General features: G+C 40.0%; 10 protein-coding genes across 11 annotated transcripts; 5 read left to right on the plus strand and 5 right to left on the minus strand.

Annotated features, from left to right (window-relative positions):
• The first annotated feature begins 695 nt into the window (after positions 1-695).
• Positions 696-3081, plus strand: LOC143888170 (transcription factor TCP19-like). Its single transcript, XM_077392512.1, has one exon. The coding sequence runs from the start codon at positions 1102-1104 to the stop codon at positions 2269-2271; it is 1170 nt and encodes a 389-aa protein (XP_077248627.1). The 5' UTR covers positions 696-1101; the 3' UTR covers positions 2272-3081.
• A 6957-nt stretch (positions 3082-10038) lies between these two features.
• Positions 10039-13887, plus strand: LOC143887318 (cucumisin-like). The gene is made up of 8 exons (XM_077391425.1): positions 10039-10121; positions 10238-10332; positions 10434-10580; positions 10727-10829; positions 11142-11655; positions 11762-12126; positions 12831-12942; positions 13023-13887. The coding sequence occupies exons 1-8, from the start codon at positions 10048-10050 to the stop codon at positions 13848-13850; spliced, it is 2238 nt and encodes a 745-aa protein (XP_077247540.1). The 5' UTR covers positions 10039-10047; the 3' UTR covers positions 13851-13887.
• A 1087-nt stretch (positions 13888-14974) lies between these two features.
• On the minus strand, positions 14975-22678 carry NRS/ER (nucleotide-rhamnose synthase/epimerase-reductase). The gene is made up of 2 exons (XM_077392513.1): positions 22131-22678; positions 14975-15673 (listed from the first exon to the last, which is right to left on the minus strand). The coding sequence occupies exons 1-2, from the start codon at positions 22578-22580 to the stop codon at positions 15218-15220; spliced, it is 906 nt and encodes a 301-aa protein (XP_077248628.1). The 5' UTR covers positions 22581-22678; the 3' UTR covers positions 14975-15217.
• Positions 22679-29259: 6581 nt separating this feature from the next.
• LOC143888172 (phospholipase D gamma 1-like) lies at positions 29260-45082 on the minus strand. Its single transcript, XM_077392514.1, has 10 exons — positions 42990-45082; positions 41666-41782; positions 40754-40948; positions 35846-36094; positions 35686-35754; positions 35439-35586; positions 34058-34206; positions 30345-30518; positions 29895-30092; positions 29260-29742 (listed from the first exon to the last, which is right to left on the minus strand). The coding sequence occupies exons 1-10, from the start codon at positions 44667-44669 to the stop codon at positions 29449-29451; spliced, it is 3273 nt and encodes a 1090-aa protein (XP_077248629.1). The 5' UTR covers positions 44670-45082; the 3' UTR covers positions 29260-29448.
• Positions 45083-50417: 5335 nt separating this feature from the next.
• On the minus strand, positions 50418-53933 carry LOC143888793 (subtilisin-like protease SBT4.3). Its single transcript, XM_077393195.1, has 7 exons — positions 53882-53933; positions 53735-53837; positions 52625-53138; positions 52197-52519; positions 52002-52113; positions 51661-51874; positions 50418-51197 (listed from the first exon to the last, which is right to left on the minus strand). Exons 1-7 carry the CDS (start codon positions 53931-53933, stop codon positions 50563-50565), a joined length of 1953 nt encoding a protein of 650 aa, XP_077249310.1. The 3' UTR covers positions 50418-50562.
• A 7175-nt stretch (positions 53934-61108) lies between these two features.
• Positions 61109-64642, minus strand: LOC143888794 (subtilisin-like protease 4). The gene is made up of 2 exons (XM_077393196.1): positions 63491-64642; positions 61109-62878 (listed from the first exon to the last, which is right to left on the minus strand). The coding sequence occupies exons 1-2, from the start codon at positions 64640-64642 to the stop codon at positions 61367-61369; spliced, it is 2664 nt and encodes an 887-aa protein (XP_077249311.1). The 3' UTR covers positions 61109-61366.
• Positions 64643-80573: 15931 nt separating this feature from the next.
• On the minus strand, positions 80574-83294 carry SBT1.3 (subtilase 1.3). The gene has a single exon (XM_077392515.1). The coding sequence runs from the start codon at positions 83146-83148 to the stop codon at positions 80809-80811; it is 2340 nt and encodes a 779-aa protein (XP_077248630.1). The 5' UTR covers positions 83149-83294; the 3' UTR covers positions 80574-80808.
• A 15325-nt stretch (positions 83295-98619) lies between these two features.
• Positions 98620-100823, plus strand: LOC143888174 (alpha-L-fucosidase 1-like). Its single transcript, XM_077392516.1, has 3 exons — positions 98620-99305; positions 99385-99624; positions 99962-100823. Exons 1-3 carry the CDS (start codon positions 98635-98637, stop codon positions 100650-100652), a joined length of 1602 nt encoding a protein of 533 aa, XP_077248631.1. The 5' UTR covers positions 98620-98634; the 3' UTR covers positions 100653-100823.
• Positions 100824-116004: 15181 nt separating this feature from the next.
• Positions 116005-119904, plus strand: LOC143888175 (copper transport protein ATX1-like). Its single transcript, XM_077392517.1, has 3 exons — positions 116005-116184; positions 119181-119256; positions 119544-119904. The coding sequence occupies exons 1-3, from the start codon at positions 116092-116094 to the stop codon at positions 119789-119791; spliced, it is 417 nt and encodes a 138-aa protein (XP_077248632.1). The 5' UTR covers positions 116005-116091; the 3' UTR covers positions 119792-119904.
• Positions 119905-124369: 4465 nt separating this feature from the next.
• On the plus strand, positions 124370-139386 carry LOC143888176 (granule-bound starch synthase 1, chloroplastic/amyloplastic-like). Of its 2 annotated transcripts, XM_077392518.1 has the most exons (18): positions 124370-124510; positions 127716-128100; positions 128281-128361; positions 128490-128588; positions 128698-128772; positions 135559-135622; positions 135719-135819; positions 135932-136041; positions 136158-136410; positions 136506-136682; positions 136830-137021; positions 137258-137347; positions 137438-137461; positions 137769-137813; positions 137905-138033; positions 138139-138318; positions 138633-138708; positions 138912-139386. In XM_077392518.1, the coding sequence occupies exons 1-18, from the start codon at positions 124458-124460 to the stop codon at positions 139100-139102; spliced, it is 2325 nt and encodes a 774-aa protein (XP_077248633.1). In that variant the 5' UTR covers positions 124370-124457; the 3' UTR covers positions 139103-139386. The 2 variants fall into 2 exon arrangements, with proteins under 2 accessions (XP_077248633.1, XP_077248635.1); XM_077392520.1 differs by lacking the exon at positions 137438-137461.
• Positions 139387-143888: the final 4502 nt, after the last annotated feature.

Here is a 143888-nt window from a genome sequence, read left to right on the forward strand (position 1 = left end):
AACAAAACACGTCATGTGAAGACTAGCTATAAAGTGCGCTCCAGTTTGGTGACTCGCGGGACATCTAAAATACTGCGCATCTTTTATTTGCTACTTGACAGCTTGGGCCACACGGTGAGAAGGGCGCCAATTGAATGATCTTAACCGTGTGACCACCCTCAAATGGTAATCCCATCTCTCTATCCTTGTGGGGCCCAACAGTTAAAGGTTCTTTAAGGCGTACACGTGTCCCACATGTCAACAAAAGCTATTGGGTGAGACCTATATCCTGGTTTTTCTGGAAAGTAAATATACGGACGTTGGAGTAAAGGGCACTTTTGTAAAAAATCTAAAAAAGGAAAATAGAAACGTGGTTTTTCTCTTTTAATTTTTCTTTAACAAGGAATGCTAAACTCAAGGGTGCCCTCCCTATGAATAAATCAGCCTCAAGGACGCTTCCATTGGATCCATGTCATGAAAGTGCATTATTATCCTTTAACTTTTACTATAGTTTAGTATTATTATATATGCACTTTGGTGACGTGGAACCAATTGGCGAGCTCTTGCTGCTGGTTTTTGCAAGAGCGCCCTTCAGTTTAGCATTACTCTCGTTTAATTTTCTTAGAGTCCTCACGCATTAACCCTTTTGGCCGCACGCCCCCTTTTTTGTTATTCCACACCTCCCCTACGAAAAATTATATACTTCCTACTTGGCATATCTAGAGAGGTTTTCTACGGTGAGATTTGTGTTGCTGTGGGAAAAGAAGAGTCTTGGAGAGCGACGAGGGATTAGAGTTTTTCTAGGGTTTCTTCTCCTCTTTTTCTCAATATGCGTTCTCAATCGGCGATGAAGGAAAGAGAAGAAGGGCTTTTCTCTCTCTCTCTCTCTCTCTCTCTCTCTCTCTCTCTCTCTCTAAAAGCATGGTAATGGATGAAAGCTCCTCAACAGTTCTTTGATCTTTGATCTTTGATCTTGATCTTCGATATTCTCCTGTAGTCCTCCTTTTGCTTGTAGATATATATATTTCTCTCGTTTTCTTCTATATCAGTTTTAGAGTTTGAAACCCTTGTTACCGGACTTTATTTTCTTGGGTTTTTGGTCTTGGGCCTTGTTTTCTCTTCATGGAATCTTCACATCAGAAAGATATGGAAGAAGATGATAACAGAGGAACTGATCTAAGAATGGGTACTGAAAACGGACAAGGAATTTCTTCTCCTCCGGCCACCGCCGCTCCGGCCTCGGACTCATCTCAACCGTCCGCTCCACCCCCATCATTGCAAGGGTTTTCTCTTTCTTCTACCCTAACTCCAGTTCCGATTCAACAAGTCTTTACTTCCGTATCATCTCCATCACCGTTACAACAAAATTTCGCCACCAATCTACTCCCAACCCAACTAGTCTGCCTTAAAGCCGAGCCCATGCCATTAGCCACAGACACTAGAATGGAATACGTACCAGTAAATCGCCCTCTAGCCACGGCTCGTAGGGCGAGCAAAGACCGGCACACGAAGGTAGAAGGCCGAGGGCGAAGGATCCGTATGCCGGCCGCATGTGCGGCCAGGATCTTCCAGCTTACCAGAGAGCTCGGCCACAAATCGGACGGCGAAACAATCCGATGGCTCCTAGAACAATCCGAACCCGCGATTATCGCCGCCACCGGAACCGGTACCGTTCCGGCTATCGCGACCTCCGTTGACGGAACCCTAAAGATCCCAACCCAATCCACCTCTGCCCCGATTTCGGATTCTTCTGGGACTCTTACCATTGAACAAGGTGAAGCTGCGAAAAGAAAGAGGAAGAGAGCACCCTCAAATACTTTTTATGGAATTCAACAGCCACCTCAGCAAATTCAGCCAAAAGCTACTATGTCTTCTGGTTTAGCCCCCATTGGAACGGCCTCGAGTCAAGGGGGTTTGTTGCCTATGTGGGCCCTTAGTGGGGTTAGTGGTGGAGGGAGGGTTATTACTGCACCTAACTCGGTTGCTACTGGCACTACTTTTGTTATGATTCCTCAATCTTCTGCCATTGCTGGGCCTTCTAATCAGCCTCAGATCTGGACTTTTCCGGCCTCGACGCCGCTGATTAATCTCTCTGCCAGGCCGATTTCTACTGTGTTTTCTGCTGTGTCTGGATTAAATCTCGCTACCGCCGTGGAAATCCAAGCTCCGGGTATTGCTAATACTGGTAATATAGCAACTGGGTCTGCTGTAACTCAACAGGAGCTTCAATTCATAAGTGGGTCTGCTAATCATCAGCAAAAGGGCCAAAACCCTCCACCAACTGCCAAATAGATCTTCACCTCCATGGGTTCGGGGGGTTTAGGGTTTTAACATTTTTTTTTTCTTTTTAGTTTTAGTTATGCAAAGTTTATCTGTGCTGTTTCCTGGTTGAATGGAAGAGAGGGGCGAGAGGAAGAAGAAAGGTGTAATAGGCACGTGCGCACGTGACAGGGTGAAGGTGGGTGGTTTTTAATTTACTAGTATTGGTAGGGCCGGGTTAGGCGGATGTGGGGCCCATCGGTGGGTCAACAGCTAAGGGTTGCTTCGTGCACGGTGCGGGGTTGTTTCCATGTGGGCTATCCCTTACCTGTCGTATTTTGTGTGGCGCATATTTCTAGGGTGGACCCGCAACCGTTTCCTCATCCTTATCGCGTAGAGTTTGCCTCGAAGTTGCCGCGTGGTCCCCACCTCTCTTCCTCTCTCTTCTATCGAAGGAAAGTTGGGCCGGGCCCTGCCGACACGCGTGTTCTGTGATTAGTGGATGAGGGTCATCGAACCGTCAGTTGTCTGACACGTGTTTTCGAAGTGCCAAGCGAATATCCGGTTACGGATCTGGGGGATGCGATGGATGGATGGCTCATGAGTCATGGCCCCATGCCAGATTTCTTTCTAGGTTTTTCTTCTTTTTTAGAGTTAAATGAGACAAAGGAGCAAAGCAGTCCGATTTGGTTCCATTATTTATCGTTCTCTTGCTTATACTTGTTAACAAATATCAAATATGTGATGATGATGATGATGTAGTTCCCTGACTATGATGATGATGATGATGATGTAGTGGCCTTCTGCTCTTTCTTTTCTAATCAAATTCTTCTTTCTATTAAATCTCTAATATTTGAATGCTTGAAATTTGCATGTTTCTTGGCGCCAGATTTTCTTCGCTAAATATTTTGCTAGAAATTTGAATTTTACATATTTTGGGTGTCTAATTTTAATTGGAATTTTTTTTTTCGGGAATTAGAAAATTTCAACCTTATTAGACCCATTTATTTTGTACGGTGTTTGTAGGTGTGGACAGATCTACTTTGGGTTGGGTCCATTTATGATCCATTTGATTATTGGTCCCAAGTGCTCTTTGGATGTTACTTTGGGCCACAATTCGTTTTGTACCATTCGAGTCCGTGGGAATGTCTTAGGTCATACTCATATTGTACACAATTTGGGATTAGCATTAGTAGAGAGTTTTTTTTAAAATGTTACAAAGATAGCTGTTATAAATGAAGCATTTTTTCATACTGTGGCGCCGAAGCTGCAATGGATTTTGTGGCAAATAATATCTAACCCAAGGGTCACAGAGATAAGATCTAGCTGTTGTAACTATATAGCCTGTTGTGTTTGGATTACGATTCCAAATAATTTTCTACCTTAGGATGTGGATCCAATGGTCAAGCTTCAGTTCCAATTGCTGAGGGCATCTATAGCGTCTCAAATAATATTCGCATCCTATCAATCCATCTTAACAATGGGTGTTTGGTTGTTGAAACTTGAAGCTACCGCGCACTACCAACCTTCTCTTATTTTTTCTTCCCTGAATTAAAAATAAAATGAGAGGATGTAGGTTTGTTCAGACTTAGATGTGAAGCTGAAAAAACAAGTTACGACAAGTCTCTTAGCCCACTCCAAAAGACACAATAATAAATAAATAAGATACGAGCCATACGTTTGTGCTCTATATAACATTTGACATTTTAGACTCTCCCATATTTTGTATGATGGGGCACGGCCCACCCCACCTCTACTGATTGGATGGTTAAGATCATCCGATTGCCATGATATTTTGGTTGTATTCCATCCCTATGAAATCAAAAGCTTCCAAATAAAATTTGTGAAGTGTACGGACCACGCGAACCAAATAAAAATCTGTGGGTCCGAACTGTTTCTCTAATAAAAATTAAAAAGCCACCATTCACGGCTTTTGAATGCTATTACTTATTTTATTTCTCATCTGCTTTATCTTTCTTTCCTTCCTTCCTCTCACAAACAAGATGCGGTACGTGGCCCGTTTGAGCAGTTGTAAATGATGTGACCCATACCAATATGTGGGTCCCACCTTGCCTTGATCTATACACCATGCCACCCACCCCTCGATGTGGGTGGGCCCACTCTCGCCTGGTAAAAGACTGGAATCCCGATCTCATCACGACCGTCCAAAAATCTGAATCTTTTTTGTTGATAAGGAAGAACGATGGTACGATACACCTATCATGGGGCCCACCATATGTTATCAGCATGATCTGGCTGGTCATCTTTCGGGCCCCACTTGGATTGGACCGACCTGGAACCTTTCTCCCACTCACACGACTTTTTCATTTTCTTTCGTTTTTTTATTGGCCGTCCATTTGCAGGCCCATTAGATGACAGCCGTGCAGGTGGGCCCCATTTACCAGTGGGGCTGACTGATATAATTACGCACTCTTGATGGACTGTGCCGGGTTTGGGTCCCACTCCCACCCACTTTCTCCTCAATCTTATGAAAAAGCCAAATATCCATGCATTCTTACCCGATGTTTCCCGGGCCGTTCATCTGACCGATTACAGTGGGGAGTATAGATTGATGAGAATTTATAATGGTGTGAGCCTTATAGTCAAGTATGTTTCAAAAAGCACTGTACCGACCACACCATAGCATCCTCCAAACCGACCATACGATAGGCCACAACGTAAATAGGTTGTGTCCCAAAAATCATTTCCATATGATGATCCTTTCCATCCGATCTATAGCGGTTTCAATAAAGTGCAGTTCTTCTATAGATTGGAGAGTTGGGCTCATCCTATCGAAATGATTTTTTGGGCACAATCTATTTATGCTGGCCCATCATATGGCCGGTTTGGATCATCCTACGGTGTGGTCTGTACAATATTTTTCAATTTTGAAAATACTGGACTATTAGGGCTTACACCGTATAAAAACTCACAGATTGACATGTCAAAAGCTTGTAATCTTCAACAAAGGAGATCTAATCCACTTCACTAAGTACATGTGCAAGTGGTGTAGGTAATAATTGCCGTTCATATTCTAGGGCACTAAATGAGATCTCGTCCATCCATGCATGAAATGTAGATCAAGTGGTTAGTTAGGTTCGTCCCTTCCACATGAGACCATATATCGTGGTGGCCCCATAGATAAACAGTCCCGATCCAGATGCCAACTGGATCATGAGATGTGCGAAGGACAAAAGGAATCATTTGGTTCATTGGATAAAGCATCAGACCCCACTATTGTTTATAAGACACCCCTTCTCTTTGTCTTCTTACCCTGAAAATTTCGTGAACCAAGATCCATAATAAAAGCTAAAGCATAAAAGAAGATGGCGTGCCCTTATAATATACTTTTGTCTGTGGGGGCATCCGACTCATTCTCTTTAGTTTTCTAGAAATAGTTGGAGTAGATAGATTTTTTTTTTTTGTTTTTTTGGCAACGAAGGGTGTCCCCACGGATGCGCACAATCACTCGTAAGCAAGGGGGGATTCGAACGCTCGTCACTGGGGAGCAAACCCATGACTTTACGCCAAAGAGATGTGGAGTACATAGAATTGACTTGAACATAGGGGCTCAACCCGAACCCGTCAGGCGATTTCGGCTTGGGTTGGGTTGGCATTTCCTCAGGTTGGTGTTGGAAAGTGTAAAGCAAAATCCATGTTTAACGTTTTGTGAAAAGTCTCTATGGCCTTCTAGGACAATTATTGTGTGTGGAAAATGTAAAAGTCATTGTATGTTTTTTTCTGGAATTCTTAATGTCTAATCTATAGATTATCAAAGAGTAAACGAGGAGTACCTTTGATGTTGCTCAGGATAGTTCTAGGAGGGTCTTGTCTTGTGTCCATAAGTAGAAGTCATCTGTGTAGAGATTGTAAGCTAAAATAGTAAAGCTTCAAGGGTAAAAGTTCAAGGGAGAAAAAGTGTACAAATTCTAAGGAAAAAGAGAAAAAAAACATCAAGTCACTTGTAAATTGTTTTGACATATGTTGGTTTATTTTGGTGTTACATTTGAGTTTTTGCTAAAGTTCTACAAGGGCCCTTTGGCTGTATATCTCCCAAGCTCCATTACCTTGCTCTTATGCTCACATTACTGCATAATTGATCCATCCAATTGGGGCCAATAGTTGGATTGGGTTAGGGTTAGAAAAAGCTAATCCGATTTGATTTTCGGTTGGGTTAGGGTTGAGGTCTTGGGAAGCTCAAATTTTATCGTGGTTTTCATAATTTTAAGGTTATGTTTTTGTTTATTTTTTCCTTTTTTGTATTTTTGCCCTGGGACAACCCACACAACCCAACCCAATTTCCTAAAGATGGGCTAGACGGGTTGGGTTAGGGTTGACCCTCCTCAGCCCAAGGCCTGGGTTGGGTCAGGTCGGGGTTGAGGGAATGCTACCTCGTGTTGGGCTAGGATTAGCCTCAATCCGACCTAACCCGGCGGGGTTGAGGGAATGCTACCTCGTGTTGGGCTAGGATTAGCCTCAATCCGACCTAACCCGGCCCGAGTTGCATCAGAGTTGCATCCCTACCTCGTCGACTCTAAAAGGCTCTCTTTGGATACAACCAAAATAGATCTTTATGTGCAAACTTTATTTTAAGCTAATCTTATTGACTCTAGAACATGAAAATATGTGTATTTGCGTCCATGCATGTTTCATAGAAGCATACTCTCATTCACATTATGTGGAAATGTATTCTTATTAGAAGAATTGCAGAATTAATTCATTGGAAGCTAGCCATTGAACTTGAGCTAGGTTAGGGTACTAATTAATCTTAGTAATTCCTATTTTTACTTTCACTACTTGATTCATATCATATTGCAAGAAGCCCTTTGTATCCTTCTAGGGGCATGCTTTGTTATGGTCTTAAGTGGGGGCCTGCCTAGGTATGGGACTAGGTAGGACCCAACCTGGTATGGGACAGGCTTAAAGGGCCTAGTCTAACGGGTTCCATTAGCTCTGGAGTTTTTGGTGCATTGGTTAGGTACCTAACGTCAAGGTTAAAAATTTCAGTTTTGGAGGTAATTTCGCTCCTATCCGAAACAAAAATTTTAGCCGAAATCCCAAAATTCGGTAATGGGTGCTCGAAATGTCATTTTTTGGGCCGAAATTTCGAGCGAAATTACCAAAATTCCGTGATTTCAGTTGAAATTATTTAAAGGAATAAAAACTTAATATTTTATCTTAAATTTGGCCGAAATTTCGACCAATATTTGGTAAATTTCGGCAATTTTGGTTTCAGAACGTTTCAGTTTCGGACCTCACCGAAATCCTCGGTCCGAAATTTCAGATTTCGGCTGAAATTTAAAACCTTGCCTAACGTTTGGTATCGGAGTAGTCACGACGTCCAATGTTCAAGTCACAGAAGAGGCAACTTGTAGAGAAGAGTAATTGGAAAAGGGCTACATGGTAAAAAAGCCAAAGTGAAAGCTGCCACGGAGGGGACGACCTCTAAAAAGTGTTACCTGGAAAAAAAAAAAGGTAGAACGTCACACAGTGGGCCACCGAGGGCAGCGGATGCGGAAGCGTGGTGCAATGTTACTATCCTAAGTGGGGCCTACCTAGGTAGGAGCCAGCCTAGTATGAAACAGGCTTAAATGGGCCTAACATGTTCCATCAGCTCTGGAGCTTTGGGTGCATTGGTTAGGGACATAACATAATTTTACATTTAGATCCAATCCAATGTTTTGATATCCAATGATATTGTCACTCCTATACTGTGATAATGGAACTCCTCATTTTGGTAATCACTTTTCTGATTGGATATTGATAACTTGGAGAATCGTAAAATTTTCGACCACCAAATAAGAAAAAGTATAAATTCAAGAAAAGAGTGCCCTCATCAAACATGGAGTGAGAATATCATTTTCTTATTGCTGATTTTCAATGGTAAGTGATGCTAGGAAAGCCGCGAATCTTTGCCTATGAGGAGACGTAAAATATGCATAACGTAAGATAAAATAGTAATGCACAGATTGGACCCCTAAGTTTGGATCATCTAGTTTCCACAAGCCCCCCAAGCAAACAATTTTCTCTTCTTGAGGTCACATTTCTAACTGAGACCTGCCAGGAAGACACACCCGGGTCCCTATTTTTTTTGACAAAATGATAAATATACCCTTTGATAGACATGCAACATTACGATGGTTGTTTAGGACAATCCTAAAACAAGCGTGTCTTATATTATTTTCCTTTCTTCCCCACTTGGTTCTTGCATGGATTAGGACCGCTCTAAAATTAATTTGCATGCCTGACTACTTGGGCTGGGTCTGGCTCTGAGTACCTGGGCTTGACGCCAGTTGTGTTGCCCCCTGGGCCTTGGTCCTGCGCCAATGTACTAGGCCCTGTTCGTTTTGAATTTTGAGAATTGATTCGAGTCCAAAACTGATTATCGGACCCATTAGGCCCAAGGACTGTATAAACCATGGCCTGTCTGTGCCTACCAGAGAATGATCTACTTGGGAATTCTACATGGGTTACATTTTACAATGAAGAATGATCTAGTGTAACCTGCTTGCACCTAATCATACCTTAAGTGCAGTCAAGAATAGAGATTCACTCGGGCTGTTCTCATGGGGATAGAACTCCTCGCATAAGCTTTTCCTGGAATTAGCTACCCAACTTGGATAGTTTTATCTTGAATAATCCCTGGCATTGATGACCTTCTATAGTATAACCCCACCACCGGGGCTATTCTTGAAGAGAACCTCTGATATTAGGGCTATCCAAGGATAAAATAATCCCCGGCTTGCTATCCCCATGGAGAACTGCGGCATTATCGCACCCCTTGGTGGGGCCCACTTTGATCACCCTTTGGCACTAAAGCATCTGCAATTGGGCGTGTCTAACCATCTACCATTAGTCCCCCAAATAGATGGTTAGAAAAAAAAAATTTGAAGAAGAGTTAGTATTAAATATTAAAAATATGAAAAATTCTTTGATTGGATGGCTAGGATTGCGAAATTGGAGTGGTTTTTTGAGCAAGGGCAATCCAAGGTGGATAATTAGTATTTGATGGCCACAAACCCTTGCTTCGTATTACATTAGTGGTTCCCTATGCAAAAAGAAAAACTCATTTCCTAGTTCTGTTAAGCTTGGAACTGAACCGAACTGGCAACAATGGTCATAAGTCATAACCACCTAGCAAAAAGGCTCAATCCCAACAGGCAACAAGGGAAATATAATGACATTAAACCATTAACCACTGACTCTTACCACAAAGCAAACAAATGTTTTGACTTTGGAAAGACCGTTCAATTGGTCTAATTTTCTTGTTTTTTCTGTTCTCCTCGCAACTTGGACGAACTCTACAAAGGAGATCACTAAGCTTGGCTCGTCACCCTGCAACCCAACAAAGAGGCCATGTATACTTCTCATCTTCGGTAAAAAGACAACCACAAAAATCAAAGGGATGACTAATGCACCTTCTTGTAAGAAATCCAAAGTGCCTCTTATATTTTTCATTAGTTTAAGATAATCCAGGAAAAAGAGAATATATGCCTATCGCGTAAGCTCGACACAATGTATAATGATTGCTATAAATAGCTGAAATTTCTAGCCTTGAGGAGCAAACCCACTCTTACATTTGAATTGGGAGGAGTTGGGTGGAAGAATTAAGAGGGCTTCAATGGCCAATAAGTGGTTTCCTTCCTTTTTATATCCCTTGTTGCTTGCAGTTCTTTTAGTGAATTGCCTTTGCCAAGAGGAAAGGAAGGTAGTACTCTTATATTTCATTATCCTTTTCTATATAGGGATCCTTGGCAATTGCAATGTTTCTCAGTGTGAAGGCTGTATTTGTAGGTTCATGTTGTATACATGGGAGAGCTTCCCAAGAATGGTGTATCTACAGCGTTGTTGCACCAGACAATGCTAGAAGATGTCCTCGGAAGGTTTTACTACTGCTACTACTAAGATGATGGTTTTTTTCAGATGGGTTTCTACAAATAATGAGAACTTAACATGTACTTTCTCTTAAAAAATAATCTAACTTCTCCAATTTCAGCAGCACCAACGCCAAAGACTCATTAATCTATAGCTATGGAAGGAGTTTTAATGGGTTTGCAGCTAGACTATCCGATGAAGAAGTTGCGAAATTTTCAGGTGATATTAACACTCCTTGTGAAGATTAGCACTAATGTTATGAGCATAATAATAAAAAAGGATACATTCTTGATGGTTAACCAATTGAATTGGGCTTATAGAGATGGAGGGAGTGGTTTCTGTGTTACCCAACACCAAACTTCATCTTCACACTACAAGATCGTGGGACTTCATGGGCCTCACTCAAACTCTATCCGGACGCTACTATGGTCAAGAAGGAAACATCATTGTTGGGATGCTAGATACAGGTAAAAATGAGTATACACGTTCAATTAGTTTAATTTGCCTCGTGAAGAAACCATGCAGGATCATTTCAATGACACATACCATCACCAAAACTAGCCCCTACATAAAATTTCAGGAAATTTATGGTGACTATTTGCAATTTCCATAGGAGTTTGGCCCGAGGCTGAGAGCTTCAGTGACGACGGATTTAGTCCTCCTCCCGCAAAATGGAAAGGCACATGCCAGACTGCACATAACTTCACCTGCAACAAGTGATCTCCCTCCCTCCCTCTCTCTGTGTGTCTTATGTTTCAAGTATTTTTTTTTGTTTTTGAAAAGCGACAAAGATATATTTATATTCATACGAAAGTGACGTAATAGAGGGACCAGGAGTCCCCATATAACTACAACGTATGATGGCCTACGAGAAAGCTCCAGGCTCTGAAAAAACAAAGTTAAAAAAAACTATTCTCCCTTTCCAAAACCTTTTAGTTTCATCACCACCAAGCTGACTTTCCCACCTCTTCAATCTTCCCAAAAGATCCTTGGAATTTTGATGAAATTTTTGGATCTACATTTTACAGCAAGGTCATTGGAGCTCGATTCTACAATAGCGACGGCTTCTACGACGTTACGGATATTAAATCTCCGAGGGATTCGGAGGGCCATGGAACCCATACTTCTTCGACAGCAGCAGGGAGAATTGTAAGTAAAGCAAGCTACTATGGACTAGCAGAAGGTGTTGCAAGAGGCGCAGTTCCACAAGCGAGAATTGCGGTGTACAAAGTATGCTGGTCATTTGGGTGTGGTTTGGCCGATCTCTTAGCAGCTTTTGATGATGCAATAGCAGATGGTGTTGATATCATATCAGTTTCCATTGGGTCTGATTTCATAGAACAATACTTCGAAGACCCAATAGCAATTGGATCTTTCCATGCAATGAAGTATGGGATCTTAACCTCTAATTCTGCAGGAAATTCAGGCCCATTTCCTCTTAGTGTATCCAACTATGCACCCTGGTCTTTAACAGTGGCCGCTAGCACGATCGATAGAAAATTCGTGTCCAATGTCGTTCTTGGCAATGGACAAACTTACATTGTGAGTCTACTGAAATTTTTATTCAAGTTGAGAATTTTTTTTTTCATTTGATCTTAACTAACATCGTTCTTTTCTTCCTTTTTCATTTGTAAAAACAAACTAAAAGGGAAATTCCATCAATAACTTTGCCCTTAGTGGGACAGAGTTTAGCAACTTTGCCCTTAGTGGGACAGAGTTTAGCTTGGTTTACGGAGGAGATGCGGCGAATGTATCTGCAGGTGCTTCGGGTGATATTTCAAAATATTGTGTGCCTGGATCATTGAATTCCATTGAAGTAGAAGGAAAAATTGTTCTATGTGATAGGCTTTGGGATGGTTCAGGGGTCATGTTGGCTGATGGATTGGGTGCCATAATGAGTGATCCGAAGTTCTCCCAATTGTTTCCAGATCTCTCCTTCTCTTACCCGCTACCAGCCACTCTCATCAATACAGATGATAGTAAGAAAGTACTGGAATACATTCAATCTACTGAGTAAGTGATACACTACCAATTCCATTCTCTTCATTTTTAGAGAATTTTCTATTTTTCTATTTTTTTTTCTTATTTTAACATGAGATAAGGTTATATTGGTCATTTTCATACTGGGAAGAAATGCCAATTAGAACTTTCAAGTTCTAGCCATTTGAGAAGGATTCTCGGGTGAGCCCATTTTAATAAGAGAACGAGATTTTGGTGAGTCTCTGGGATAAATCCAGACCTTCCGACTAACTTGGGTTTTCAGAGTGGAAGCTAAAAAGTTGGGTGGAACTAAGGCGTTACTCTTCAAGTTCCTCAGAGTTCCCTAAAGTATAACACTACTAAAACCCCCTAATGATCCCATAAAAGTACAATGCCCAAATAAAGTCTGCTAGGGGAGGGCATATTTTCGTCATGTGAAAATCATTATTTCCATCTTTAGGAGAAAGTGTAATAATGAGATTAGGGAGATTAGGTTTGGGATTCTATATAAGGTCTTGGTTGATTGTAATATGCAACCATAGTGCTAATTAAGTTCTTGGATCACCTCTGCGAGTGGACGTAGTCATACCATCATCTGTGTTTCAATTATTTTTATTTCCTGTGACTAATTTCGCTATTGTCAACTGTTTGGCGCATTCATATAAACTTACATCGATGGTTTTCATAGCATACTACCTATTGGGCTATTGTAAAATTAAGAAACCGCCCCTTTTCAGGAACCCCATTGGAACCATTCAGACCGGTGAGACTTATAAGGATGATGCGGCGCCTCGTGTTGTCTCCTTCTCTTCTAGAGGGCCTAATCCAATCACTCCAGATATTCTCAAGGTAATAAATGTCAATTAATTTTCTCTATTAGCATTGTTTTGAAATGCCCCTGAACCACTTAATCTTATTTAAATAAACAGCCCGATTTGACCGCCCCTGGTGTAGACATCCTCGCAGCCTGGTCTCCGATCTCACCTCCTTCCATCTACTACGGAGATACAAGGAAAGTTAACTACAACATAATTTCAGGCACTTCCATGTCTTGCCCTCATGCTAGCGGTGCAGCCGCCTATGTTAAATCAGCTCACCCAAACTGGTCTCCAGCTGCCATTAAATCTGCGCTCATGACTACAGCTTATGTGATGGATTTGAGGAAGAACGAAGATGCAGAATTCGCTTATGGATCAGGTCACATTAACCCAGTGGGAGCTGTAGATCCTGGACTAGTCTTCGATGCATCAGAGAAAGACTATGTGGACTTCCTCTGTAAGCAGGGCTACAACACCACCACTCTAAAACTAGTAACTGGAGACTCGAGCACTTGTAATGGAACTGTCCCTGGAACTGCTTGGGACCTAAACTATCCCTCCATTGCACTCTCCATAGCAGATTGGCACCCTATCTTGGGAACATTCAGTAGAACAGTAACTAATGTTGGGTCTCCAAACTCTACTTATCACGCCACTGTCAGTGTACCATCCCTTCTGAATGTTACAGTCGAACCCTCTGTTCTTTCGTTCTCATCAGTGGGTGAGAAGATATCGTTTACAGTGAAGGTGAGCGGTGGAGTCATCATTCAGCAGCCAATCATTTCTGGTTCAATTGTGTGGAAGGATGGTGTTCATGTGGTAAGGATCCCGTTGGTGGTTTATACTGTCCTCCCTCCATCTGTAATTCCTAACATGAAGCCTAGTTTTTTCGAAGGCTCCTCTATATATCACAAGAATGGAATTCTTGGGGGAAATTAGTAGTTCAGCAGAGCCAGACAGTAGTATAGTAAGCAAGACTGATCTGGTCATGTTTCTTTTCTCTCTATCTTTGTCTGGATTGAGATTAAAATAAATAATGCAATTACCAACTTTGTTGGAAATTAAATGTAAGCTCTTCCATTCAATTTTATGACATCAGGGTCTTTCTACATGCTGTGTTTGTTCAGTTGTTGGAACTTTCCATGAATTCTTGTCGCCATTTTTTAGAACTCATTTGCATTCTGTAATAGAGCCAGCTTGAATGATGAAGTTTGTGAGGCTGATATTGCAAATGGGATGCCTGTTTGGTAATATGAAAAAGGACTAACATACTAAGCTGGGTCCTTTTGATCCGCAAGTTAATTCAGGTAAAAGGAATTCACAAAAAACCCTAGACAAAAAAATCTATAACTGGAAAAAATTTCATGAACAAAGAATTCCAATGAAGAATTTTCAAGGCCTAAAGACCTTTCAGTAGGGAGCAACCTCATTGTAATAAATGAAGCATGCAAACTATTCCATCTGATAATAAGCCCCACCTTGGATCTCTAATGGTCCAAAAAAAACAAGCCAACCCCTAACAATCCTACTGTTTAAATCTAATAATGTGGTTTTTTTGTTGTTGTCCAATGTAAACCGTTTCCCATTCCCATACGTACGATTGTTTGAGATTTCGGGCCATTTAAGACTTTCAAAATAAGTCGTATCAGATGGGCAATCCAGATCATAAGAACACCGACTAAGGCCCATTGTTCAGAGATCACCCGACCCCAATAATAGTAGACGGGCCTTGATGATCCACAATAAGAACACCCTACCCCAACAATCACCGCTAGGCCCATTGTTCAGAGACCGGATGGGTGCACCATGGTTGCCCTAAAATCACCCGTGTTCAATGGATAATGAAGAAATCATAGAGCCAACAGTCCACATTCAATGAAAAAAATGTCTAATTGGGCCAAGATTTACCACTGGTGCGGTTTGAGTCATGGCCAATCCAAGGTTAAGCCCAGCAGACAACGTAACAGTGAACCTTTCATTTTTCAATAACTTACATGAAAAACCATTTACACAATCTTTTCAATACAAAAATCAAACTCAATAAGACCATTAATAAAACAGAATGGGCACAACCATGGAACTCGTAATTTTTCAACAAGATAAAAGTAAGCTTATTACAGAAAGAACATACCCCCCCTTCCTCAAACTAATTTATTAATAAAAGCATAGTAATCATATGCAAAATAGGGACTAACGTGATGGGGAAAGAGGATTTAGCGGTTGAAGTCCGTCTACTGTTCCAAACTCCTATCCCCAACAGCTAACTCAACAAATAGAACATTTTAAAAGAAAATTGAACAGAAATCTCACACTACAGAGGATGTCTTCTGATTTGGCTTGAATACGTACTTTATGAGCGATTCCTTAATGGGCAGAAGTTCGGGGAACTCGTTCTTCAATTTCATGGCATCTAATTCGTTGTTGCTCCTCGGAGCAATGATTACCTTGGCCTGCTCTTCAAGATTGAAATTCCTCCAAGAGAAGCTTGGGTCGATGTAGTCTCTGTACATCTCCAAGATCTCATTGTGGCTAACCACTCCTGGATTGGTGAAGTTCCAAATCCCTGTGAGATTCCTCTTCGCCATTTCGATGGAGATGGGAAGAAGTTCATCCAAGATCGTCATAGAGTTGGGAATGTTGACCACCTTTTCGTATCGAGTGATTTTTGTGATGAAGTTACGGGGGTTTGATAAATCAGATGAGATGGGCATCCTGACACGCAAGGTACAAACGTTCTCATAGTTCTTAAGCAGATCTTCCACCTGTTGATTTAAGGATGCAGACAAGCCAAAATCATGAAAGACCACTATAGTTTTTAATTTTCATATAATTTATTATGCTAGATTCAATAAATGAGCATGTAAAACAACAACAATAGAAGCCAGCAAAGAATATGAAGACGATTCAGCAGTTTTCATACATTGACTATGAGCTCGTTAGAGTAACCTTCCTCTGGAAGGTGATAATGAGGGGGAAAAGGATTAGGGGAGCATGATGATCAAGGGCTCTCCATCAGGAATAAGATTCCAGATTGTCACCTCATACTGCTTTTTGAGAATACATTAACCTCCAATTTCCATTTTGTTCGTCGCTGCTTTGTCATAGCAATCAGGTTCAGACCAGTTCAACCGGGTTGCACCAGTTCTCAAAATATTGTACGAAAACTATTATGAGTCTTAGTATGGGGCAACTTAAATTTTTGGAAGCCAGTACAAAAAAACAAATATTTGCTAATTGCAAGACATACAAACAAGACAGTGACCAATGTCTCTAAAGATTTGTCAACAAAAGTTTGAATGTGAACACTGCCAATATTCCTGATCCTGAAATAATTGTGTATGTCCTGAAATGATTCATTGCATTTATATTTTACCCTAGAGCTTCCTAGGCAAATCGCCATTCAAAAAAAAAAACCTTCTTAGGTAAATCAAATTTCTTGTTTCTGAATGAGCACCTTTGCATATATATATATATATATATATATATATATATATACATTCACTAAAGTCTAAACTCATAGTGGCTAATTCATCAATTGAAGAAAAAGGGCCCTTTTAACTCAGTGGTTGAAATTTATATGCACTCATTTAGAAAGAGCTACCAGGAGTGAATTGAGCCCTTGAACTATATCTTCACTTGCCGGGGAATATAACCTATCCTTTTTTTTAGACCGATGAACACTTTCATGTTTCTCGCTCACTCCAGCATCTTATTGTCAAGCAGTGATTTGAAATTCAAATAGGACCATCAGTCAAACTGGGTTTAATCGGAAGTGGCCAAAAATATGGGTTGCTCCGGAAATAGGTACACTTTTATGAGACCTGATCAGACCAGCAGGCTCACTACTTGAGCTGTTGAACCATTCCACCAGGTTGGTATTGTTTGAACATTGAACTAGCTAAACTATATACCAGGTTGAGGACAGAACTTTCCATATGGAAATATGATTTGTATCTCCAGCCATTGGATCTGGAAAATCACTTCACAACTCTTCCTTGAAACAATAAAACACTTCATCATTAATTTCAAAAGGAAGAGAAGTAGCATAAAATGGTAAAAAGTTTATCCCATAGGATTTCAACACCATGACATGTTGGTGTGCCATTTAGAAATTCAATCTATGTTTTATATTTTCCATTGGACCCAAGTACAAAGAGTAAGTGTGGTGTGATGTGGTCCTGATGAATACATGTCATATATTGCTCGGGAGACCATGGCAACATGATCTAGATGTAACTTATGTTCTTTTATGAATGATGGAGAACAATAGTTACAATTCCTAGTATGCGAAAACATGAGTTGGAGAATTTCAACTCCATATGACCCTGTTAGATCCTCTTGCTGATAACTGACATAGTAGGTATCATGGTGACATCAATGCTAGTGTCAGCAGTTCTCGCCCCGTTAGGCCCAAAATTTTCAAACCCCTCTCTTATTCTTTATATCATACGTCTTAGAGGGTTCCTGGGAGTTGTGCTGCCACTTGCGCATTAGGAATGCACCAAAACACCATGAACCAAAAGCATCAGAAATTACAAAAATAAGGAAAGCCCATGAAACATGAAATTATATCATCATTTCATTACTTGTACATAAAACAACCCAAAACACTCGAAAAAGAAAACAGCCCAAATCACTTGAAATTTCTGTGTTGTTTTGTTTCTTGTTTCACCCGTTAGCTTTGGGGAGTTTTCTCTAATGGTTTCCTAGTTCAACTAGGAAACGGTTTAGGTTCTGGTATAAACCTAGACAGACATAAGGTAGGTAAACCAGTTCCTTGTGACAGATGTGGATCCTAATTTATCTATGAATATGATTCGCATCGATTCGTTTAGATAACAGAAAAATAAAAACCTCAACTGTGTGTGTGTGTGTGTGTGTGTGTGTATGTGTATATATATATATATATATATATATATAGAGAGAGAGAGAGAGAGAGAGAGAGAGAGGAAAGTGTTCCTGAGCTATAGCTTAGATAAGCTTATCTGAGCTATAGCTCAAAAACACATGTGGCCTCACATTTTTTGGGGGATCCAAAGCATTCATTTGGATGACCCTTCCATGGATAGGGTGTGTTCCAAAAATCAGCTTTGTATGATCATCCTTACCCAATCAAAGGTGGAGGGGAAAATGGACAGACAATGTGTGTCCATGTTTCTGCCCAATTTTCATAGAGGTGGAGGGGAAAATAGCTTATCTGAGCTATAGCTCAAAAACACATGGGGCCCCACATTTTTGGAGGGGATCCAAAGCATTCATTTGGAAGGACCTTCCATGGATCATGTTTCTGCCTAATTTTTTCCTCCACAGAGGTCGAGGGGAAAATAGCTTTTATCTGAGCTATAGCTCAAAAACACATGTGGCCCCACATTTTTTTGGGGGATCCAAAGCATTCATTTGGAAGGCCCTTCCATGGATAGGGTGTGTACCAAAAATCAGCCCTATATGATCATCCTAACCTTGCCATCTGTGGAGGGAAAAAATGGGCAGAAACATGGACACACATTGTCTGTCCATGGAAGGGCCTTCCAAATGAATGCTTTGGATCCCCCAAAAAATGTGGGGCCACAGGTGTTTTTGAGCTATAGCTTAGGAACACTTTCCTCATATATATATATATATATATATATATATATATATATATATATATATATATATATATAGAGAGAGAGAGAGAGAGGAAAAGGAGTGTGCGCTCAACCGCACCAAAGAAGCATGCGCTTGAAGAGAGATAAGACATCTCATTGGCTGTTGAAACGTGGGCCCATGCGGCAAAACAAAGAGAGAAACTTGCGTTATCAAGGGTGCATCACGGACGTACCCTCGACAAACCCTAAACTCTCTCTCTCTCTCTTTCTCTCTCTGACAAACCCTACGGCTTTTTTTCATGAAACCCCCTTCCACTTTAAACCCTAAATCCAATAGTCGAGAAGGAAACCAGAGCGCGCCTCTCTCTTCTCCCATCGCTTGAACCAGCCTCTTTCTTCTCCGAAGGTATTCCCTCATGCCAACGGCAAACCAGAACCAGCAAATGACCAGGTACGTACCATTTTTTGGTTTTTCATCCTTGCAACCATTTTTTTCTCTGATTTCCGCGTTTAGGGTTTGCTGATTTATGGTTCCCTAATTCTTTCCTCTGCATTAGGGAACCATAAATCAGAGTTAGTCTCATTTTTCCTCTGATTTATGGTTCAAACCATTTTTTTGGTGATTTATGTGTAGGGTTTGTGATTTAAAAAATACTGATTTTTTCCTCAAGAGAGGGTGTCTCATTTGTTCTGTGATTTGTCTGTGTTTTTGTATTTTTTTTTGTTCTGTGATCCTAAATATATTGCTCATATATTTGTCTGTGTTTCTATAGTTAGTTCGCTTAATGGAATGCATATCATCTGTTTTAAAGCTACTTAAATAGTTTTTGTTCATAGGACCGAGTAGTTGAAAAAATTGAAGATTGCAAATTGTGTATGAGCACCAAGTAGCAAAGGAAGGGAATTCCATAATAAATTAGATCTGTGGTTATTGTTTTGTCCATTACATCTGAGTTACTGACATGGTTTTAAATTTCGGCTGGAACATTTCGTTTCGGTAAAATTTCGGAAATTTCGGTGAAACGTTTCGGTGAAGTACAAAATTTCGGTGAAATTTTTACAAGATTTCGTACCGAAACCGAGATTTAAAACCTTGGTTGCTGAGCATTCATATATATATATATATATAAATATATATATATATAAATATATATATATATATATATATAGAGAGAGAGAGAGAGGAAAGTGTTCCTGCGCAGTTGCACAGGGAGCTTCCCTGCGCTTAAGTGGCTTAAAAAGCCTCCCATTGGTTCGTATAGCGGGTCCACCATTGCGAGTCCACAAAAAGTGACCAATGGGACGCTTTATAAGCCACTTAAGTGCAGGAACGCTTATATATATATATAAAGAGAGAGAGAGAGAGAGAGAGAGAGAGAGAGAGAGAGAGAGAGAGAGAGAGAGAGAGAGAGAGAGAGAGAGAGAGAGATGTATATAAACTGTTTCTATCGAAACCATTGTATGGACAACAGATGGAGGGTGGTAGGTTTCTACAAAGCACTCCTACTCTCCTCACTCTGTATGTTAGCATGAGAGGAGGGTGGTATGTTTCTTCAAAGTTTCTAAATCTTGGAATGCTCACAATCTGAATTCAACACTTGTAACTCAAATATCTAAGTATGTTCTGTCACATTCTTAAATTCCGCAGCATCAGCGAAACATACCGGTTTATACTCCTGATAGTGGTCAAACTCTTACGACCTGCTTCTCAAGGAAGCAAAGTACACAGCTAAGGACATTTGCCCCTGAAGAAGATGAGATATCCCTCGCTGAAGTTCATACAAGCAGACAAAATTCTCAACCAAGTAAACAAGACATCATTGTAGCTAAGGACATTTGCCCCTGAAGAAGATGAGATATCCCTCGCTGAAGTTCATACAAGCAGACAAAATTCTCAACCAAGTAAACAAGACATCATTGTCAAATTTTCAGCCTCCCACATATCATATACTGAATCAGTCATCATTTGGGTACATCGAGACCACTCCAAGTAGTTTGGTACCATCCAACTTAAGTGTCGTAATCTGCATCCCTGGGTTATTGCCATCATCATGAATACCCATGTGTGACACACCACCTAACGCACACAAGGTGGTGGAGATTGCATCGCTACGGCTGCTAACAAACATATTTCAGGTCCGGTTTTACATCCACATATAAAGAACAGGTGATCAACTATCACATCACAAGTTTTAAAAATATAATAATAATAAAATAAAATAAAAACTGCAGACAGGGCAGCAATATTAGCTGAGAAGAAACTTCAATAAATCATCAAAAAATCATCCAATCAGTATGAATCCGTCCACATTCCATTCAGAAAATCGACACAAGATGAATATATGCAGATTCAACCCTTAAATCAACAAGCACAGCCATCTAATCAATTTTCTCAGATCTGATTTTTTTCTCTTAAAACCGATGATAACTTGGTGCAAAATGAAATAAAAAATTTAGGAATCATACGTGATGAAACATCCACTATCAATCCCTACCAGTTTTGACGATGTCTGGCAGTTCTATCCTCACAGCTGCTGACATCAGCTGTACGGGCAGAGGTGTGGAAAACTTCTTTCAATATTTATCAGTGACGACAAATCGCAGAAGTACTTCGTTAGCTCTGATACCAAGTTGTAAATCACCCGGCTTTGATTAGGGATTGTGAGGAGAAGAAGAAGAAGAAGAGGATGACAAAAGAGAAGAGAAGAGATGGGAGACAGGAAAAAATTGTGAAGGTTACTGTGACCCCACAAAAACCAAAGCTCTTATTAAAAACAGTCAGATGACCACCATCTACATGGAAAATTAAATAATGAATAAATGCATAAAGCCAATAAGTAAAGCCTATGATAAGGCCCATGACAACATAAGCCCCTATATTGTGACAGCAAATGTTTCCCATTCTTTGGTGAAAAGCTAGAATTAAGGATCAGAAACCTTAGATGCCTTCTATGGTAATTGGGCAACCTCTGCCTGATGGCATTTTGTAATGTTTTGCTTTTCTTATTAAATCTGCTATCTCGTAAAAAAGCATCAGGGAGAAGATAGTCACAAGCAATAATGTCAATGCCATTTTGCAGAGGCTACAAAAGGGATGTAATAATGCTGTATCCACTAATAAGATCTGCTTCAAATTAACCACCTACAAGTGTTACCTAAGTAGATCTAAGAATACCATACATATAGCTCGATGAGAGTCACATGATTTGCTTCATGTTACGATCTCAATATGTGCATTGTATTCCCTGATAGGGGAATGTGGTCTAAATCCAGATCAGGTACTAAAAGATTAACACATTGAACCGATATAAATAAGAAGTCAAACTACGTAGAAGCAAATGAAATTGCGACTCGCAAGGTCTCAGATCATCACAGTCGAATGTAACTATTCCATAACAGGTCAATTTATCCAAAATTTGCACAGTAGTACCCAAAAAAAAATAAAAATAACGCGGCTTGAAAGATCACCACCCTAATTACATGTAAACATTCAAACACTGAAACAAAGATTATAGACACAATAAACGCAACCAAATCAGCTAAATCTCAGGTAGTAGTTTCCAGATCCAAAAAAAAACATATACAATCCTAAAAAGAAACGAAATGAAAATAAGAAAGAAAATTAAATTACCATGGCCTTGGTCTTGGAGTAGAAGGATCCAATAAAATTAGGTTGATCTTCCTCCTTGAATCCGATCCCTGATCCGATTGGATGTAGATCATCATATTCAAAGATACAACCAGTTGCATAATTGATCAAAATAAGGCCCTTTTCTCTGCAAAGGTCAGCTAGGGTTAGGGTTCCGACCACGTTAGTTCGGATAGTCTCGACCTTATGAGACTCGCACCAATCCACGTTGGGCCGGCCGGTCACGCCGGCCGCGTTGAATACGTGAGTCGGTTTGACGGTAGCCAGGTCAGTTTCTAACTCAGACCGGTTTTCGAGTCGACCAGAGGCGTAGGAGTAATCGATTCCCTGAGCCTCACAGAGCTTTCCGAGGAGACCACCTATCCAACCGGTTTTCCCATAGATGAGGAATTTTAAAGGCTTATCCGAAGTACCGTTCGCCGTATAACCCATGAATCTTGGAGAGAGAGAGGGAGAGGAATCTGGAAGGTATCAGAGAGAGGTATACGAAAGGGATTTGGAAAGTATCAGTGACAGAGAGAGAGAGGAGGGTTTTATTGGGAAGGGAGATTTTTTTGAGCAATGATAAATTCGCACCCACTATAGGATAATTCGCACCACTGTTAAGCGAAAAAAAAGGGAATTTAAAAGGGTGCGGATTTATCATTATCTTTTCGGTGAAGGGCTGAGACTTTAATGTCTGAGAAAGGTGGTCGTGGTGGCACGTGTATGATCAGACTAGCATTCTGGGCCATGTTATGCATTTGGGTAAAATAATGGCCGTACCCAAAGTGTAAAATAATGGGTCCAACCTATGACTTAGCATTCTTATAAATGGTGGAAAATAAAGGCCGTACCCCAACAAAAATGGGAGTGTAAAATAATGGGTCAAACCTTTGCATGGGCTCGAGTGCAGATCGTGGGGGGCCACCTCATCGAAACATGAGGTAGGATGATGGGCCTCACCTGATGCATGACACGGTAAATGATGGGCCTTACCCTATGGATGAATGGATGGATTTGGGTGGAGACGCTGGGCCTACTCATGGGTGTAAAATGATGGACCTACCGTATGCATGTGATAACAAAACAACTCAACTCAACTCTACTCAATTCAACTAAGCCTTTGTCCCAAAATAGTTGCGGTTGGCTAATGAATTCTTTAGAAATTTTTCTTGAAGAAAAAGTGAAAAGATCTACCCGGCTCAAATTGACTAAGTCTACTTTTAACCCTAGTTGGGTTCATCTACATGGATCATTTTCTTCCATTCTATCTTATACAAGGTCATGTTCTCTATTATGTTCCTAGTCCTCAAGTCTTTCTTCACTGTTCCTATTCAATTTTTCAATAACAAAACAAGAGATAAAATTGTGGTGGGTGATGCGGTGATGGGTGTGTGTGTGTGTGTGTGTCTTGGGTTGGGGGGCTTCCATATGCATGGGTGTAAAATGATCGACCTCATATTATCAAAGGGAAATGATATATTCGCCCCTGTTATAACTTGGGACAGCCCCAGTAGTATCAAAGAGAAGTAAAAAATACACCAGAGAGGGATGTCCCAAGTAAATGAGCGCCTTCAATGCTGTAAAAAAAATCTACCATAGAACTTCATTAAAAAAATTTCACGGAAAAGGAAATGTTGTACTCACCGCTTAGCCAGAAAAGAAAAGTGCTCTTGATTGGATCCATGTCATTAAGTGTAACCGAATTTACTTTCTCAGCCGTTTTTAGAAGGTTACTGGAAATTACATGGATCCAATCATGAGCCATTTTTCAACTCTTTAGGCAAGGGTGTAGGATTTTGGCTGTCGTGTAAACAATGGAAAACATGAGCTTTATCATGTTTGGATGCAAGTTAACCAGGGAGAGTGAGTGATAGAGAAAGGAGAGGATGATTACCTATGAAATCTTATCTTTTTTTGAGATATTTCATATGAAAAATAAAGTGACGTCACATCACCAGACATGCAATTATTACACATTTCTATTGTCTGGTAATCTCTATGGATTACCAAGTAATCTTTAGCAAACAAACAAACCAAGTAATCTAAAAAGTGCATTTTTTGCTTAAGGAATGCTTGAGGATCCCTTGCAATTGGCATCCAAACACACAAAAAGGTGGCAAGGTCTCGCCGGAAGAAATACAGATGTGTAGCCAAATTGAGAGGTGCCCTTGCAAATATGGGATGAAAAGGCGCCCCCATTCGATCCACATTAGCGTAGAGCATTAATAATACTGTAAAAGTCACACTATGGTGAAGGGGCGCCCTTTCATCCCATATTTACAAGGGCGCCCCTTAGTTTAGCATTATCATAGAGTTGCTAGAAAAAGAGGATTGGCTAGATTTATCCCATTTGGAAGTCCGTTTGGTCATGACACGTGCACAAGAAGATAAAAGGACGAGACGTGAATCCAAAGAAAAGCCAAAAATCAATTTGAAATTGACCTATTCACCACTGATCAATTTCACCATCTTCTTTACTGCGAAAAAGGGATCCCATTTTAGAAGTGTTTTCCTCTGTGAAAAGCAAAGATTACTAAACATTTTCTTGATCGGCTAGAGTAGCTTTTCAAGAATTCAAACAGCCTTAACCGGTAATTAAAAAACAAGAAAATAAAGAAAGAGGCCTGCTACTGCTAGCAATACGGAATTCCTTTTGTAAGAGTAACACGAAATCCCATGCAGTGACACATGCGGAAAAGACAAGTGAGCTTCTATCTTCTATCTATTATAATATAGCAGAATGGGGGTTTTACTATTCACGCCCACGTGGACAGTCCCCCATCAGGCATGAGATCTACGTGTCACTCTTCTCATATGCAAAACAATTTCAATTAAAAGAAAAAAATTTGTGCTAATCCAGAATTTCTCTCATCCCAAATTTCTCTCCCCCCCCAAAAAAGACTCTTAGAATCAGCAATTAAATTAGAAAAGATATTCCTAAAATCTCTCTCTCTAAATATCTACACTATCCCTCCTAAAATCTCTCTCCCTGTATTTACTTTAGTCCCTAAAATCTCTCAAAATATCATAAGAGCGCAAAGGTTTCAATCAAAACGAAATCTTTGCTCGAGAATTTTTACTATAAAAATATGTGGGAAATTCAATAGTTATTAACATGCATATGTATTGTGAAAATGATATGGAGACCGAGAGTCTCACCAAGTTCGATGGGGTTTCACCGTTCATGCTGACGTGGACAGCCTCCCCATCCGGCTTGAGATCTACGTGGCATACGACCCAAAGAAGAAAACAAGGATGTATCTGCCATGAAAAAGAATATGAATTTTCAGGGCCTTTTGATGTTGGTATGCTATCTAGGACTCCTTATTAAGTCCGTCTGGATGCAATTGGTTGGGTAATGTATGGCTTAAAGGATTTTCTATACAGAGGTAAGTAGGACGGTCAACCCTAACCCAACCCATCTAACCCGAAATTGGGTCGAGTTGAGTAGGGCGGCCAAACAAAAAAATACAATAAACCTAAGAAAATCAAGATAAAATTAGAGGACTGAGGTCGAGTTCAGATTGCCAAGGCCTCAACACCATCCCAACACGAAATTAAAACGAATCAGAATGTTTTATTATGCCAAGGCCTCAACACTACTGATCAATGGGTCGAGTGGGGTTGCCAAGGCCTCAACACTATCCCAACCCGAAATTAAATCGGGCTGGCCTTTTCCAACCTTAACCCAACCCAACCCAACCTAAGGAAATGCCAACCCAGCTTGAGCCTGTCAGGTTCGGGTTGAGCCCATAAATTTGTTTTTTTGATTTGTTGACCCCACGCATATTTCTCAAAATGAAGTACTGTACGGACCACACCATAGGATAATCCAAACCATCCATTTGATGGGCCACAACATAGATAGGTTGTTACCCAAAATCTCATTTCCATTGGATGATCCTAGCCCTCCGATCTATAGAGAAACTGCATATTATGGAAACATCTATAGATCGGAGGGCTGCGATCATCCTATGGCAAATGATTTTGGAGGCACAATCTATATACGTTGCGGCCCATAGGATGATCCAAACCATCCATTTGATGGCCCACAATGTAAATAGGTTGTGCCCCCAAAATCATTTCCATAGGATGATCGCAACCCTTCGATCTATAAGGTTTCCATAATAGTCGGTTTCTCTTTAGATCGGTGGGCTAGGATCATCCTGTGGAAATGATATTTTGGGGCGCAACTTATTTACGATGTGTCCCATCAAAAGGACGGTTTGGATCATCTTATGGTGTGGGCGTTACGGTTCATTTTGAAAACCATGGGTGGGGCCTACCTTCCTCTAAGATTTAAACAAATTAATTGTTGGGCCAACACACGTTGAGAGAGAGACCGGTTTGGAGTGTTGTGCCGGATGTAGAGGAGAAGGGGGGCAATTTTATCCTAAACTGGGCTGGGGGGAATATCACTGCCCTTCTCTTAATTATAGAACCATATGATTAGTTCTTAAGGTTGTTTCCAAGAGAGTAGTATAAAATGAAAGGAAAATTACACAAGCCCCCTTATGTTAAAATTTATATACAATCATCACGCAAATTTACTGTTAATTAGTATGGATTTGGTAGGCAATTTGACGGTATGCCATTTTGCCGCCCACTTTTTACCTTTTTTACCTTCAACATTAGAGTGCTGCTATGGAATCCCAGTGGAACCAAGAGTGGAACCGAACAAATCCCTCTAGGCCCCATCGCATAGCATAGGAGGGTAGTTTTGTCATTCTAATAAAAAAAACCAAAATATAGGAACAAAGATTGCTAACATGTGAAAAAGGCTATTTGTTAGGCATGATGCACCCTTCAAAACCCAGGCACAAGGTTAGAGGGTTTTTTTTTTTTTTTAAATAAATTATAAGTCTTTCTATTTTGCTTTTTAGAACACAAAACCTAAAGGGGGAATATAACACCATAACAAGGTCAACCCGACCAGAATTGGGAAATTGGATCGGGTTCAGGTTGAGGTATTAACTTTTCGGGTTGGTTCGGGTTAGCCTTCATCGGGTTCAGAGTCAGGTCGGTCGTGTTGGGTTGGGTTCGGGTTAGCTTCAACCCGACCCAAACCCGAGCCGAGTTGCACCCTTACCCAATTACCAATGCTTTTCTTACTAACAAAATCGGCACACTAATGCCACCTTTCAACATGTTGATGATATGCTTTCGTGCGCCACCCAAAACAGAAAATAACCCTAGGTTTTGCATTCTCTTACTGAATTAACTTCAAATTGTAAGTTCATGCTGGACTGGACTATAGACTTCCTGGGTGAATTAGCTGCCTTTAATTTGTCATGCGCATGCTGTCTGCTATATACTTGTGAAAACTCCAAACCTTAGGAGAACATTTTCTAAAAGGAAAAAAAAGGGAGGGAAAACATCAAGCATAGAAATAAAATGTTCAAGTGCAAAGGAAGGGAAGGAGGATGCACGGAGGATTGATCCAAACCGTTCCTTTGTTGGGCCCCAACTTAAATTTTCTGCGCATGGTTTTAGAAAGAGTGAAGGTTGTATGCCTCTCTTTTTTAGGCCAGCCAATGGATCCCATTTGGATTGGATCAAACCGTACGTGCATCACACGGTTGGTCCCACTAGTTCCAACAAAATGCAAAAAAATAAATAAATGTGGAATTGACCAGATTGTCCCTCAATTCGACCCTTGTCTTTAATTTTGAAACGCAATCAAGTGTTTTCCGTTAAAGGTTAAGAGATCACTGATGTCATATTGCTTTTGAAAAAGGATGTAGAAAGCATTTATAAATTGCATACAACTCTCCTAGCTTTTACAAGGAAGAAGTTCAGAAGATAGTCCTTCAATTCCTTATCTACAGAAAAAGTAGAAATTAAACCTTTCCTTGTCTCTCCTTTTTCCCCACAAAAGGAGGCACCTCATTTTTTTCATACGTGGCCTAAAATGCAACTTTTAAAATTAGCCCTACTGTTTATCTGAAATTTAAGTTTACACCATCTCAAAAATATCCTTCAAAGCATTTTAAATTGTGTAAATTGTCTATAGAATAATTAATAATATTTTTAAAAGCTATTCAACTAGGGGTGACAATGGTTCGGTTTCGGTTCGGTTTGACCCCCAAACCGAACCGAACCAAAATTTAAATCGGTTTGGTTTTACCAAACCGAAACCGAACCGAAACCGAATTTTCAGTTCGGTTCCGCCAATTTTGCCACCACTTACTCATAATCATTGGAAATATTCGGTTTCGGTTCTGTTTGATCCTCAAACCGAAATTTGAATCGGTTTGGTTAAACCAAACCGAAACTGAATTTTCGGTTCGGTTTTGGCTCGGTTCCGGTTCGGCCAATTTTGCCACCCCTATATTCAACCCTTTCAAATACATTATTTTAAAATGTTTTCTACAAAATTTATCAATTTGTTTTTTAAATCTAAAAGTTTTCAAAGACCTAATGTGGATCGTAGAATGGTGTATGTGATTCAAAGTCACTTTCACCTGATATCAGGTCGATGTGATTTTTTATTTTTTATGCTCTTGGAAATATCTCCGCAGGCTCCAAAAGGTGATTATCCTCGTTTTTTCATAGGGAGTCTACCAAAACCCTACTATTCCTAAAACCGTTCCTAACAAAACTCAAATCTCTAGGAAACCCTAATTCATACTGATGCTCTAGCTTTAATCCTACCTATCGAACATAAGAATAAAAAAAAATCAAAATTTTCCATAAAACTCAAGCCAAATATGTACTGCAGACTTTTCAAGAACACCTAATATCTTTAGGAGTAGTGTTTAACATGAATTAGAGTCAAATTATATTATCAAATTCATAGCTCTGAGCCGCTACCTCTAAAAAAGAGATGTTAAGACACAAGATTGAGGGAGAGAACAAAAGAGAATAAGAATTCTCAAGGATATACACAACTTTTCTTGCAAGCACATGAACAAGAAGAAGTCCAATTCGATTTTAATAGAAGTAATTAAAGCTTCTCCAATTTGTTTTTTGTTTTCTCCTACTTCCTCTTCCTTTTTGTTTTTCTTCCTCATCTTCCTTCTATTCTTCTTCAAGTTCTACGAATCGTGCATTCTCATATTCGCACTTGTTTTGTTAAAGTACTTTAAATGAAAAAAATATATATAAGATGAAGGGATGATTATCCTTATTATAAACAAGGGAGTGTGGATATAATTTCCGTCGACTATGCAGTATGCATCATAGTACAATGTGATCCTCTACACACAACAATATACATGAGTAAAATACATCAGAGTAATCGATAATAAAAGAATCAAAGGCTCCAAATGCAAGGGTTAGTAGTTAAATACAATCATGTGGCACGATTTTCTTATCATATGGTAAGATTTTCTTGAATGGTGACACTAGTTCCCACTATATTTCCCCCCACATCTGGAAAGGTTTCACATCCAGGAAGAGGCTTCACTTTGCCTTTATTATCAATGCTGACTGGGTACTTCAAAAGGTGGCCCTTCATCTCCCTTACTTCCTCTGCGGCAAACTGTTTCCAATTCAACTCACCCATTGTTCTAACTCGTCTCGTGCATTCAAGGCTCTCTGGACGGGTGAAACATTCCTCCACAGTTCCAATGTGTTCTGCCCAAAGTGACATCCTATAGCCATAGATCTACATGTACCACGCACTTAAGTTAAGATTATTACTCTAATTAATCCAGCCACAAACGACTTAAAACAGTTTTTAGAGCATAAATATAATGTGATATGGATGTTAAAAGCTATCCAAGCAAGGATTAAGAGTTGAATTGCTTAAATTTGTACCTGCCCATGTGGACTAGATAATTTTTGTGCCCAGGTATGGTGAGGCTGGTATGCACCCATTGCAATCTCGCTGTCTCTGCTGCCTTCCAAGGAACGTTGGTTGATGTTTGCTGATCCTATAATCACATACTCATCATCCACTATCATACCTTTAGAATGAACGTAGATCATGAACCGTCGATTCTTCTGAGCAAGTACCTATGGAACAAACAACATGCTTTGAGTTGTGTCAAATGAAAGAAAATATGTATTTTTCAAGTAGACAGGCATTTAATTTGCTTCTAGATGAGCACACAACTGGAAAAAATGAATGTACATAGAAGTAACAAAGCTCATCTAAAATTGCAGTAAAAGGATTGATTCCAGTTTACCCAACAAATGAAAAAAACAAAAGAAAATGATGAAATTTAAAATTAAAAAGGAAATTTACTTGAGGGGCAAAAAAATTACATGGGGAGTGTTTGTGCTTGTAGGATTCCCATGTGAATTATCCATTCCTTCTGCAGCCTCACGATTGCCAAGACAGAAGAAGTTCAAATAATCCTGAGGTTCGTATGTTTTCCCAAGCCCAACCTCTTCTAAAGCCTTGTAAACTGTCGCATACATCATTTCCATCGTTTTGTGCTGTAGTAATCAACAGGAATTCCATATAAATAGATGTTGTACTGAGTCATACATACTAACTGTAGAATATTCTTTCATGTGAATGCTTCAATGAGAATTATTCTTGCACATTACAACAAGGGATCTCAATAGATGATTTGAAAATAAATAACTAAATGGTATGATTATTAGCGATAGGCCTAGTAAGTAGTAACAAGGCATGGAAACAAGAAATGTGGAAACCATATCTCATAAAAGGATAAAGAAAAAAGTATCACCACAGGATTAAGCTACAATGGAGACAGATGGGAGACTCCCAAGCTCGAGAACATCAATCAAGTAAAAAAAAACCAGCGAAAAAAATATTTTTCACTCGAGAACATCAATCACCACAGGATTAAGCTAGTGAAGGAATATAAAATGCAGAGATCGGTATAAAATGTGCTGAAAGAAGCTAACTCTGATATGGTCTGCAGAGATCGGTCTGGCCAACTGTTGCTTAAGCTGGAAGATCCGAAAATTGTGGCTCCATGATCCCAGATCTGTTTGGTAGTGTTTGTGAACATCAATTGATCAATTGGCCAACACATCACAATTCATTATCTGCATGGCATTTGACATAGTGTGTATCCATCACAGATGGTGCAGATATCTATATTTTTTTTAATGATGAAGAGGCAACAGATGGTGGAGGAAGTGATCCATCTATATACAATCTTCATCTTTCCTCCTTGGAAGAGGTGGACAAACCTTGCTGATTAGGGACAGTCCATCCCATTCAGATGAGCAAAGACAATAAGAAGGCCTAGGTTATCAGGCATAGTGAGCTCAAGAGTTGAACGGTCCCTTGCGGAAACCAAATTGTGCAGGTGCAATTTGGTCTTTGAAGAAGAACTCATTTTTCTCAGAGAAAGACAAAAGGGGCAGTACATGATAAAAAGGCATTGGGAATATGGGATTTGAGATAAAGAGAGGAGCTTCATTTAAAAAGGGGGATTTACACAGAAGAAAAGAGCTTTGCACCAGATTGTCTTTTCTGGTAAAAGATAAAAAATATTACAGATTACACACGAATCATGTGCAGACTTGGGTTTCCATGAAGAGGAGAGGATTGACCAAAATAACAACACACACACGATACACAGTTCTGTTCTAAGTTTCTGAGAAAAATCAGATATAATAAAAACGAAATAGCTGGAGGGCTCTAAAAATATAGTGAATGAAGCAGAGGGATGGATTTTATCCGAATCAGAACCTATGCACACTACAAAAAATCTTAGATTGAAAAGCAAGGTTTCAACCAAGTTCAGTACCATGCCAAAGAATGTGAATTGAAAGATAGTATGAGTTCCACTATCCAGTTATACAACATCACATCACTTATCACTCTAGGTTAAAAAAGTACCCCTTCCACTTAAGTCACATTGTATAAAATTTTCTTCCTTTTCATCTTGTTGAAAGCAGGCAATCATAAGTAAATGCCCTGGAGATGAACAAATTTCATATCTTTTTATTCCTTTGCCAGACACATAAAAAGGGACATGTAAGGCCTAGAAAATAAATCACAAGAAGTGAATGCAATTGAAAGATGATAACATTTTTTTCATGAATGATGTAAAGATAGGTAATTAAAAGAAATTTTAATCAAGAGAGTGGAACAGGCAGAGAGGAGGCCACTCAGTAACAGCCAAGACTCAATTTAAGCCTCTAAACCCTCTCCTGAATTTTGCTTATTCTACGAGGTTCTTTTATCTAATGTTTCTGATATCTATAATGAGGTTCTTTAGGGATGCTCTAGTCTTTACAACAGACGAATAGTGTATGTCAAGACCATGATTTGATTCCTGCCTACCACCGTCACCAGAAAAAACAAGTATCATTGATCTCCTTGGGAAGAGCTCACTTCCTCCCTATGATTTGTGGACACAGACACGAGTGTCGCATGTCTACACGGACACGGAGTGTCGGACATGGCAAACCCTCAAAATTTAAAAAGGGGGACACGGCTAAAAGTACAAAGTACATATAATCGTGATTATAGATACGGATTTTTGTGTCGAGTTTCGACATGGATACAAATTGTTTGACATGGCAACATCTAAAAATCTAGAAATAGTGACACGTACATACATATAAAATTACTGATTGCTATCATAATTTGTGACAATAAAAATATGGTATTCATTTAACAAACTAAAAGTGTCCAAAGGAGTGTTGACACGCATGTCGTGTCGGACACGGCAGGATACGTGTGTCGGCAGCTTCCTCCTAAAAAAACCTTTACACCTATACAAATAGCGTATGCCAATACCAGGAATCATAACCATTGAGTCCTTCATACCACCATCACCAGAAAAAATAACTATCATTGATCCACTTGGGAAGATTTTACTTCCTCCTAAAAAACAGTCACGTAAGAGTGCCAAGAATGATTTTTTTTTCTGTACACTTTCAAAACATTTAACCCTTTTCCAAAGATTCTTTCCAACAGAGCTTCACACATGCAATTCTCTGATATAGTGAGAGCTCTTTCAACACATTTTGAATGCAAATTACATGTCTAGATTAGCAAAATACATGTTATCATGAAAGAACCACGACCAATTCTAATGTCTAATGAGGCCTCACACATGCAATTCTCTGTTATAGTCATGGTTTTGAATTTCCCCGAAATGACCGAAATATTCCCATTTCCATCCCCACCGAAACGAAATCTACATGATTTCCTTTTACGTCACTATTTCCCCGAAATTTTGACCGAAATTCCTGAAATTTGACCGGAATTTCTGAAATTCGACCGAAATGTTCGGAATGACAAAAATGGAAAGATGTTATTATTTGCATTTCATTTCATTTCATTAATGTAGAGAATGATATTTGGCAGGCAACATCATTGAACTGCACAACAAAGTAATCGTATCTTATGCATAGGATGTCAGATCGGCATGGGACCAATAATATCCCATAACTCTATGAGGTGTTGACATTGGAGCCCATAGAGGGGAGATTGGTCATTGTACTCTCTTATACTTAATTACATTGTACTTCTTTATTGACTTTATTATTCCATACATATGCGACAACGCATGTCACTAGGTATTCAATGTGATTAAGCCATTATGGATGGCTTTCTTGCTTATGTGATAGTTTAATATATCTTTGTGCTTATTCTAGCATTTCCCAAAGTTTTATCTTAAAATTTCATCATTTGCACATCTTTTTTACAAGATTAAAAAATTTCATCTGTTGCATATGTTTCCATATGTATCCGTGATTTTACAAGATTTCCACCGAAACCGAAATGTTTCCGTTTCCTCACCGACTGAAACCAAAACTGAAACCGAAATTTAAAACCTTGGTTGTAGTTAGAGCTCTTTCATCACATTCTGAATGTACACTACATGTCTAGATTAGCAGGATACCAGTATCGTGATAGAACCATGGCAAATTCTAATGTCTAATGACATAGTGAAGCATTATTCAATGAATTATGTTGTAAACATTGAAAGATTCCAGATTCCTAAGCAAAATAGACATCAAACATAATAGTTAGAGATCACCTGCCAGAAAAGAATCCTTTGTGTAGGAAGACTTGTTGGAACACCCTCGGGCCACATTGGGATAACTATATAGGCAGAAAATCTCTCATTGGCTTTGATTTTGTTAGCAATTTTAAGAGCGATTTCAATCGGGATTAAATTGTTAGCACCTACACAATATACATAAAATTCTCAGTCTGAAAGGCAAATCATAACACAATTTGAAATTTAATTAACTAGCAGCTAATATCATCCAGTAATAGAAATGAGCAGACTTGAGTTTCTGATGAGCATACCGAAGTATAATAATTTAGAGAAAGAAATCCTAGTTATACACAGCCTCACATCAATAGACAAAATAAAATCATATGCTACAGAAGAAAACATATGAAAGGGCGGCCCAGTGCACGAGGCTCCCGCCATTGCGGGGTTTGGAGAGGGCTAGATGTACGTGACAAATTATAATAAATATTAATAATAGATAAAAATCTTGAGGAAAGTACAAAATTTTGCATCGTGTATTTAACAGGTATATAACGAATTGTGAAGTTGGAAGATGAGTTTTCCAGCATCCCTAGATTATTCATGAATTTTTGCGCTTGGTTACTTTCTTATATGCTAGATACACTCCATCAGTTCTACACACTCTCATTAGATTTACTTATGCCACAGAGAGAGTCATCTCAACCTACAATAATATTTAGTACTCCCAGTTATTAAATATAAGAGAGATTCTAAATAACAATACTACGCCTTTCCCTCTACTATTATATCAAAAACTTTAGTTTTGCCAATTATTCAATATTACCTCTTTCCCTTTACTATTTTATCAAAAACTTTAGTTTTGCCAATTATTAAATATACGAGAGATTCTGTAAGTTTATATTCTCAATTCCTTCTACTATTTCACATCCACCACCCATATAAAATATTAGAGGGTCTACTGTGTGTGTGTATAAAATAAAGCTTTGTTCTTAATTCGAACGATTATCAAATTGAATTAGAAGTAAAAAATAGATTAGTGCCTGATGCGGGAAAGGGAAAAATCATGACAAAAACTACTTGCAAGATATCCCACACAATGTTCCATTAAAATTGATGCATAAATAAAGATAAAATTCCATGATGCCCTTGCTTCATGTTTCAAGATCACAGTAAGCACATGGTCAGAAGAACACAATCATTTGTAATATTTATAGAGGAGACCCATTATGATTTAATAGGTCTTCTCATGGGTAACAAGATAACCTTACAAGAAGGTATTAGATCATATCTTCATAGTGACAATTTCTGAAATGGTTTAGTAACAAACATGACTTTATTTTCACATAACAAGTGACAGGCACCATGGTAGCTTTCTATAATTAAAAAATAAGTCCACATAATAGGTTATTGAGCACACCTAAGTCGTTGTGTGAAGACCAATTATATGACGACCCAAGGAAGTACTGATTCTCGATGTATATGAAATGTTGGGCCGATCGGATAGCCTTCACATAAGCTGTATGTATGCTCATGTCAATCAGTACATTTTTTCCACAAACCAGGTTCTGTTACAAAAATGTAGCAGTTAACAAGAGTACAAGGATTAAAATGCAACAATCATATAAAATTAAAACATAAATAGCAAATTTCAGGTTTTAAGATACCTTGCTTGTGGCCTCTCTTGGATCCTTTGGGAACCCTTTCACTGAATTTGAATCAATTGAACGGAAAACCTGCATTTGTTGGGGAAGGAAAAATCCATACATATTAGTTTGAAAATCGTGTGAGAGAAAACTCCATCAATAGATGAAAGTGTTATTTTACCTGCACATGCCAAGCCTCTGGATCATTCTCGTTTAAGAACGGAACATCAAGCATCCCAATGATGTCGGGAATTCTTTCAATCTTGAGCAGTGTATCATCATATGACCTTTTCAATTTATTAATCCCATGTCGCTTTGAAGCCTTTAGCCAGCGCTCCTCAAAGTTGGTGAGGACATCGTATGCTGCTGGACCATCAATCTTACAGTGCAAATCATGCCATGGTTCTCTTGGAGAATTGGTATTGGGTGCCTATAAGGTAAGGCAGCACAAAATAAGTATTAGAAAGGAGTCTGGTATGGAAACTGAGCACATAAAAAGAGAATTGTAGAGATGCCTGTGGGAGATTCTGGGTTAATATCTTTTGAAGTATGATTATTAATAGAGTTTTGGCGAGAGGAACCCTTTTCCACTTTCATCTTTGCATCAAATTACAGCTTATATTGGAGATTGTGGGTTAATATTTCAGAAAATATGGGATTTGAGATCTATATTAGTGAATGTTTGGAGAGAGGAAAAGGAAGTGGCTTTTATTTTTTTCTATTCCTTATTCTCTACCTTTTTTTGAATGGTAAATTATTTTATTACTAGGAAGCAAAGGGGAAATCCATGCCAGTACAAAGAAATGTAGAGGCTAAAGTGATACAATACGGAAGGTAAAAGATCTTCATGGAGGATCTTTTTACAAGTCTGAGAATGTCCTTGCCTTTCAACATAAGCCATAGCTAGTCTATCTGCATCCCCATTGGCCGATCGTTTTACAAGTCTATAGATGATGGAAGCGCCCTCCGCTCGGTCGTGAATCTCATCAAACCAGTGCGCAAATCTCCGTGGATAAGGGTGGCTCCCCTTCAACCATCTAATAACATTAGAACTTCCCTTAAAACACAAGCCCTAGTTAGTCTATCGGCATCCCCATTGGCCGATCATTTTACAAGTCTGTAGATGATGGAAGCGCCCTCCGCTCGGTCGTGAATCTCATCGAACCAGTGTACAAATCTCCATGGATAAGGGTGGCTCCCCTTCAACCATCTGATAACATTCTGGCTAGCGGCGAAGGTCCGAGATCAGGGACCAGAGATGACGATAGAAAGAGTTGACAGTGAATGTCTCGGAGGAGCACCTTGACCAAACTCTTTTGTCCAGGGGCGGAGCCACGAATTTACATTTTTTTTTTCGAGTGGGGGGGGGGGGGGGGGGGGGTGTGTGCGCGTGCTTACTAACTTTTTAACTCCTCGTCTAACTATAAAGGGGATTTTTAACTAATTTTGCAAGTCATTGGGGAGTGGGGGTGGCCTCCGCCCCTGCTTTTGTCCATACCAATCCTCTTAATATAACATGATTCCAATACCTCTGATAGTCTTGCTACCCCATCCATCTTCTTGTCAAAAAAGTTTCTTCTAAAATTTATCTTCCACGATATCCTTCCATCCGCCCACTCAAAGTACTCTTTTACAAACACATCCTTATCTACAGCCACTAAGAACAATTCTGGGAAAACATGCTTCAAAGGTTCTTGTTGGCACCACTTACCATGCCAAAATCTGATCATATCGCCCGCATACACTCTATACCTAATTCCATCATTGAACTTGTGTTTTAGCCTGAGAATGTCCCTCCATACTGTTACTCCACTATGCCTGAACTTGTCTTCAGATTCCCATTAACCCAGTGCACTCCCAAACTTTTTTTTTTTTTGATGAGTTGCACTCCCATACTTGCTCTCTATTACCATGGTCCATAAATTGTATTTTTCCTCCCCAAACATCCATAGCCATTTCCCTAACAATGCATTGTTGACACTTCTGAGCCTTCTGATTCCCAGGCCACCAGCCCTCATAGTCTTACAGACCTCCTTCCATTTGACCCAGTGGAATTTCCATTTTTCATCAGTTCCACATTAGAAACCTCCTTTCAATATGCTCTATCATGTTTGTTATGCTCACTGGACACTTAAACGCTGATAACTGATAGATAGGGATGTTAGCTAGTACTGACTTTATAAGGGTAATTCTTCTCCCTCAGGATACCGGGTTTCTCTTCCATGTATCCAATCTCTTTTCCACTTCCACAATCAGGTCTCACTCCCTTTTCGTCGGATGTCCCACACTTAGCGGTAACCCCAAGTAAGTCATTGGAAATTTATCTACGTTGCAACCCAGAAGACTTGCCATTCCTTCTATAGACTCATTAGGCGGGTGGATCCCAATTAGGCTAGATTTGCGGAGATTAGATCTTTGCCCAGTAACCAACTCATAGCATCTGAGTATGGGCTTCAAGTTGAGAATTTTTTCTATTTAAGGAGAACTGAAGACCAGAGTGTCATCTACAACTTGAAGATGGAACACCTGTAGTTGTTGCTCCCCCATCTTGAAGCCTTCAATTAGGCCCATGTCTTTACCTTCTTCAATCAGTCTACTCAGTGTGACCTCCTACTCAGTGTCTCTGCTACTATCACAAATAGAAATGGGGATAGGAGGGTCACCATGCCTTAGACCTCTAGTGGACCTAAAGTAGCCTTTAGGTGATTCATTCAACAGAGAACCATGCTGATGAAATACATCTCCTGATCCACAAGCACCGCCGATTCCTGAAGCCCATCCTCTTTAGAATGTACTCTAGACAGTCCCATTCCACTCGATCGCATGCATTCTCCATATCCAACTTGCACAAAATTCACTTTTGACTACAGTTCTGCATTTAGTGCTCCTTTGAAATATGGCTATGGAATAGATAAATTATGATTTGAAAGGAAGACGTTTTCATTTTTTTTATTCCTCCTAGATCCGTTTTTCATGTGGCGATTTCACAAAAACAACGGTTTGGATCTTTGAGAATGAGATTTCTGAAATATGGGTCTGCAAAAGCATGAATTCTGAACAACAGTTTCATGTTTTGTGATTCATAGAAATGTAGGATTTTATCTATGATTTGAGTTTTGGGTGAGAAGACTGAAACAAGAGCTCTCTCTCTCTCTCTCTCTCTCTCTCTCTCTCTCTCTCTCTCTCTCTCTCTCTCTCTCTCTCTCTCAATCACAAACTACTACTGCTGGTCACTTGTCATCTCTCGTTTCCAGCCATTCGAGATTGCTACTCGTGTCTTTGCTGCTTGAAAAACCAAGTTGGAGAGGTGATCACGTGCACGCTAGGGACTAAGGAGGTAGGTGCGATTCGAAAAGGGGCAAGGGATGGTTTTGTCATTTTTAGAAAAAAAAAGCAGAAAAAAAGGAACTAAAATAAAGCTGAATAGCTGTTCACATGTTAAGGGTCTATTGCGGGAGCCACTCACTTCCCGACTCGGTTTCCGTGTCACACACACACACTCTCTCTCTCTCTCTCTCTCTCTCTCTCTATATATATATATATATATATATATATATATATATATATATATATATATATATGAGAAAACGGCTCCTACACACGTGTAGATAAGTTATCTACACACTAGCTTAAAATACAGTGGGGGCCACATTATTTGGGTGATCCAAACGATTCATTTTTAAGGCCCTCACATAGATAGGGTGTCCACAAAAAATCAGATCCAGAGGATCATCCTAACCATTTGAACTGTGGAGGCAAAAATTGGACTAATTTGTGAAGGTTTAAAGACATCCATTTTACCTCCACAAATCGTAGGGTTGGGATAATCCTATGGATCTGATTTTTTGTAGACACCCTATCTATGTGACGGCCTTTAAAATGGATGGCTTGGATCACCCAAACAATGTGGGCCCCCACTGTATTTTAAGCTAGTGTGTAGAGAACTCTCTACACATAGTTTAAACGGTTCCTACACATATGTGTAGAGAGTTCTCTTCACACTAGCTTAAAATACAGTGGGGGCCCACATTGTTTGGGTGATCCAAGCCATCCATTTTAAAGGCCATCACATAGATAGGGTGTCTACAAAAAATCAGATCCATAGGATCATCCCAACGCTACGATTTGTGGAGGTAAAATGGATGTCTTTAAACCTTCACAAATTAGTCCAATTTTTGCCTCCACAGTTCGAATGGTTAGGATGATCCTCTGGATCTGATTTTTTGTGGACACCCTATCTATGTGAGGGGCTTAAAAATGAATGGTTTGGATCACCCAAATAATGTGGCCCCCACTGTATTTTAAGCTAGTGTGTAGATAACTTATCTACACATGTGTGTAGGAACCGTTTTCTCATATGTAAGGGACTTTTAGCTATTCTATTGATATGTTTTACAAATTAAAGAATTGAAAACCTTTGCTCCTCATTTTTGCTCAGTGACCACTAGGTTTTACCTGTCTTCTCTTTAATTCTCTGCTTGATTTCAAATCTTGTTCCCATAATTTGCATTAAGAAAGAATGCAAACCAGATTTGAACTAGCCTCCCACAGATTTGAGAATCATGAGTCAGAACAAGCTGTGGGTCGATGAATTTTTAATTGCTTTTAATTAATTTCTGTGAAACGACCAGTCACTCCAAAAGCTTAAACTGTTGGGGAAGGCGCTATTTAATCTTTTATACTTTAACACTCCCCCTCACGTGTGGCCCCTCTTTCTTTGGGTGGCTTACACGTGGCACTTGTGGCCCCTCTTTTGGGTTTGGCCATTGCATGTGGATTTTTGCTATCCGGGAGGTCTGAACTCAGGACCTTTGGCTATGATACCATGTGAAACAACCAGTCACTCCAAAAGCTTAAGCTGTTGGGGAAGGCGTTATTAATCTTCTATACTTTAACAATTTCAATAAAAACCAACAAGTTTTGGCAACGTATGAATATCATTTTAGTCCGATTAAGTGGCAAACATTTTTTTTGTTGTTTTTGCATAAACATTACAATAAATGAGCATTAATGGAATTATCATAGATTGAAAACAATATTGGCACAAGTATTTACAGCAACATGTAGAAAATAGAGGTTGAAAGATTACCGAAAATGTGGGGTTGTGATAGTCATCTTTATGCACTGTTTGTAATGTCCTAAATAAAGGATGGCTTGGAGTATCGTATCGCCCATCGCATAAATCAAGTCCTCCGACAAAAGCTATGATTTTTCTCTTAGTATTGCCAGCATCAGAATCCACAATAACGGTTTTTTGATGATGGGTATAGATTGCCCCAACTTCCTGATAACCAAGAATTTAAAGATTTAAGTAAAGTTCATGCTATGGGCTGAGTAATAAGAAATTGTAGGCATTGAGATGCAATTGTTACAGAACAATACGCAAAAAATATAAAATTAAACAAATAATTCCGAGTTTTTAAAGAGTCGACATGTTCCATAATACATAAAAATCATTAAATATGTATGCCATGCTAAAATATGACTTGGAAGATGAAAATAAAGATTCTCAGCAAGAATAAGAGAAGGCAGATTAAATGTAGCAATGTTTCTATAATATTCTGTTCAGTATCAGCAAGCTACTCCTCATAATTCTAATGCTGACGGGTCACGGGTCTAAATCTAATGGTCAAATGTTAGCAAAATAACAGAACTAAGGTAAAGATTAAAATGCAGACATTTGTAAAAATATTTGAAGTAAAATCAAAATGTTTAAGGGAATGAAAAATCATGTTGGATCTTTTAGTCAATACTACATGCATTTGACCATTTAATAGAGGGGAAAATATTTCAGCTATGGTAACTATTATTATAACAAATTGTTATAAACTACAGCACCTCCATCATGTTTGAAGAAAATTATACTTTTAAAAATCTTTATAAATATTCAAATCTGAACATGACTAGAAGGCATTCCGACGAACATGAGCATAATACTGTGCTGGTAGCATCAAATAAAAATCATGTGTAATATAGGAGAATATATTCATTTAATTCAAACCTGTTGCTTAACCCAGCTATGTCTTTTTCCAGCTGATCGGGGACAAAGCAACACCTGCACTGAGGAATGTTTGAAAAACCGACGAGTCTCCTCATCATGGGTTTGCATGACTCCACCCTGCATATTGGGCAAAATTACAAGGAAACTAGTGAAAGACACTTACCAAAGCTGAAAGCAATTTACCAGTAAGGTAATGTTTAACACAACCTGGAAAGAAAGTTTAAAGTAGCATGGTGTAGAATACTTGATTCAGACATGAGAATTTGCAGACAGAAGCAACTACAAAGAGAAAAAGGCATGGGGACATATAAAAAGAATCTCAACTCAACTACAACTCAACTAAGCCTTTGTCCCAAACTAGTTGGGGTCGGCATGGGGACATATAAAAAGAATACTAAGCAAATATTCAGATAAAACTTCAAGGATCCAAATCCAAACCCATAATATGAGACATGTTAACATTTCACAGTGAACACAGAATACACGTACACAACATTCGATTTGCTCTCTGCGTTTAAAAGAAGTTATTCAGGGTAATTTAAAATAGTTGCTTATGCTAACCTCCACCTAATGGATGGAAGTTAAAACCTTCATTGTGCTTAGGTTATCCTTCATTTTTAACTGGTAAGTAGTAGCAAAATCACCTTTGACCATAATCTTTGCAGCAACACTAAATGGAATAAAAAAAATTTTTTGCAGAGGACTTTGAGATATGATGATTCTTTGTTTTATGTTATAACCTAACCACATAATCTATCAGTAGAATATTATATTTTAGAAGTTGCAAAACAATGTGTTGATAACAATATATAAGCAATTAAATATGTCAAACTAGTTATTCAGTTCTACAATATCCTACAGTAATCTCCACAACTTTTTTGGTAGGTAGCTTGGTGATCTCCACAATTTACCGTATAATTAATGTTTGAATTTTTTGTAATGGTTAAAAGGCAGAGACTTCGAAACAATATTATGTAACACTTAGCATCATGTTGTCAAGAGCCTTTGAGGGAGCGAATAGCGCAAATCAAAATAGAATTATATACAGAGCCAAACAATCCTATGAAAAATGCCTTGCAATTCAGACAAAGAACCAAAGAATTTATGCCCTAGAATGAATGCAAAGCCTTCCATTTAATAACTTGTGTTATGAGGTGATTTGGAATACCAGTTTTTCCCCAAACACAACACAAAAGCATCATCAATGAAAAGGAGAAATAATTATCAGAGCCCAAGCAAAAAAATATGGCATAAAATTACTCTGAAGCATGAGAAGAAAGACAACGTCACAACATCTTGATTCTAAACAGGTTTGGTGCCTTACCGTTTGAAGAAGCCAAAATTTCCTTGACGTAGGGTCGTCCCAGACAAGAAGCAAAACTCTTACACCTTCTTGTGACTTGGTCTTGAGAAGATCCCCTAGCGTGCAATCCAATGCATTACCCGCATCTCGAACGAGTCTGACCTTGTGATACACCGACCATCCTGCAATGTAAACTAGACGACGAGCCTGGCTAATTGCCTTAAAAATGTCATGCCAGCATTTCCCGTGCTCATATCGCATATCACGATCAAGCTCAAGATCGGGAAGGCAACCTTCGGGAACATGGGCATCCTGATAAAGTGTAACCTTTCCGCCTTTCCTAAGGGGAAAGTATGTACCCGGTACCCCAGAGTAATCAGGACCAGACCCAACTCCATTGTGGAACATGGCTAGTCTCTCGATCGGTATGTACTGAATAGAAAGCTTCAAAACAGCTCCTGGGTTACAAGGCTTTCCACTTGTATTGAGGACTGGGAAGGCTCCCTCAACTTTTAATCCAGAGTAAATTTGCTCTGCCGGGATAGACACAACCCCCATGAGCTGGGACCCAACAACATCACTGTCCTTGACAAGGAATTGAACATCCGCAGCATCATGTGCAAGTGGTACATTAAAATGCTGCGTCCAAACTGGGTTCTCATTGTTACTGATCACATATGTCCTGCCTATTACAGCTTTGGATACCACAATCGAAACATATGGATCGCTGGTCATTGTATGGGGCCGAGGCACGTGGTTTTCAATTTTGCTGCTCAAGCTTGGAGTTCTCACAAAGATGTCCTTTATTGTCTTAGAGAACATATCCATATTTGGAAGGTTATTCGCTTCATGAATCCAAATATCTAAACTTCCATGTAACAGAAGCACCTTCAAGGATCCTTTAGATGGCTGAAATGGCACAAGTTGTAGACTGTGACGCGAGCTACCAGAAGGTGATGGAGGTGTATAAGGAGTTTGAGGCGAAAAATCCCCACCATAAGGATAACCTGGTTGATGAGTCTCGATACGGCCGGAGAACGAATTATTGGGATACCCATACATCTCTCCTCTATCATGGAGTAGCGAATTCTGGCTATTAAAACTGTGAGACGAATTCGAAACTGACAGGGATGCAGGGTTAGATAGATTTTGATTTTGATCAGACAAGCTGACTTGGGCTATAAGATTGTCCAATGGTGGATAGAAAGAAGAACTGTGCGATGGAGAAGAAGTGACAGACTCATGATTTGATACCGAGCTTTCTTGGCGGTGGTAATCAAGAGGCGAAGGGTAAGTTTCCGGTAAGGGCGGAGCTGATTGATTAGTATAGTGATCAGAATAGGGAGGATTGTATTGTTGTAAACTTGGCTGTGGATAGTTGTAGACTGGAGGAGGTGGGTAATGAGAATTTGGGTACGGATAAGAGGATGGAGGAGGATTAGGGTTAGGGTATGGGTAAGGAGGTTGAGAGGGGGGTGGGCCATGGGGATAGGGGGGTGTAGAGTGAGAAGGAGGGGGAGGTTGTAAGTGTCCAGGGTAATTCATGTAAGGAGGAGGGTATTGATGATGACCGGAAAAAGAGTTAGATGGATTGTAAGGATAATGATGAGGAGCTTCCGGTGGTGGTGGAGCTCCGGGATCGTAATTTGGAGGAGGGTATCGGTAGGGATAATCGGATGAATAGGAATTGTAGTTTTCCATTGTTTGGGCAAAAAAAAAAATTGAAGAATTCTTATACCTGAGGCAAGAACTTTCAAAACAGAGCAACAAATCTCTGTAGAACAAAGCAGTAGAAGAAAATGAGAGGGGGTTGGTTGCTTCGTTTTCTTACCTTGCTTCGTTTTCCACGTTTGGAAGGTATCTGATTGAAAGTTGAATTTTAGGGGTTTTGTGTGTCTAGATTGCGTGTGGGTCATACGTAGGGGAGTTGATATTAATATTGAAGAGAAAGTAAGAGATAATTGTTGACCAAAGAATGATGATGCAAATAATGAAACACTTTGCAAGAAAATAACTGGTAATTGACGGGAGGAGGAGGAGAGGGTTGAGGCGGGTCTAGCTGAAGAGGAGAGGGGTCCTGGTTTTGAAGTCCACACACTAGTCTCTTTCAGTTTACTTTTGCCGTTCAAAAGGCGTGTAGATGGAGTCAAGGTATACATACATTAGATTTGGGTGAGTTAAAACGGGCGAGATTCTATCTTAAGTTGCAGAAATTTTGGGAATCGGAATTGGACGGTGAATACGTAGTTTTGAATATTTTGATTGATCCCTTTAATCGTTTTCATCGTACTGCCAAAAAAGTAACAGACAAATTTGGAGTTCTTATCGATTTGCGTTCCGTGGGTGGAAAACTATAGAAAATGACAAAGAAAAGAAAAGAAAAGAAAAGAAATCCAGTGTATTCATCGAGAAAGGACCGAAAGGTCTAAAAAATGGGCATCTCTGGATCGTCCAATGACAATGGATTTTGCTCAGCGGTCATCCATGGCAGGGCCTACGAAATAAATGGTTAGGATCATTGGTCTCCCCTTGTTCTTTTGCCATTTCAACCGATGATACGCTAGTAACCAAAGATAACTAAATCTACGATGAGAAGTGAAAACTCTACTCAAGACCGGATCAGCCTTTTCTAGTTTTTTAGCAACTTCTCCGCTAGTTCTTGGATTTTGATTCCGGATTTATAGCCCACTTCACCCTCATCTTCACTTAGAGACGCCCAATTTATCGTGAATAACAATTCCTGGCAGCCAAGCATGCCCATTAGGTTAGAGGGTGCATGCGGCACCAAGATTTCAAGGGACCTCTATGTCACACCGTCTCTGACCGTGGGTGACATTGAGATATTCTTGGGTATTTGTATAATTTTCTTTTTTTTTTAAATCTAAAAAGGAAAAACTAGGAAAAATTAAAAAAATATATGGATTTGCTAGGGACCCTAACGTAAGGCATTTTACGAACCGGCAGTTGCATAAGAGAAGAGCCATATGGACTCACTTTGTTGCCTTATTCATTTAATTCATTCAATGTAGTTGCTCTCTCATGCAACAGTCGTTCTGCGAAATGCCTTCTACGATGGTCCCTCGCAAATCCCTAAAATATATAAAATAATTATAAAAAACGTGATGACCCAACCTTAATGTCGTACATTCATATAAAGAAATAACTGGTGTGTCCACCCTTGGTGTATAATACACGTACTTGTGAACTGAAAGTAATGTTGGGACCAAGGTTGCCAGGGCGGGAATCGAAAGCGGGATTCGAGAGCGGAAATCGTGGGTTTGCCAGAGAGTCGACGGAGATTCGCCGGGGAATCGTCGGGAGTCGCTGGGGAGTTGGGATTCGCCGGGGATTCGCAGGGAATCGCCTGGGAATCGGGGTTCCTATAAAGTGGGAATCAGGGTTTCCATAAATTGGGAATCGAGGTTCCCAAAATAAAAAATCGGGGTTCCCAAAATTAGGAATCGGGGTTCCGACGGAATCGATTCGGGATTCCCCAGATTCAGAGAATCGAATCGAATCACGATTCCGATTCGCGATTCGGTGAATCGCGAATCCCCACCCTCAAGTACGAATCCTGCTTCCCTGGTTGGGACCACCCTTTGTGTGTCATATACTTGTAATCAAGGTTTTAAAATTTGGTTTCCGTGTGAATATGAAATTTTAGCTGAAATCTTATAAAATCAAAGAAATCTATACAAAATTATGGCTAAAATTCTGGTAAGATTCTTCACCTATTATTTCTTTTTATTTTTTGTCGTCTTTAGAAATGTCTTAAAGGAATCTCGATGTTATTCTCTTTTCAATGAGCGGAGTTGATTTTATCAGAATTTTTGTCCAAATATTGGCATTTCAACAGAAACTTTATTTCTTTTATCTGAAAAGTTTTATGTTTCACATATTTTGACCGAAACATTAACGAAATCCTAAAACCAAAAGGATTTTGTTTCGGTAGCAATTAAAATCGAAATATTTCGACCAAAATTTAAAACTATGCTTGTAATATAAACACAATGGTGGACCCACCTATGGTACACCACACTTTTAAAATAAATTATAATAAGAGAAAAATGTTTCTAGTCTGCCGACTAGAGATCATTCTCTAGTCCGGTGACCAAAAACACTTGGGCCCCACATTTTTTGTGGTGATCTAAAGCATTCATTTGATAGGCCCCATCATAGATAGGGTGTCCTCAAAAAATCAGCTTCATAGGATTATCTTAACCCTTCCATTTGTGGAGCTAAAAAATGGACAGATTTGTGCCAATTTTAAGCTCCACAAATCATAGGGTTGGGATGATCCTATGGAGCTGATTTTTTGTAGACACCCTCTCTATGTCAGGGCCCATCAAATGAATGCTTTGCATCACCAAAATAAGGTGGGACCTATTTTTTTGGTCGCCGGACTAGAGAATGATCTCTAGTCGACAGACTAGAAACACTTTTCTCTTATAATAATTGTAAAATTCTATTATTTAGTCACGTTGGGTGTGACATATTCCTAAAAAATAAATGGTGGGCCACCCTTCATGTCTCATGCTTTTGAAAATGAAAGCAATGGTAGGCCTACCCTTTGAGCATCACGTATACAGGGAAGAGTGGGTATTTATATACAAAGAATTTATATGATGCGTGGACATGTATTTTGTGAAATATTATAACACAAAAAATTATACAGTGTGGCCCACCTATTGGGATGATCTATAGATAGGTCATGGCCAAAATGTACTCCATAGGATGATCCTAATCCTTCGATTTGTGGATGGTTTTACATCATCATTCATTGAACTTTCTTAGCTTATATACAACAAATACATCAGAGGGTAAGATTTTTTGGGCATTACCAACAAATGAGTAGTTAAGATTCACTAAATAGGTGGGCCCTACTATATATGTTTTTTTTTGGGCTTGTATTTTTATGGAAATACATGCCCACATATCATATAAAATTTCTTATACACATTAAACAGGCTATACATATCTTTTCCATTTTCTTTTTAAAAAAATTTGCCCATATGTCACTGTAGATTAGTGATATATCAACGAGATAAAGAGAGATATATCAGCCATGGTGGCGAATATACTTTTTTCAAATTCTCAAATATATAGGCCAATATAAATGGGGATATCTCGACTGATATATCAGCTTGATAGCTATATCTTCGCTGGCCGGGGTATTACAAGTGTATGACACATAAAGGGTGGTCATATACTTTTTGGTGGTATCTTTTCTAACACATTTTCCCTTACGGATTTGCTAGCTTCCATCGCAGAAGGCATTTGGCAGATGGTCTGTTGCATCTGACAGCAGCCACAGAGGCTCACTTTTCAGCAGATTTTGTTTTCATTAACGAGGTGGCTGCTGTCAGGTGCAATAGACGGTCCGTAAAATGCCTTCTGCGATGAAGCTAGCAAATCCCTTCCTTTATAATTTAGTCAACTTCCTTTATATCGGCTTCTTTTGCATATATTTTCTCTTTTTAAGAGAATGAAAATACACACTGAAAATTCTAACTTTGTATAAAATTTTGAAAGACAATAATAGGACCTAGGAGAGTAACATATGTTTTTTTTTTTGGAACTGGTGACAATCTAACAGATGTTACGATTCTTAATAGGACTGCGACACAGAAACAAAAACTATGATGCATGGATCTACGGAATAGGACCCAACTAAATTAGGACGCAAATGGACTGCATGTGCCCCATACATGGATAGATCCGATCCTAAGTGAGCCCACTACATAATCTTAGCCATGGTCCTTATAAAATCCCTTCACCAAATATGGGTTAATTAGTTAATTTATCCCCCCATCTTCCTTTTATTTATATATATATATATATATATATATATATATATATATATATATATTTTCTATTTCTAATGCTTAGGTTGTATTGTTTAGTGTTGTTTCTTCAACCAAATAAGCCTTCAAGTAAAAAATTATTAAAGTATATAAAATAAGAGGTATGCTAGGGAAATACATTAGAGAAATGATGCATTGGGAATGTGATCTGCATACAGGGAAAAGAGAATGCACAACTATCTCCTGTGACCAATATGGCATTGGAGGAGAGTCCAGTAGGTCGCCAAAAGTTGATATAAAATCTAGGGAGATGATATTTTCACCGCCCCTGAAGTACGCATTCGTCCCCCTTATAATGTGAAAGTGGGCAACTTTAACACGTTTTGACGTCAAATCAAGTTGCAACGTCAAATCAAGTTGCAAGGGGGGGCGAATGCTTACTGCAGGGGGAGTGAAAATATCATCACCCAAAATCTATTGTCGGATCTCTGGCAGCCAGACAAGATTAACAGAAATCTGATCGGAGGAGAGTCCGGCCGGCCGGCTAAAGGAGGCATTTAGGCCACCGGAAAATCGATTAAGCATCTATTGTCATGCGGTACTCCTTGCACAGTTCACTCTCCTCGGTCGTGAATTGACCAAGTCGGGCTGTTAGTGACCTACCTGACACAGGTGTGTCGTCTTAGGTCTCCACACTAAATAACTGTAGCTTTGAAATTTGAAGCTACTGGCTTTACTAAGTGAGTAAACAACGATGGTTGCTAAGTGCTAACTGCATGGGACGAAAGGCGGATTCTACTGAGTGAGAAGAGGAATACTCTTTGCGGATTCTCCAACTTAGAAAGCTTGAATATAAAGACCTCGTTAACAACATATTGGGGTGGAAGAAGTGTAAGGTGTCTCAATGGCAAATAACAACCCGACTTCTCTTCTCTACACTTTCTCGTTTGCAGCTTTTTGGCTCAGTTGCCATTGTCATGAGGGTGACAAGAGGGTCAATAGAGATCCTTTTGTTGATTTATAACACTCCCTTGTTTTCACAGTGGCACTCCTTTCTTTCTCTTACGCTTCCCTTATTAGATGTGGGAGAGGAACACTGATCACTATAGCATGACCTCATTTTATTAGTGTGTGGCAAGCAGAGCTAGAACATAGTGGGCCCTTCCTTTGAATGATCTGAACGGTTCATTTGACAGATCTTGCTTTATATCTCTCATGGCCAAAAAACCAGGCCAATTATGCAATCCTAACTTTCTATCACGCATGTTTTTGGTATTGGCGGACTGTCATAAGTAGAAAAAAGAGGCGAATATACCCATGTCTAAAGACGAAAAGTACAAATTAATGATGTTAGAATGGGGAGCTTGCATTATTATTCTCATATTGGAAGTTTTAAGAATATTGCCTCACAAGATATTATTGACAAACTCAAATTGACCACCGAATTAGGTGGTTCATCAAAGGTACTGAGGTAAAAGTTGATAAGAAATATTTGGTTTCTTTTTTCAAGTAAAAATTATAAAGATCAAGTATGGTATGAAGGTGAAACCGAGTGTTGTCGTGCTCGAAGAGACAAGTTCAGAGAGAGTTATATTCACTATGAAGGAGGCCTGGAAATCCACTCATGTTTATTTAGTACTTCCAATCATACATATAGTCTCATTGAGCACATGAAAACACTTGTTTTATTGCATTACAGAAAGCAAGTAGAAGCAGAACAATTCATCCAAAGAACTACTAAAGCTTGCATAAGCCTAGTAGTTAACGCTCGAAAAGACGATGAACTAGCTTTATGGTTTTGATGGTAAAACCCCTTTGAGGATTCCATTCTTGTTGTAAAGAGAAGAACCCTCTAAAGAATCAGGAGTTGTCATCTCTGGCGACTCAATAGCTGTCGAAACAACTGTGTAGACAACGAGCGGAGTCCTTACCTTATGAAGGCCATCACTCCACACCACTGAAGCTGAAATTATGGGCTGCTGCGTGATGACTCCACCACTCACTGTTACAGTAAATGATTGCTTTTGGCCAATGGATGAGAAAGAAAGAACGGAGGGTTCGACAGTGACATTGAGAATCGAGGGTGCACTAACAGTGGCTGTATATGTAGAGTTTGGAGAGCCAACATTGGTTACTGTTCTAGGGAAGGTGCCCATAATGGGTTGTCCATCTTGTATGGTGAGGGCTAAGGAGGGATAGTTAAGGTCCCAGGAGTTCCCAGTAGCGTTGCTTGAGCAATTGCTTGAATCTCCGGTGATGAGTAGCAGTGTGGTAGTATTGTAACCTTGCTTGCAAAGGAATTCGACATAGTCGTCCTCGGATAAATCGAATACCAGTCCAGGATCTGCAGCTTGCAAAGGGTCGATGTGACCAGAACCATAAGCGAATTCCGCCTCATCGTTCTTCTCAGTATTCAGAAGAAAAGCTGCCAATGATGATTCATTGTGTCATAAAAATGGAACTTTTACTAGCAAAATTTGTTGAAACATAAATGATTAAATAACACCAACTCCATATATCAACTTAAGCTTGTGGAGTAATTGGTTCTTTCACATGGTATCAGAGCTATTGCCTCACAGCAGGTCCCAAGTCCCAACAACTCCTTTATAATAAAAGTCCATGTGTACCGCGAACACAAAAAATGAGGGGTCACACGTGAGGGGGAGTGTTGAAGTATAAATAATTAAATAACACCAACTCTAATTGGTTCCTTCAGAAAATTTAAATGAAAAAAAAATGATTTACAGGTAAAATGAAGTGCATTTTTTTGTGAGAACACTGTCGATAAGGATCAACGAAAAAACAATAATCATAAAATTTGGAGAGAGAAAAAAATCTCAAATCCCACAGGCAAAGGAGATCTAAGAACTTCCATGCGTTCTGTTTACCTGTAGTCATGAGGGCAGACTTAATAGCAGCTGGAGACCAATCTGGGTGCAGGGATTTGATATAGGCAGCTGCACCACTGACATGAGGGCAAGACATAGATGTCCCTGAGATTATATTGTACTTAACTCTTCTTTTATCCAGATAGGAAACAGAAGGTATTGCCACTGGAGACCAGGCAGCTAGGATGTCTGCACCTGGGGCAGTAAGATCCGGCTGTATATTTGTACGAAACAAATGGGTTACAGGTTTTCTTTACATAATTCGTTTAGAAGGCAAGATTTTCTTCCCAATAGAGCATAATGTAGGGATTAAAATTAGATTTTGACAAGAACAAGAATACCTTCAGAATGTCAGGTGTGATTATATTAGGCCCTCTTGCAGAGAATGACACAACACGAGGAGCGACCGAATTGCTCCAGGCCTCTGCGACCAGAATGGTCGCAACCGGATTACTGAAAATGATTAAAATCACTAGTTAAATGCCTAAACAATAAAACTATCAAAACAGAGGGAATTATTGTAGCATATAGCTTACTCAGTGGATCGGATGTAATCCAATGCTGTTTTGCCGTCGTCTACTCCTATGTGCGTGGCTGCTAGTGGATATGCGAAGGATAAATCAGAGAACCGTGGATCACTCATTATAGTCCCCACCCCATCGGCCAACAACGCCCCTGAACCATCCCAAAGAACATCACAAAGGACAATCTTTCCTTGTACTTTGTTCTCATTCAACCAACCGCCAACACAGTATTGCGAAAGATCACTTGTAACACTAGCGGATATGTTGGGTGCATCTCCTCCGTAGATCAAGGGAAACATCGATCCATTAAGTGCAAAAGTATTGAGTGCATTTCCCTTTTAAGTTGTAATTTCAATCAGAAAAGTAGTTAGAAACATAATGAGAAAGATAAAGCAAGTAATCTATTTTGGGTTATTCAGAATTGCAACAAACTTACATACCATGAGTATTGCTCCATTGCCAAGCACCACTTGGGACACGAATTGCCTGTCGATGTTACTAGCAGCCACTGTTAAAGACCAAGGGGCAACATTGACAACAGATCCTAAGTAAGGGCCTTCATTTCCTGCGGAATTGGCAGTAAGAATCCCATTCCTCATTGCGTGGAAAGCTCCAATTCCTACAGGGTCGTCCAAGTAGGGGACTGCGAACAAGGCTCCGAGGGAGACCGATAAAACGCTCACACCATCTGCTATAGCATCATCAAATCCAGCTAAGATGTCTGCTCCTGTGCATCCCCATGACCAACAAACTTTGTACATGGCAATTCTAGCGTTAGGAACGGCTCCTCTTGCCAACCCTTGGCCTAACCCATAGAAGCTCACATCTGATACTTCTCTGCCTGCAGCCGTCGAAGAAGTGTGTGTGCCATGGCCCTCACTATCCCTTGGTGATTTGAAGTCTTCGGGAAAGTATAAGTTTGGGCTGTTGTAGTATCTGGCTCCAATAATCTTGCTGTAGATTGAACATTTTCATAAAAATTTACCACTGTTTTTGTTGAAATATAAATGATTAAATAACACCAACTTTAACAGCTTAAGCTTTTGGAGTAATTGGTTGTTTCACTTGGTATGAGAGCTATTGCCTCATCTCTGGTCCTGGGTTCAAAACCCAACAACTCCTTGGTATTAAGAATCCATTTGTATGGACAACCCAAAAAGGAGGGGCCACGCGTGGTGGTGGTGGTGGGGGTGGGGGTGGGGGTTATAGTATAAATGATTAAATACACCAGCTCTAACAGCTTAATCTTTTGGAGTAATTTGTTGTTTGACATGGTATCAGAGCTATTGCCTCACTGCTGGTTCTGGTTAAAAAACCAGCAACTCATTGATATTAAAAATCCAAGTATACGGACAACCCAAAAAATAGGGGCCAAGCGTGAGGGGGGAGTGTTGAAGTATAAATGATTAACTAACACCAACTCTAGCAGCTTAAGCTTTTGGAGTAAGCGGTTGCAGTTTTAAACTATTGGAGCTACAACAAAAATAAAACAAATTGCTTGAAAATTTGAAGAAAGAGATAGGGAAGAAAAGATATGAATTAAGGATTACTTGTTACAAGTGAAGTTATTTTCAGTTTGGCATGTTCCTTTCCATGTTTTAGGAGGAGGTCCAAAGCCTTCATCATTGAAGCTCTCTGACTCAGGCCAGATTCCTGTCGAAATTAAAAACAAACATAAATGATATGATTTATCAAACCTTTTTTTTTTAAATTAGAGAAGGCAAAGGAGTTCAAATTCAGTAAATTCATTTACCTGTATCTAGCAAACCGACTATGACATCTCCTTGTTGAGGAGTGACTCGAGTTTTATTGAGGTTGAAGCCCATGAAGTCCCATGATCTTGTGGTGTGAAGTTGATATATGGTGTTTGGAATCACAGAAACCACTTGGTCCATCTCTGTAAACCACTTTCAAAATTAACAACATATAAAGGGCCATTTCCCTTCAAAATACATTCCTCCATTTACTTGTGTTCATTTATTTTATTTCATCCTCTCTCTCACCTGAGAACTTCTCAGCTTCTTCCTCAGATAGTTTAGCTGCAAACCCATTGAAACTCCTCCCGTAACTGTAAATGAGCGACTCTTTGGCGGCAGCGCTACTGTGGTTTGAAAATATTGAGACTTCTTAGGAAAAGAAAAGGAAAAATAACAAATTAATGAGCACTGCTAGCAAAACGGGAATCCGTTTTGTTAAAAAAAACTGGGATCAATTATTGGTGGGTTCACAAGAAATGCCATAAAGTGATCTTGAAACCGCATGAAACGCAATCAATACAGTGGGAATGACCAAATCAACGTCGGCTCCACTGTTGTCTTTATTTTCTAGACTGGATTCCGTTTTCAAAGTGTTTTCCATAACAAAAACAAAAAAGAAGAGAAAGAAAGATATTCCAAACCAATCTCCACCGTACATGATTGGAACAAGTAATATGGTGGTGCTATATTACAGACCTTTTTTTTTATGGGTAAGCTGGGGTTTAGCATGGACCCCTACCGATTTATTTGATAAAGAGAAAGATGATATATATGATAAAAGCACAAAACCAACCCTAACTCAAAACAAGCAATAGAGGGAGAACCAAGGCTCGACACATATGAGCGACAAACACTAAGCTTAAGAGATCAAATGCTCAACACTAAGCAAGAGAGGTGAGGCCCTTCATTTTACATCGATGCATGGCAGGGATAGCTAGGGCCCACCATTTTACACCTCTTGTTTTGTTATAGTAGGGCCCATCATCTACCCAAACTCATACACATGGTCAGGCCCACCATTTCATAACCATGAGAGGGCCCACCATCAGCAGACAAATCTCTCCACCCATGCCCATGCATAACGTGAGGCCCACCATTTTAAACCTCATATATATTACAATAGACTGGACCAATTACTTTAGACCCATGCATAGAATGGGCCAAGAATGCTAGTTACTTATATTAACAGTCAATTTATCAGACAATTGAGATAGTGATTAGAAGTAAACTTAATATTGTTTAGTAATAGCTAGTAACCTTCCGAGTACTTCTTCTAGCATGCTCTGATGCAAGGTCGACGCAGCAGATATGCCACCCTTGGGAGCATTTCCCATGTACACGACGTGAATCTGCATTCCATATTTTATCACTTAATTAGTAACAAAATTCTTAACACCCCTTCAAAAGAAGAATAAGGAGAAGAGTCTTTCTTACTTTTCTATCACCGTCTTCCTCTACTTGGGAATGACAAGTGAACAGAAAGAGTGCCAGCAAGAGAAAACAGAGGAGGAACCTGTTCTTGGCCATCTATTACTTACAACACTCACAAGAGAGGCTTGAGTTACAATGCTTTGTGTATGTGGCTTTGTGTATTTATAGGAAGATTTCAAGTTGTGGAATCGATATAGGGCTGGATTCACAAAGAAATGCCTTTGTAAGTTCCGTCTTCGGACATGTATAATTATCATCGTCGCTACCCATGAGGATATACTTGTTTTCCACCAAAAACAATAATTACCACTGGCATTTTAAGAGGGTAAGCCGGCTGACTATTTTTTAAGTCAATCATTGGTGTTTCCTATCATAGAACCGAATTTCCGGGAATAATCTAACACTTCTAGAAGGAACTCTTTAAAATTTTATTTATATTCAAAAAATTCCTGAACTTTTGAATGGAATTTGCTAGCGTCCATCACAAAAGGCATTTCCCTGAACTTCGGTTGCATGAGTGAGCAACCACCTCATGAATAATGACAATCTGTTGAAAATTGAGCATCTTATGCAGCAGACGTTCTGTGAAATGCCTTTTGCGATGTACCCTAGCAAATCCCATCACTCGATAAGCTTAAGCGGTTGGAGATGGTGTTATTCAATCATTTAAATGTGAACACTCCCCCTCGATCACGTGTAGTCCCCCATTTGGGATTGAACAAAACTTGGCTCAGGTCGGGGTCCGAGGAACTTTCCTCAGACCCCCTATAATAGCAAAGATTGTGGGGGTGTGAAAATATCAATTCCATGCTTACTTTTTATTTTCAGAAGTAATTGATATTTCCACACCCCTTCCTATTAGACTATTAGCAAGGGGTCAGAGGAAAGTTCCTCAGACCCCGACCTGAGCCAAGTTCCGTTCTTTGGGGTTGACATTACACGTGGCACATGTGGCCCCTCTTTTAGGTTGGCCGCACATGTGGATTTTTAATATCAAGGACTTGATTGGTTTTTAACCAAGGACTTGCTGCAACAGCTCTGAAATCATGGAGACACACACACACACACACACAGAGAGAGAGAGAGAGAGAGAGAGAGAGAGAGAGAGAGAGAGAGAGAGATTGCATTAGGGTTTCAAAGAGGGTACATATGCTTCCTTGATACCTGAAAAGACAAAAACAACCCACGCTATGCTCTTAACAAACTCACATCCTAATCTAGCAAAGACATGCACTTAACTATCTTGTCATGCATGCTTTGAGTTAGGGATGCAACTCGGGTCGGGTTCAACCCGAACCCGACTGGTCGAACAGGAATTTGGGTTGGGTCGGGTTAAGCTTTTTGAAAAATCGGGTTGGGTTGGGTTGGGAAAAACCAACCCGGATTGGAAATCGGGTTGGGTCGGGTTGGGGGGTCAGGCAACCCGACCAGACCCGAAACCTGACAAGTATTCCCATATGTATAAAATTTAAAAGTTAAAACGGCAAACGAGTGAATATTCTAGCATAAATTTATCCTTATGAAGCTAGAAATGTGCTTAAATTTCAACATAAATTTATCCTTTAGTTACAAAGATTTTTTATATGGTGGATGCCTGCGTAGGAATGTGAGCAAAAAAAAAAAAAAAAAGTGGGTCCCACATAAAAAACATGTGCAGCGGGTCAACCCGACCCAACCCAACCCAAATTGGAAATCGGGTTGGGTCGGGTTGAGCCCAGCCGGGTTGGAAATCGGGTTGGGTCAGGTTGGTTTGGAAAAATGGGTTCCAACCCGAACCAACCCGACCCGAGTTGCACCCCTACTTTGAGTTGAGTCATATTTCTAAAAAGAATTTGAATATAAAAAAGGGGAAATGATAAATGCGCCTCTTTTCATCACCTGGGATACCCAGCTGCATTGTACGTGGCAATCAGGTCCGTTCATTCCTTCAAATCGGAAGTACTTTGCAGTCACGGATACACTGCAACTGGGTGTCCCAAGTAATGAAATGGAGCACATCTATCATTTCCCTAAAAAAAATACATGCAGTTTGTTCTGAACTTTTTAAATGTGTTTGTAGATGTGTTTCTCCGATTAAGATTGTTTCTATTGATGGAACACCCCCATTTTGCCACTTATGGCCTATTTCATTTATAAAATAAAGAATTCGAACACCTAGAAGGCGTTGACAAGCGCATCATTTGGACGTGGAGCCACGGAAGTTCAAGAGTTACGGTTTCTATGGACCAATGTGCTCAAATTTTGAGATAGGACGCACAATCAATGCAAAACACAAATTTTAGGAAAATGATATATTCGCCCTCTTTTCTTCCTGGGCCAACCCCTTGTAGTGTAAAAGAGCAGTCATAAAAACACTAGGGGGCTGACCCAGGGAAGAAATCAAATTAAGGAGGATAATATATCCCAAATCTTAATAATCCAATTAAGGGCTCATCAACCTGTTCGTTTTAGATTGTGACCACTGATTGTAAACCTCAGACCGATTATTGGACTCAAAATTAGTTTGGGCCTCACAATCGGTTGTAACAATCTAAAACAACATTTATCGACACTCACAATCGAAAATCACTCACAATCGAAAATCACATTCAATGGATCCAATTGTCCCATAATTCTATCTAAATTAGCAAATCTGACAACATCAATGCGCTCAGAAGAATGCAATTGTCGAAGACTTCCAAATTTGTCGAATTATAGGAACACACCCGGAATTGTAGATGAATGAAGGGAAGTTTCTTTAATTTAATTGAGATAGTCAATATTCTAATTGCTCTACTAGTCCCATTTCAAAATCGTCCAGTGATTTGAAATCAAGCTCTGAAGCATCATGTTAAACAACAGAGCATGGAACACGCCAAATTCACCAGGATATATAAGTAACCACGCATTCAAAATAGAATTCTCAAAAATTTGTAAAGTAATCTATGGAAACTGATTTTAAAACCGAGTAGCTAACCTAACAGACCGGTTATTGCCACCCCATATGGACGGTAAGGCCAAACCTATAAATATTATTACCAAGGATGTTATGGTATGTGTAAAAGCATTTAACAACTCGCCGGCCGAAGTTTGGGCCCTCGGGGCGATTGATATGATGCCTAATCCGGTGAAAATTTCAAGGGGCGTGTCAAGTAAGCGGATTAAGCTGAAGAAGAATAAGTTCAAATTGAATATTGATATATGGTGCCTTAAAAGGCAATCCTGAAGTATCTGGTCGATGAGGAATCATAAGAAACCATAAAAGTGATGTTTTAATTGGCTTATTGGATAAGGATTAGGTTCATCTGATTAAGGTGGGGTCAGTGGAAGTGGTCCGGTACTTGTGATAGCTGGTTGGATCAACAGATCTGGTCGTTTCCACGTGGCACATTTGGGACAACAAGCATCTGTATTAGCATTTCGTCAAACAATGCCACAATCCAAAAATTCTCATTGATCAGATGATCCAAGCCATTTGATTATTGGCAGTTAGCAAACAATTTTAGTGATCAACGGCTTAAACCTTATTACTGGACGGCTAAGATCATCGTAACTGAACTTTATTTGGGCAATAGGTCATCTGTCGTGGAACCCATGACCACTTCCAGTCATTTTACATGTGCACCACAATTTTTTTTATTTTTAGAAGAGAGTATGCTTGATAAATGTTAGATAGAAATTTGTTGAATAACACTTAGATATCGTGGGTCCACAAATAGGCATACACACCTGTTGTGGGGTGCGAATTTATCCCGGGTAGGGGGAGAGTTTATTACCGCCCTGCGTAAATAGTTTTAACGAAGATTAAGCAGTTAGCACCTTACGTTTATTTCGGATAATTAAATGAGGCAATGTACTACTGCTCAAAGGGAAACTGCCCCAGGTAAGCCTTCATTCGATATTTCCTTACGTTCTCGTTCTTTTTAGTGTATAAAAAAGGAACTAAGGGCACGCAAGAAAATATTATTCCTTTTTTGCCGTTTAGATCTCCCAGTGAGATTACCATTAAGAACTTAGAGAGGAAGGAAGATGAGGACCTGTAGCAGAGGAATGGGTGGTGTCTTGTTGGTGTTATTTCTGGTGGCGATGGTGGCCTTTGATCTACCGATGACAGCAGAGTCAAGGGCGTGGATTGGCTGGTTTCAACCCGGAGACCCTTCCTATGAATGCCTTATCAAAGAATATGATATCTGTATTGCACCATATGGACACGTGTTCATCCCCGAAGACCCGCTCCTCCTCGAGTGCAAGGACAAAGCCTACAAAATATTCAGCCGGTTATTACCACAGCCGCCCCTCTGGCAGCCGCAGGCCTGAAGGCTGAAGCCTCTCAGTGGGATGAGAAAATAAGTTACTGTGAACGTAACATTAAAATGTTTCGCGGTATGATCTAATGTTTTGGCAACAATGAAGAAGAATTCCATGGAATAGAGGCGGGCGAGTGATAAGCGTACCATACATGACTAGAAACCTAGAAAAAAAATCTTGTTTAGACTTTAGAACAAGGATATCATGAATTTTTTTTACGATTGGCAAACATGAAATATTTGTTTACTTGCTATCTAGTGTAATGGAGAGGCAAGCTGCTTGTCGCTCTTATTTGTAGAGCCTTGGTTCCTCCTTCTCGCTTGTTCCGAGTTAGGGTTGGTTTGTGATCTTATTGTTTTATCTTTTTCTTTATCTAATAAATCGGTAGGGGTCCCCGTTGAACCCCAGCTTACCCATCAAAAAAAAAAGAGGCAAGCTGCAAGCGGGCTAGGAAATGGAGATAAAAAATTCCTATTTAATCATTGCCCTCTTAACCCTCTCTCATACCAGCCTGTGTAAGAGAATGTCCTCACCGTCCCCTGAGTTTTTTTTTTTTTTTTTTTCCCATGGTTGCCATCAGTTTCAGACTCGTGTGCATAGTGAACTGACTGCGCTTATTGATCAAACTGATGAACACTACACTACAAAAATTCTCATTGGCCTCTCCTTAATTGGATCCTAACTCCTTGTTCTATTAGGCCTCGTGTAGGGTCCATCTATAGAAGATTAAACGTACTGCGGACAATCCGACCATACAGATCGATCAGCTCACGTGGTTCATCCGATCTACTATTCATATCATATGAACATTTACCATATATGAGGCAATATTAATAGTTAGGATTCAATCCTAATGGTGATCATCCAAGTAGTCAAACTCTACTAAGAGCCTGTTCATTTTAATTGCATTTTGAGAATTGATTTTGAGTTCAAATTTGATTATTTGACTTGAATTTAAACATGCACATTTTTTAGTCAAATAATGAGTTTCAAACTCAAAATCAATTCTAAAAATCCAAAACAAACAGGGCCGAATCAATCAAAGAAACAGTACGATCGAGATGTTATTTCCACAATCACTTATAAATATTTTTTTTCATTCAAAATCCTTTACCCTCTCATATAAATACAAGAAGGTCCACATTTTGTCGGCACTTGTTTATATCGAATGCCTTGCATGCTTGTGGGGCTCGCCTTGCAGGTGTGCATCGATGTTGCATTCTGGCCTGGATCCTAGGTTTGGGGCGTGACAAAAAAGTTTGATCGTTCAAATAGTCATACTCTATTATACTAAGACGCTATTCATTTTGATTTTGAGAATTGATTTTGAATCCAAATTTGATTATTGGACTCAAAAATTTAGATGCATTTTTAGTCCAATAATGAGTTTTGAACTTGAAATAAATTCTAAAAATCCAAAACGAACAGCAATCAATCAAAGAAACAGTATGATCCACCACAATCACCTATAAATATATTATTTTCATTCAAACTCCTTATAGCTTCTCATAAATACAAGAAGGTCCACACTAAGTCCCCCTCACTACCTAAAGGGAAACAATACTCATTATATTGTTTTCATTCTAAGTCCTTAATTTGCCTTCTCATCTATATACAAGAAGGTCCATATTTAATCTCTCTCACCAAACAATATGCAGGGCACGGAGTCGTCTCCTCTTGCATGTTTGTTTTTCTCCTCGTTCTCTCTCATTTCAATGCGACCATGATAGGGCTCCTAACTGAATGGGTTGAAGAAACCCAACTCAAAAACCCTTGAGAAGAGACGGCCGACCCCACGATATCAGAGTTATTACGGCTAAAAGTCACAGAAAAAGTGATCTTCTGATTGACCTGTGTAAAGTCCAACCTCATGGGTGACACAACCACATTCGCTCCAATCGGCTTCGTAAGCACCACCTCGTAACACGAATTTTCCTCCCCGACATTCGTAACCGTACGATTAAACGTTTGTGTGGGGCCCAAAGCCACCATAAACGAAGGATAGTTCAACTCTCCTTCCGAAATACTCCCATAATCAGCACATTTAATCGGACGGCGAGTAATAGTTCCGATATCCGAATCGTTGTACCCCAACCCGCAGAGATAAGGGACATAATCGTCCGGTCCAAGATCGTAAACCAAACCTGGATCATCGGCTCTCGAAGGGTCCACGTGGCCCGCACCCATCGAGAAAAAATCAGCCAGGTTTAGGTTCTGGTCCACAATTGGTTCTCCTTTGGACCCCACAATTTCGGCCGTTGTCATAATCGCAGATTTAATCGCCGCAGGGGACCAATCGGGGTGTGAGCTTTTAAGCAATGCAGCTATCCCAGCAAGGTGTGGGGCCGACATTGAGGTGCCAGACATTATGTTGAAAGTGGACGGTGTAGATTGAGCAGGAGATGGGTCCACCGAGAAGGGCCATGCAGCTAAAACACTCACACCGGGTCCCACTATATCTGGTTTCAGAATCCCAGGGCTAGCAATACTTGGCCCCCTGGACGAGAAGGATGCCACCATCGGAGACGGTGATGTTCCGATCACCGTCCCTTTAAAAACAATCGTGGCCGTTGGATTACCCGTCGAATTTAAATACGCTTTAATTTTCAATCCATCCGCAAAGGTCACGTGCGATGCCGGGATCACGTGAGCATCGGCGTCCGTACTGAACCCATCTTTCTGTCCGTTGGCGAGAATCATAGCGACCCCACCTGCTTCTTTCACGACGCTGCCCTTCTCGAGACGTGGCGTCAATCCACCACGATCACACAACACAACCTTTCCTAAAAAGCGGGTCCCGTTCAAGGACCCAGCGGTACACGTGGCAGAGTCTGGGTTTCCGTTATCTCCGGCGTAGATTAGCGGCAAAAAGGTGGGCCCGAAATCAGAGGGTTGGAATACAGATTCTCCGTTGAGTTCTTGTCCATTTCCGAGCTTGACGGTAGCCCTTATGCTTCTGTCAATGGTGCTCGCTCCTACCGTTAAAATCCAGGGTGCTTCGTTGGAGAGTGTGCTTTCAAAAGGGCCGCTATTTCCACAAGCGCAACTGACGAAAATGCCCTTCTCGATTGCCCCGAATGAGCCAAGGGCTACGACGTCTTGATGGAAAGGAACGGGGGGGTTGCCGAGGGACAAGGAGATTACGTCGACTCCATCTTCGACTGCACTGTCTATTCCCGCTAATATATCAGAATCCGCACAGTCTGCTACGGAACATACCTGTTCAAGTATCCATAGATGAATGATTAGATAGCACCTACTCTAACTACTTAAGCTTGTGGAGTCATCGGACTGTTTCACATGGGATAAGAAATTGTGCCTATCGACGAAACCAAAGGAGGGTCCTCATGTGCCACATGTATGGGCAACCAAAAATAAGGGCCACACTTGCCACATGTAAGGCCAACCCAAAAGAGGGGTCACACTTGATAAGTATAAGGCCATGTGTGGCTGTCAGAATTTTTTTTCTTGATAAATCAGTGTTTCCAAGTGGTGAGAGAGAGAGGTAGGGCAGTGGAAGAAGGAGAGAGATTTGAGACGGTGCAATTGAGATGAGCCTATAAGTGTCTTAAAATCAGGAAAATGTCCGTCCATTTTTCGAAGAGTTTTTTGTTTCATAATTTTTTGCCACTTCTCATCACTTCATCATTTCAGACAATTTTTTGTTCCTGATTTTTAGCCACTTCACCCGAATTACCAATTAAAGACACAGATTTATGATGAAAAATAATTCATCGTAGCCGAACGTGCCCTAAATGTTTAACTAACAACAACAACTCTTAACCGCTTAAGCATTTGGAGTAATTGGTTGTTTCACACGAGAGAACATACCTTGTAAATTGCCAAGTGGGCATAGGGTGCCATTCCAACGGCGGTGCCATTAGCGTTCCCCAGCACAGTGGCATTAGTTACGAAGCTTCCGGCGGCTGTGCTGGCCGTGTGTGAGCCGTGTCCGTCTACATCAATAAGCGGTGGTTCTGGGATAGAGCCTCTCATAGCTTTAGCTCCGCTGAGGAAGGATTTCGCTCCAATGATTTTGTTGTTACACTCAGTATCATTGAATTCGCATCGCCCTTTCCATTTTGAAGGTGGTGGGGGAATTCCTTGGCCGTTGAAGGATGGGTGAGAAGGCAATACTCCAGTATCCAGTACTGCCACAATCACACCTTTTCCCAAATTAGAGTCTTTCCATAAGCCCACCCCTGGGTGCAACCCTAAGAAATCAGGGGTGTGGGTCGTAAGGAGAGACACCAATCTATCGGGGCGAGCAGACACGAACCCATCTTTCTTTTTCATGGTCTCCAATTCATTCTTACTCAATCTCACGGCAAATCCGCTGATTACATTGGCATACGAATAAACCATTCGCTGTTCGTTTACGCTGGGCAAGAAGGATTTATGATAGTTTTCTCGATCACTGGAGCTGGAGAAAACTGTAGTTTCGGGCTGCTTTACATGAACTATGTAAGTTTGAAGGCTGTTTTTGTCAACTTGGCTGGTTATGGGTTGATATCGGTTGCGACTACCCATGGAATTTTTAAGGGTGTTTTTGTCATCTTGGCTGGTTATGGGTTGATATCGGTTGTGTCTACCCATGAAAGTTTGAAGGTCATTTTGGCTTGTTATGGGTTGATATCGGTTGCGACTACCCATGGAAGTTTGAAGGCTACTTTTGTCATCTTGGCTGGTTATGGGTCTATATCGGTCGTGTTTGAAAGTATGAAGGCTGTTTTTGTCATCTTGGCTGGCTATGGGTCTATATCGGTCGTGTTTGAAAGTATGAAGGTTGTTTTTGTCATCTTGGCTGGTTATGGGTCTATATCGGTCGTGTTTGAAAGTATGAAGGCTGTTTTTGTCATCTTGACTGGTTATGGGTGAATATCGGTTTCTACCCATGACTGGAGATAAATTGAACAGGAGGGACATGATGAAGAGCAAGAAGATTGCCATGCTTGAGAGCACTCTCTGCATTTGTTTCTCCATGGAAGATTAAACAAGAGTGAAGTGTGGAGTGTTTTGATCATTTGAGGGGTTTTGTCTATCTTTATATAGTGGAATGATGGGGAAATGGACAAAAGATGGTATTGTATTTTTCTTCTTGGGCAGTTTCGGGGTTCTTTATCGTTGGGTGCTCCTTGGGTTCTAACGCAGGCCAGGCGACGGTGAGAAATGCGTATCTTAGTAGTTTGGTTGTTGCTAAGGTCGGCTTGATGGTCGTGATTCGATTCGTTTGGCTGTGGAAATAAGACAAGTGAGAGAGAAGACCTATTCTTGTTTTGTTAGTTGCTTATTTTTTGAGGTCAAGTCTGAAAACGGGCATATGGAAAGAATCCCCTTCATATGAGATGAAGTGGAATCAAGACTTTGCTATCCCACATACGAGAGATCCGGCTAGATGTGAACCAAACGGCCCTAGTGAGCTTCATTAGTGTTCCATATCTATTTGTGATGCATCACATTCGGATCATCAATCATGATTGCCCATTATCTCTCATCTAAACGTATGGTTATTTTAGGTGTGATATGCAGACCAATTTAACCCTTTGCAGTTTTTAATTCTAGGGATTTGATATGGTGTAAAGCCTTATGGTCCCGTAATTTTCAAAAAGTACTGTACGGATGACACTATTGGATGATCCAAACCGTCCATTTGATGGGCCATGATCTAAACAGGTTCTGCCCAAAAATCATTTCCATTGGATGATCACAACCCTCTGATCTATAGAGGTTTCCATAATATGCAGTTCCTCTATAGATCAGAGGGCTAGGGTCATCCTCTAGAAATGTTTTTTTGGACCACACTCTATTTAGATCATGGCCCATCAAATAGACGGTTTGGATCATCCAATGGCGTCAGCCGTACAGTACATTTTGAAAATTATGGGACTATAACGGCATACACCATAACCCCGTTGTTGCAGTTATACCTCCTCAACCTCATTTGGTGGTTTTGAGGGAATTTCCCAACCCCTTGCGGTTTGATGATTGGATGGACGAGATCTTGGATTCTGTGGAAGGTTTCTTCGTTTCTTCTCGCCATGTAAAGAGAAAGGCTAATAGTGAGGCGGATTGGCTTGCCGAGGAGGGAGTCTCGAGGGCGGCTTTGGAATCCTTTGACTATCTCCTCCTTGACAAGTCTTTGTTTTGTGAGCTGTTCCCTGTTTTTTTCCTTGTGTTTTTTTTTTTTTTCGTTCTTTGTTTTTTCCTGATCATCTCGATAGCCAGGGTTCTTCCCATGTAATTTTTTATCTATTTATGGTTACTTTTTATCTATTTATGAAACTCTATCCAAGAGGTGGCTGCTCTATCATGCAACAAACGTTCCGCGAAATGCCTTCGCGATGGACGCTAGCAAATCCCCACTGCTCAAATTTACCAAGAGAGGAGCCACCTCATATCTGAATTTGTCTTATTTAATTAAGAATAATGATAAGGAAACTGAGAATGGAACCGAGAGTGGAGTGGAACAAATAGCGGTTTCCTACCTCAGCAATCTTTCCCTTTATTTTTGGCGTACTGATTCTTAAATTGCCAAAAATACCCCTCATATGCCATGTTGTGTGGGGTGATTAGTTCGGTTCCACTCTCAGTTCCCCAGCAGCACTCTTTAATTAATGAGCGAGAGAGAGAGAGAGAGAGAGAGGTGTTTTTTACCCAAGTAAAGGTGCTTGGGTCTTTGACCCAAGTCTATGGTGTTTTTTACCCAAGTAAGGGGCATCAGAGGACCATGTGAGTGGTGAATAGAATAACCAAAATACCCTCATCTTGGCTCTGTTCACTTGTTTTCCCGGGAAAGGAAAAGAAAAGGTTTCTCGGGAATCTGACGTGGCATTAGGAAAAGAAATCCAGAAAAACTGTGTAGGAAAAGGTTTCCCGCGCCTGTTCACGTGCGCAGGAACTGTGCAGGAAAAGGCTTCCTGAGAAACTATTTGCCCACCTTTTTTCACTAGTTTTCCCGGGAAAGCAAATCCGACCAAAATAGTGGGATTTAGTTTCCCACACTTGTGAGAAAAGAGACATTTCTACATCATTGTTGGCAATTTCCATGTCATTACTTGACATTTTCCACCTAGGCTTGTTACTTTCTCAGGAAAGCAAGTGAACACCAAAATTCTGTCTTGTCAAGGAAAAATGAGGCTATTTTCCAGGGATTTGCTTTCCCGGGAACGCAAGTGAACAGAGCCTTATGGAAAATGAAAAAAAATAGAAAAAGATTAGAAAATAAAAAAAGGGAGATGATAAATTCGCACACATTGTAGGATTGTCCGCGCCCCTTGAATGTTGATTTGACATAAAAAAAAAAGCGCTAAAGTCTATTCACGTTACCCTCCTTGTTGACGCTTTTTGGCGTCAAATAGAGTAAAATGGTGAGAATAATCCTACGGTGGTGCGGGTTTCAAGGTGGCAAACGGGCCGTGCTGTGCCGGCACAGCACGAAAATTAACGGCCCGCGGGCCAGGCACGGCACGATTTGGCCACGGGTTGTGCTGTGCCGGCACGAATAAGCACGAGGCTAGGCACGAGAAAATAGCCACATAAACTCCCTTTTACACTGATTTTTGTCATGCCGGTTCGTGCCGCGTGCCTAAACCCTCAGCCCGGCAAGGCCCACGTCTTCGTGCCGTGCCGACATGGCCCATGTCACTGTAGCAATCGTGCCGTGCCGGGCGTGTCGCGGGTCGGCACAGCCCAGTTGCCACCTTGATGCGGGTTTATCATCTCCCTAAAAAAATGCTAAAAAGGTAAAATTTTTAGCATACCCCTATGTCATGAAAATAAATGAATTGGCCTTATTCATGAAACATGAAAATACCCTTATCACATGGAAAATGAGAAAATGATTTTTTTATTAAAATATGGAAAATCCTAAAATACCCTTGTTGTAAAAAAAGTGACTAAAATACTATTATCTAAATGAAAACACCCAAAATGTTGTTTGGTGTTCCACGTGAAAGCAATAATCCCACACCAGATATGGAAAAGAATATGGATGGGCTTATAAGGATTTAGGCACCCTCCCCTTAACGGCCAGCTTTTAAGGGCGAGTTCAACCCGGATCCCAACAAGAGGTATCAGAGCCGGGCAGTGATATCCCCAGTTTAGCCTCCGAAGATGAAAATATCCCGAGAGAAAGATCTTGGTAACTTCGGTATGCCTCCGAGGATGGAAAAATCCATATAGGAAGATCTCGTAGTGTTCCCACGTTGCACCCATGTGGCTGGGCAAGACTGTTCACATTGCTTCCACATGGAGGGGGAGATTGTTTGGGGTTCCACATGAAAGCAATAATCCCACATCGGACATGTGAAAGGATGTAGATGGGCTTATAAGGATTTGGGCACCCTCCCCTTAACGGCCAGCTTTTATGGGCGAGTTTTACCCGGGTCCCAACAAATGCTACTATCTTATAGAAATTAACCAAGATGGCATTATCTTAAAGAAAGAACCAAGCTGTCATTATCTCATAGAAATTACTAAAAATAGGCATATATGTAAGAAAAGCCCACAAACTTCCTAGGATAATAATTAAAATTTTGAATGTAAAAATTCCCACTTCTTCATGGCTAACACATGACTCCGCTCACTCTGAAATTCCATGTTGAAAAGTTCCAGGCAGTTCTTTGAGTTAGCCAGAGTCCCCACCGGAACCACAGTCTACGAAGTCCATTGGGGATTGAAAATCCTTCAAGATTAAGTACTCTTCGATATTAATTTCTCTGTAGAGACAATACAAGATATAAATATAAAATGAAACCAACAAAAACGTTAAAGGCATGCTTAAAATAATTGATTTTTTTACCAGAGGTAATCCGAGGTAAAACTTACCATATGAATGTTGTCACAAATCACAATCAATGTAACCTCATCTGTATTATATGAATAGGACGCATATTAATCCTAAGCATTAGAGGAACCATTGAGTGGGTTGATTTGGGAACGTTGGAATCCAACCAAGGCTCAGTTAAGATCAACCAAAAGTGGTGCCACTAAGTAACAATAGTCGGTGGGCCCTTTTTCTTCCCCAGTCACACCGTTGTAGTCTAAAAATAGTCGTCATGACTCATAATTCATAAATACACTCGATGGGGTGGCCGCGAAGAAAAGGACACCTTTGTTCTGTCATTCTGAATTCATGTACATGAACACCTTGTGAGACCTAAATTATGCTAGTTTTCATTCTGAAATTTTGTGGGTTTGGTTTTGATTTCTGACAGAATAAATGATGGACATGAAGTGTGATGGTTGTTGATTCTGCTGTCAAGAATAACTTGGTTTCCCTTGATGGTAACCATATAACCTAATCGTTCTGTGTTTGTATTTTGTTCTTTTATGTTGTTTACAATAAGCAAATTTTTGGCTTCAGAAGTTAAAAAGGGGTTGGTGTGGACTTGAGTAATCAAATAGTAATAGTGCTTGGTTCTTTACCTGTGAAGAACTTGGTTGATGCTCTTGATCAGACGGGTAAAAGCCTGGCTTATTGGTCAAGGGATCCCAGATGGTTGGGAATTTGCACCAACTTGTGGTGAATTGGTATAAAACCACACTCAACTCATAGCAAACCTAGACTGACATTAGGTAAGGGAACTCAAGAGAGTATAGCAATTAGTAATGCTTGCAATTTGCACCCATATTAATAAGCAAAACTCATTAGAAGTTACCAACCCACATTTCGTTTTTTCTGATTTTTATTGCCATCTCTGCAAAATCATAACCAGTAAGAAACAAATCACATTTACTCACAGAAATTCTCTTGAGCAGTGCATTTTCGATGCGTATACTGAGAACTAGAAGATATGTTATTTTTAATCTCCTGTGTTTTCGTGCCTTCTTATTGATAAATCTTTGCCATTCAAAGAAATATCTTTTTGTGCATCTTAACACTGACATCAGAATTTGGTTAATGATGGCTCTTTTGATTTTCTACATTTATGATTCTGGAAGTTCACTGGGCTTGTTTATTTTCACAATTAACTTCATGTTATTAATCAAATTTACTATTTCATTGTAGAGTTTTTAGTTCAGCTTCCATTGCTGAGTTCAAAGGTCCAGTCGTTTTTTATGTTGTTCGCTTGGCCCGAGTGAATATTGAATTGGCGAAATTGAAGCCAATTTCAGTGATTTGTTAGCTGGTAAACATGGTTGGTCTATAAATGAGTATGGAAGTTTGACCAGAGGAGCAGCAAACACTGGCAAAGTATTCAATCCGACAAATTAAGCAGTATCTGAAGAGGTGTAGTCCTATATTGTGCCTTTGTCTGGATTTTATTTTTATACCGTTCTGCATTAAGCCTTCTGTTGCCAGTATTCTTAGTGCTGTCTTTTCATATCACCTTGCAGAGATAATGAAATCTTTCAATCATATTATAGGGTAGTTTATTTTAACTAAAATGATATAATTAAACATAGATCTTGGTTGGTCTTTTAAAAAACCTTAAATTTTATAAAACTAAGGCAAAACAATACAAAAGGACCCCAGAAGGGGACAAAAACAAAAGCTACAAAATTGGCATGTTGGGCCATTCTTTTACATATGAACACATCACCCCATGATTGGGCAAAGAGCTTAGTTGGTGCTCACAACATATGTTTCATATAGAGGAAACTATAGTCATATATGCTCTAGAAAATACCTTTGCTCTTTTCATAGACATGAGAAAGACTAAGGTCATTTTGTCTTGTAAAAAGGTTTAAACTTTCCTTGTCTACTATTTTATAGACATCAGGGTACTTTCTTTCTTTATAAAATGTAATAAACATCCATTAGAGCCAGATGTGTACTTCCCCACTATTTTACTAAAACCTCTTCTTGAAAGAGGGATATTTGATCCCAATATTTTCTATGTATGTAATTTTCTGATGCATAAAAATTTATTGCGCGGACATTTTGGTATCACCAATCACATTAGTTCTAGCACGTGTGTGATATCCCTTGATAGGTTCTTGCTGTCAGTATTGCAGCACCTGCATGCAAGTCTATCTATGAGCCTACACATCTAGAGGTGATTGAGCCTCTTTGTATGTTAGGCTTCCATTCTAAGCTCACATCGCTCATATTGCAGGTTGTAGTGGCCTCGTGGTTACGTACCCACATCATTTGTCTGTGTAATACTTGTTCTTAGGTTGTATAATATCAACCTCTAGAACTTGTCATCTCCAAGCCAAAGGGGAGGGCTATAGTAGTTTGTGAAATTTACGAAATAATTAATCTAATTGCACAAGTAATACAGTGTCTCTGTATATTTTAAGATTTTGCTACCCTTCAAAGTTTTGAATTTACTTTCCCACATTGTTAACCTTAACCCATTTTTTTATTCCTAAGACATACATATATTGAACTATTTGTATCCATTGTTTGCATACGACTTTATTCAAATGAGACTGAATATAAATTTTAGTGGTACCCAAAGAGGCCTTATGTTTTTGTTTGTAGATTCTTCCATGCTCTCTTGAATTGAAGAAAACAATCCATAATTACATTTCAAATAACTCGTGATTCTTCTGGCTCCCTGCCTGTGTTCTTATTGTTGATCATGTAGACTATGACCTACTTTTTTAGCAAAATAAAGTAATATCAAGTGAGTGGATGCCAAATATTGTGGGACTCCTATTGTGCTCTGATACAGTAAAAGATTCTTTACCTTCCCTTGTTCTCCACTTGCCTTGCTAAATATGATTGGTGTACCAACCGACTTATAATTAAACATTCAAAACATTTCTAACAGATTTGGAGCACACTTACAATGAGCTAAAATCTTTCCCTTAGACGTTTTTTTTTTGCTTCCACTCTTAAGAAGTACTTAGGATTCTCAAGTTGTTTATTTCTTCCTTGAATTTGTTGTTTGGACCTACAATTTCATTGTCATCTTCTCTGGTTATGATTATATCGACAACAGAGAATAAATCATGTGTCATACTTGTCATTGGTCTTCAGATAGATAGACTTATTGGAGACACTCTCCACATAGCCTTTCCCTGCCAAGGCGATTTAAAGCAATCTAACCGAAAACTTGCTGTTTGTTTCAAGCCATAGACGGCCTCCTTCAAAAGAGACACACAGTTACAACTATCGGCTTTTCCAAAACTTGGTGGTTCCTTCATATAGGCTGTTCCAAAACTTGGTGGTTCCTTCATATCGGCTGTTCCAAACCTTGGTGGTTCCTTCTACAAAAATGTCACGAGACTACAGATTTTCCTATTGAAAGAAATTTTGTTGGTTGTAAGGGAGTCTATAAAATGAAACATGTTACGCCCTGAATTGGTAACAGATAAGGCAGTGACGTAAGAGCTGATCTGGCGAATCCTGATAGCTGAGTTGATAAAGAGGCAATAACCTGCACGACGGCACACGAGGTCAGAAGGCCAACCCGGAGTCCTTGCTCCGGACGGGCACTTCAACACTCAAGTCAGTGAAACTGAACTGCCAAAGCGATGAATAGTGATTTTTTGGGATTCGAGTCCCCTACCTTGTCTTTATGAGGGCTATTTATAGCGGGACTTTGAGTGTAAGTTTGCTTATCCTTTTGGGACAGGTGTCGTCCTGTTATTGAGCCAAATTGTGCCTCTGTTTCTTTGCCCTTAGACACGTGTCAACCCATGGTTGGGTGAGGTGAACAGATGATTCCATCTTGGTTTGGCGCAATGACAAGAATACCCTTTAGGAGATGAGGGCTTTTAGGGGTTTGCCCTGGTGCCACGTGTCATATGACGATTGGGGTTGTTTTGCATACCCCATCAGTAGCCCCCCAGCTCTTCGAGTCGTTATAATGACTTGGAGAAGCTCCTTTGAGCGTCATACTGGAGGTGGCCCGGTCTTTGATGAACTGGGGACTGGGTTCAGTGGTTAACATTCAGCGAGGTTAAACTTGTTCAGAGCGGCATAGGTTGATCTGGAAAGTTGATTCACGTGTTCAGTATGGAGGCTGGTGGAATCTTTCCAGAACGGCCAAGGACGATCTGAGTATTTCTTCAGTACTGAGGCCGGTTGGTTTTACCAGAACGGCTTGAGACGATCTGACGAATTATTCAAAACTGAGGCCGGTGTGATTTATCCAGAACGGCCATATATGATCTGATGATTTATTCAGAGCTGAGGCCGGTGGAATTAATCCAGAACTGTCAGAGACGATCTGACGATTTGTTCAGAGCTGAGACCGGTGGAATTTATCCAGAACGACCATAACTGATCGAGCTGAGGCCGATGGGATTTATCCAAAATGGCCATATACGATCTAACGATTTATTCAGAGCTGAGGCCGGTGGAATTTATCCAGAATGGCCATAGACGATCTGGATATTTCTTCCTTCATTTTTCAGCTCGGATCCATACGATCTCAGTTTTGTCGTTTAGTGGATTGCATTGTATCCACCACGGCTTGAGACGATCTCAATTTTGTCGTTTACTGGATTACATTGTATCCACCACGGCTTGAGACAATCTCTTTTTTGTCGTTTAGTGGATTGCGTTATATCCACCACGGCTTGAGACGATATCTTTTTTGTCGTTTAGTGGATTGCATTATATCCACCACGGCTTGAGACGATCTCAGTTTTGTCGTTTAGTGGATTGCGTTGTATCCACCACGGCTTGAGACGATCTCAGTTTTGTCATTTAGTGGATTGAGTTATATTCACCACGGCTTGAGACGATCTCAGTTTTGTCATTTAGTGGATTGCGTTGTATCCACCACGGCTTGAGATGATCTCCTTTTTGTCGTTTAGTGGATTGCGTTGTATCTACCACGGTTTGAGACGATCTCAGTTTTGTCGTTTAGTGGATTGCGTTGTATCCACCACGGCTTGAGACGATCTCCTTTTTGTCGTTTAGTGGATTGCATTATATCCACCATGGCTTGAGACGATCTCAGTTTTGTGGTTTAGTGGATTGCGTTGTATCCACCACGGCTTGAGACGATCTCCTTTTTGTCGTTTAGTGGACTGCGTTGTATCCACCACGGCTTGAGATGATCTCAGTTTTGTCGTTTAGTGGATTGCGTTGTTTCCACCACGGCTTGAGACGATCTCCTTTTTGTACGTTCTCCCCTTCTAGGTGAGTATATTTTTACTCATTCCCTTTCTGAATCCCCCATACTTGATGGTTTTGAAACCGAAAGTTTTTACTTATTCCCTTTCCAGCTTTTCCCCCATTCCAGTCTCATTCTTGGCCCTTGACTCTTCGTTTTTCGAGTTTGCATTGAATACCCTGACGCGTGGCATTAAATGGGTCGGGGACACGGCCGGCCATCTGACAGGGATGAGTATAAGAAGGCCTGCGGGGCCTCATTTTTACCATCCGTAACTTTTATTTTCACCTTTGGTCTACCAATGCGGTTTGGTCCCTTTGGTCAGTTCGGTGCGGCTTGCTTGAGTTCGGGGTCAGATTACCCATAGGTAATTTTCTAGTCCGATTTTTATTTTTCTTTGGCCGCATATGAGTAGTGGCAGTTCTAGTTCGGAGTCCAGTTCAGGATCTAGTTCGGAGTCCGGTTCAGGGTCTAGTTTGGAGTCCGGTTTACGGTCTAGTTCGTCTTCAGGAGGGTCTTCCTCCTCAGACAGAACCAATTCGGGTTCGTCGAAGAGGACAACATCGGTCTCAAATTTGAAGGGGCAAGAGTCCATGGCTGGTCGGCCAGACGATGTGGGTGACAAGGAGGATGTAGACGTAGGTTCGGATGAGGTCATTGTTGACCTTAATCTGAGTTCTGTTCGGGTCGAGAATCCGGACAACCTAACTATCGACAGTAATGGAGCCGAGGACGATGATGAGGAAAGTAACCTTGAGAGGAGGGCGTTTGTCTCTCTTGCTGGGAGTAGAGTAGTCGAGTTATTGGCTTCAGTGAGAATGGAACGCGGTGTTAGAGAGGGTACCGCAGCAGCTCAGGTGGAAAACACACTTGATACTTCCCGACTCGTTGACGTTCGAGATCGGTACTGTATTCCCGACCAATTTACCGTGAGGGCGGCTATAGAGGGGGATAGGGCGTGTAATGATAGCGTCGATTTGTGCATATACGAGGAGGCCATGAAGGCCGGTCTTAGGTTGCCGATAAATTCATTTATAGCCCCGTGCTCAACGTATTTCCTGAGATATCCCCTTTGGATCAATAGCTCGATTTCCTCCTTAAGATGTTTTCACTTGTTAGTGTCATGCCCGTGGTCCTTGTGGAACCGGCAGTACTTAGATTTGTCCCACTTGTTCCCCTTAGTTAGCATTTTGTCCGGCCATTTGAGAAAGTCTTCTCCTCTGATCGCGGCCAGTATGCGGTTCCTGGATGTATTGAGGGGCGTGAAATTTCGCTCCCTCCGTTCTAGGCTTCTTTCTCTCCTTAGGAGCTTATCGTCCCTACGTCTCGTAGGGTTCTTTTCTTCTTCCGACATTTTTCTCCTCCCTGAGTCCAGGGCTGCCAACGTTTCTTCTATAGAGATGTACTCTTCCGCCCCCGCCATAAGATCTGCTAATGAGTGTGGGTTCCGACGAGCTACAGCTCGGCGGAATTCGATTGATTTAGCACCCGCAAGGAGTGCATTTGCAGCTGCAGAGGGATCTAAGTTCGGGACTTGCAGGGCTTGTCTGTTGAATCGGCTGACAAACACTTTTAGGCTTTCACCATCTTCTTGTCTAAGAGCCATTAGCGACGCCGCAGTCTTGCGCGGCCTTCGGCTGCTCATGAAGTGCCTGACCAGGTTGTCCGCAAATTATTCGAAACTATCTACAGAGTTCGGTTTGACCCTCGAGTACCAATCTCTTGCAGCTCCGGTCTAGCTGGTTGGAAATGCCCTACAAAGGAATCTGTCTGAAGCTCCGTGCAAGAGCATCATGGTTCTGAATGTCTCCAGATGATCTACGGGATCCGTGGTCCCATCGTACTGTTGGATCGGAGGCATTTTGAATCCTTTTGGAGCCGGCGCGTTTAGCACGTTATCTGTAAAAGGATGTCCGTTGGAGAACGGCTTTATGGAGGACCGATTGTGGTTTTTGGCCAGTTCTTCGATCTGATGGTCAATCTCTTCAAACCTTCGCAGTATGGGATCAACTCTTTTTTCTGTCCGGCTGCAAGGTTTGGCCTTCGTTTCCACAGTGGGGCTTACCGCTGAATCCGAGCGGCTCTCCGGACTTCTTCTGTGACGGTTGGATCTCTTCCGCTCTGCATGAGTGGCTCGGGGCCGGTGCCGCTGCACGGATCTGGACCGATATCGCTTATGAGGTTCAGTCTGCACCAATCCTGCCCGAGAGTGATGGTCATGTCTCAAGTGAGAATGATGAGTCTGATCGCGACGGGGCGGTGCGGGCTCGCCCACTGGTGGATCCATCCTTACCTCCGGGGGTGCAGAGACCTCAGGGGGAAGGTCTTGAGGGACCTGCTGGACTAAGCTCTTGTAATGGTTGACCAGCATGGTCATTTGTTGAAAAAGAGTTTGAACCTGCTCGGGCGTAGAAGCCGAAGCCGGAGTCGACTGAGCAGGGCCTGGCTCCGCTGTGGCCGGAGGAATGACGACCCTCGAGGCGAGTCGTTCTCCCCTGGCGTTTTGACGTGGTGTAGGTCGGACTGTCCGAACAGGAGGTGCTCGGGTACTCTTCTGTCCTGCCATTTTTCTTGAAACTTAGAACGGCTTTTTGTTCGGGTCCCACGGATTGCGCCAATATGTTACGCCCTGAATTGGTAACAGATAAGACAGTGACGTAAGAGCTGATCTGGCGAATCCTGATAGCTGAGTTGATAAAGAGGCAATAACCTGCACGACGGCACACGAGGTCAGAAGGCCAACCCGAAGTCCTTGCTCCGGACGGGCACTTCGACACTCAAGTCAGTTAAACTAAACTGCCAAAGCGATGAATAGTGATTTTTTGGGATTCAAGTCTCCTACCTTGTCTTTATGAGGGCTATTTATAGCGGGACTTTGAGTGTAAGTTTGTTTATCATTTTAGGACAGGTGTCGTCCTGTTATTGAGCCAAATTGTGCCTCTGTTTCTTTGCCCTTAGACAAGTGTTAACCCATGGTTGGGTGAGGTGAACAGATGATTCCATCTTGGTTTGGCGCAATGACAAGAATACCCTTTAGGAGATGAGGGCTTTTAGGGGTTTGCCCTGGTGCCACGTGTCGTATGACGATTGGGGTTGTTTTGCATACCCCATCAAAACATAAAATCAATGGCAGAATAGGTCAAATTGCTGATGCAAGGCAAGACTTGTAGTGAAGGGATACTATCAACACCATCGTCTGGAGTCTTGACTAAGAACATATATTCAATCCTATAGTGAAAATGAATATGATCCATCTAATTTTAACTTTAGCAAACTTGCATAGAGGATCACTACTCAGATGGACATTAAGGATGAATTCTTTCGTGGAAAATTAAAAGAGGAAAATCTGTAATCTCGTGTCATTTTCATGCGTAAAGAAAGCACCGATAGTATTTTTTTTATCATCTCTCCATCCCACCATGATCCATATGACGGTCTCAAGTGAAAGTTTTTGATGTGTAGCAGCTGGAACATGACCAAAACATATCCATGTTCCAAGATTAGTGTAGCCAATGACATGTCCAATCAACATGTGAAATGGAGACAGATTATAACATATAACCAATAGTTAGTTGGTTATAACATGAATTAGTATTATGGAATGCTTTACACCTTAAATATTGTAGAGCCCCACCGTGAAACAGCATAGAAGTTGTGATTCAATGTTGTAAAGCAAACCGAGAAAATTGAAGACAAGTAAAGCCCACGTCTCCCTCTCTCTCTCTCTCTCTCTCTCTCTCTCTCTCTCTCTCTCTCTCTCTCTCTCTCTCTCTCTCTCTCTCTCTCTCTCTCTCTCTCTCTGTGCGCGCGCGTGTGCTTGCATGCATGCGTGTGTGTGATCCACATCTTACATAATTACAAGACTTCCACCAATAAGTGATGATCCCCATCAAAGACATAATGTATGTGGGTATGGGATTTTTTTTATGGAATTAATGAATGGAGTGGCTTTTTTCATACGTTTGTTGTTTATTTGAAGCATATATTTATGCGGTTGTCTAACATTTTATATTTAGAATGTACCTTACTATTTTAGACATGCATGCTATTAGGTGTTTGATCTTGTTAAACCATTATAGATTATCGTTTTACGTATATGATGGTTTCTAGGTGCGTATTTTTACTACTCCAAACATGAGTGACAATGCATGTTATGAGGCATTTTGAAGTTTCATCATAAATTTCCATTTTCTTCACCCAAAAAAAAAATTCCATCATTTCAATGAACTTCCATAAACTTCCTTGATTTTTATAAGATTTTCGTACGCATCCATATGCTTCTACGAAGCGCTGCCTACCAAGGAATTAAATTTGCAACATGATAGTAGAAAGGGATTCGTGGAATGTCATTCGATGGCTTAATGGATCGCAAAAGCCCCCTTGGAGGTTCGACGGGATGTTTGATGAGATGTTCGATTGGATGAGATCGTCCTCATTTGTGTTCAATCATGTTCAACGCTCTGCTAACTCGGTGGCGGATAGTCTAGCTAGAGATGGTGTCTCCAAGGAAGATTTTCCGCTTTTTGACTCTCTTCCGCCTGAACAGTTGTTCTATTGTAGTGGTTATTTTATTGTTCTCTGTATCTTGACCATCCCGGTCTTTGCTATTAATAAGCTGGCTGCCTTTCTCAAAAAAAAAAAAAAATCCATGAACTTCTACGAAGTAGTTCCACTTCTGCGGGTACCAAAGTCTAGAATGAAACTGAAGTTTGATTCCTTAGTTTTAGCTTGGTGGAAGCTACAAATATTATACAAATGATCAATAATTTTTATCAGAGTTTTTTTAAGGACGATGATATTTCACCCCCCTGTAGTACGCATTCGCCCCCCTTATAACGTGAACAGTGGGCAACTATAACGTTTTTTGACGTCAAATCAAGTTGAAAGGGGGGAGAATGCGCACTGCGGGGGGGAGTGAAAATATCATCGCCGTTTTTTATTGAATGGCTATTAATCTTAATCAGAGTTAGAGTATGTCCTTCTGCCATGTTTTGTGAGTGTGCAACAATGTAGTGGAATCCTTCATAAACTAGGTGTTATGCGCCTTCTTTGGCCTTGGGGATTCATCTACCAATCTTGTGTCTCATTCCTTTTTTCATTTTTTGTCACTATCTTCTCTCTCTTTAGTGACGAAAGATTTACTTTAAAATAAATGAAAGATCTTTTCTGCATTGGTGTTCTTTCAATGGCATGAAATTAGAATCTATTGTGACATTTCAAAATGGTTTTTAACACAAAACCACTGCAAATTTATTCAGCTTACCACAACCACCACGAAAACTTGTTAAGAGTTTGCTGGAAGTGGCTTCTGGAGGGAAAGAGAACGTTCATGAATGCAGAAGGAATTAGGTTTTCAGGGCATCTAGATCTCAAGGCAAAAGACTTTCTACTAAAAGATCCGTCTTCCTGAAACCATATAGTTTGCATCTACCACAAATTTATCAACCTTATCCCTCCTACTCGTACACTAAAATTTAAGTTATGCCCCTTCTATGACGGCGGCACAGGTTACCTTCTTACTGATCTTCACAACGACCAGTGTACGCTAAGCCAACCCCACTGCCATCACCACCGAACTTATCAGCTACACAAGTGCTAGCTCTGTTTTGGTGGATGTAGAGGCGGTGATGATGATAAAAGAATGGGATGATTTTGGAGCTGGGAGCGTGGTCTCGATATTGAAAATGCATGAAGGAATCATGACCATCATTTCCAGGAAGCATTGCTTAGGGCTCTTATTCTATGTCAAGCACTGAATTTGCAACTATTGATCCGGCTGTCTCCCCTTTTGGCGTTCCTCGATGCTTACTAACTGCTGACATTTGGCTGCAAATTGGATGAGTGTATCGGTTTTTCAAGAAAGAGGCGGCTGTGCATGTAGTTACACTGTGGAGCGATCTTTTTAGGCTTGACTGAAATGGGGTGAGGTATACTGATGGAAGGGGTCATGTATTTTGAGTGATTTGGGTGAGTGTCAGTGAGTAAATGGTGCTCATAAATCTGGAATTGGTGTAGCTGTTGTTTGCATGAGTGGGATGCGTCGTCCCCATTAATATAATCCTGTCATTTATTGAAAGCAGATCTCAAAACCTCAAGTGCTAGAAGCATAAACTCTAGGGCCCTGTTCGTTTGAGATTGTGACAACCGATGGTGAGGCCAATAATCGGTTGGGGACTCCACAGTCGGTTTTCATAATCTAAAACAAACAAGCCCTTAATTTTGGTCCAATAATCGGTTTGGGGCCTCACAATCTGCTGTCACAATCTCAAACGAACAGGGCATAAACACACGAATATCTGGATTGTGGTGATGCCTTTTCTTTTACTTGATTAGCTGGACATAGAATATTGTTTGCATTATCGGTCATAATTATTGATTGCAGTGTCTCTTGTTCTCCTGATTATGTCAATTAAGCTCTAGAAATTTCTTTTAGCCTGTCTGCAACGATTCCTGGCTCCATAATTGGTTTCTTTACCAGCTGTACTAATCTTTAGCAAGATTAACACTAGTTATTTAGTACTTTAATCAGATGAACCTTTTCAAGTTCAATAAATCTTTACTCCTGAAGATTCGTAATATTTGAAGTGTCCACTGATATTCAGGAGTTTGTAAGATTATCAGAAATTAGGGTGTCTGCTTCATGCATATCATGTCTGTACATTCCTCGGCGGTGCTCGCACAGAAATTTCATCTTTAGTAAGCCAGCATTGGAAATGCCACTCTTGTTTATAAATCCCTTGTTTGGATGTTGTCAGATCAAATTTTTTTCTGAAAATCCATGTTGTCTTTGCTAATAGTTTTTACAGATTTAAGATTAGCATTGACGCCACCAATAGCACATTCTATTTCATGATTGCTGCTGTAATGGAAATGTAAGTCATTCCACTAATGTCTAAGCAAATATGCATGCATGCACTATTTATAAGAAAATAGCAGGTCATGATTGAAGTGACAGAATGCAATATACACTAGTTCCTATTTTGTTTGTTCACTTTCTGGAACCTGTTTAGTGTTATTCCAGAATTTTTCAGCAAGCATTGTTTATTGTGGCTGAAACATCTTGACATAAATATCTTTCCAAAACATCTTAAGCCAGCTAGATTATCATCAAAATACTGAAGAAATGCCTTATATTGTCGGCCATATGATTACGATTGGGCTTCTGACAGTGTGTACTCCATCACTCCATATCAAAGCTCCAAAATCCGGCGATGACTGTTTGGACGTTGTGGTGAAGGTCACCTTGTACGAGAGCTTCTGATTTTTGCTTGTGAAGTGCAAGGTGTTTGGCTCAACTGCAACAATGGCACCTTTTAATGGAGAAACTGTGGCATGGTATGTCGAAGTGGCAGGGCCAACATTTGTGACAGTCCTGTGTATGATCAATGGAGAAGAGGGTTGTTCTTGAAATACAGCAGAGATAGCTGGGTAGTTAAGATCCCCTGGAGATTTGATTACATTTGGGCAGGATTGATTTGAGGATTTTGTAAAGACCTTTAGTTGCAGTGGTGTTAGCTTTTGTGAGCAGAGGAAATCTAAGTAATCCTTCACACCCATGTCATAAACCAAGCCAGGGTCCAAAGCTTTCGATGGGTTTATATGGCCGGCACCATGGGCAAAGTGGTTTGAAGGTGCCCCTGTCGAGGCATCTTTGATAGGGCTCTGGGTGTTGTCGCTAACATAAGCAGTGGTCATCAGAGCTGATTTGATGGCGGCAGGACTCCATCCAGGATGACTAGCTTTGAGCAGAGCTGCAACTCCACTTACATGTGGGCATGACATTGAGGTTCCAGACAATATGTTGAACCCCACCCTCCGAGGGTCCGATTGCAAGCTCGACGGGCTTGCGGCCCCGCTCCACGCAGCGAGGATGTTCACTCCCGGTGCCACGACATCAGGCTTTAGAATTTCCAGAGAAAGGAAGTTGGGTCCTCTGGATGAGAATGCGGCCACTACCGGAGAAGGTCGGATTCCCAACTTAGTTCCAGCAAAGGATAGAGTTGCAGTGGAATGTGAGGTGGTTTGGACATAGTGTTTGATTGTTTTTCCGGTAGTTTCTCCAACTGCAACCGACGGTAGGAGGTGGCAATCTGCAACCAACTCCTCCCCGTTAGCGGCGGTGTTGGACAAAATCATACCCAAACCTCCGGCATCTTTAACCACTTGTCCTTTCTGCACGCGGGGGCTGATCCCTCGGTCACATATCACAATCTTTCCAGAAACAATATGTGGGTCTAAAGTTCCTTCTAGACACAAGGACTTTGGATCAGGGCTGCTCGAATTCCCGCCCATATAAACCAGTGGGTATTGCTGTTGTGTTGACAGATTCCGCCTGCCTTTGTAGAGCGAGACGCCTGATAGAGTTTCACCAGTGCCAAGTTTCACGAAAGAAGGGAAATCCCTATCCATGGTGCTGGCACCTACTGTGGTTATCCATGGAGATACATTAGTGAGACTGATTGGATCTGGTCCCCCATTTCCAGCAGAACAGGATACAAAAACACCCATCCCCATTGCTCCAAAAGCCGCTATCGATAAACTGTCACGATAATAAGAAGCTACCCCACCGCCGAGAGAGATGGATAACACATCTACACCATCAGCCACGGCCTGGTCGACTGCGGATAAGATATCAGAACTGAAACACCCACCAAGCCAACATACCTTATAAACTGCCACTCTTGCTGTGGGTGCCATTCCTCGGGCTGTGCCACTAGCATAGCCTAACAGGTTTGCGCCCTTTACTGGGGACCCTACAGCGGTGGCTGCTGTGTGGGTACCGTGCCCATCTTGATCCCTCGGTGACTTGTACTCATCTTTCTCACTGATATTCCCAGTGGCAGCTTCATAGCCAAGGTAGAAGATCCGGGCACCAACGATCTTTCTATTGCAATTCTCTTTCGTGAAGCCTCGGCCAGTCTCACAGGCGCCCTTCCAACGTGCTGGAGCCGATGTCATTCCCTTATCTTGGAAGCTCGGACTCTCCGGCCATATGCCAGTGTCAAGCACACCAACTATAACATCGTGGTCAGAGAGTGCAGTAGACCAGATACTACTGTCTTCTGGTTCGAGACCAAGGAACTCAGGGCTCCTTGTTGTGTGGAGTTTGTAAAGAGTTTCTGGATATACACCCAGAACTCCATGGCTGCTTTCCAGCCTCTCAGCTTCCTCTTCATTGAACTTGGCTGCGAAACCATGGAATGCGGTTTCGTAGCTGTAAATGATCCGCTCGGTTGCGTCTCCAATGTCATCGTCGGCCTCAGGCTCGGCCGTTACTGAAGTTACTGAATTTACAATGGAGAGGTACCATTGGAGATGGTGAGTGAAGGATTGTGGTATCTCTGATTTGGCCATATGGATGATGTATGTCTTCCTTGGATGTGGGATTGTAGAGACACAAAAGCCCACTGTTAGGTAACATGTTAGCAATAGGATCAACCATTTTGCTGGATTTACAGTCATTTTCATCTTAGAGATGTGAAGTAGGGAGAAGATGATGAAGAGGATGAAGATGAAATTCACAAGGAACTGAAGGTGTTGAGGATTGCAATATCAGAGAGACAATGTAGTAGATCGTATGGGGCCTTTGTTTGTCTCCTTGTGGATCACAATAAAGGTGGTAGTTGTTCTTGAATGTAGTAGATAGTATTGAAGGTGAAGCACAGACTGTACAAACAGTTGTCCTTTAATCCATCTGAGTGCTATATATTTTACATTTTACCTGTTGAATTACACGAATCTGCATGATATTGATGAAATTATACGGTTTCCGGTCCCATTCTCTGTTTCTTTCGGCCTAAAATGCAACGTAAAACAAAATTTATGAAGATTTGTAAGTGAAAAATGATCATAAATTTCGTTTTATGTCAAAAGGAACTGAGCACAGGGGCTGACAAAGTACGTCTGGATCACTTTGTCAAGAGTTAGTCATAAATACATTAGAGGGGGTGGCCATGGGAAGTAAAGGGTGCAAATATATTATTTACCTTAAGGGCCCGTTTGGATACCAACAAGATTTAGATTTGGATTTAGTTTATATTTTGAACTGAATCAGATCCTTAGATTTCCAAATCAGCGACGACAGTGCAAAAAATTCTGATTTTCAAATCTTTTCTGCGAGACATTATTTGGAAATCAATATTTGTGGCAACTTCCTTCATCATCACTGCTCCTCGACGTTACTCCGGCAGCAGTGAGACATCCCTCCCTCCTTTCCTTTCTCTCTTAAAACATGATCATGAAGATGATTGATGTGATTTGTATCCAAAACTCAAATCCAAATCAAAATACAAATGCATGAGGTATCCAAACGGGCCCTAAGTGTATAACAAAGTAGTGCCATTATCAAAATATGGTAGTGCAGATATCAGTCCCCTCTTTTATTTGGAAAATAAGTCTGGATATCATACAAGTCCTCATGAAATAAACTAGTGACATTATAAAACCTTTATTTACTAGCTAGTGACCTTCCACTATTAGTGGCTTGTGACTAAAGATAAAAAGGCTCACTAGTCACTGATCCACTCTATATGATTGAAAAGCAAGCGCATTTATCATCTACCAAGTGGAGATGTTTGATGGGAATTTTATAGGAAGTTTTCCAATATAAATTTGTTTTGAAAATCCTCTATCCATGGATAAGGTTAACGTGAATCCATGGTAACAATCCTATCCAAGGATAAAATAAATATCCTTAAACCCAAGGTTGGTGAGCAGCCCAAAGGAAAGCTGTTAGCCTGAGGGGTTGTTCTCCATGGAGATGGTATTATGGCAAGCGGGTTTTATTTTACCGAGAACAGTCCCAAATGGTAGGGTAAGCTATACCAGCAGGGCAACCAATCTCAGAGTTTATTCAAGATAAATTTATCCAAGCATGGTAGCCAATGAGCAGAACCTTTTAGAGAAAATCCCCTTTTATGGGAATTAACTTTTAAATTTTTTTATGGGGCCCATGGCTCCATATACCCTGCTGGTGGTAGCCCACCAGATTATCAATCATAATCAAAATGATTAACCCTCATATCGTGAAGAAGAGTGTTAGGAGGGAAATGGTTATGGGTGACGACTCCATTCCTTTTTCCTTAAATTCTGTCGGTTCAAGTTGATGAGACCTGGTAGAAGGGGGCATCATGACAATGTCCTCACCTATAAATATCTCGACTACTCTTGGTACTGCATTTGTAAAATGGTAGCTAGATATTCTCTCCCTTGTTTTGTTGAAGGCACTCTTCCCATTAGCATAAGCAAAAAAGGGAAGTGATATTTACGCCCCTTTTCATAACCAGGGACACCCAGAGCCACGTACGTACGTGGCAATCAAGGCCACTAGATTCTTCTGACATCAAGTACATTAGGTCCCCTTTAGTCATTGGTATACTGGCACCAGGTGTCCCTGGTGATGAAAAGGGGCGTAAATATCACTTCCCGCAAAAAATTGCCAAGTTATCAAGTGACTTTGGCAAAACTACTAAGTTGTCAAGTTTTTAAAGAAACTAGGAACACAAAAGTTTTGAAGCGATTAAGACTGAAGTATCTTCTTCTTTTTTGTTGTCGGATTTTTAGGATAGTGTATCTGTCCTTCTAGATTATTGCATAAATCATATTTGAGAATTGAGAGTACAATGCTTCCATCGATTAAACGACAACTCAAAATGATTGGACGACAACAAAACTACGGGCAAACAAATAGTTGTATTTTACATTCTAGGATAGTGATTATCTCATTCTAATTTATTAAATGAATTGTTCAAGAGTAGAGTCTGTATCACGTAGTCGGATGATAACATTACCCTTAATCAAATGATAGATGAGAAATATCCACTTTTATTTAGTAGAAAATATGTTTCTTATTGGTAGAATCCCTTGATTTTCTAAGCACTCTGCCTTTCGTTTGAGGTTAGTGTTTGTAAAGTTTTTGAGTTTGGTGCGATTGCTTGTTGGACGACAAAAACCTGCAATCATAAGATATCTAAGAGTCTCGTTCAAACCCACTTTCTTCTAGGATAATGTCTGTATACTTCTAGCCTAGTGCGGGTGTTCTTTTAACGTACTGCGTTTATATTTAAATGATATCTTCTGTATCCCAGTCAGATGATAGCCTGCCTTTATCAAAATGGTGTGTAGGTAGTTTCTTTTTCAGCTTGGTATTCGGTAGTTTCTTTCTTAGCAAAATCCTAAACAAGGCTTAGTCTATAAATGGTCATTTGGCCGCTCCTTTGGTTGCCATTCGGATCAACGGATCTGATAACGTTAAAGAGGCAGAAGTGGGGCTCAATAACTTTCATTTAGGAAGGCGTGTGAAAGTGACTTTCTTGTAAGCATTATGCTAGTAACATTTGAATATTAAGTTGATGGATAAGGTGGAAATGTTACTTTTTGTTTCTTCTACAAAAATCCCAACAAACCTATTGTTACTACGCTGCCCTGCTTATTAGATTGCAAATTTACAAACTGGTTATCCTAATAGTTTGCAAGTTTGCAGTCCTAATTAACAAACCAACCCCACCTGTACCTGGAAGCCCCACTTGACAAATGGCCATGCCTAGTCAAATTTCTATGCTTTGACAGTGTATCCTACATAGGAGTGTGGATAGTCTTCTGGTTTCTCTATAGGAGGTAGGACCGGGGTGAACTAAGGGCCCGTTTGGATACCTCATGCATTTGTATTTTGATTTGGATTTGAGTTTTGGATACAAAAAACATCAATCATATTCATGATCATTGGAAATCTAAGGATCTGATCTAGTTCAAAATATCAACTAAATCTAAATCTAAATCTTGCTGGTATCCAAACGTGGCCTAACTGATTTTACAGCTCGCTCAATACAAAATTGGACTTCAAAATGAAATATCTTGTTGAAAAGATGGTCCGTGACTACCAGCATTGGTATTTCCCTCCATCTCCATTATAAATGTGCCACCTCATGGTGATTAGAACTGCTCTCAAGGATTAGGTATGAATGTCTTTGCATGTGAATCATGTTGGGACCTCTAAATCATTGATGGACTTTTCCCGTTGAATAAGAATTGTGACAACCATTGTCACAAATCATCTATTTATAGGCTCTTGGTTAAGATTACACATCGGTAAGCTAATATGATTGATAAGATTTTTGAACCCTAACTTAGCCCCACCAATTGATCTATCCAGCATAGTACTGTACACCTTACCTTCAGTATCTCAACTGGAGGACTTCATTCTAGAGTAATGTGAAACAGTAACAATTTTGAGTTCTACCGACGGTGAAGGAAAGAAAAAACTAATAACCCAAGTGTTAAAGATATCCATGGAAGAAAGGACTAATATAACCTTTAGCCTTATAGTCACTAAATAAATAATGTTGTTTCCTTGTAAAGGGAAATGATATTTACGCCCCTTTTGATCACCAGGGACACCAGTGACAAAGCCACCGAATTTTTCTGACATCAAGTACAGTAGCCCCCCCTTTTGTCATTGATAACGCTGGGTGTCCCTGGTGATCAAAAGGGGCGTAAATGTACTTCCCCTTGTAAAAAGAAAGGGGCATAGGGCGCCCCTATTAGACAAATACCATTAAAGATAAACTGTCTTTAATGGTATTTGACCAATAGGGGCACCCTTTGCCCCTTTTTTCTAAAGAGTGAATCTAGCCTTCCTCTTTTTTCTTATTAATAAATTTTAAGGTGCTGTCCTGGGTAACTAGTTAAATTCTGGGTTAAAAAGGGGTAAATGGTGTTGTATTCTATGTTTCTGTTTTATTTCTTCGTTGCTTTTAGTGATTTGAATTTTGATCGGGAGTTACATTGTCGAATCAACTTTCAAATGGGCTCATGCTTTTTAATATCTTGGACTAGAATCAGTTGGGGTTGAACCCATCAGTGGCCTGTACATGTCCCATTTTATAATTAGTTTTGACTGTTTTCTTTCAAGTTATGGCTTGTATGGACCTCTGCCTTCACAACCCCTAGACCCCAAGGGCTAGAATCCCTAAACTTAGGGGGGAAAGGGGCAATGATAAATCCACCCCCAAATATGATAAATCGACCCCCTATGTATCTTTCTCTTTTAAAAAAAAAAAAAAAAAAAAAAAAAAAAATGTCAATGAGAGGTACTTGGAGGCATTAACTCACCGCCGTGGCCATCGCTAGACATCCCCTTGAAATAACTGAGGTGGGTCCCCACCACATCACATCACATCACATGTATGGTCAAGTTGAAAGTAAGGATGATATCTTATCCTTTAACTGCAGCTTCTTAACTCGATTCTTACTCTTATTCTAACACCCACCAACTTAGATCAGCATTCAAGTAACTCAATTAATGATGAGATTCATGGATCGGCAACCGAACCATAAATGTCCCAAAATTTCTGTAAAAAGATGAAGAGGAAAAAGAGATCTAAAATTCATGTTTTCTTCTAGAAGAGAGTGGCTCTTATATTATCCAAAGGAAAAATAATACCCGGCAGAAGTATAAATGGGCCCCACTTTTTTAATAATCCAATCCAGTTGTGAATAGTCGTGTTGTTGAAATCATCCCCAATATTTTCCTATGTCAAACATTGCCTTCCGAATTATTCATGAATCCAAATTTTGTCACTATGTACCAATCTGATGGTTGTTAGATGAGGGCCTATTAACATAGTGGCGGCATTAAAGTTCTGTTGCACCGAAACTAGGTGTAGTACATTGGATCATCCCCTTCGCTTTAATAGTTTGGTCCCGCATAGCCCCCAGCTTGGATGCTAGAGAAAATGGTTACTTTCTTCCATAGAGGGTGTCATTTATTAAATTAAGTTGGGTTTGTCCCCAAACTGCGTACGGTAAAACCTATGTAAGTAAATAGGGATCTGCTAGTGTCCATTGCAAAAGGCATTTCACATATGGTCTGTTGCATGTCAGAGCAGCCACATATGCTCACTTTTCAGCAGATTCTGTCTTCATTCACGAAGTGGCTGCTCCGACATGCAACATACCATCTGTGAAATGCCTTTTGCGATGGACGCTAGCAAATACCAAGTAAATAATTTTGGAATTATTGTTGTGATATTAATATGGGACTTGCTAGGCAATTTCGCAGAAATTCATTTTGCTCCCTTTTTCACGAGAGAAAAACTACCTCAAGATGAATTAAATGAATAAGACAAAATCTGCTATGAGGTGACTGTTCTCTCGTGAAAAAGTGAGCCGCGAAATAGATTTCTGCGAGATTGCCTAGCAAGTCCCTATTAATATATGTAAATTATTATTAACTTGTTTAAGGAACTATTGGTCAATGGCTTAATAGATACATAACAACTCTTTCAATGCAATCAGAGTGTTTCGCTTTTGTGGATAATAGAAAGAAGGCATACCAGTAATTGGAGATTGATATCCTCACAATAACGTTTTGATAAGAGACGAACTCACCTTATTTTACATTTTTAACATTTGACAAAAGGCTATTACAATTTCCAAAAAGCTCTCAGCAGCCAATGACAAAGTGTAAAACAAAGTGGAGTCCTCCCATTATCAAATGCGGATATCGCAGTAGCCCAATAATTTGTGTTTCCTTTAAGGGGCATACCAACATATGCTCCTTAAGTAGTAATCTTCTTATATGTTTTAGGAAAACAGAGTTTTTATATGGTGTAAGGCCTTACAACAATACGGAAGGGGTACCACCCTTGATATTTGATCCAACAGCAGCTCACTTTTTGAGAAGCTGCTGTTGGATCAAATATCAAGGGCGGTACTTCCACCGTACAAGGGCTTTATTGTTGTAAGGCCTTGCACCATATAATTTCTGTAGGAAAACATTCCCAAAATGGGAGCCAGTTTGGAAAATAAAGAGGAAAGTGAAAATGAGAGGGGCGATTGGATCATTTTTTGTGGTTTTGGTGTTTCCTGATTTGAGCTCTATTACTTGTTTTCTTGTGCACGTGTCACAAAACTGAATTTCTGTCTTTTTTGTACCGAACGGATTCCAATTTTGCTAGCAGCCGTCTATGATTGTAAGTTCTTTTATTAATGTATAAAACATTGGGACGAAGCTAATATTTGAAAAAATAATATATAAGTAAAACGGAATGTTGCATGCCGGGAGTACAAGAGTAATGCTATAGAGGGCCGAGAATACCACCAGAGGACCGAACAAATGGGTTCTCGCAAAAAATCAACCAAAAAGTAATATTTTACTGCACACATGGTGCATTCTCATTGTTGGTCTCTCCATTGGTGGCACTCTTGGTCTCCATATCACTTTCCTTTCTAGAAATTTGAGATAATCCCACAAGGGATAAGGATAATATCCCCAATTAAGTCATATTCAAATTTCTTACCTAGATCTTAACCGTTACAGCTAGCATTCCTTCCCTTTATATTTTCCATTGTAAAGATTTTTCCTCTTTAGGTGGTGTTTCTTATCCAATTCAATCCAATCACTCACCGTAATACATCTCTGTCTCACCCTAATACAATCAATCTTAAGATTATTTACTAATTAGGTGAAGCTCTTATCCTATTCAATCCAATCACTCACGCTAATACACCCCCTCACTCTATATAAATAGGACTAATTCTGATTGTGATTGTACCATCTTTCTCTAAATCAGAATCACACCCACATTAGCATCTCCAGCTGTGGATTGTGGCAGAAACAGTCCGAAGACGTCGAAGAATGCCTTACAAGTATTAACATGCAAAGGTAAGCTACATGTAATAAGTTGTTTTCGTGTTCTGAGATGAAGAGAAATGGGAATTGAGTATATATTGATTAATCTACTAGAAAACTCTATCTATTATCTTAATAGTTCCATTGGCTCTCTGTTAAAATTTAAGAGATAGCATGAAGAAACTTTTCCTTACATAGCATCCAAATATACGCATCCAAATAATTGGATTTACTCATTGAAATTGATGAGTATCCATGTAAGTGATGGGTTTATTGATTGAAATTTCAAGGGTTAAAATGTGTTTCTCATTCTAATGGCTTTTTTATTTGAAGCTTTTGTCTCTGAACATTCTTTGTCTTTCTTTCCCATGTAACACACTCTCGATCTCAAATTGAGTGAGGCTTCCCAATCTCTAGCTGAAAACGGGGTGGCCTTCTACAGGCAATGGTTGCCCCTGGCTGCTCAAAAACCGGCTCCAGGCGGCTCATGGCTCACTCAGTTCGCTTGCCGAGTTCTTTAGATCAGTAGATATATAGATCTGGCTAGATAGAGTCCCTCTCATTAAGGAAGAGTACGAGTCTGCAACTAGTTATTAAATAATAACATAAAGAGGTTATTAACTTAGACAAAGGCCAAAGTTGAGACAAGTGATTTTCTATTAAGAAAAATTGATTATTAACTTATTAAGTATCGATGTAGAAAGGTTTTACTATAGTGGTTGTTGCGACCTCTGTCGCCAAGTGTCGCTCAGAAATCGGCCTCACTCTTTTGTATGTGAAGGGCTGAGATTAATCTTGCTAAAAAACATGATTTTAATTCACACACAAGAGTGAAAAGCCGATTTTCTGGGATGTGAAACTCTCCCTTTACTATATAGATACGGGCAAAACACAATTCCTACTTATCTCTTGGGTATTGTATATTGATAGCTCTATTTTGTTTTTAAGGGATGATTTAATGCACAACCACACCATATTATGATAAGGAATGATTTAATTCACTACTAATCTTGTATTTCCTAACAATTAGCCCTAATGAGTATTATATAGAACACTCACGGTTAAACATAGGAGGTGATTCCTAATCTAACCCAACTACCCCGTTTAACTTAGTTGGTTAATCTATCCAACTACCTAATCTAACACCCAAACAATCCAACGGTCACATCTTTCAAGATCTATATACTCTAACAGGACGACTCACCTTATTTTCCAATGTCTTGTAGCTTTCAATTGAAAGATCTTAAGGATCCAATCAAGTGGCTGCATATGGATAGTAAAGTTCGTTAAAAAAACAAAAGAAAGCAACCCACATCCAAGGGCCACAATCCTATGATTTCACAGTTAGAATGTTCAATCGAATGTGGAGCCCAGTTGTGCAATAATGCCAAACGACTGATGAGACTGGTCTTCTAGATTGCAATTGTTGTACGATGGGTGGGTCTTTAAGCTCTTGGATTGTACTTAATTACTAACCAGTAAAAGCTTATAAAAAGTTGATGGCGATCATGAATGCAAATTTCAAATTGTGAGCATTTTATGATTTAGCTTAACTGCTACAAGGACTTCGGTCACATGATCAATTGCTCGTAAATTGGCTGTGGATCGAGGAGAGTACACATCACAAGTTTCAAATGATCCATTGCTCATAAACTGAATGTGGAGGAGAGTACACATCACAAGTTTTCTTATTGAGAGAGAGAGAGAGAGAGCCCTTTTCCGGCTCTGTTATGCAAGGGAGCCCTTGCATCTATCATTCCTCTTTGTTCGAATTATTTTAAGTACATATTTTTTAGCTGTTGGCATGTTTTACCAGAAGAGAGTTTCATTTTAGGGGTGCAACTCAGGCCAGGTTTGTGTTGGGTCTGGCTTAGACCAACCCTAACCTAACCCAAGTAACATTGCCTTAACCCTAAATTGAACCAACCCCGCCCTTGGGTTGAGGAGGACCAATCCTCACTCAACCCGTCTTTAAATCTGTCAGCTCTAATCCAATCCCTCTAAAAGTCTAAGCCGATTTTTCAAACAAGGTCGTGTTGGATTCAATTTGGCCCTAGGCAAAAAGAGAAAAAATTCGGATCCCAAAAAAAATTACAAAAAAATTAGGGGGACACTCAGGTTTGGGTCGGGTCAAGTCGTCCAAGGCCTCAACCCTAACCCAACCCAGAATTAAATCGGGGTAGGCTTTTCAAAACCCTAACCCAATCCAACGGAAGGGAAAGCCAACCCAGCCCGAGTTGAAATCGGGTTAAACCCGTCAGGTTCGGGTTGGGCCCGACCAAAGTTGCACCCATATTAGTCTACAGCCTCATTGTAATAAAATGAGGAGCGCCCACTATGGCATATAGTGGGTACTACCGTTGATTGACATAAACCCCTTCACTGAATTGGCCATGTTTTAGATATCCTATTACCCAAAAATCACACAAGTGTCCAATCCTAACATCCAACATTGATTATTTCTTTTGTCATTGAACATGAACGGTCAAAAAACTAAGCATAGGCTACGGAGGTTCACATCCAACGTCCAATAATACACGTGATTGGATGATTGGTGTGATTCTTTGGCCATAAGATATCCAAAGAAAGGCTTATCAAATGAGCAGTTCGGATCAGTTATAGGTGGGGCTGCTGATGAATTGGTACAGCTAGATTACGTAAGTCTCAAGAAAAATTATTAGACAAATTGTAGAAAGTCAATCGGATACGGTATACAGGCAGAGGATGTTATCAAAGGTGCCATGGGCTCTAATCCGGATGGGTCTCCAAATGCTAGTAATGTTGACCCCGTAATGACTCTATAAAGCACATATTCATCCATTGCAAAGAGGGGCACTATGTATCTTCTTTGTTGCACACGAAGATCTTTAACTCTCCTTCTGTTACGTGTACTTTTGTGCTACACGGGAAGAGGAAACGACGTAACACCTTCACTATAAATTAACTAACCACAAGAGAGAAAGAATCTCAGCTTCTTCTTCTCCTCTTTACCCGAGAAAAAAAATCACCCTTTGTTCTTTATTTCCTCAAGAGGAAAAAACAAGAAAACTGAAAGTGTTCACTCATTCAATTTTTCAATCAAAGAGAGAAAACAGTTTTGTCACTTTTATTTCTCCCTTTGAATCTCCAAACGCAATGCAGTTTTAAAACCGTTTTGTAACTCTTTGGGAAACCAGCCACACAATACAACAGAGAGGACGCCAAATACCGTGATTCCAACGTGGCTTTTGCCCATTAGTACTTGTATTATTATTGTATAGTGTCATCTCAACAGGCTCTAAAAGAAATAAGCCCGCCCGGACCCTTTTTGTCTCCATTTTTGTCTTTTCTCTGGCTGTGATAAGGGAAGAAGGTGGTGAACTTACTAAAGCATAGTATAAAAGTTTCAAAATTAAATCCCCCTCAAAATTTTGCTAATTACTAAAGTCATCTCTATGTAACTTTCAATATTTTTTGGGAAAATTCTAAAAAAATTGTGATTTTTATCTGAAAATCTCAAAAAATGGTAGAGTTGGCTAATTTCTAAAAAAAGGGTAAAACGCATCCCAATGAGTGTTTTAGGACAAAAATGCCCTTATGTTGCCTTTCCCTCCAAGAAAGTAAGCAACAAATCCCAATGCATTTCACCTACCAATTTGACTTTTTTACCTTCTTCTTCCCAAGCCAAAATCAAACTCCATTGGCTATTGTAAAAATCCCAAACGAAATTCCATTGCAGAAAGGTGAAACTCCCCTCTCCTAAAATGTAGATTTTATTGCATCTTTTATTTTTCTTTGGCTTTCAAACCTAAGCTTCTCAAGTAGGTCCATTGTGATACATTTGCATACATTTAACATGTTCCTTACACTGCTATGGTATATTGTTATCATCTTGTTTACTTGCTAGGGATTTGTGGTTGTGTTAGGCATTTGTTATTGTCATCATCATCTTTCCAATGCTATGGTGTATTGTCATAATCTCTCTATCTCTCTATTGCCCTCTATGTTTCTATTTAGAGTAAACCATGATTAAACTCATGTCTATACAATTACAACCACTATTTAAATGTGTAGAAGCAATATTTTATTCTCGGAACCACTGTTGATATCTGAGAACCAGTATTTAAACACTCAAAAGCAACAATTATACCTAGGAACCACTATTTACCACTATGTAGTGGTTCCGAGGTATAAATAGGTGTTCCGAGGTATAAATAGGTGTTCCGAGGTATAGATGGTGGTTCAAGAGTAGAGATATTGCTTCACACAATATACCTTGGAACCATGTAGTGGTTCCAAGGTATAAATAGTGGTTCCTTAGTAAAAATATTGCTTCAGGCAATCTAATATTACTTCAGTAGATGTCAAAGTTGCAATGAATTTATGAACAATGGGTTAAATAGTTGTCTAAATAGTCAGATCTTATCATGGTTCATAATTTAGATGGCCTAATACTAGTTCCGTTCTGAGAGTTTAAATTGTGAGATTGAAATAGTTATGCAGTCAAAACCACTATAAAAAAGTGAGAATGACTGTATTTATTTGATTTTAAACACTCGGAACTACTAATTAGACCTAGGAACCACTAATTATACCTAGGAACCACTAATTTTACCTAGGAACCATTATTTACTAGTATTTAGTGGTTTCAAGGTATAAATAGTGGCTCCAAGGTAGAAATATTGCTTCACACAATCTAATATTACTTCAGTGGATGCCAAAGTTGCAATGAATGTATGAACAATGGGTTAAGTAGTTGTCTAAAATAGTCAGATCTTATCATGGTTCATAGTTTAGATGGCTTAATACTTGTTCGGTTCCGAGACTTTAAATTGTGAGATTGAAATAGTTATGCAGTCAAAACCACTATAAAAAGTGAGAATGACTGTATTTATTGGATTTTAAACACTCAGAACTACTAATTATACCTATGAACCACTAATTTTACCTAGGAACCACTATTTTCCAGTATTTAGTGGTTCCAAGGTATAAATAGTGGTTCCAAGGTAGAAATATTGCTTCACACAATTTAATATTACTTTAGTGAAAGTCAAAGTTGCAATGAATGTATAAACAATGAGCTAAATAGTTGTCTAAACAGTCAGATCTTATAGTGGTTCATAGTTTAGATGGCCTAATACTTGTTCCTTTTCGAGAGTTTAAATTGTGAGATTAAAATAGTTATGCAATCAAAACTACTATAAAAAGTGAGAATGACTGTATTTATTGGATTTTAAATAGTAGGAACCACTAATTAGATCTAGGAACTAGTATTTAATGGTTCCAAGGTATAAATAGTGGTTCCAAGATAGAAATATTGCTTCACACAATCTAATATTACTTCAATAGATGTCAAAGTTACAATGAATGTATGAACAATAGGTTAAATAGTTGTCTAAACAGTTAGATCTTATAGTGCTTCATAGTTTAGATGGCCTAATACTTGTTCCGTTCCAAGAGTTTAAATTGTGAGATTGAAATAGTTATGCAGTCAAAACCACTATAAAAAGTGAGAATGACTGTATTTATTGGATTTTAAACACTCGGAACCACTAATTATATATTTTCGCATGTTTTACACCTGTCTGACGGAATGGTAGAAAGGCGACCTGCAAGTCGACCTGTAATTGGTCTTCCTGCCTGTTTGGTCAAATGGTGAAAAGGTCGACCTGTAGGTCGTTCTATCAAGGCAAATTCCCACCTATGTGTACATATGCTATAAAGGTCGACCTATTATGGCAAATTCGCACATGTTTGTGAAGAATGTAAAAATGTCGACCTTCAGGTGTAACCCGTACAATACTATTTGCATTGTATTTCATTAGATCACCCTGTGGAAATGATTTTTTAGGCACAACCTATTTGCATTGTGGCTTATCTAATGGATGGTTTGGATCATCCTATGGTGTGGTATGGGTGGGACCTACATTGTTCAAAGATGGTGGGCCCAACAGAAACCGTTGGTGGAATGGTGGGCCCATCTTTGCACAACGTAGGCCCCACCCATACCACACCATAGGATGATCCAAACCGCTCATTAGATGGGCCATAAACGTAAATAGGTTGCGTCCCAAAATATCATTTCGACAGGCTGATCCTAGCCCTTCGATCTAAATAGAAACTACATCTTATGCACCCTCTATAGATTGTAGGGTTGTGATCATCCTATGGAAATGATATTTGGGGCACAACCTATTTACATTGTGGCCCATCAAATGAATGGTTTGGATCATCCTATGGAGTTGGTCGTACAATAACATTAAGGCCCGTAAACAATATAGGATGATCCAAGCTGTCCATGGTTTGGATAATCCTATAGAGTTAGTCGTACAGTAACATTAAGGCCCAATCGTTGGCCCCACCTATATTTTTCAAATTGAAGCGTACCGTCCACAACATAGGATTATCCAAGCTCTCCATGGTTTGTATCATCCTATTGTGTGGTTCGTACAATAACATTAACCCAATTTAGGCCCCACCCATATTTTTTAAATGAAGTGTACCGTCCAGACCATAGGATGATCCGAGCCGTCCATTTGATGGGCCATAACATTAATGGCTTGTGCCCCAAAATCATTTGCATAGGATGATCGCAACCCTCCAATGTATAGAGGTTTCCATAATAAGCAATTTCTCTTTATGTCTGAGGGCTAGGATCGTCATATGGAAATGGTTTTTTGGGACACAACCTATTTACGATGTGGCCTATCAAATGGACTGCTTGGATCATCCTATGGTCTGGACGGTACACCATCATACTTGGTTGGATTTGGGCACCAACTCACCAAGGAGGAGAATTTTGGGGGGGGGGGGGGGGGGGTGGGGGGGGGGGCTCAATTGTTCCTGTTGTGGAGAGAGAGAGAGAGAGGTGGGAAAAGGTCAAAATGTTAGGTGAAAATGCATTGGGATCCGTCGCTTACTTTCTTGGAGGGAAAACCAACACAAGGGCATTTTTGTCTTAAAACACTCATTGGGATGCGTTTCACCCCTTTTTGAGAAATTAGCCAACTTAACCCTTTTCTGAGATTTTCATATAAAAATCACATTTTTTTGAGAATTTTCCCATATTTTTTGTAACTATATATCCTTTGCTAAAGATAAATATTTTTGGAGTAAATAAATAAGAATGCACACAGAAAGGAAATAAGTGAAAAATATCTCTATGTATAGTATTTTAAAGAAGAGAATCTACATAGGAAGGGAGAGAAATTTTTAACGAGTTACATGCAACTATTTATATTCAGAGATTTACATAGGAAAAATTTTAGAAGGTTTTTAAGATAAATCAGTGGAGGTGGAAATACTGTGTGAGAGAGAGAGAGGGAGAGAGGTTGGAAAAGGTCAAAATGTTAGGTGAAAATGCATTGGTGTCCGTTGCTTACTTTCTTAGAGGGAAAACCAACACAAGGGCATTTTTGTCCTAAAACACTCATTGGGATGCGTTTCACCCATTTTTGAGAAATTAGCCAACTTAACTATTTTCTGAGATTTTCAGATAAAAATCACATTTTTTTTAGAATTTTCCCATATTTTTTGTAACTATATATCCTTTGCTAAAGATAAATATTTTTGGAGTAAATAAAACTAGAATGTAAATAAATAAGAATGTACACAGAAAGGAAATAAGTGAAAAATATCTCTATGTATAGTATTTTAAAGAAGAGAATCTACCTAGGAAGGGAGAGAAATTTTTAACGAGTTACATGCAACTATTTATATTCAGAGATTTACATAGGAAAAATTTTAGAAGTTTTTTAAGATAAATCAATGGAGGTGGAAATACTGAGAAAGGGAATTGAAATATCATATTTCCCTTTTAGTAATTAACCCTAATTAAGGGATTCTTCTTCATTAACTTTATGAAAGGTTTGTAATGACACCTAAAAAGAGCAATCAATTTCTTACAAAATTCCCTTCTAGTGATTAACAGTAATTTAGGGATTCTTCCTAATAAAATTTAATCTGGCAGGGTTTATGGTACTTTTCCTAATTAAAAAAGACCAATCAATTTCTTACAAAATTCCCTTCTAGTAATTAACCGTAATTTAGGGGTTCTTCTTAATAAACTTTAATCTAGCAGGGTTTATGGTAATTTTCCTAATTAAAAAGACCAAACAATTTAAATTTTTTTACAAATTTAACTCACGTCTCCCTTTTCATGTCATTCAAACTCGGTAGAAAAATATTACGTGATCCCATTTCTCGCTAGCCCCTGCAAATTCCTACCCATGGTAGAGCCAAAACAATTATCTGTACTGACTACAATGGGAACCCGTGAATAATTGCAGAATCACCCAAGTCCAAGGACCAAACCATCCCATTCGTAGCTCTCTTTAACTCTTGTCATGGCTCCAATCAAAGGCATCAATGTCCACATCATATTATTTCAACACCCCCATTTTCTTTATCCCCTCACTATAAAGAAGAGATTCCCACCTCACGTGAATGTAAAACCCAAAAGGGAGAGAATGCTTCCAACACAAAGGGGCATGGAAAAGGTCTGGTTTTGGTTTTTGATACTATTTCAAGCATTAGAATTCGCCATATCGAAGGTGACCCCACCACCATTGCCCGTTCTGCCACTCCCAACGGCGGCACAGCTGAAATGGCAACGGCGAGAAGTCATAATGTTCCACCATTTTGGAGTGAATACTTTTACTGATTCAGAGTGGGGGACTGGACATGAGAACCCATCGATATTTAATCCGACGGCGCTCGATGCCCGTCAATGGGTCGATGTTGCGGCTTATACAGGCGTCTCTCTAGTTATCCTCACTGCAAAACACCATGATGGTTTCTGTCTATGGCCTTCTCTATACACCAACCATTCAGTTGAGAGAAGCCCATGGAAAGATGGCAAAGGCGATGTAGTTCGAGAGCTCGTGGACGCTGCGAAAGCTCGAGGCATAGACGTCGGATTATATCTTTCGCCGTGGGATCGCCATGAAAAGAGCTACGGGCTTGAGCAACAGTACAATGAATTTTACTTGGGCCAGTTACAGGAGCTGCTCAATAAGTAAGAAATTAAGAATAAATTGAATTATGATACTGATTTATCATTAGTATTTGTATTTAGATTTTATGGTTTTGTGTAGATATGGGACTATTTCAGAGATCTGGTTCGATGGAGCGAAGGGATCGAACGCCCCGAACATGACGTACTATTTCGGATCATGGTTTTCGATGGTGAAGGAATTGCAGGGTGCCATTAATGTATTCTCTGATGCTGGACCTGATGTTAGGTGGGTCGGAGATGAAATGGGATATGCAGGAACAACATGCTGGTCTACCATCAATAGAACTTCTCTTAGAATTGGAGATGGAAGCATTGTCGGGTTAGTAAATTCATTCTCAGATTCATCTATGAATAATATCCTTAGCCCCTGTTTGTTTTGGATTTTGAGAACCAATTGCGAAATTAAACATAAATTTGAGTCAAATAATCAGCTTCTCTTAGAATTGGAGATGGAAGCATTGTCGGGTTAGTAAATTCATTCTCAGATTCATCTATAAATAATATCCTTAGCCCCTGTTTGTTTTGGATTTTGAGAACCAATTGCGAAATTAAACATAAATTTGAGTCAAATAATCAGCTCTCAAAATTCAAAACAAACAAGGCTTAGAGAGTAATGAGTAATGACTAGGTAATAATGATAAGAATGATCCATGCAGTTATCTAAACAAGGGAGATCCAAGAGGGACAGATTGGGTGCCGCCCGAATGCGATGTCTCCATCAGAAAGGGTTGGTTTTGGCACAAATCCGAAAGCCCGAAGAAACTAAGCCAGCTACTCGAAATCTACTACAATTCAGTGGGACGCAACTGTGTTCTGCTGATCAACGTGCCCCCCAACACGTCCGGACTAATATCCGGCACCGACATCCAACGGTTACAAGAATTCCGCAACGCAATAGACACTATCTTCACGACCAATTTGGCAGTGGGAAGTGTTGTGAAGGCCAGCAGCCAAAGAGGAGGAAAGAAGGGTAGTTTCACTGCAGAAAATGTTCTTGATGATGACCACCTATGGACCTATTGGGCCCCAGAGGAGGGAAAGGACGAGCATTGGATCGAATTTAGCGGAATAGATAAAGGGCTGATAAGATTCAATGTGGTGAGAATCCAAGAAGCGATCGGGCTTGGGCAGAGGATTGCTAGGCATGAGATCTTTGCAGATGGGAGCCAGGTGGCAAATGGGACGACCGTTGGATACAAGAAGCTCCACAGATTGGATAAGATCATCAGCGCCCGTCGAGTGAAGATCCGGATCGTTAAATCACGGGGATTGCCTCTGCTTTCATCGGTCGGTCTCCATCTCGATCCCTTTTGGAACTCTAAACACCAAAATGGAACTTGGACTTAAGCCTTGCTATATCATTCTCTTTAGTATTTTAATCTCACATGCTTCCGAATTGTTGTAAGGAAAACGAGCCTACTTATCTTTACTAGTTGGGTCCCCACCGCATGTTCGTGATTCTCGCCTTTCACTCATAAGGAAAGCTATAAGCCACACAAAGGCTACAATATTCTCTCTCTTTATTCTCTTCACTTTTCGGGGTCATATACGAAAGCACCCGTGAGTAAGTTAAAAAAAAAGCTAAAGACGGTGTGGGGCTCGTGATGTTGCCTATTGTTAGAATGTTAGGTATGGCTGTATGGGGCCTGATATATTCAGCCTCAATTTTACCATCGGACACACCCTGTTGCCCCTTTTACAGACTGGGGTGTGCAAAAGGTTTTCTTAATTAAAAAAGAAATCTCTCTCTCTCACACACACACAAAACAAAAGAACGAGAAGAAACTCCAAGCTCAATTCTAAATGAGAGGCTTTTTAAGCCATTTAAGCACAGGGAGCTCCCTGCGCAGCTGGGCAGGAACACTTTCCTCATTCTAAAAACTAGAAAAAGAATAGAAGACAGCTACGGAATTCTAGCAAGAAATTCGTGATGGGTTTTCTTTCCCTCGTTGTAGCATGCTCTAGCAATTACCAAAGTCCAATTCTCGAAGAAAATAATTAGAAGGAACATAAGGAGCCTGCCTTGTTGTAAAATAGGTGGAGTTTTTTTTATCAGTCCAATTTAAAGCTCGTTCTTTCCATGCCTATGCTAGGTATATGTGTTTGGCATCTATGGAAAATCAAATTTTTCTAGAAAACAATTTATGGGTTTTTGCTTTTCTGGAATTTTCTTTTCTACCGTTTGGTTCACATCCATCTATTTACTGGTATTTTCAATTCTGATTTACAACCCTATGTGACAAATCTGAGAAAGCCTGTGAAAACAAAAAAGGGGTCGACATCCCACTGCATCAACTACCACCAACTTTTTATTTAATTAACTACCAACATTTCTTTCTTTTTTTTGAAATAGCGATTTGCATTAATAAGAAAAAATGACAAGGGAGCACCCGAGAAGGGGCAACCCAGAGAACAAAAACAAGAAAGAAGAAACAGAGAAGAAGAAGAAAAGATACAATAAAAATAACAAAATTATATTACGAGGGAAGATGATCGAACCAGAGAATACTCTACCTCCCAACTCCCTGCTTGGCTAACCCATCGCCTTTTCGTTTGTCAACCTCCAAACGTGATTAAAGACAATAGCCGAACCTGCAACAAAATCCTCAATTTCATCAAATAACGCCAAAAATCTCCAAGGAGGAGCTACACCACCCTTCAACCACCAAATGACATTCAATGAACCCCCTTCAACAATAATATGGTCTAAGACTTCTCTACTCAACTTCTTGATCCTAAAATAGGCAGCTTTAACTTCCGCCTCAGAAGAATCACACACACCAATAGGACCAGAAAAAGCCCAAAGAATCTCACCAAACTCATCACGGCAAAGACCGCCCACCCCCGCTGGACCCGGGTTTCCAAAACAAGCACCATCAAAGTTTATTTTCAACATTCCTAGCATCGGAGGCTCCCATCTTTGGACTATGTTAATTTTCCTCTCAGTGCTAAAGCACACTTCCCTCCAATGTTCCCAAAGATCAAAGGCCGATACAAAAAGAAAGGATGGAAGACATCTAACTCATGATATTACCAATGCTATAATCCGCATATACAAAAAATAAGGTGATTTGGCCAAACCCTCAAACACCCTAGAGTTTCTTTCCTTCCAAACCCCCCACCACGTAGCTAGCAAACACACATTCCACAATAATTTCACTCTCTTTTTCCATGGCATAAACCCCTACATACACAAAAGATTCTGAATAGTTCTAGGGAAGACCCAAGTGATTCCAAACCTCATAAAGATACATCTCCATATGATCCTGATGAAAAAACAGTGCATGAACAAATGATCCACAAATTCCCCATCATTAAGACAAAGAGGGCAGTGATCAATTAGCAACAACCCACGGTTTCTCAAGAAGTTAATGGTTTGTATCATTTGACGACAAACGGCCCAACCGAAGATACTAACCCGAGGTGGGCAATGAAAATTCCATACCTTTGCAGAAAATGCAGGAACAGAATGAGGTATCAAACCATTATAAAAAGATTTGACAGAGAAAATGCCGGATGATTCCACTGTCCATATTCTTTTGTCTTGACCCCCACATTTTACATAGCACTTATTAAGGAGCCGCCGCAACCGAGATTCATCCTCACTTTCCCACTCAAAAAGGATTCTTCTAAAGGCAGGACACCATATCAACTTACCACCACTACGATCAAAACATTCACAAACTAAGGCTTCTTTGTTAACAGCCACCCGATACAGCCTAGGGAACAAGATCCTTAATTGCTCCTCTTCACACCACACATCACTCCAAAACTTAATTTTATCACCGCCATAGACCCTGAACCTCACCTTTAGATTCAAGGAGCAAGCTAATTTCAAGATATCTCTCCACGCAGTCAACCCCTTTTTCTTATATTCGTCCTTTGATTCCCACCCACCCGGAATACAGCTATACTTACTACAAATCACCTTAGCCCATAAATTAGACTGCTCTTCCCCAAATCTCCACAACCATTTTCCTAATAAGGCATGGTTAAACTCCCTATACCTCCTAATGCCCAAACCTCCAAACTCTATAGGTACACATACATCCCTCCAGTTTACCAAAGAGATGCCTTTCTTCTCCTCATTTCCACGCCACAAAAATCTACGCTGGATCTTTTCAATACGCAAGGCAACACTAATCGGACACATGAAAAGAGACATAAAATATTTAGGCAAATTGGCCAATACAGCCTTAATCAATACTAGGGGTGGCCAACCGGTTCGGTTCTCGGTTCTCGGTTCATTTTTTTTCGGTTCTCGGTTCTCGGTTCCATGAACCGTAAGAACCGAACCGAACCGTAGTACACAGTAGGACCGAACCGAACCGGACCGAAAATAATCGGTTCGGTCCGGTTCGGTTCTTCGGTTCTAATGGCTAATTATTAATTATTAATTATAATTTATAAAAACTTTTAATTAAAGTTATAATATAAGTTACTTTCTTATTATAAGAATAGTATTAACTATTACTTATTAATATTATAAGTAGTTTATATTATTAAGTATATATATAATAGAATATAAAAATATTATATATATATATATATTCAAAGTTCGGTTCTTCGGTTCCGGAACCGAACCGAGAACATTAGACCCGGAACCGAACCGAAATTTTTCGGTTCTTCATCAGTGGAACCGAACCGGACCAAAAATATTTTTTTACAGTTCGGTTCCGGTTCGGTTCTTCGGTTCTGGTTCGGTTCTGGCCACCCCTAATCAATACCAACCTACCTCCCCTAGACACAATATTTCTCTTCCAAGTATCCAACCTTCTCCCAATCTTCTCAATTATCGGTTCCCAAACAGTTTTATCAGGTTTACTAACTCCTAAAGGTAAACCAAGATAAGAAGCGGGAAGGTAATCAAGATCACACCCTAAAATTTCGGCCATCTCTAAAGCCTCAACCGAGTGAATATTTAGAGCATACATTTTAGACTTGTGAAAATTTGATCTTTGACCATAGATAAGTTCGTAACATCTTAAAGTAGCTTTCAAATTGAGCACTTGATCCTTATGAGGTTCACAAAATAAAAGGGTGTCGTCCTTAAATTGTACGTGAGATACCTCTACATTATCACCCCCTATTTTAAAACCTTTAAACATCTCCAAGCTACTACCTTTAGCCATCAATCTACTAAGAATTTCTGTCATAATTACAAACAAGAAAGGGGATAACAGATCCACTTGCCTAAGACCCCGGGAGGATTTGAAAAAACCTTTGGGAGATCCATTGATCAGAACCGAGAACCACGCCGAGGATAAGCACACCCTAATCCATTGGCGCCATCTTCCCCCAAACCCCATTCTATCGAGTAACATATCTAATCACTCCCACTCCACCTTATCATATGATTTTTCCATGTCCAATTTACACAAGATCCCTTTCAACCCAAGCCTGCGATAATAATCAATAGCCTCATTCGCAATGAGGGAACAATCCAAAATTTGTCTTTTGGCCACAAAGGCACATTGACTATCAGAGATAATCATAGGGAGCACTCTTTTAAGACGCTCCGCTAACACCTTAGCTAAGATCTTATACAAACATCCCACAAGACTAATAGGTCGAAAATCAGAAACCTTGGAAGCCCCCACAACCTTTGGAACTAGAGTAATAAAAGTAGCTCCAGTACCCTTGTCTAACACCATGCCCTGATGGAATTCCCTAAAGAAACCTACTATATCTTCCTTCACATATGGCCAACATGCTTGGAAGAATGCCAAACAAAAACCATCCAGCCCAGGAGCCTTATCTGTACCCAAGGAGAAAACCCTTCTCTCAATTTCCTCCTCCTCAAAAGGCTTCTCCAAAACTCCGCATTGATCCTTGTCTAGGCGCTTAAAATCTAACTCCTCCGGAGTCGGTCTTAAAGAACCATCCGACGAGTACAATTTCTTATAAAATTCCAAGATCACCCCAGTGATCTCATCCTTATCTGTGATCTTTTCACCCTCAGCCTCCAAGAACTCAATCCTAATACTCCTCCTCCTAACACTAGCCATGGCATGAAAATATGCCGTATTCTTATCCCTCTCCTTTAGCCATTTAACTCTCGACTTTTGTCTCCGGGATATTTCCTCATGTAGTAGTATACCATTGTGCTCCGACTTAATTCTACCCAACTCCTCTCTCAAGTTGATGTTCCCATTCCCCTCACTCTCAAGAAAATTTAGTTCCCCTATCATACTCTCCAACCATCTCATACGATTTTGATCTAAGGCTCTTTTCTCTTTTACCCATTCCCGTAACTTTTTCTTCACAAATCTGAGCTTACGACCTATTACCACATCTGAAGGCCCTTCCAATTTAAGAAAACTCCACCATTCCCCCAACCTTTCCTCCATACTAGGAGCTTGCAACCATGCAATCTCAAATCTAAACGGAGGAGGACCCCAAGATTCAAGCTTAGGATCTAAAAGAATAGGGCAATGATCGGACACCGAGTGAATCAGGGATCTTTGATACACATCAGGAACCAGATTCGACCAACCGGGACATATAAGAAACCGATCAATCCTACTCTGACTCTCGCCTCTATTCCAAATTATTTATGATTGACAAGGGTGGCAATAGAGTGAATAAAGGGATGAAAATTCGTTCACTAGTTATTTATGATTGACAAGGGTGCTTGGGAATTAAAATTTTGGAGGGTGTAGCCAAGTTTAGGCAAGTGGAAACCCGAGTGCCACATCTGTTAATAGAAATGATAGCTCGACTCAATAAATATGAAAAGGGACGTTTGTGGTGAGAAACGAATGGGGCGTTTTGGATCACACTCACCATCATGTTCGATGTAAACATTTAATGGCTTTGTTTTAAGCGATTAGCAAACGTTGAAAAAATAGCTTTCGAAGGCAAAATAATTTTAGGAAAAACTTTTCATGGCCCAAATGTGGCTGTTGGAAAAGTAGGAATTGCTATCAAAGAGTATATGAGAGGAGAGAAATGGGGATTAATCTAGCAACAGTCAATAGTGAATACCAGTATTGGAAATATCATCACACTTTAGATAGTTGTATTCTTTTTTTGAGGCAGCTCGATAGTCGTATTCAGGTGCAAAAATAACACGACATATTTGTCCACAAATCAGTTAACGTAAATCTATAAGTCTATCCTTCCTACACTAACTATGATACCTCCATTGTGTCTTCCTGTGCGGAGTGAGCAACAATTTAGTCGTTTTCCTTGAACCATCCTCCAGTGGTCTTCCTATGGTATGAAGAAAGAGTCTTTTTAAACAAATGACTCATGCGAATTAATTTTAAAAACAAAAAAAAAAATGACTCATGGAAATTGACATTAAACGGCACAAGAGCATCAGAAACTCTGTTTGTGTTGTGGGGTCCAGCCCCATGGTGTAGGCCCCACATCACACACACACACGAATACAATTTAGAATAGAAAAGTTGGTTTCCTAATTAATAAAAAGAAAGTGCCGTGAGATGTGTGGTGTGTGTGACGTGAGTCACCAAAACGTTAAAAAAAAGAAAAAAAACGAGTAGAGAATAGAAAGAGAGAAAAAATAAGAAAAGAGAGAGGGAAGAGAAGAAAAAGAAAAAGAAAACAAGGGTCTTTCTTGGGTGCTCTTTTGGAGGTTTTGTAGGGAATCAAAACCTAGTTTTCGGAGTGTTTCTTCTTGAAGATTTTCACCGTGCCGTTGGTTCCTCTCGTTGCACGCAGACTTCGTTAGGATTTGGGCTTCTTCGACTTGAAGATCGAAGTGGTTAATTTTTTGTGAGAAAGTGGGTTTCGTTGTTTGCAACGAGGTAACCTTTTATCTCTCTTATTTCTTGATGGTCTCAAGTTTCAGGTGAGAACTTGATAAAGAGACGTTGTATTACTTATTTGATTAGTGGATATTTCGTCGGTTTCGCCCTGTGGTTTTTCCCTCTTCACCATTAGAGGGTTTTCCACATAAATCTTTGTGTTCTCTTGTGTGATTGCTCTCTTATTGGTTTGGTTTCTTTAATCCACATATTTATTTGCTTCATAATTTAAGTGGGTTTTCTTCGGCGAAAAACCCAACAGTTTGAACATAGGTAATGGACTACAAATAACCTCAAAGCAGAGGACAAATCTAAGAACCTTCATCTACTAGCGGCAGGACCACTGTTTTATTTTGAGATAACTTTTTACTATCAGACAGACTCATCTAACCAAATTCCCATACCAAAAATGCACCTTATCGTATAGTTGCAAATTTTAATTACGAAACGTGTGCTTACGCACACCGAAAGTGCAAGCAACGTTTTTACTTTGTTTCTCAAGTGCAAGGTGTTTCTTGCTTTGGGTTCTAAGAAAGCAAACAAAGCCATGGAGTTGTCCATAGGTTCTAGATGTCAAAGGCTCAAAGATGACCATCTGCCAGCCAGGCAATGACTGGCCATCTGCGGGGTAGGAGCTACCAAGCTCATCAGACCCACGAGAATAACCGCCAAGCATGTAAGAAGTCGCTACTGGTTGGTCACGTACTCCATAATATAGTTGACAGGGTTGCCTCTCTCATCCGCATGGTACTCTCACTACATTGGGAGAACTTGAGATGATAGAAATATTTGGATCTTAAACGCCTCCGGATCTGGATCTTTCAGTCAAATCATTTTACACTCTATCTTGCTTCTTCCTCCCCTCCCTCGCAGCTTTCAAAAGTTTGGACTATCCCAGCTCCTCCTAGAGTTCAGGTGATTGGCCATGCCAATACAAGATTCAGACTATACTATAGATCACCTCCGCTACTGCCCCATGATTATTGTCAGCCACTATGCCCTATGTCTGGGGGCAGGTAAGACAGTGGACCACATGCTTATTCATTGTAGGTACGCTAGAGAAATATGGACCATAATTCTGGATTTTTTCAGGGACTCATGGGTTTTCCTAGCACACATTTGGTTTTATGTGTCATGGCCCCAGCAAGGGAGGCGTTATGGAAGCTTGCATTATTGGCCTTTATCTAGGTCCTTTGGAAGGAGAAAAATGCTCGCACATTTAAGAACGTATCTAAAAGTGCTTCGTCTTCTTTTTTGAGGATCATAGGTTTTGTTATCCCATGGGCTAAAGTCCTCCCGACTTTAGTTTGTACTCAGCCACAGATATTAGATGTTGCTGGAAAGAGATTTTTCTAAGCAAGGAGAATAAGAGAAGATAGTTGCTCCTAGATTTGAAGCCCTCTGACCCGGGTTGGGTGAAATTAAATTTTGATGGTTCTAGTCCGAGTGGTATTGGAGGTGTTCTTAGAGATGAAAATGGATCCACTAAGTGGGCCTTTTTGTGACTGATAGGGATCAAGGACTCAAATGAGGTAGAAGTCAGAGCTATTCTTCAAGGTATTAGATTAATTGTGGATGGAGACTTTGACAACCTTTTAGTGGAGGGACATTCCCTCGATGTAATCAGATGGCTTGATAGACACTCTCCCACGCCTGGAGATTTTCAGAGTATATAGATGAGATCTTAGACCGAGTGGAGGATCACTTAAATCGGTTCCAGCACGTCAGGAGATTGGCGAACAGGAGTGTCTAGATCATCGATTGAGATTTTTGAAATTTTTACCTCCATGACTTCTTGTATAGATTTGGCTCTCTTCTCTTGTACTCTAGGATCCCTCGACTGGCTCGGTCATGTTTTTTTTATTTCTAATAAATCTCACCATTTAAAAAAAAAAGAAAAGAAAAAGAAAATCATCCAGAATTCAACCTGGACTGGGATGTTCAAGATTAAAAGCATATATAACTTCTTTTTTTTGCTGTGTTTCAAACATTTCATCACGTAAGCTTGAAAACATTATTTTCCAATCCTTTAACCACAGTTTCTCAGCTTGCTTCATGTAAATCTATTCCACCAAATCTCCATACAAGAAATTGGGTTTCACGTCCATGTATAAAGAAGTCCAAGTACACAAGGATGGGCAAAATCATGTGGACAAAAGAGAAACTTTGTGTGTGTGTATGGCGGGGGGGGGGGGGGGGGGGGGGGGGGGGGGGTGAGGTTGCTCATAACTGTTGGAAGTTATGCATAGTTTAATTTGGGTTGTATAATATTTTGGGTCATATGGTGTATCTCCCTATTATTTTATCCAAAGGAATTCGTACAGAACATTGATTTCACCATTTCAGATCACAACTGATACACGGTTTTGGGAGGAAAGGGGGTTCAGTTACACCTTGGCTGCATATATAGTAATGGAAGTGGATGAATTGGAGTCTAGTAGTGATGGTTCGCTTGCAAGGCTCATCACTAGCATTGGAAGTCATAGAAAGGGGGGAAGAGGAAACATGCAATGCCGGAGAGACAACATTTGTCATTTGGGGGCTTTCCTACTCTCATCAAGTTAATTTTTCTAAGGCTTGGATACTCTCACCAAGTCAATTTTTTCTTATTTACCTATATTTTACAACTATCACCAAGATTCCAGGAATAATGACATAACTACCAACAAATCAATTGAGAAGAGGGGAGAAATTTCCTTAGATACTCTCACCAAGTCAATTTTTTCTTATTTACATATATTTTACAACTATCATCAAGATTCCAGGAATAATGACATAACTACCAACATATCAATTGAGAAGAGGTGAGAAATTTCTAAGAGAAGTAGAAGTTTGGGGATCGGAAACTTCAGAAACAGAGATGAGGCCATTTTCAGAAAATGAGTCTACTGTTTTGGAAAGAGAAAGTAGATCTTCGGTGGAAGATGACTGGACAGAAATAAGTATGGGAATCTGAGGTGGGAGGTAATGTTAGGTATTGATATGTTAGTAAGGTTGTGGATGAGTTTAAGAATGGTGTTCAGCATAAATGTAGTCAGGGATTAGAGGAATAGGTCTTCTTGTGTGTGTGCTCTGGCCGAATGGATTTATATTGAGATGCCGAATCCCGTGATTTAGTCTACAAAGTGGAATAAGATTTCTAATGCAGGTATTGGATAGAGATTATTTGACAACACAGTTACCAAGATAAACACGAATACTTGTAAATCAAAAGATTATCTTATCATTAAAAAAAAAAGAGAATATTTCTCTCATCACAAACCAATCGAGATGTGAGATAGATTTCCTAGATTATTCCACATCTCACTATCTTGCCAGGTGCATTTTTTTTCTGTCGCTTGTTTTCTGTTTCTGCTGCCTTTCTGCTTCAATGACGTCATCCCCTACCACCCCAACTACTGCTGTGAAGGATACCACTTCCGAGTCTCAATTGGCAACCCTAAGGAAATCAAAGGACAACACATGACATGTAAGGAGTGCACGAGAGAGGAAAGGAACACACAGCCAAGTCGCTGCCGGAGAGGAGGATGAATTCAATTGTTAAAGATCCCAGGGCACAGGATTCTCTGATACGATAAGAAATTGGAATTGGGTCGAGATGTTTTTGTGTTAATTGTATTCAAAGTTGACATGGGAAAGAGATGAGACTCACATGCATCGGTTTAAAGCCTATTCACTTCACTTATAATTGATGCCATCAAACGTATTTGTTATGTCAAGCCAGCCGTATAGCTTCGAAGGATCTTATGGGATTTGAATGATAAAAGTTCTACCGGCTGAACCTACTACACTTCTGCCCGTCGAAATAACTGCTGGTAACTCCATCCCATCACCAAACCTGCAGCATTTGCTCTCCTTTTCTTTTTTCTTTTTTTTTTTAAATGGTAGCATTTCCTCTCCATTAAACATGATAAGAACAATTAACTACTATGGAAATTTCAGTTCCTCCTATACTTCATTCCTATGGCCTTTCTCGGATTCGTTAATGGTTCTTTTCCCTAGCAAGATGAGTTCCTTCCCCCAACAGAGGACCATCTTTGACGGTGCCATTGCCCAAGTAATCAGGCTTAACACCCCGAAAGGGTTTGCCTTGGAGAATGTTTCACCTCACAATATCAAGCTTAGATTTTGCAGTTACAACTTCAGCTTCAAACCCTAAAAAAAAGGAACCCTCTCAATCATGGATTAAGTTTAAAAGGCTAAGAATTGTTGATACCTCAGCTCTCGTAGCCCGACCAATATCAGATTTTGATTTCCTTCTTTATCTACATGGAGTATTAGGGCCATTAGGCCCCGAGTATGATGCATTTGTTACTTTAATCACTACCATCCCAGATCGTCCTTCCACTGAGGATCTTTATGGATTTCCCTTGAGTAAAGAGTTTCATTCTGAGCAACAAAGCTCTGTTATAGACTTATAGTTGATGGGCACCCAGAAGCCAACCTCACCACCAAACCATGGAATACTAGCTATAACAATCTAACTAGAAATCAACCTCCTAAGTCCTAATAATAACCAAGGGTGTGGACTAGGTTGGGCCGTGGATCCTCTTCTTCATCCCACACTCAATTTGGAGTTCCAACAAGTAATCCTTCGCACCTGAACTTCCAAGTCTGCAACTGCATTGGATACACCATGTAGCCGTGCTATCAGCACTTCAATCATGTATATCAGAGTGAGATGTCGTCATCACAATTACAGGCAATGTATGCTGCTCCTTCATTGGTTGCTGATACCAACTGGTACCAAGATTTTGGTGCTACCAACCACATCACAATCGATCTAAACAATTTGGGCTATCATTCTGAATATTATGGACTTGATCAAATTCGGGTCAGCAACGTATAGATGTAGGCATCTCTCATATTGGCTCTTGATGTGGATTTGGGGTTCGCATATTACTTTTCTGGTAAAAGGGAAGGCGTACCAGGCTTCATTAAAAAATATAGAGATGATAGAAGAGTAGAGACATAAGAACAAGAAAAGAGATCAAGATCAAGATCAAGAAAGATAAAAGATTGGGTAGAAAGGAGAATGGTTTATTAACCCAATTGGGAAGGGTTAAAAAGGAAAGGGAGAAAATGAGGTAAAATAGAGAGGGGGCTTGAAATAAAAAGAAGAGAAATGGAATTTACTAAAGATAATGATGCCTACCATTCAGAAAAAAAATGATGTCTACCGTGAGCTTTGCCCTTCTAAATTATTTGTGAAAGATAAAGAGTCAAAGAAGATACTCTATACGGCCCGAGTAGAAATGGCCTCTATGCACTTGCAACAGGTGTTTCTCCAACGAATAAAGTTAGTGGTGTGAAAGCTTTCATAGGAGAATTTGTCTCATCCGAAATCTGGCATCCTCGGTAGGGCCGCCCATCACCTCGGATCATTAATGAAGTCTTAGTAGAGAATAATTTGCCAGTGGCCAAATCTATGTTTAGCTCATTTTGTGCCACTCCAGTTCTGGAGAAGTCATCAGTTGCCCTTTTATTTTTCTCATGCAATATCATATGAAACTCTTGATTTGATTTATTTAGACATTTGAGGACCTACTCTACCATTTCCTCCCGATTTTTTTAAAATAATATTCATTTTATGGATGATTCCAGTGAGTTCACATAGCTTTTCCCGATAGTCATTCAATCTGATTTATTTCATATTTTTCTTCTATTTAAAGCACATGTTCAGAATATGCTTGGATGCAAAAACTAAATCAATTCAATCTGATGGTGCACTTGAATAGAAACATTGTGGTCTATTCTTGATTCGTCTGGTATCCAACATAGTCTCATGTCCTCATACGCAAGACCAAAACAGTGCTGCAAAGAACCACCACATGTTGAAGTTGTACTAACTTAACAACCTCTTTCATGTTCCATCTCTATATTGGGATGAAGCCTTCTCCATAGCCACATTTTTATAAATCAGCTTCCATCAAGAGTCATTGAAAATCAATCTCCTTTCGAACGGCTTTTCATGTCAAAACTGGATTATTCATTTGTTAATATACATTTGGTTGTTTGTGTTTTCCATGTCTACATCAATATAATTCATGTAAGTTACAATTCCAATCTCGAAATTGTGATTGGATATATCTATGGGCCGATATTTCCCCTTTCACCACGTGGTGTTCATGAGAGTTGCAGTGCAAGTCCCTACATCTCCACCACCAATACCCCAACCCTTTTGCCGTCATATGAATCATTCCCCCTCACTTGATATTGAAGTTGACTTCCATGTTGTAAATGACGAGTAACATAAGAGGACCTAGACGTTTCGTTTGCTCCTCCAACTCAAGATCAAGTGGCCAATGTTTTAACTAAACCTCTCAATGGATCACACTTCAAGTTTCTAAGGGACAAGCTCACAATCTACGACAAGACGGTTCACTTGGGGGGGGAGTATTAGATAGAAACATCCAGCAACATAGTTACTTAGATAAACATAAATACTTGTAAATCTATGTGTGCACATTATAGAATTTATTTAAATGGATATTTCTATCACAGACCAAAATCAAGTTGTGAGAAAGATTTCCAACAAATCTTTCACATCTCGCAGCAGGCACTGTGAAATTGTCTTCAACAGCATCTCTTCCTCGCAAGTCTCACGCCCTAGTCTCAAAAAATTGAATGTTGTGGTGAACCCCCCCCCCCCCCCCAATAGCAACCAGCAATTTCAATGGCAAAGCAAAACGAAATGGGCAAACACACGAAGACACAGAGATCTACGTGGTTCGGCTTAAAGCCTACATCCACGGAACATGGGATTGATATTTCCACAACCTTTATGTTATGGACCTAAGTTAAAAAAAACGCCCCATTTTCACTCATTAGAGAAAGAAGAAGAAGAAAAAAAACAGAGAAGGTGTGACCTGAAATCAGAGTCGGATTCTCCTCCCATTATTTGCGCCCTTGGGCTCTCCGTTTGGCGAGCGAGTGGTGCCCTTCCATTCACGTGTAGCAGAATCGATAACCGGATCCGGGTCGGATATGAAAGGGATAATCCGGACGCAGTAACGAGAGGAAAACCTCGTCGTTGTATTTCCCAATTTTGGTCAAGGGGTCCGGTTTAGTCGGCCACGGACTACCTGGGCAGTCCATTTAAGTAGCTTCACTAGTGGGTCCCGCCTTTAATAGATCTAAACCATCCATTTCATAGAGTTTACTTTGGATCAATTACGGCCCAGGCGAATCATCCAATACCGGTGTTTTGAGTAATGCTAAACTAATGGGCGCCTTTGCAAAAAGACAGGTACAAGTGCGCATCCATTGGACCATCTCTCCAAAGTGCATTTGGCACATAATAAATGCACAGTAGTCTGCAATGGGTGCGCCCTTGTGGCTGGGTTTTTTGAAAGAGCATCCTTCAGTTTATCATTTCTCGTATTTTTTGTCATAGACTATGGACGGGACTGTACCCGTAGGCAACTGTTCACATTCAACGATGATATGATACACATTGTTGATGTTAGGATTTCATGATCGGCGTGATTTTTGGGGCATATCATGTCAGATCCAAATCAAAGGCCGTTCAATGGGTGGATACTTGATACGAATTGAAGGTGCTACAACGCCATATTGAGCATCCTTCATTATATTACAAGTAGGTTGTTAAGGCATTACTCTATTATTACAAGAATGTGCCGTGAGTGCAAAAAAAATTGATTTTCCTAAAGGGTTGGCTTATGTTGTGGCCAGAACCCATTTATTTCGATCCATTGTTTGGTCGTTTCTCTCGATCTCCCTAGCATTACTCATTTCGTATACCTCGTGTGTCCCTATGGAATTTCCAGAGAGCAAATGCGAAGGAGGTTGCCCCACGCCCTTGACTCTATAAAGTGTGCCCACACAAATATGATTTTAATGATTTTTCTTGAAATCTAAACATTTTAAACTTGGAAGATATGATTAATACATTGCTTGTTTTGGATGTTGGGAATTGAATTAAGAGTCCATAGCTGATTTGTTCCATTTAATCATCATTCCCCTTCCAACCCACCCACCCACGCGCGCACACGCACACGCACACACACACGCACACACACACACACACGAGGATCATATCTCAATTGGAAGGCAATTTTCATAGGCTCAAGCCTGCTTCACTTACCCAAAAAATGGTGAATGCGTAGTGAAGAACAGGACTTGGGAATTTCAGCATACATTGTCTAGGTTGTAGGGTTTTCCTTCGTATAGAACATAATCTCACATGTGATGAGGACACTATCGTTTGACAGGTCTTGGATTACAGTCAAGATCTTTGATTAAAGGAAATTACAAGATATTAAGCTCTTATTACGGTCCTAATGTTATTTACTAATTACAATGACTTTCTACATCAGTGACCATCCAAGCCTCCAAGCTGTAGATATTTTGATAGCAATAGAGGTTTTGGAATGGCAACATTCCAATCGCTTGACTTGGAACTGTCCATGTTTGGATTTTAATGTTGCCCAATCAATGAAGAGGAGAAGAAAGATTTTGTTCTCGGTTGTATCCTTTGTCTTTGGGGTGGCACTCAATCTCCAAAAAGGAACAACAATATCGTTGCCTCGTTGGTATATCTCCCAAGATATTATCTTTTAACAGGATATTGGTCAGCCTGACACACCTAAAATATTTAAGCAGCAATTCAGGAAGGCTACTGATATTTGCACTACCCTGCTTTGATAATTACACAAACTCATCTTGTCTTGTATTATTTAAACAGCTATCAAAAGTTGTTACAGTTCCCAAAAAGCTCTCACAAGCACATTAAAAATAAAAGCGAGCTGAGTTTGTGCTATTAGTAAAACATGGTAGCACCACTATCAGTAGTCTTTGTGTATCCACATAACAACATCTTTTTGTGGGACCAATGCCCGCACACCCACTCACCCACCTTATCTCCAAAACAGAGAACGAGAAGCAATTTTGCAGTCCACCCAATCCAACCTTCCAAGTTAAGAAAGTTATTCGGTGGCTGTACTAACCCAACTAGCCAATATTCTTTTTCTACTTGTATATATAGTTATTATATGCCCATCACAGGCAGTATGTTTCTCCAAGATACAAGCTTGGGTACAAGTCAGTTAGGGTCTTCTATATTCGTAGCTTCTTCAATGGCGGAGGTGAGACCCCACTTGAGTTTTCTGTTTGAGAGTTCTTCTTTGTAGTCCCTTCAACTTCGTTTGTTTTTTTATTCATTCTTTTGTTTTTTTATTGATACATTTTTTCATAGAGATGGTCTCTTTTGTTTAAGGTTTTTATCTTATTAGTTACAGGTTCCTGCAATAGATAGCCCATTACAAAGTACCTATTTAACATGTACAAGAATATTTTAGAAAATGAATAGTTTGGGGTTTAGATATATGTTTCATATATTGATGGTAAATGATGCAATAGCTTTGCCAAAGATGATGGATTAATGAAAGTGGAGTATTGATCACTGTTATGATCTTATTTATTTCATTGTTTTAGGGTGATGATTTTTTCACCCCTATAGGATGCTGCGCCCCCTTTTAACATGATTTGACGTAAAAAGGGTTCAAGTCTGCCCACAGTTCACATTAAAAGGTGATCGCATTATCCTACAGGGCGAAAAAATAATCTCCCTTGTTTTATCTTGAATCCTTCTACTCAACTCAACTCAACTAAGCCTTTTATCTTGAATCCTTCTGCTTTTTAAATTATGATTAAAAAGTAATGATGGGTATGTGGACACTATTTGTTAGAACTCCTTCATTTCTTCATCATTTATTGAAATTTGAATAGCCTTACTAGTATTCATGGCATGTTCATAGGATTTTTCTTTTCCTCCTGCCATGTATAGGGTGTAGGAAGGTAGGAACGGTGTCAACGCACCTTGAGTTAATGGTTTCCTATTCAAGCTCTCCTTCCATTCAGGAAAATATCTTGCTGTAAGCTATTTGATTGACTATATAATGCAAATTGATCTAATGTAATTATGTAAATTGATTGACTAATTACTAATTACCTTGATTGATCTGCCCAAAACAAGAGCAGCTCAATCTTTATATATTCCAACTCTGCAGCCTTTGAAGGCAAGCAGCATCCTATCCATCTTGGACTTCCTCTCTTGCTATTCCCCTTACATTTTACAGGTTGCCATTGTACCTTATTTGGAAATAAGATTATTCTAATTTAATCTTATTTGCAAATAGGACATTAAGTCCTCTTTATAATATTCTAATTTAATCTTATTTGCAAATATGTCATTAAGGCCTCTTTACAAGACATTAACTGTACGCATCTTTCCATGCCACTATAATTTGTTCTTTTTGCAAATAAGATTAATTTAAGGGAAGTGATATTTACGCCCCTTTTGATCACCAGGGACACCCAACGTCAGTGTATCAATGGCAAAAAGGGAGATGATGCACTTTATGTCAAAAAGATCCAGTGGCTTTGATTGCAAAGTACACTGGCAAATGGGTGTCCCTGGTGATGAAAGGGGCGTAAATATCATTTCCCTTAATTTAATCCTATTTGGAAATGGGATAGTAAGGCTTCCTTGGAAGCCATTATCTATATCATCTCTAAGGCCATTATAACCCTTATTTGCAGATAATCATATTTAACTTCGAAACCATTTTCATATAAGATCATGCATAAAAAAATTTAGTGGTATCCGAAAATGCCCTAAGTGAAACCCCTGAGGTCTTTACGAGCAGCGAACAGAGGAAATTGTTCATTTTTCTTTATTTTTGAATAAATATTCTTGTTATAATGAGCAAATTCCTAAATTGAAAATAAAGAGGCACTATTAGACTATTAGTAGTGCTGATGTTAGCATGTTAGAATATTCGATATTTTCATTACTTTCCAATAGATTAATGGTCATTGGACAGTAAAAGAGCTAAGCTTGGGGAAAAGGCTAAACTCTGCATATACATTGCAAAGATTGCTTAGTTGCAAAGATTCTCTAGGAGATCTGCCTTTCTCTTTAATAAGGTTATTGCTCTCATTGTTTCTTGGGTGAGGATCATTCCTAGTTTTGCATTTGTGTCGGCATTTGATCTTTGGTATGGGTGGACTGTGATTTGCAATGGGGCTAGGGAAGCCACATCGGTGGATCAGGTTTGTGAACCTCCGATGCAAGGTTCGTTGAAATTAAATTTTGATGGTTCAAGTTTCTGAAATCCGGGACCGTCCGGTATCAGAGGTGTGCTAAGAGATAATCTTGGAAAAGTCATATGAGCTTACTCGGGTCCTATTGGGATTTCAGATGCAAATGAGGCTGAGGTACGAGCCATTCATTATGGTATAAAGCTATTAGCAAATGATGACATTGCTAAAGTTGAAATCGAAGGTGACTCGAAGAATGTGATTAGATGGATTAGTGGATGTCATTCAATTCCATGGAGATTTGCTGAATGGTTTGATGAAATTCAAGATATCATCGGTGACTCTCATATTCAAGCCTATCATGTGAGAAGATCCGCTAATGGTAGTGCAGACAAATTAGCCAAGGATGGGGTATCTAAGGATAGTATCGAGAAATTTGATTTCCTTCCTCCTTGATGTTTTGTGTTTTGGAGTTTGTAATTCCCTCTTGTACACTTTCTTGGGCCCCTGACCCCTTTTATATATATTATACTTACCTTTCAAAAAAAAGAAAAGATTCCTTAGTTACAAAAGCAGAATATCACTATTGGGAAGCAGAATAGTTGTTAATTAAGTTTCCGGGTCATGTTTTCAACTATAGAAGTTAGTTGATGTGTGAATAGAAAGCACATTAAATTCAAAGAGGGCCCCATATGATCATCTTCGGATTCATAACAATATGATTACTGGAGCTATTATCCTATTTAATGAACCTGTTTTACAGATTCAGTGCAACCTTACTTGCGGATGCAAATGACCATTTTATGTCATCTGGCATTTACATCATTCAGAACTTTGGAAAAAACTAAAACCTAGCTCTGTTTCATTGAGATTTTAAATTGTATGACATTATTCTTGTTTTTTGCATATGGCTTTGATAATCTTAAAAACTGTATGCAGATAGAAGTTTATAGATATTTTATTTTTTATATTAATTGTTTACAATTATTAATACTTCGTTTTAAATTAGACCTTGATATCTTGGAAACTCTGCTTGCAGACTGTGGTGCTCAAGGTTGGAATGTCCTGTGAAGGCTGTGCTGGGGCTGTGAAGAGGGCCCTCACCAAGATGGAAGGTATAGTTGTCCATCCCAATGTTATAACTAGCATAGCTACCAATCTAGTAACTACATTGAGAACATTTTTGAGAAAAAACATATGGAACACTGATATTGATATTCGAAAGATCATCATTCTTATCTCTAGCATATCATTGCCGTGATCATTATATTAAGTACAGCTGATGGCTAAATTGTGGCATGTAGCACTGATAGAATTGTCTAATGACTGTATTAGACAATAGATAGTGATCATCAGTTTGAGCAACCATATCATCACCCAAATGTTCCTCTGCCTTTTTCAGGTGTGGAGTCATTTGATGTGGATATGAAGGAGCAGAAGGTGACAGTGAAAGGCAATGTGCAGCCTGATGCAGTACTACAGGCTGTGTCAAAGACTGGAAAGAAGACCTTATTTTGGGAAGCGGAAGTAAAGGCAACAGAGGTGAAGGAAGCAGAGGTGGAGGTAACAGAGGTGAGGGAAGCAGAAGCAAAGGCAACAGAAGTGAAGGAAGCAGAAGGAAAGACTGAAGAAGTGAAGAATGTGGTTTAGTGATTTGTATTTTCCCATTGCTTTCTTCTTTTAGTCTGTTCGATTTTTTATGAGAATTGGAAGTCTTTCAAAGGGTAATTAATAACAATGCATGATGGCAGAGATTAACTCTATATGTATTGTGCCATCATAAAGCAAAGCGCTCCCCTAATTAAATTCTGGAACATGATGGGTTTTCAAATTGGTCATCTCATGCGTCTAAATGACTGAAATTCATTTGCTCCGCCTCAATTCACATTTGCTTTAAAAAAATGTCGACCAAAATGTTGTTACCGTACCAAACAAATTTGTTGCCATTATATTGGCCCAAGCCTAATACCCTGTCTGTTTTGGATTTTGAGAACCGATTATGAGTCCAAAACTGATTATTGGACTAAAAATTGAACGTAAATTTGAGTCCTTAGGCTGATCTTATTCCGTTCGAGCCTTCGAGGGATCGGTAGCTGCTTGCTTGGGCATGGAAGCTCGGATCGGCCTAGTCGAAGACTTGGCGAAAATTTCAAATTGTGGCGAGAATATTTTTTTTTTTTGAAGAAGGCAACAGAATATATATTTATATGTATGAGTAAGCAGAACCGAGATGGTCCTTGCGGAACAATGAGCAAAGAAAATAGCAAGACAATAAGTCAAGGGAGGAGATAGTCAAAACACTCCAATTCGGCCCGAGAAACTCCACTCTTAGCCAGAGAGTCGGCTGCCACATTGGCCGATCTCCGGACATGCTGAAAGACCATGAAGTAACCCTTTCCTCTATCCTCTATCTCCTCAAAGAAAGGCACAAATCGCCAAGGGGGAGAAGCGACTCCCGAAAGCCAGCGAATAACATTTACGGAATCGCCTTCGACTATCAGACTGTCGCACTCCAAGCGAGGCAAGGAGAGGATCCCACTGTGAACGGCTCTAACCTCCGCCTCAGACGAGTCGGCAAATCCAATAGGCCCCGAATAGGCCCAAATGACTTCCCCTTTGTGATTCCGACATAACTCCCCCACTCCAGCCGATCCGGGGTTACCTATAGAGGAACCGTCAAAATTAAGCTTCAGAGACCCCGGCGGCGGGGGGGACCAGGAGAATATGAAACCCCAGACCACGCATGGAAGTCGAAGCGTTGCATTTAACGTTATTAATGACAGATGTTATGCCATTTACAAGGGGAATGGCGGGGCGCCGTTTCGTAGACCAATACCCTAATGCCACGTGTCGAAATTTGAAGGCAGTAGGACCAATTTAACTTATTAGTCCTATATGCATGCTTGAGTGACACAGGGTAGGCCAAGAGGGTGTGAGCTTCCCAAGTCGGCCGTTATGCCATAGACCGGGGTAGAGGGTACGGGGTGGAGGGTACGCACTCCCGGGGGTAGATAGGTATGCAAATATGAAATGCAAAATGAAATGGATGCAAGCGAGTTTTGTGTACGCTTTCGTTTTGTGCAACAAGGTGCCTCGTGAGGCCTTTTTGAGTTTTGTGGTAAGCAAGCAAGTCAACAACAGATATATCAAGAGTTTTTTTTAAGGGTGATGATATTTTCACCCCCCCCCCGCATTACACATGCGCCCCCCTTATAACGTGATTGGACGTCAAAAAGCGTTAAAGTTGCCCACTTTTCACGTCAAATCACATTATAAGGGGAGAGTGCGTGTGATGCAGGGGGAGTGAAAATATCATCTCCCTTTTTTAATCCCCTTCTCCTTTTCTTTTGCTTAATTTTAGCAAAAGTAAGGCTCAAGTTCAATGGAGTTAGACAACTAGCCCCCAACAGAGTCGTAAGTTTGTGAGGCCTGCGCTGTGGCCTGATCGAGCGACGAGGAGCGATAGGACAGCTCTCGTTTCCCTCTCCCGATTCTCCTTCCACTAAGGATCTTTATGGATTTCCCTTGAGTCGAGATTCATTTTGAACAGCAGAACTCCGTTGTAGTTGATGGCCACCCAGCAGCCAACCTCACCACCAAACAGGAATACGAGCTACAACAATCTATCTACAAAGCAAACTCGTAACAATAACAATTCTCAAGAGCGTGGACTAGGCTAAGGCCTCGATGCCAAAATCCGTACCAAGCATCGGGAGAGCGTTCTAGATGAACACAACAGTTGAGGATAACTTGAGCCCAAAGAGAATGATGTTAGAAGGGCCCGGATCACAGTCGAGAGCTGAGCCGTGGACCCTAAAAAATTGTGATTTGCATACTGTGACTAATCTTCTTCAACACTGGACCGAAGTTCCTCAAGATATCTGTAACTTGTTGAGAGCATGGTTTAAATTTCGACCGAAATCCGAAAGATTTTGGTCAACACCCAAACCGAAATTGCCAATACCCATAACCATGGTTTTAAATTTCGGACCGAAATTTCGGATTTTGGTGGAAACCGAAACCGAATTTTGGCGAAATCCGGAATTTCAGACTTCACCAAATTGGAATTTTCCAAAATTTAGAGAAAATGTAATTTTATTTTTTAAATAAAGAAATGTTATCAAATTTCGGTCCGAGATTTCGAAATGAATTAAATATTGTTTTCTAATTTTTACCATATTTCGGATGTTGCCGAAATTTCGGATTTCGGTGGGGTCCGAAATAGGAACCCAAACCGAAATTTAAAACCTTGCCCATAACGGACTTAAAGGTGTATTTATCGCTTTTATGGGGATTTGAACTCTCTACTTTTGTCTTTTAGTGGACGTAGTTGATTGATGCCCTTTGTTTTTTCCAAAACGGATTCTCGTTTTCCTACCAGTGCTCTTTAGCCAAGTATTGAACGTTTTCAAACAACGAATAAAAAATTTCTAACGTTATTGTACCGTCCTCCTCCACAGTAATTGATATTGCCAGCCCACTATTCCTTTCCAAAACGCAAAGAAAGTTGGGGTTAGTAACTTAGTAACGTAGATCCACTATTCCAGCCCGCTATTTCTTTAAGTAACTTAGAGATTTCCATAGCATGATCTCTACAGATTTGAAGGCTAGGATCATCCTATGGAAATGATTTTTTTTTTTTTTTGGGCACAACCTATGTACCTTGTGACTCATCAAATGGACGCTTTGGATCATACTATGGTGTGGGTCGTACATTACTTTTTGAAAATATTGAATAGAAGGCTAGTATGAAATGATTTTTTGGGCACAACTTATTTACATTGTGGTCCATCAAATGGACGGTTTTGATCATCCTATAGTGCGGTTAAACTAGTCCTATTCATGTAGATTTTTCATAATTTGAAATCATTAGCCTTTTAGGAATTTCGAATTCAATTAAAATCCATACAACTTACATCTAAACACATACTTGAGTTCTAAATAAAATAACCCAGACCTCTCATTTGACAGCAACAGCCCACTTCAATTTGATATTAATAACCCACCACTTCAATTTAATATCTACAGCCCACTTCCATTTGATATCCACAGCCACACCACAATCCATTAACCCCGTGCATCCCCATCTAATACCCAACAGCCCCAACATGCCTATAAACCTCCTACATCCGATCTCACATCCAACAGCACCTATAAACCCCTATTGTCCCAATTTATGTAAACCCATCCTATCCCCACACCCATATTACCCATTAGCCATATAGCATTAAACATACCTCATCCTAATTCCACAAAAGTCAAAACATCTTAGACATAAAAAACTAATCAAAATAAAATGGCAATAAACACAAAAAAAAAAAAAAAAAAAAAGAGCATACAAACAAAAATTAAACAAAAATAACAAAAATTAAACAAAGTTAACAAATAAGACGAAAATTAACCACACGGCATAATAAGACGGAAATTAGCCACGCGAACTAATAGGACAAGATTAGGGCTGCAACAGCCAACAGGGTCGGGTTTTTCAAAACCCTAGCCCAACCCTGGATCCCATTATCTCAGCTCTGACCCACCCTGACCCTGAGTTAGGGCCCAAAAACCTTAACCCATTGTCTGCCTTACAGGGCTCAGTGTAGCCTTGGCCCGCCTTGATTGGCTCTGATTGGGCTGGGCTGGCCCTGATTGACCTTAGTGCAAATGCTTGTTAAGAATGTCAAAAATAAAGCAACTACATATCATATAGAACAAAATGATCAATAAACAGAGAAAGGGAACAAAATACGACAATATGAATTCAACTATATGATGGGCAATAGAGACAATCAATTAATAATAATAATCTAAAGAAACATCAATTCAAGATAATAGAAAACATTAGCAAAAGAAACATGCACAAATGGTTCAATTCTATAATAGAAAACTTAGGGTCGGGTCGGGCCGACCCGAGGTATTAACCCTAACCCTGATCTTGACTCAGGGCCAAGAAAATGAACCCTGACCCGCCATCAGGGTTGGAAAATGCAGCTAGGCCCTGTTCGGGCTCAGGGCGGGTCAGGGCTGACAGGGCTAAACTTGCACCCCTAGACAAGATTAAGCAAACAACCTAATAAGACAAAGTTAAACACACGCTTAGTAGGTTACTCGTTTTGCAAGAAGGGACATGATATTTTCACCCCTCGGAAGTACGCATTCGCCCCCCTTATAACGTGAACAATGTGGCAACTTTAACGCTTTTTTGACGTCAAATCACGTTAACAGAAGAGAGAATGCGTACTGCAGCGGGGGTGAAAAAATAATCGTCCGTTGCAAAAACCCCTAACTTGGACAAGGGGCAACCGACTTTTCCTTTCCAAAAATGCTTCACTTGTTTTCTTTCCCGCCTCGTTCGACTTCAACAAAAAAAAAGGGGTCTCTCTCTCTCTCTCTCTCTCTCTCTCGTCCTCTCCCAATCTTTTTTACTTTGGTTTTCATTTTTGTTTATCATTGTTTTCGTTTCTTATGAAGAGGGTTTGGGTATTTTCAGAGTTTTCAAGAGAGGGTTTTGATGTACTCATTTTAGGGATTTCATGTATTCATTTTAGTTTTCAAGAGAGGGTTTTAGTTTATCAGGTTTTAATTTTTTACATAGAGAGGATTTGGGTTTGGGTGTTCTCAGATTAGGGATTCGGTGAAGGTTTTTTAAGTTTTCAAGATTAGGGTTTCTTTTTTTACATCGAGGGTTCTGGTGTTCTCAGATTGAGTTTTCAAGTGAGGGTTTTTATCAGGGTCTCCATTTTGCAGGGTTTTCATGATTAGGTTTATTTTATTTTATTTTACAATTTCTTGGATTAGGGTTTTCTTGATTAGTGCTTTCATTATTAGGTTTGGCATTTCTGGCTATTACGTTAGTTTTTTTTTTTTTTTCCTTCATTTTTTTTTGAAAGGGTTTTTCCTTCGTTCTTTCTCCATTTTTGTTTATTAGCTTAGGGTCGGCATTTCTGGTTCCAGATTAGGGTCTAACCTGTTCTTCAATTTATTTGAGATTTAATGGGTATTTTTTTTGTTCTTCGATTTTCACTGTACAGAAATTGTACTTGTTTCTGTTCTGTGGGTGTATCTAGATTTCACAACAGCTTAAAATGTCCTCTGGTCTAGTTTCTTACTCTTTTCCTTCCCTTTTTTGTGTGGTTACTTGGCGTTGGTTACATTTTTCTATGATTTTCAGTGTCAGGGGACTAATAGTTTTATGGACTAATTGTGAAATTACTGCATTATTTCATACTACTAGCGTGCATTTGATTTAGTTAATTCATGAGTACTCTTGGTGATTAAAGATGGTTCACTTGACTATCATTGTAGTGGTTAGACTGCTTACCTAGATTGGAGTTTCTCTGTTTATGTCTTCTTCAACAAGAAATATCCCGGTTTCTATTCACGTACCCTAGCTAGCAAATTTTAAAGAAAGCTCGTTTTGTCTGGGTGTCACACTGTCTGGTTGCTCTTTGAAAGTGAATTATATTGAAATTCGTTTATGATTTTAGTCACAATATGGTCAATAATACTTATCTTATTTAAGATAATTGTGATCCTTGCTAGGAATGTAGTATCAGCTAATCAGATCTTTCTGGTCATCCTATTAGAATATTCAAATGTGCGTACATTTAGAGTCTTTCTGTACAAAATTGTGAACAACACTTATCATAAACGTAATGTTTGATTTTCCTTGTATGCTTCCCACTGCGTTTGTTTTGATTTTCTGCACTTATTCGGAGAGTAAGTTTACAATGGTTGGGGTTTGTTTATGTGTTTTATGCTTCAAAGGATCAATTATTAGTAGTTAAGCACTGGAAATTTGAAAATAAAAAGATTATCTAGATGGTGAACTGACTTTTGATTGAGGGACCAAAAGAGTATTTAACAACCCACAAAACCCCCACAGATTTGTTTTTGTTTAATACCAACAGATCTCTGCACACCTTTCTGCCCAGTGAGCTTTTACTCACATATGCTTTAAAGGAAACCAATAGAATAACCTGTTTTTTTATTTCAAAATATTTTATCGTACACTAAATGTTCATCAGGATTCATTAGCCGACCGCAACTAGTTTGGGACAATGGCTTAGTTGAGTCGAGTTGAGTGCACTAAATACTCATCATATCTACATTCTCTATTCTTCCCACTGCCCCACATTTTGTTTTTAATTAGTTTTGCTTGTGGTGTGCATCACATGGTTGTTCAATGTATGGAAGGCCCAATCTCGTGAGGGCATTAGATGCCTGTGGATGTAAATTGGTGATCACTAGAGCCACCTTGCAATTTGTCAGCACTGATGATAAGTCAACTGATGCTTATTTTCAAAGTTGATCTGAAATCTTTAACAATGGTCAGGCTATAGCTTATGTGGAGTTGTAGCTAAGCATCTGTAATGCTCAATATGGATATTAATACTGACATGGATACAAGTATGACTTAGAATTGGATATGGAGGTTCTATTCTATACCATGAGACACTGCATAGAGATTTATTGATAAAAAGTTTAAAAACGTAAACTAGATATAATTTAGAATTCTAAAGAAACGTCCGGAGTTAAAAATAAAAGTCCATAATAAGATACATGGAATTTCTCTATTTATTGCTTTGTATTTTCTTCATTAAAAAATATCAATATATTGGAGGAAAAATGAATTTGTAAACATCCGCAAATGACACAGCCCATCCCCATGCCCTGTTGCTATTGTATTCCATACCTGTATTCCTTTAACACTGATACTCTAAGCCTGTACAAGAATCTGGGCATCATAGCTACAAATGCATGAATCAAATTCGTGCATTGACTATACTGTTATCTGCATACACTAATTTTTATGCATGGAAATGTGTAATTCTACATCATAGAAATGTGCATGTGTCCAAGTTTCATGTCACTAGCACACAATGATCAAATATAACTTATTAGTGTTTTTATATGCTGGTTGGTATAGGGGTGCAACTCGGGTCGATTTTTGGGAATTCGTGTTGAGCTTTTTACCATAAAATTTTGTTAGGTTCGGGTTGACTCCAATTAAATTTTTAGCAAAAACTCAACTCGACTTGACCCACGTTCGACCCCTAGGTTGGTATCAATTTAGCAGGGTGCCAATATGGCAAAATCTTAACATTTTCAAAAGTTTATGTTTTTGTCTCACTCTGATCCATCTTGAAGTTTCAGTGACCATGCATGGTCAACAGATTTTGTAATAAGCTGATTGCTGAATTTGATGTTAGTGGTGATGCATTATTTATGCCGTGGAGCCAATAGTTTTTCGAGAACTTGGATCTTCATGTTTGGAGGATTTGTGGACAATGTGCTATTCTTGAAATTATGCCTTGATTTGGAACCAGGGAAACCAGGGGTTTCATCATGACTTATACATGCTTGGTTGTGGGGTTGTGAAACTTAGAAGTTCATTTATTAGATATATTGTCTAAAAAGGGAGTTTAATAGGTATTTATGTTATTCCAGGCCAAGTGAATAAGTGTTGTTGGCTTTATTTATTTATTATTTCTCTATAGGAATCAACCGAAGCAGTTGAATTTTGAATGGTATTTGGTGGAATAATTTCTTAGTGGCCTTTTCTTTTATTCCAAAACAGGCATATTCAGATGGCATCTGTGAGTGCTTCACAGGTTATGTCAAGAAGCTCTCATTTTAACTCTGGAGGAACATGTAATTTAAAACCAAAACTATGTGCAAGGAGTGTAGCATGCAAAAGAATTCCTTCCCTGAGGAACCAGGCCATGTCTTATCATGGGTTAAGATCTCTAAATCAAGTGGATTTGATAAATATGCAAACAAACTCAAAAGCAACTTCCCAGCAAGCTAGAAGGAAGGGATATAAAAATACGAACGGCAGGACATTTGGAGTCATCGCAGGTGGAAGCGGGATGAACCTCATCTTTGTGGGATCAGAGGTAGCTCCATGGAGCAAAACTGGAGGACTTGGTGACATTATTGGAGGACTGCCACCAGCCATGGCGGTAATCATAGACCTTTTCAGTGCAGTTTTTTTTCCTGACCTAAATCTGAACACACAACATTTGTTGTTTTATTAACACCAATCTTATTCTTTTAAACAGTTTATTGTTTGTCATGAATATGGTATTTTATGTTTTCCAACTCATATTTTGGCCAACCCTCATGTTTTGAGCTTGCTCTAGGCCAATGGACACCGTGTCATGACAGTCACTCCTCGCTACGATCAGTACAAAGACTCATGGGATACCGGTGTTACGGTTGAGGTAATTCCTAATGATCATACTCTTTCCTGATATTTTCTCTTTTGAGTTACTGTTATTGTATCTGTAGCTTAATATTGACTTGTTCAATAAATTTGCTGCTAAAAAATAAATCATCACTTAATAAACAGTTAAAAGTCGGGGACAACCTTGAAACTGTGCGCTTTTTCCACTGCTATAAGAGAGGAGTCGATCATGTTTTTGTTGATCACCCAATATTTCTCAAGAAGGTCAGTCTTCATCCCGAAACATTTATTCAAGGCTACTTTATAGTATACATCACTTGAACTATAGAATTCAATTTGAGCATACTTTGATGCTTAATAAATGGACTATAAGGTGTTGGGAAAAACGGATGAAATTGTTGGAACGGATTACCAAGACTACCAACTACAGTTCAGCTTGTTATGCCAGGTGAGTATTCCGCTACTCATACTTTCTCTGTGATTTTTAAGTTTTCAATAATCCACAGAAGATAATTTCTTGAGGACCGGCAGTTATACCTGTTCAGTTCTTTTAAATAACCAGTACTAGTAAAACTATGAAATAAAAGTCATGGTTTTGTTTTTGTTATTCCTAGTTTTATGCAGATAAAGGCACTCAATATCATTACATCTTGACACAACCTCCTGGAGTTGCAAGTAACTCTATAACTTTTGCGATTGCTTTTAAAAAATCGTTCAGAAAATTGCCTTTCAGAAATATCTGGAAAACTAGGCATTAGTAGGATTTGTCATTGAAACCTTGCCAATTCCTAAGCAGAAAGTTAGGCACATTATTGCTACTTTTGCAATAAGAAAAAAGGGGAATTAGTAGCATCTTTTGTGCCCGCTCTCAAAGGTTAGGTTGCGAAGTTTCTGGTACCAATGGCCTCAACATGTAGCTCGATAGAGGAGTAGGCTTTTTTTTTTTTTTGGAATGATAACTGTTGGAATATGTAACTTGCCTGAGGGCATTTAGGACTTTGTACATTCCTTTTGTTTTAGTATAAAATTATGAGTCGGGGGGAGATTACCCTAACACATTCATTTCTCTCTCTAAACTCTCGGTTAACATGGTATCAGAGCCTTAGGATTTTCTGATCCCTAGGGTTCTCTATCAGGCTTCACCTTCTCCGCCACCCTCACATAGCCGAACCCCCCCCCCCCCCCCCCCCCCCCCCCCTCCCTCTTGTCTCGAAATCCTATTCCCAACTCCGGCCAAACTTTCATCTGAGGCACAACGGTACGCTTTCTTTTTCCTGTTCAGAAGGAGTCGTTTCCATCGACCCGACGGTATCAGCCCTCCCTTGCCACTATCTTCTCCTTCCCCGCGCATACCCCCTGGTTCTCCCTTTGCTTGCCCCCCTGCATGGTTTTAAATTTCGACCGAAATTTCGGATTTCGGTGGAGACCGACATCGAAACCACACAAAACCGAAATGGTCATTTATTTCGCTCGAAATTCTGAAATTTTCGAAATTTGACACAAAAAATCTGTTTTTTTAAAATATTAATTTAATATTTAATTTCGGCTGAAATTTAATAATGAATAAAATATTGTTTTTTTTACCAGATTTCGACCGAAATTTCGAAATTTCAAGGTACCGAAACCGAAATTTTAAACCTTGCCACCCTGCAACCAGCCGCACCTTCTGGCCGGAAATTTTTTTCTAGGAACGAGGATTTGCACCCCCTCCCCCAAATTTTCTTGGAAAATATTTTCTGACCCCCCTCCCCCCCCCAACCCACAAATTCACTTTCTCAGAAAATAGTCTCCAGGGCTGCAATCTGCCTCGCTCCTGAATTTTTTCCCCAACTCCCAATTCCTAGGTTTGCAGGTAAGCCCTCAACCCCAAGTTTTTCAACCCACTTCATTTTTCCTCCTCTTCCTCTCATCCCTCGGTAAAACCTAAAACTCTATTCTCCCTCTTACTATGTGTTAGATCTTCATCTCCTATCCTACTTTGATTCTTGTTTGTCTTTGCGGCTCCTCTGTGTGCCCCATGTCTTTCCTCTTCTCAATCTTCGTCGATGACCATCATTGTTGGAGCCGGTCTAGCTTTCTTGGCGTGTCCTAGTTTGCCCACCTATTCAGTTATCTATTGTTATTCGTCTTGATTTGGCTTGTCTGTTTCTTTCTTGCTTGTTGTTATGGAGGTGCTTGACAATCCTTCCTCAGGAGTGGCTCCTGGTGTTCGTCCGACACCCTCTTTGGCGTCTTCTTCGTCATCATCTTTCTCTGTGGATGGATCATTCCCACAGATCACTACTGTTAAGTTGGATGGTTGGAAAGCAGCCGTCGAGAAGTATCTTATTACCAGAGGGAAAGCCCATGTCATTCGTCATGATCCTTCTACGACTGATCCCACCTTTGATCGATGGGAACAGGAGGATGCTCTTGTTTGCACCCTTCTGTGGCAGAGTATGGCCCCTCACGTCTCTGGGCCATTGATACTTCTGTCTACTGCGAAACGGATCTGGGATCAGGTTACTCTTCTTTACTCTAGCGTGGCAAACATTAGTCGGATCTGCTCTCCCTATTTTTAGTGGGTGAGTTTCCGCCGTGGTGATCTCCCTCTTGCCACCTATTACAACCACTTCGTTGGCCTATGCCAGCAGCTTGATAATTACATGCCGCTTACCACGGATCTCACAGAGGCTGCCCGTCAGAGGGATCAGATCCGTGTTGTGCAGTACCTTGAGAGTTTGGGTCCAGAGTACATGCATCTTCGTCAACAGATTATCGATTCTGGCGATATTCCTTCCCTTACTGCAGTTTACTCCCGCGTCCAGCAGTGCTCTCCTGGTGATCCAGTGATATCTGTTCTTATTGATGGTTCTGCTCTCCCGACCTATGATGGCAGTAGTCGTCCGCCTCGTGGTGGGGCCTCCTCTGGTGCTGGCCGTGACCGTTCTTTTTGCACTCACTGTTAGCGCGAGGGACATTATATTGACTATTGCTATACCCTGCATCCCGAGCTTCGTTAGGTACGCTCGGCTCACATGGGTGCTACTACTGCTTCTGCTTTGGATTCCGCTCCCTCTACTTCTGTTTCTGCACCAGCGGATTCCGCCTATATATTATCCCGTGCCGATTATGAGGAGTTCCAGCGTTTGAGGCTCAGTTCTCGTTCTCCTTCTGCAGGTTTCTCCCAGCTAGGTAGTTCACCCACTACCCTTTTATCTAGCTCAGGGTCATGTATCATTGACTCTGGCGCATCCAACCACGTGACTGGTAACTTTTCTCAGCTTCATTCTTTTCGCTCTTTCTCGTCTCCCTCTCAGTCTATCACCCTTGCTGATGGGTCCACTACACCTATCACTGGTGTTGATCATATCTCCCCTCATCCTGCTCTTACCTTATCTTCTGTTTTATGTGTATCAAAATCACTATTTAGTTTACTTTCAGTTAGCCAAATTACTAAATCTCTTCACTGTTCTGTCTTATTTTCCCCTCTTACTGCTTGTTTCAGGATCTCTCGACTAGGAAGACGATTGAAACGAGTCGTGAGGTAGATGGCCTCTATCATCTTGACTGCCGACCGCCTACTGTCTTACATAGCTCTGTGTACATTTCAGTGGCATTATCGCCTGGGGCATCCTTCACTTCAGCGGCTGCAGCAGACTTCTCTGGTTCCCGGACCTTTTTCTAGTTTTCAGTGCGAGTCCTGTGAACTCGGGAAACACCGTCGTGTGTCGTTTTCGTCCCGGATCATTAGTCGAGTGTCTAGTCCATTTGACTTAGTCCATTCTGATGTATGGGGACCCTCTAGGGTCGCGTGTAGTACTGGCTTTCGGTATTTATTGTGTTTATGAATACTTCTCACGCATGACATGGTTATATTTACTGAAGAGTCGATCTGACGTGTTCTTTGCTTTTCGCACATTTCATTCTGAAATTAAGAATCAATATAATTGCAATATTAAATGTCTTCGTATTGACAATGCTAGAGAATACTTTTTTGATACTAATGGCTTTCAATCCTATCTCTCCCAACATGGGATTCTATATCAGTCTTCATGTGCGTACACCTCTCAACAGAATGGTGTTGCTGAGAGGAAACTTCGTTATTTGCTTGAAGTAGGTCGTACTCTTCTTTTTCAGATGAGTGTTCGTAAGGCATACTGGAATGATGCCCTTCTCACGACGTGTTTCTTAGCAAATCTCCTTCCTTCCTCCGTCTTAGAGGGTGCTTCTTCTTTTGAGCTTTTATCTCCTGGAAGGAACAGTTTCCTCTGACACTTCGTGTATTTGGATGCGTTTGTTTTGTTCATCACCTTGGACCTGGCCGTGACAAACTCGATCCCCGGTCTGAGCGTTGTGTCTTTCTGGGGTATTCCCGTACGCAGAAAGGCTATCGTTGTTATAGCCCTCGTCTGCGTCACTGGTTTGTCTCAGCCAATGTTACGTTCTTTGAGTCTGAGGCATTCTTCCAACATGGCGCGGTATCTTTCACCCCTTCTCTCGAGTCCGAGGTCTCGCTTCCCTTACCAGATCTATCTGCTTCTCTTCCGTCATCTCCTGTTTCCGTGCAGCCAGCTTCTGCAGATTCTACTTCTTCTGCCACGTTGGAGAAGCCAGCTCCACCTAAAATTACACAGCAGTATCAGCGGCGCCAAGTTACAGATAAGTCTCGTCTACCTCCTCTCGCACAATCATCTTCTGAGCCGATGATCTCTCTTTCCTGCTCTCAGGCATCTTCTCATCCGCCTTCCTCTGTTGTTTCTGATTCTCCTATTGCATCTCGTACGAGATCTCGTTCCACTGCACATCCTATTTCGAATTTTGTTTCTTATGATAAGCTCACCAGTACCTTCCAGAGCTTTGTTTCCTCCTTGTCTTCTATGTCTTTACCACAGTTAGTGGCTGAGGCTCTTGAACATCCTGGCTGGCGTGATGCTATGCACCTCGAAATGGGCGCTCATGGGATTTGGTTTCCCTACCCCTGGTGCCCGTTATGTTGGTTGTCGGTGGGTTTTCTCCATCAAATACCTCCCTGATGATGGTACTGTCCAACGCTTAAAAGCACTGTTAGTCTCGAAAGGATACACTCAGACTTTTGGTGTTGACTACACCGAGACCTTCAGTCTAGTTGCGAAAATTCCCTCTGTACGTGTGCTCATGTCTCTTGCTGTTAATCATAGCTGGCCCCTTCATCAGCTGGATGTGAAGAATGCCTTCCTCCATGGCGACCTGACTGAGGAGGTGTATATGGAGCAACCACCAGGTTTTGTTGTTCAGGGGGAGACTTCCTCCTACGTGTGTCGCCTACGCAAGTCACTCTATGGCCTCAAACAATCTCCGCGTGGGTGGTTTGAGAGATTCAGTGAGGCAGTCATGCGCTTTGGCATGAAACAATGCACAGTGGATCACTCAGTCTTCAGTTATCACTCTTCAGCTGGGTGTATTTTGTTGATAGTCTATGTGGATGACATAATCATCACAAGGAGCAATTCACAAGGTATACAGCGTTTGAAAACCTACTTGCAAAATGAATTCTCTACTAAGGATTTGGGTCAGCTCAGGTATTTCTTGGGGATAGAGGTTGCTCGTTCTTCTAGAGGCTTGTTCCTATCATAGAGAAATATGTCTTGGACTTGCTAAAAAAAAAGGCAATCTTGGAGTTAAACCAGCTTCTGCACCCATGGATCCAAATGTGAAACTCGTTCCAGAAGAAGGAGAGTTGTTGGAGGATCCTGGCAGGTATCGCAGGCTTGTCGGTAAACTTATATATCTCACGGTTACTCGGCCAGATATTTCATATGCTGTTGGAGTTGTCAGTCAGTATATGAGCTCTCCATGTACTTCTCACTGGGCTGCGGTGATACAGATTCTCAAGTATTTGAAAGGGGCTCCAGGGAAGGGATTGATGTTCAAAAGACATGGCTATATGAAAGTTGAAGGCTTCTCTGATGTAGATTGGGCTGGATCCCTAGCAGTTAGACGGTCCACCACTGGGTATTGTACATTTGTAGGTGGCAATCTTGTTTCATGGAAGAGTAAGAAGCATGATGTTATAGCTAAGTCCAGTGCACAGGTTGAATACAGGGCACTGGCATAGACAAGCACGGAACTTATTTGGTTACGTTCACTTCTCTCTGAAATTCTCTTCATTTCATCTTCTCATTCACAGCTTTATTGTGACAACAAAGCTGCAATATACATTGCCAACAATCCAGTCTTCCATGAGCGCACCAAAACATATTGAAGTGGATTGTCATTTTATCCATCAAAGAATCCAGAAAAGAGAGATTTGTACTGTGTTTACTCGGTCAGGGGCCCAATTAGCTGATATGTTTACAAAGTCCTTAAATAAGTCAAAATTGAGTGATATATGTAACAAGCTAGGAATGCATGATATCTACATTCTAGCTTGAGGGAGAGTGTTGGAATATTTAACTTGCCGAAGGGCATTTAGGACTTTGTACATTCCTTTATGTTTTAGTATAAAGATATGAGTCAGGGGGAGATTACCCTAACTCATTCATTTCTCTCTCTAAACTCTCGGTTAACAATAACAATAGAGGAGTAGTCCAGTCCGTGGATAGTTGAAACTTGTCAGGAAGCTGAAGATTAATATTCTTGGGTCCTTTCCACTATTATGTTAGCCACGGGGATTGCATGCTAGTTTCATCTACATGTAAGTGCTATGATGATCTGGTTAATTGTTTGGTGTTTGAATCATTACATTCTGCTATTTGATTTCTTTGGGCTTTGGTAATAAGTCTCGAAGACACTTTGTCCAATGATACCGCCCAACCATCCTTGAGGATATCAGGATAATGGTTATTATGGGTGTGACTCAGTGATCTCTTGTCATGGCTTTTTTAGGTTTGCTTGACTGGGCATTACATTGTTTCCACTGGATTATTTTGGGTTTTTTTTTTTTTTTTTTTTGAGAATTTTTTCCTCTGGATTATTGATGCCTTTTTTTACTTACATGGTCATTTAGAAACTCTCAATCCCACTATAGAGGTCAACGATGGACCTTGTGTTGACTGTTTTACGTGGTTCTTTTGCTTCACGACCTTTTGTTTCATTACATAGTCATCTTATTTCCACTGGATTATTTTCTTTTGAAGAAATTTTCCACTGTATTATTAATGATTTTGTTTAGTTACATAGTCATTTTGCAACCCTCAAGCTTCGCTATAGAGGTCAACGATGGACCTTGAGTTGATGTTTAAGTTTAACTTATGTTCTTCTTAATGTCCTTCAGGCAGCTCTTGAGGCCCCAAGGGTTCTGAATCTCAATAACAGTAAATATTTTTCTGAACCATATGGTATGGACTCCTGCCTATTGATTGTTTCAACTGGTTACTATTACTTATAAAGAAGTTAATTTATATCCCATTGCTGTTTGTGCCTTCGAATCGCAGGGGAAGATGTTGTGTTTATTGCTAATGATTGGCATACTGCACTGATCCCGTGTTACTTAAAGAGTATGTACAAACCTCATGGTATTTACAAGAATGCCAAGGTAACACGATTTCATAGTTTGGTTTCAAGTTTTCAACTATTTTACTTGGAAACTATTCTACTTGGAAACCTCATATTGGTCTTGCTGAGATTAGATTTTATCATGCTTGCAGGTTGTATTCTGCATACACAACATTGCCTACCAGGGCAGATTTGCCTTTTGGGACTTTGAACTTCTCAATCTCCCAAACCAATTTGAAAGGTCCTTCGATTTTTTTGATGGGTATGAGTTCTCCACTTTTTCTGACTTGAGAAGTCGATCCATCGTTTGTTCTCGGGGCACCTTCCCCTTCTATGGATTTCATAGTCTGTTTCTTTGATAAAAACATGTATATTCAGGTATGCCAGGTATTTTTGGCCTGTGAAAGGAAGGAAAATTAATTGGATGAAAGCTGGAATACTGGAATCAGACAGAGTCTTGACTGTGAGCCCATATTACGCTCAAGAACTTATTTCAGGGTTTGAAAGAGGTGTAGAATTGGAGACCATCATTCGCAAGACTGGCATTACTGGAATTGTTAATGGGATGGATGTTGAGGAATGGAACCCATTAACAGACAAATATATCAGCGTCAATTATGATCATACAACTGTGGGTACTTTTCAGATGATGTTTTTAACTCTAAACTACTGTTTCTGGGTCTGTAACTGAGAATAATAATAATAATCATAGAATTGCATTTTCAGGTATTAGATGCAAAGCCTTTTCTAAAGGAAGCACTGCAAGCAGAAGTTGGGTTGCCTGTTGATAAAAATATCCCTCTCATAGGCTTCATTGGGGGGCTTGAAAAGGAAAAAGGTTCAGATATTCTTGTGGCGGCTATTCCTGAAATCGTTGAAGAAAATGTTCAGATAGTTGTTCTTGTAAGTATGAGAGAGAGAGAGAGAGAGAGAGAGAGAGAGAGAGAGAGAGAGAGAGAGAGAGAGAGAGAGAGTCCCAGTCCAGGTATTTCTTATACACAAACTCAGTTGTTTTCCAGTGATTGTCATCCATTTTCGGCTTCCTTGCAGGGAACTGGCGTGGAGTACATGGAGAAGCAGCTGGAACAGTTGGAGGTAAAATATCCAGAGAAGGCAAGAGGAGTGGCAAAATTCAATGTTCCCCTAGCCCATATGATAACAGCAGGAGCTGATTTCATGATAGTCCCAAGTAGATTTGAACCATGTGGCCTTATTCAGTTGCACGCTATGCGATATGGAACGGTATGCATCCTCTCTCTAATTTGACCATCAAATGTTTTTCCGATAGTCTCTCTTCGTGAATTAAACACATTGCGTTTAGGAATTTTTATATTGAGTGATAATATTAAGTTTAAAAACTCAAGACCAACAATCCCAACAAGTTTTACAAACTTCTTTAGGTCTGTCTTGGTGGAAAGAGAGAGAAGGTTTTACTCCATGATAGACAGATAATCACTGTGTTGGTTGATATGCTGCAGGTTTCAATTGTTGCCTCAACTGGTGGATTGGTAGACACTGTAAAAGATGGTGTCACAGGATTTCATATTGGAGAAGCCTTCAACATAGATGCAAGTAAAAACATCTCTTCTAGTTATGAATTTTCCATCCACTTATTTTTTCCATGGATATTAATCACAAACCCATCTTTTGTTCCTCAGTTGCTCGACATGCGATATGGAAGGGTATGCATCGTCTATCTGATTTCTACGTTGGTGTCAACCATCAAATCTTTTTCCGATAGTGTCCCTTCATGAATTAAACATATTGGCGTTTAGGAATTTTTATATTGAGTGATAATATTAGGTTTAAAAACTCAAGACCAACAATCCCAACAAGTTTTCCAAACTTCTTTAGCTTTCTATGAATGTTATTCAATTGAAAATTGTATACCGCCCGCAACCTAGAGATTAGGCCTGTCTTGGTGGAAAGAGAGAGAAGGTTTTACTCCATGATAGCCATGTAATCACTGTATTGGCTGATATGCTGCAGGTTAGAGTTGTTGACTCAACTGGTGGAGGAGCCTCAAGTGTAGATGTATCTGACAACATCTCTACTAATTATGAATTTTCCATCCACTTATTTTCTCCATGGAAAACTAAGCACAAACCCATGTTTTGTTCCTCAGTGTGAAGCTGTCGATCCTGCTGATGCTACTGCAGTTGCCACTACTGTCAAAAGGGCTCTTGCCTTTTATCGTACACCCTATCTCCCAGAGATGATTAAGAACTGTATGGCTCAAGATCTTTCCTGGATGGTGAGTGGAATATCAAAGAAGTTATGTTTTCGTTATTAAGATAAACAGAAGTCCAATAAGATAAACTGTCTAGAGAATTGAATCATGTTATTGGTTGTGCGACAGGGACCGGCTAAGCAATGGGAGGAGGTGCTGTTGAGCTTGGGAGTTGGGAGCAGCGAGCCTGGAATCAATGGGGAGGAAATTGCCCCTCTTGCCAAGGAAAATGTAGCCACGCGCTTGGGAGTTGGGGGCAGCGAGCCTGGAATCAATGGGGAGGAAAATGCCCCTCCTGCCAAGGAAAATGTAGGCACTCCTTGAACGAGAAAATTGGCTCCACAACATTGTGAAGGACTTCTTCCGCAACCCTCTAATAGCAAGGGGTGTGGAAATATCAATTCCATACCCCTTGATTTTTTCACACACCTAATTGATATTTCCACACCCCTTGTTCCCCTGATATTAGAGCATTAATGAGGAATTTCCTCTGCTAGGCTGCGTAGCCAAGTTCTGTTCCTCCTTGAAGGCTTAATCAATGGTTTACTTCTCTTAGCACTTCAATAAACTAACGTTCATAAATGGACTAACCTAAGCTCGATACCGCTAAATTCTGCTTGCAGACTGTGGTGCTCAAGGTGGTCGTGCCCGATGAATCCAGTGTGTGGGATGTGTACAGTGCCATGACCCTGATGGAAGGTGTAGTCCATCCCAATGTTTTAAGTAGCATAACAACCAATTTAGTAAAATTTTGGTAACTACATTGGTAACATTCAACCAATATAGTAAATCGTTAAAAAAAAAAAAAACCCAATTTAGTAACTACACTGGTAACATTTAAAAAAAAAATATATATTGAAGATTGTTATTGGTCACCCAAAATGTTCCTCTGCCTTTTTCAGGTTGTGGGGGTCTTTTTATAGATATGAAGAAGCAGAAGGTGACAGTGAAAGGCAAAGTGCAGCCTGATGCAGTACTACAGGTTCTGTTAGATATTGGATATAAGGCCTCATTTTGGGAAGAGGAGGCAACCGATGTGGAGGAAGCAGAAGAGGAGGCAACAGATGTGGAGGAAACCGAAGGACAGAAGTGAAGGATGTGGTTTAGTCGTTTGTATTTTCCCATTGCCTTTTTTTACTCTCTTTGATTTGTTAGGAGACTTGGAGATCTTTCGTAGGGTATTTAATGACAGTGAATCCTTTTTGTTTTTTCTTATGACATAGGATGCATCCCCACCTCAATTTTTAGGGCGGGACTATTCCCTACGCTTGTGTGCAATCACCCGTAAATGCTCATCATGTTAGCCCGGGGATTTGAACTCACGTCAATGGGTAGCTTGCCTATCTCTACAATCCATGATTGCAGATATTAACTCTATATATTGTGCCATCGTAAACCAAAGAGTTCCCCTAATTAAATTCTGGAACATGATGGGTTTTCGAATTGGTCTTATCATGCGTCTAAATGTCTGAAATTCTCTTGCTATGCCTATGTGAAAGTTACATTTGTTTTCAAGAAAAGAAAATTGACCAAATTGTTGTTGCCTTACCAAACAAATCATGTTGCCATTATATTGGCCCAAACCTAAGGCCGTGTGTGTGTGTTTTTTTTTTTTTGGGGATTTTGAGTCTAAAACTGATTATTGGACTAAAAATTAAATGTAAATTTGAGTCCTTAGGTTGATCATGATCTGTCTAGGCTTTCGAATGATCGGTAGCGGCTTGCTCCGGGCTTCAGGTTGGAAGCTTGGGTCGACCCATTCCAAGACTTGCCGAAAATTCCAACATCAGAAGTGATGGACATCATTTAAGCGGGGAATGATTGGCGCCATTTTGTGGACCAATCCTCGAATGCCACGTGCTAGCAGCGTCCTGAAGGAAACAGCAAAATGACGCTTCGTGCGAGCATGGTTTTAAATTTCCTAGAAATCATCGAAATGTTTCCATCCATTTCCATTACCACTTAAACAAGATCTACATGACTTCCTTTTAAGTCATTATTTCCTTGAAATTTTGATAAAAAATTGACCAAAATTTCCAAAACAAGAAAAAATGTAAAGATGTTATTATTTGTATTTCATTACATTAATGTTGAGAATGATATTTGGTAGGCGACATCATTGAAGAGCACAACAAAGTAATTGTATCTTATGCATGGGATGTCAGATTGGACATGGAGTTGGTCCTTAAAGAGGAGTGCGGTCATTGTGCTTTCGAGAAAGTATATAGTGAATGCGCAAGAGCATCTTAAAAAGTGTGCTGCTATTGGGTCAAATATCAAGGGCGGTACCTCCAATACCGACTTGCATGCTCATCTACCATATAATATCTCTGTATTTTTTTTTTATACTTATTTATTGACTTTACTTGACTTTACTGTTCTAGACATCCACGACATGTCACTAGCTCTGTTTGGTTGCTTGAAGTCGGTTGAGATATTAGGAGAAGAAGAAGTCAAAGGGAATTAGACAAGTATGGAAGATGGGGAGAAGATTAGGAGGAAGAGCGGTTGTTTTGTTTGGTTGCGTATTAGCGGAAGATGTAGGGTGTCATATGGTAAATAGAGGGTAGAAGAGAGAGAAAGAGAAGAGAGAGAACGTGAAGAGAGCAAAGAGAATAAGACAAGAATCTTCTTCTAATCACCCACACAAATTCCACCATTTTGGTGAAAGATGGGGAGAAGATTAGAGGGGGAAACATTGCCTCCACATTAGCGGCATGTAGGCAAAAAGGCAATAATGATGTCTAGAAGTTGTATGGTGGTCAAAGTACAAAATAGAAGATCTTATGAAGATTATCTTCTAATGATCTCCTCAAAATAAGCAACCAAACAGGGCACTAGGCATTCGATGTGATTAAGGCATTATGGATAGTTTTGTTGCTTATGTGATAGTTTCAAAGTTTGCATCTCCGAAAGGTATATCTTAAAATTTCCTCGCTTGCACTTGTAAAAGATTAAAAAAATTCGTCATTTGCATATGTTTTTATACGTTTTTGTGATTTTACAATATTTCCACTGAATGGTGACTGAAATTGAAACCAAAATTTAATACCTTGCGTGCGAGTGAGTGGGGGCTTTATCTATGGAAGGGAGAGGATCCCCACATAACTTAGGCAGTGTTGGGATGCTGAACACTTTGGCTAGAAGCGAGGGCCAAGGAGCGGGTGCAAGTTGCTGATAGATGATTTGACAGTAAATTTGCCAGAGGAATTCCGTATCGAACCCTTTATCTTCTCCCACCTTCTTGATCCAAACCCTTTATCTCGCTCTATTAAACATGATAAAAACAATTAACTACAAGAGAAGTTTCAGTTCCTCCCTATACTTCATGGCTATGGCCTAGTCTGATTCGTCAATGGTTCTTTATTCTGGCCAGATGAGTTCAAGTTCCTTCCCCAAAGAGAGGACCGTCCTTGCCCGATGATTGATCCCTATTTCATATCCTAGAACTAACAACATCATATGCTCTATTTAGCTGGTTGATTTCATCAAATCTTTGACAGTGCGCTTGCCCAAGTAATCGGGCTTAACACCTCGAAAGCTGTCTTGGTCTACCTTGGTGAATATTTCTCCTCACACTCTCAAGCTCAGTTTTTAAAGTTATGGGTTCATTCTCAGAACCTAAAAAAAGGGACCCTCTCAATGATGGATTAAGTTGAAAAGGCTAAGAATTGTTGATACCTTAGCTGTTGTAGCTCAACTAGTAACATATTTTTGATTTCCTTCTTATTCTACTTGGGGAATTAGAGCCATTAGGCACCGAGTATGATGTTTTGTTACTTCAATCTGTACCATCCCCGAATCTCCTTCCACTGAGGATCTTTATGAATTTCCCTTGAGTCAAGAGATTCATTTTGAACAGCAAAGCTTCGTTGTAGTTGATGGGCACCCAGATGCCAACCTCACCACCAAACCAGGGAATACCCACTACAACAATCTATCTACAAATCAAATTCGTAACGATAAATAACAATTCTCAAGGGCGCGGACTAGATTAAGGCCTCATGATGCCAAAATCCATACCCGAGCATCGAGAGCGTTGTAGATGAACACCGCAATTTAGGATAACTTGTGCCCAAAGAGAACAAAGTTAGAAGGGCGTAATCTTCTTTAACACTGGACTGAAGTTCTTCCAGATGTTTATGACTTGTTGAGACTTGAGAGCTGAGCCATCCTCCAGGTCGGGTATTAGAAGAAAAAAGACTAGTACAAATTCTATGACGGACTTAATTAATTCATATGCCCAAAACTCCACTAAGCTAGCTCATCTTCAAAATGCTACAATATCACCGATTATCCAGCAACTTGTCACTAAGCCAAAGGGAAAGGCAACATATGAGGAGAAAGCGAAAGGGAAGGCAACAGAAAAGGAGAAAGATTAGTGATTGAATAAGTAAAGGATTAGAGATTTGTATTATCCCCATTACTTTCTTCTTTTAGCCTGTTTGATTTGTTAGGAAGCACGGAAGTCTTTCAATGGTTAATTAATAAGAATGCATGATTGCAGAGATTAATTCTATCTTGCGTAGCCATAAAGCAAAGATCTCTCTCAACTGAATTCTTGAACATGATGGGTTTTGGAATTGGTCATATCCTGCCTCTTTAAGGCTCTAAATGACTGAAACGCTCTTGTTCCGCCTCTGTGTAAGTCACATTTGTTTTTAAACAAATTGACCAAAAATGATGTTGCTTTGCCAGACAAATCATGTTGCCATTATGTTGGCTCAAACCTAAGGCTCTTTTTGTTTTGGATTTTGAGAACCGATTGTAAGTCACAAACTGATTATTGGATCTCAAAAGTTTGTGACTTACAATCGGTTCTCAAAATCCAAAACAAACATGTCTCCAGGCGAAATCTCCGTGACCCTAGCCCTGCAAGGAAAGGGTTTCCAAGAGAAATGGGAACAATCGGGGTCCCTAAAGGTGCAAATCGGCCATGTCTGCATGTTCATTGCCATAGATGATTCACCCATTTCAATGTGCCACCGAAACTTAACCAGTGGAAGATGGTCTTGGGTTGATTTGTGGAATGGTGGAAGCTTTGAAGGTTTTCAACTAACAATAAGCATAGGAGTGACTTTCAAGTTATATTACTTAAACAAGGTTTCCAAATACTAACAAAAAAGCGTGGAAAGAAAGTGCAGAAAATCTCAACTCTAATGGCCTAAGTTAGCTCTAGGCTGAAGAAATATTTTATCAAAATTCACAGAAAATATCAGAGATTTCATCTTATAAAATCTTCAATTCAATTTAATCACTAGTACAGTTTTGAATGCCTCCAGACTCAACAACAGGATGATTCTCAGGCCAGTGACACTCGGTTGAGATTAATAATAGGAGTGACATCTCAGCCATTACATGAGGACATATTCAGTTGGAATCGTCCATTCTACAAGCAGCAGCAGTCGATCTGATCTGTCTTTATACAATCCAACCATTAGAATTTATCCCATTTATTTGTCTCCAGTTCTGTTTTTATAATTTAAATTCCAGTGACAAAGAAATGAATTCAAGAAGTATGGTTTGAAGATAAATGGAGAAGCATTCAATTCAATCTTGATGCAGATGTGTTACTCAGATCTCAATCATGATTAACAAGAAGTGAAGTTGTTTCAGAAACTAGTCACTTAAGTAAATCAAGAAAAATGAAGACAAAAAGTTAAGAAAGAGATGGATACATTACAGTGGGTACAAAAATGAAGACAAAAATTTAAGAAAGAGATGGATATATTACAGTGGGTACAGCTGACATTAGTGTGTAAAGAGCTGCCACAAGTGGATGAGCCATTGCTGAAAAAATGTTAGAGACAAATACATTTGTGTGAAAACAGATCCTTGGAGGATCTTGCTGTGGAGAATCTTTCGCGATGTAATAAAAT

This window comes from Tasmannia lanceolata, unplaced genomic scaffold (genome assembly GCF_043159265.1).
Source record: "Tasmannia lanceolata isolate RefF3 unplaced genomic scaffold, GAP_Taslan_0.1 ptg000012l, whole genome shotgun sequence".
Classification (NCBI taxonomy): domain Eukaryota; kingdom Viridiplantae; phylum Streptophyta; class Magnoliopsida; order Canellales; family Winteraceae; genus Tasmannia; species Tasmannia lanceolata.

Bases quoted from the DNA above. Each gene is read 5' to 3' on its own strand.
- LOC143888176 (XM_077392518.1), top strand. From the start codon at position 124,458: ATGCTTCACTTGTTTTCTTTCCCGCCTCGTTCGACTTCAACAAAAAAA. The intron at 135,623-135,718 runs GTATGGACTCCT...TTCGAATCGCAG, and splicing joins ATATTTTTCTGAACCATATG to GGGAAGATGTTGTGTTTATT. The intron at 138,034-138,138 runs GTGAGTGGAATA...GTTGTGCGACAG, and splicing joins CTCAAGATCTTTCCTGGATG to GGACCGGCTAAGCAATGGGA.
- LOC143888175 (XM_077392517.1), top strand. From the start codon at position 116,092: ATGCCCATCACAGGCAGTATGTTTCTCCAAGATACAAGCTTGGGTACA. The intron at 116,185-119,180 runs GTGAGACCCCAC...CTCTGCTTGCAG, and splicing joins TAGCTTCTTCAATGGCGGAG to ACTGTGGTGCTCAAGGTTGG. The intron at 119,257-119,543 runs GTATAGTTGTCC...TGCCTTTTTCAG, and splicing joins GGCCCTCACCAAGATGGAAG to GTGTGGAGTCATTTGATGTG.
- LOC143887318 (XM_077391425.1), top strand. From the start codon at position 10,048: ATGGGAGAGCTTCCCAAGAATGGTGTATCTACAGCGTTGTTGCACCAG. The intron at 10,122-10,237 runs GTTTTACTACTG...CAATTTCAGCAG, and splicing joins CTAGAAGATGTCCTCGGAAG to CACCAACGCCAAAGACTCAT. The intron at 11,656-11,761 runs GTGAGTCTACTG...ACAAACTAAAAG, and splicing joins GCAATGGACAAACTTACATT to GGAAATTCCATCAATAACTT.
- LOC143888172 (XM_077392514.1), bottom strand. From the start codon at position 44,669: ATGGAAAACTACAATTCCTATTCATCCGATTATCCCTACCGATACCCT. The intron at 35,587-35,685 runs GTATCTTAAAAC...TTTTTGTAACAG, and splicing joins CAAGAGAGGCCACAAGCAAG to AACCTGGTTTGTGGAAAAAA. The intron at 29,743-29,894 runs GTACAAATTTAA...TGGTACATGTAG, and splicing joins TATCTAGTCCACATGGGCAG to ATCTATGGCTATAGGATGTC.
- LOC143888174 (XM_077392516.1), top strand. From the start codon at position 98,635: ATGGCTCCAATCAAAGGCATCAATGTCCACATCATATTATTTCAACAC. The intron at 99,306-99,384 runs GTAAGAAATTAA...GGTTTTGTGTAG, and splicing joins TTACAGGAGCTGCTCAATAA to ATATGGGACTATTTCAGAGA. The intron at 99,625-99,961 runs GTTAGTAAATTC...TGATCCATGCAG, and splicing joins GGAGATGGAAGCATTGTCGG to TTATCTAAACAAGGGAGATC.
- NRS/ER (XM_077392513.1), bottom strand. From the start codon at position 22,580: ATGGGTTATACGGCGAACGGTACTTCGGATAAGCCTTTAAAATTCCTC. The intron at 15,674-22,130 runs GTAATTTAATTT...TTAAATCAACAG, and splicing joins ACTCCAAGACCAAGGCCATG to GTGGAAGATCTGCTTAAGAA.
- LOC143888793 (XM_077393195.1), bottom strand. From the start codon at position 53,933: ATGAATTTACTGAATTTGAACTCCTTTGCCTTCTCTAATTTAAAAAAA. The intron at 51,875-52,001 runs GTATTCTTGTTC...ACAAATATACAG, and splicing joins TCACACCTGACATTCTGAAG to CCGGATCTTACTGCCCCAGG. The intron at 51,198-51,660 runs GTAAACAGAACG...CATCATTGGCAG, and splicing joins GTCTGCCCTCATGACTACAG to CTTTTCTTCTGAATACTGAG.
- SBT1.3 (XM_077392515.1), bottom strand. From the start codon at position 83,148: ATGAAAATGACTGTAAATCCAGCAAAATGGTTGATCCTATTGCTAACA.
- LOC143888170 (XM_077392512.1), top strand. From the start codon at position 1,102: ATGGAATCTTCACATCAGAAAGATATGGAAGAAGATGATAACAGAGGA.
- LOC143888794 (XM_077393196.1), bottom strand. From the start codon at position 64,642: ATGGAGAAACAAATGCAGAGAGTGCTCTCAAGCATGGCAATCTTCTTG. The intron at 62,879-63,490 runs GTATGTTCTCTC...ATACTTGAACAG, and splicing joins CCCACTTGGCAATTTACAAG to GTATGTTCCGTAGCAGACTG.